This window comes from Tiliqua scincoides, chromosome 1, assembly GCF_035046505.1.
Source record: "Tiliqua scincoides isolate rTilSci1 chromosome 1, rTilSci1.hap2, whole genome shotgun sequence".
Lineage (NCBI taxonomy): Eukaryota > Metazoa > Chordata > Lepidosauria > Squamata > Scincidae > Tiliqua > Tiliqua scincoides.
Window position 1 is genome coordinate 166965508 of NC_089821.1, and position 144179 is coordinate 167109686.

A 144179-nucleotide genomic window follows, 5' to 3' on the forward strand; every position below is an offset into this window, starting at 1 on the left:
CCCGCCCTCCCGTCAGCTTGGCTGCCTGCCTGCCCAACTGCCCTCCCTCCCTCCTCCCTCGCTCACTAGGGCAGCATGTGCTGCTGCCTGCACACCCTCCCGCCTCCTCAGCTGCCTGCACACCCGCCGTCCCTCCCTTGCACGGGATCTCTCCTGCGCGCTCCCATTTCCCCGTCTTCCCCCTCTGGCTCCACGAGCATCCTGCCCATGGACCAGGCAGGGAAAGACAGTCTGGCCCACCCACAGGGCCTTTTATAGTGGGAAGTAACAGGAGACCTGCAAGTCTCACATTACCTTCCCACTGTAAAAGGCCCTGCGCACCCACTGGGTTTGACTTTCCTTTGCTGCCACTGAGCTCAGCAACAGCAAGGGAAAGCCAGACGCTGAGCTCGTGTGTCGGGCCAGCACAGCCTTGGGTGAGGGCAAAGTGCCCGTTGGAGATGGGGGGACCCCCTGGGGGCCAGGTGGGTACCCCCAGCAGGCCGCAAGTGGCCTGTGGGCTGGGGTTTGAACAGCCTTGTTCTAGATATTGACACAAGGGAGACAGCAGAGGGGGCAAGGGGGACTGAGCTGAGGCATATGTCAGCAGGGGAAGCTTATACGACAGCAGGGAATGGTGACTAAGAGCCCAGTCCTATCCAATTTTCTAGTGTCGGTGCAGCCGTGCCAATGGGGCATGCGCTGCATCCTGTGGTGGGAGGCAGTCAAAGAAGTCTCAAGATAAGGGAATGTTTGTTCCCTTACCCCAGGGCTGCATTGCAGCTGCACCGATGCTGGAAAGTTGGATAGGATTGGGCCCTAAGGCACTGTGCCTTAGTCACAGATTGTATTGGAGGCATTCTGGGTGGCAGCACGGGAAAAGCACAGGCAGCCCAGGGGGAGGTGGAATGCAGAGAAAGCAAAGACTAAATGGGAGGCCAATTAAAGGTGCATGGCATGAATGAAAATGAGAACTGAGTGTGTGAAGCTACTTAGCCCTGCCACTCCTTCCAGCTTTGTTTTGTTTAAATGCTGCTGAACGCGCATTCTGGTAGCAGAACTGGAGCAGAATAGGAGCGCACAGACATATTCCTCAAAGGAATATGGTTTTTTGTTTTGTTTTTTTAAAACAAGCTGATGCATTGTTGCTTTCTCAGACCAAGGCACTGTCAGTTAATCAGGACAGAGAATGCGCCAAATATCTATTCAGAGAAGCCCTATTCTGACACTGTGTTCTTAGCAGAAAGCCGACAAATGAGGAGCAGATGGGAGTGTGCTGCCTAGCCACACACCATGCTCTGCTGCACTCTTTGGCTACGATTCCAACACTGAAAAGGTATTATATCTAAAAGCTGCTTTGCAGCAGGGGTGTTACGTGTGTGTTAAAAAAAAGGGGGGGGGAAGCACTTACAGTTACATTCTGTGTGCCAACATGAAGGGCCATAAGCCAACAAGCCCATTTGGATGTTCACGAAGCAGTAAGTGTATGCAACTGACCTTTTCTCCTTATGTTTCGGAGCCTCCCCCAGCATACCTTACCAAAAGCTGCTTTTGAAGAATTTTGTGTGGGCAACTGTGAGAGTGAGAAAAAAAATAAAATAAAAGGAAAGCGACTTGCATAAGAATCTGACCCACACACTGCTTCGTAAGCTATGACCTTACGCAGATTTACTCAAGAAATCTCATTAGTGTAAAACCCATCATTTGCACAGTTTCTCAGTCTATATGATCAAGTGAATTTTAAGATTATGCTTCATAGTAGATTTTTTTTTTCTTTTAGAATGCCAAGACAATCATAGTATTCCTTTTCCTCTGGGTGTCAGGATTTCAGAGGTGATGTTACCAAAAAGGGCTGTTATGTTTTAAGGGGAATTATTACAGTACCCTCCTTGGAAACTGCAAGATCGCAGGCTAGATAACAAGAGAGCGTAATGCAAAGAAATTCCTTTTTAGCTTGAAAAGAGACTGGGAGAAAGATAACTTTCAATAGGATTATATTTTTATTGCAAAAACACACAGGTATACATAATGCACATGGAAAAATGGTAAGTATATATCTACTTGAATCCTAGTACTTGGATCCAGTGTACCTAACTTTCATGGTGGTTGCCTGTGGAATGCATTTGGTGCATCCGAGGAAATCAGAAAAGGATAGGTTGTAGGGAAGGCTTTTAGGGGTCCTTGATCTGCCAACCCAGTTGCTGACTAAAGATGGGGAGAGAAGGGAGAAAAAAAGGGGGGGGAAGAAGGGAAAAGGTTCCAGATGCAGATATAGTTACCTGTCCTGAAAAGCAGTTGGGTGGAGAGTCCTATGGAGGACCCTCTGCCTTGGAAGGGCAGCCAGAGAGAGAGCACATGGCAGGAGCCCTCTCTCTTAAAAGGGTTTTTGCTGACCTAGATGCTGACTTGAATGACCCAGATGTGGCCTAGAGCTGTCCTGGGTGTGCATGCTCACTACACACAGTGGGACACGTGGAGCATGCAAGAAAAACAGGATGATCAGGTATTAGCCATGACTGGCCTCCTGGGGAGGGAGTAGCTTGCATGATGTCTATTATCAGCAGAATTCAGTGGGTCTAATGGCTGGCTTCCCTGGCTAGGGAAACTTACACAATACGCAGTGATTGATTTACAATAAGAGATACTTAAGCAGTGATGAGTTAAGACAATAGGCGATACTTAAACAATGATTTAAAATCTAGACTTCGGAGGTGCATGCCAACTTGTTTTGCATACACAGTGATTGGATCAGGAGACACCTTTGCATATATCTCTTAAAACAATACAATGCTTTAGACTTTGTTGCTAGAGTCTTTGTTGCTGTGTGCATGGAGAGGTAGAGGTTGTGTAAACTTGTGACTTTTACCAGGGTTTTGGAAATTGGGCTTGTTTGCTTGGCCTATAGGATATTTTAGTCCATAATAACATAACCAGATATAAAAATCACAAAAGGAAAAAGGGGATTTTCACGTAACAGTGATCACCTAATTTCAGAGGTGATGCTGCTTGGCTGTTAACTTCCATCGGGCACATGGAGTTGAGTCTCGAAAACAAAGTCCCTCTAAAACAATGTTCTACAAGATTTTATATAGCTATAGCTATAGATATGAATGTCGGAATTCCTGCAGTCAGTCTCCTGACAAAAATTATACTGCTGAAAAGGGTTATTGGTTGCGATTTTAAGGAAATTCATCATAATGACACTCTTAACTTTTAATTATCTATATCAGCAATAATGAGAGAGGGGTGTGTGCTGACTGCTTTTGCTGCTTATTTTCATAAAGAAGCTGATATTGACTTTGTCTGATTTTTGCAGTGTTCTGAAGAATATTTTGTGTGCTTTATTTTTGGGCTCTCGTCCAGTCTGCTTGTAGCAACCTTGTAGCATAGGGGCTGGGGGAGAGCTGACCGGAGGCAGGAAGGGGCTTGTTTCTGGGTGGGAGAGGGTGGAACAGGGTGAAAAAGGCCCAGGAACATGTGGGATCATTGGGGGAGGCCTCCGCTGTATCCTATCCTCTCTCCTGGGCCTGGCAACCTTACACGGAGCTTCTTCGATTTGTTCCAGCAGATCGGAGTAGCCCCGTTGTGCAGTCTGGGGCTTAGTACAGGGTAAGGGGGGGAAAATAGTCCTTTACCCTGAGGAAACCTCCAGCTTGCTCCTAAGCTGCACTGTATACAGCAGAGGCCATGTGGTCCCAATGCACCCGAGCAGCTTAGGATTGGACTGTAAGAAGTAAAAGTTAGGTTAATTATCTTGTTTTTCACTTAGTGAGGAAAAACTGGGTTAGGTTAACCCTGGTATTTTAGAAACTGATGAGCATTGTTAAAACAAAGGCACAAAATAGTTGCTATTTAAGAAAATGTTTTTACATGTTTTTAAAGAACTGTCAAGCTCTTGAGGGTCTTTTTCCTGTGCCCCCCAGATATCTAGAGATGCAATATGAAATCCCAGCTGAGACACCAGGAGACCTATCAATGAGGATTTAACACAGAAAAGGGAAATTATGTATTCATTCATTCATTCATTCATTCATTCATTCATTCATTCATTCCTTTTGTTATGTAACTACATTGTAAACTACCTAGCATTGACAAGCAGTATATTTTCTTATTAATAATATGAATAATAACATTTAATATGGAATCACCAAGATTTCCTTTCAGTTTTCTACACCTTTGTTTCTATTTGTTCCTCTAAAACAATGTTTCATTTCACTGTTAGGACAGCGTGCAATTATTCTTGGTCATGTTAGAGCTTGGGGTAAAATCCAGCACTCGGCCCTCCGTAACAACAGTCCTCTGTGATGTTCACAATTATTATTATTATTGATATTGAAAATGATCAGAGATTATTAGTTAATGTGATGTGTTAGACCTGGGGTGTCAAACATAAGGTCTGTGGGCTGGATACGGCCCACATAACCTCTTTATCCAGCCCCCATGATAATTGGGCTCTCTCAGCACCACCAGCCGCTACTCTCAGCTGCTGAGCTGTGAAGTGACACATTGGCAGAAATGACACTGCTGAAAGGGGAGTGCTGGGAGACCTCAATTATTATGAGGGCCACCCTTTCAGAAGTACCTCTTCTGCTGAAGTGTGACTGACAAAAGGGTGGGCTCTCCTAGGACTGATTCTTCTGAGATGCTGAGAGGGAAAGGACGTCTCAGAAGACTGGTAACAGTACAGGGGAAGAAGCAGACCAAGAGGTGTGAGAAAGGAAGAACGGAGTAGCTGCCAAGGCACTAGGAAAGCTCAATTGTGACATGGGCTTCCCTTTTAGCATTGCAGCTTTTCCCAAGGCATCACTTTGCAACGCACACCTCAGCCACAGAGCTGTGAAGTGACACCTCAGCAGAAGTATCACTGCTGAAAGAGCAGCCCATGTGATAATTGTGCTCTCCAATACCTTGAAAATATGATGGAAAATGTGCATTTTTTATCTTCTGTCATCTGCAGCTAATGAGCTCCTAAGCGAAGAAAAAGTGCTTATTTCTGGTCATCACCTACCTAATATTGTCACTTCATGATTAATGACATCACTGGCAGCCCTGAGCAGGTGCCATGAATGCTGTTCAGCCTACTGTATGAAACAAGTTTGACACCCTTGGGTTACACCTTACGTCCGCTGTTGGCTGCAGTGATGGAGCTGTTTTGTGCGGAGAATTTCTAACATCTGAGCCAGCCTCTCGTGGTGACTGTCTTAAATTTGAAAGGCATGTGAAAATGTCCTTGGAAAGAACCTTGGAGATCATCCACTGTTGATTAGACTGTCATCACTTGGCCTGGGAGATCAATAGAAACAAACAAAAGATAGCTTGCTTTAAGGACCCCAAAGGAGAATGCAAGCTTGCCAAAACTGAGCTATTACTTCATTGGCAAGTAAAGAAACACACAACAAACCTGTGCTAGGTTAACTGAAGAATTTAGTCCATATTCTGCCTCCCTAACCAATCATAAAAAATGTGTTGGGTACAGAAAGAGCATATCTGAAAAGAATATGTAGCAGTTTTCTCACTGGTTGATAGAGGTGTTCTTAACATTTTTGTTTTCTCACAGATTTCATTTTTTCAGAGGAGGAAGAGTGCAGAAACTGGCGCTTTGTGTTTTTATTCCAAGGGCGCATTTTTATAAATTACAATCATTTTAAAAGTGTACTACGTGGGTGATATAGGTAGTATAGTGTCAGCAAATGCAGCCACAGTCATTACCCATGCATCTCCCATAGTCCAGCCCATTATTTAATTTTTTTCCTGCAGATTTCCCAGGTTTTTTTTTTCATATTTCAGATTGGTGTTGTTTTTTTTTACACAAAAATGAAAAGTGCAGAAAGTGATTTTATGTATTTTTATTTTGTTATCACTGAAAAATCACACCTCTACTGATTGATAATTGTTTAATGAGATGCTCCGGTGCAAGTCAGGACTGCGCCCTTAGACTTTCAGTGGCCACCCCACCATCTCAACAATTTCAAGTTCTTTCCTATTCCCATCATTTAAGATCAGGCAGCCCAGTTCTAACCCCTGCAGCACTGCTGGGTGCAGCAGCACCAGAAGGACTAGCACTGCATCCAGCGGCCCCACGAAGGCTGGTGGAGGTCTCCTCGGGGAAAGGGTGCATTTTTCCCCTTCCCCTGAGTAAGGGTTCAGGTCCTGCAATGGGCTTCCTCGAGCCTGTGCCAGCTATTTTGTCGGTGCAGACTGAAAAAGTTCTGTGTCAGGCCTTTCAGCCAGAGTGCAGAAACTGGCCTATCCAGACACAGAGGATAGAATCTGGTGGAGGAGGCCTCTGCCGGCCCCACAGCCTTTCTCGGCTGGTTCCACTTCCACCCTGGAATGCTTCCCTCTGCCCAAAAGGCGACCCGGCAGCCTTACTTACCTACGGTGGCCGTGCAACATCTTCCTCCCAGTGCTGGGCTCAGTACTGACTCACACTGGCCTGATGCCAGCACTCATTCCAAGGGTTCCATAAATGTGCCAGTGGTACTAGCCCATAGGACTGGGCTGTTAGTCATTCCCTATTAGCAGTGGTTAGGACATAAGGGTCACTGACAGTGCTTCCTAGACTGTATGAGTCCATGTTTCCAGTAAATTGGTTTTACTGAAGCTTTCACTGGTTTCTATAATTGCTTTCTGATAAGAACTCAAAGGACTTTTGATCAATCTGTTTCGAATAATAGCAATGGTAGGCCATGCACCCAGCCCATGTAGATCAGTGTCCTGGGCTCAGCAGAAACTTGTTTCAGAGACCTTTTCAAGAAAAAACTGTTCTCAAAAGCTCTCAGCAGGTAGCTACGATAGAATCTGTTCACCAGTCTTGCGACTTTCAGAACTATAGTAATTAAACAGTTGGTAGGCATGGCCGCCTTTTGAGGTTTTTTTCAGGGGTTGTTTTAGGGCTTATTTTAGAATTTTTGAACAGACCACGTAAACGTTTTATCTTTCTCTAAATGAACTTGCAAAGTATTCATATCCATCAGGCTCATAAGGGAGGGCTAAACATTTACAAATATGTGAGGGTTTTAATTTTCAGCATTTTAGATTCATTAGCATCTTTTCTTCTTTTTATTGAGAGAATATTTTCACATCAATTATCATTTAGGAACTATACTGACAAACTCTGAAGCACCTGGGGTCCTGCTGCTGACTCACTGCTTGTGATAAGCCAGTTTTATCAATCAGTAGCATATGCAGGTTTCAACTTTGGTCACATTATCTCAAACAGTTCGTTTCTGAGCACTTGCAGTATTGTGCCAAATGTTGTGCTTGGTGGCACATGTACATGGATGGTTCACTGTGAACTTCAAGCCACCAACTGCGAGATTCTCAGGCAGGTGTTTTGAGATTTTGTCTACGCATGAAGCAGAATGAGGTGGAAGAGTTGGAGGTGATAGAATGGACCACATCAGTGCAGATTGTGAATGAGAGATCAAGCTCTGAGCATTTGCGTGTTCTTCCAAAATGAACCCCTTCGAGCCAGGAGGGAGGGGACTAGGATAAATTATTGTCCCTGCTGTGCTAGTTATTTACAGTACGAGTATGTTTATATGATCTATGCCTAGACCAGCCCTGAGGCTGCCAAAGCCCTCAGTTAAGCTATCTTGTAGCCTTCTTGTCATATCAACTTATCAATGTTCATTTCACTTATTTGTTGCTAGCCTTTAAACACTGTTGAATGTGGAAGTGTTTTGTTTTTTCATCGAGACGCCAACATGTTGCATGATTTTTCCAGATGAGCATGAAAAGTTTGTGGAACATTATATTTCCTTCCATAATTTTTATGTGTATCTTACAATTTCATCATCATGATGCCTAATGATTTGTTGTACCTCCCTGAATAGGGACACATGACTCCTTGGCATGAGCTGACAAGATAAACTGTCTCTGCTAAGGAATAAGATTACTGCTTTTCAAATTATCTTTCTAATCCTTTGTCATTACTGAATATTTTCAGTCTTTCCCTGCCTATTCATTCAGTGCCCAGTTCATATATGGAAAAATCTCCATGCAGAGCTGTCTGATGGACACAGTCATCTGGGGGAAGTAGCGGTTGAGCCAACAGGGCCACCAGGCTTCCTGTTGGTGGTTAGCATGAGTGCTGAAAATGAAAAAAAAAAAAAACTTCACCACAGCTGCCCAAATTGTCCCTAGGAAGCTACATGGTTCCATCAACTTATAAGTTAATTCTTCTATGTGACTGTGACAACTCCATGTGAGATATTTTAGCACAAGAGAACTGGACCTGTATCTGATGCTACAATGAAAATGGTGTTCAAAAATCTATTAAATTTTCATTAGCTGCAATCCTATATCCACATTACCTGGGAGTAAGTTCCATTAAACTCAATTGGGCTTATTTCTGAGTAGATATGCATAGGATTGCACTATATGTATCCTTTATTAATCTCAATAGGCTTAACATGCTAGTTTGTGGCCCTTTTGTGCTCATATGAAACTAGCACATTAGGGAGCAAGTTCTAACCCAGACGTTTTCCTGACATTCTGATTTTGAATATGCAGGAAGCCCCTTTTTATAGGAGGAACCATTTGCATATGAGTATCCCTGTCTAAAACCTGAGGAGGTACAGGCCAGCATTATGAAAAATATGATCAGCAATCTTATGCCTAACAGAGAGAGAGAGAGAGAGAGAGAGAGAGAGAGAGAGAGAGAGAGAGAGCGCAACACTAGACACTATTTTTGTGCTGTGATTAGATTTTCTTGGGTGATTTTAATGTGCAAATACTTTCAGTGAAAAGGGAGAGTCCCAATCTGAATACTGAGGAATACTGTCCTGATGTGTTGTCTGTACCTATCTCAAACTCATTTGAATTATCCATGTAAATGACTGGGTTGTGTTGTTATTGTTTACATTTTATGTTCTGTTTTACTCACTAATGTATTTCTTTCAATCAGATGCACATTGTGGAATATTTCTGTTACACAGAGTTGGTGCTGTTGTTGTGGTAATTGGGTTCTTCAAGTACGGCAGCTGAAATTCTCCTTGATATATGTGGAGAGTAGTAAAGTAGTTCTGTATTTTGTCACAATTCATCTGTGCTTTTTTTTTTTTTTGGCATGGTGAAATTAATGAATCAAACAGCACAAATTAATAAGGTTAAACAGCACATCAATAAGGTTGCAGGTGTTTATTCTAAGATTCCATTAAACGCGTGCAGAAGAGAAAAATTATTGTGAGTTGCACAATGCAAGCTTCTCCAGCTCTGTGTTTGGATAGAGCAGTCCAAATTGATGTATCCAAAGGAGTTGATTTCAGCAGCCCAATCCTAACCTGCACTGGAACAGACAGGCCACAGTATCTGTATCCAGAGCAATTTAGCAGAAGGCTGGAATAAACGGATATTTTTTCTCTTACCCCATATTGAGCCCCAACCACCCCGTGGGGCATAGAGTGGGGCTCTATGCCCCTATGGGGCTATTTGGTGTGCACTGTTGCCGCTGATCCCACCCCCTCTGGGATCCGATCCGCATCCCGTTCCATCCTCATGCCAATAAATGCCCCCCACCTCTGTTTCATCCTCCCGCTGCCCGCTCCTACCCCCTGCTCCAGCTGTCACAAAGTTACTCCATCCATGCTGCGTAGGGGCTGGATCCAGCCTTCACAAACCGGCGCAGGCCTCTGCACCAGCCCAGCAGTCTCTCCAGTTAGCGCAAACATGCCTTACAGCACATTTGTGCCACTTGGGAGCCAGTGCAGGAGGCCTGCACGAGCTCAGCTGGCACTTTGGATTGCACTCTTAGCCTTTCACATTAGGACTGTATGTTTTGCAGGTTCTGTAGCTTTCACCCCTGCAGGTTCATGAGAGGAGAATCTCTTCCTTGCAGAATTCTCTTCTTAACAGTATAGCTGCAAGAAGCTCCACTGTGAAAGTTTGAGTGTCTCTAATGTACTCAAATCTTCTTTCAAAAGCATTAAACAAATGTATCCCAAGAAAGCATGACATACTCTTTCTTGAACCAGAAGTATGTTTGATAGTGAAATATAGGAAAGTAGAATATTTATCTCACTCATTCAAATAACTTCAGACTTGCAGGGGATAGTTAAGTGCACAAATAACAAATTATTTGCTCTAATAATTAGCCAGAGTCAAATGCATTGTTGCCACTGAAACCAATTTTCCAGTTTTCATTTAACACTTCATAAATGTGGAAAGTCCGTAGCCTTGCTTTTCTACTGTTCTTTGCAGTGTTAAAATTATGTAGGTTGATGAAATGTTTACAGTTAGCATGTTGAAAATGCAAGTCACTGTCCAAAGTCCTAAGCATTAAGTATTATTATTACTTTCACAGATTTTGTTGTATTCTATGGAATCCAATTTTTCATGTAAAAATGGAGTTTGGGGGCGTCCTCTTTGAAAAGGTAACATTTCTTCTGAAGTTAAATGTACCATAGCCTAAAGTGCAGTTTCCTTTGCAGACAATTGTCTTTAACTTCACAAGTAGTGGACAGCATCTTGCATTCTTCCATGCTCAGAGCTCCTGCAGCGTATGGTTCAGATTCACAAACATTCATATGAGATGCCTTGCTGAGTTTGTTGACTGTTTGGTATGCAAAGAGTCTTTATCAGTGATTCCCAAACTCCTACAAGGGAGTTGGGAACCACCTAAGTAGGTGCAGAGGGGACTAAGGCAGTGATGTGATCCCCAGAATTGTACTGCTGCCAGAAACAGAAGGGGTTTATTCTTATCTTTTATGAGCTGAGCCGGCATCTGGGGGCATCCCATAGATGCCTCTGCAGGGCCCCCCAAGTCTCAGGAAATGTTAAAACAGCTATCAGAACCCACTTCCAGTTTTCGATCATGAACTCAGAAATGGGTTCTGACATCTTTTTTTTACACTTTCTATGGCTTGGGGAGCCCTGCGGAGGTGTCTGTGGGGCTTCTGGCGCACCCCCTCCCTGAATGCCAGCGTTGTTCATAGAAGGTAAGAAGAAATCCCTTCTTCCGGCAGTAGTGCAATTCCAGGGATCACACTTCTGCCTTTCCCGCACCCCGCCACTTAAAGCAGCATAGGCCATTGCTCCCCAAGCTGGTGGGTCACAACCCACTAATTTGAGAAGCACTGGTCTATATGCATAAATTGTGGAAAAGATTGGGAATGTTTTGTGAAAATTCTGAGTCTAGCAAGACCAGCAAAAATGCTCATTTGAATCCCACTTTGTTTCAGTTGAGCATCAATATCTGAATATCCTTCTACCTTAAACATAACTGACCTGTCTGCCTGGCTGCTTTCCACACCACTCTTATAATGTATGCAGTAGAATGACCACATGGGAAAGGAATGCAATTTGGTTATTCTGCACATTAAAGCCACTGACTCCAGGAAAAGGACAAAGGAAGGATGGTGTAGGGAGTAATTATGTCATAAACCTCTCCCAGATGGCTTCCTCACTGCATGTGTTACCAGAGAGGAGAGGGAAGAAGCCACAGCACAGGTGAGATGAGAGCCAGCAGCAAGTATGTTATCTTCTCAAACTTCTTGACTTCCACTTAAATGTGGGGAAGCTGTAAGCCCAATCCTATCCAACATTCCAGCACTGATGCAGCCGTGCAAAGGGGGTGAGCATTGCATCCTATTGTGGAGCGGCAGCCATGGAGGCCTCTTCAAGGTAAGGGAAAGTTCTCCCCTTAGGGCAGTATTGCGGCTGCATCAGCATTGGAAAGTTGGATAGGATTGGGCCCTATAATTTTTAGGATTATTTTGAGATTGAAGACAACCAATTCAAAATTACTTCTAAAGTATTTCTAGGCAGTTATATATGTAAGTTGTATAATCCGGGATGGTACTTGCTTTGTTTAATGTACTAGCTTCATAAATAAAAGGTATACCGCATTAATAAAATGTTTAATGAAATTTACATTTGTAATAATGTGAGAATAATAAATACTGGGTGCTGTAGGCTTATACCATAGTCTTTCGAGACTGAAGGTTGCCAACCAATAATTTACATCTGCAGGACTTTGCATCAGTGTTCATAATTCCTTTGCCACCCACAGAGGAAGATAGTTTTGCCAAGTTAAACCCAAATATACGTACTTTTATATGAAACAAAGGGCAAGACCTAGATTATGCTTCATTTCTAGGGGTAAACTACCCAAAGAGTCCAATCCTAATTTAATTTCTGCACAGCAATGCAGCAGCATAAGCAAGGGCTACACTGCATCCTGTGGAGGAATTTTGGCTGCTTAAGGCCTCCTCGGAGTAAGGGAACATTTGTGGGGAACATTTGTTCCCTTACTCCTGGATAAGCCCCAGCAGCTACAATATTATGAGTAACATGTAGAAGAAGAAGAAACACACACACCTTCTGTTCATCCCCCCAAAATGGGAGCCATTCCTTTGCTTCTCCAAATGATATATTTTGCCAGTCAACTTGGTGAGAGATGGAAGAGCCTGAGGTTCCAGTCAAGTGGGCTGAACACAAGGAAAGAGACTGCAAGCTTGGGCCTCTTACGCCAGCAAGGCCACTGTCTGCCATATCCGTGCCAGGCACAGAGATCCTTCATCATAAGGAGAGAGGGGCAGTCTCTGCTAACAGTGTAGAACCTGGTCCACCAAAACTACAGGCATGATCCAGATTGCTTGCATGCCGTCTGGTGCAGAGTGCCAGGGATGGAAGGAAAAGGCCAATAATAAAAAGAAATGGCCAGGCAGAGTGGCAGGCATCAGCCTCATCAACCCCTTTTCTTTTGGGCTTTCTGTCTTCCACTGAGGTGGGCACTGTGCCTTCCCATTCTATGCAGAGAAGAGAAAACTGGGCTATGCCTCCAATTTTTAAGATTCACAAAATATTAAACAGATATTAGCAGCACAATCCTACCTAACTCCCCACACAGTGATGCAGGAGTGCCAACATGGTGTCTGCTGAATCCTGCAGGGGAGTTTTGGCCTCAGGAATATTTGTTCCCTTCCCCCAGGGAAAGCCCCTGTCAGCCCAGTGGGTCAACGTGGGCTTTAACTAATGATATTGCTGGCACAAGTCTGCATTGGCTAATGAAGGCTAATTAGGCTCAGGAAAGGAGTTAGAATTCAAGGGGGGGGGAACGGCTGCTTATGAACCCGCCCCTTAACAGACCCGATCTGACCTCATGCCCACCCCCTGCCTGATTCTACCCCTTCTGCACCTCCATTCTGGCCACTGTGTGGCCTTACTGAGACAGTGGAAATCCTTGGTCTGTCACTGCACAGACCCAGTTACTCACTGCTTCTGGTGGGTAGCTGGGCCACACTGTCCAATGTGGCATTTGCAGCACTTGGAAAGCCCGAACTGCTTCCAGAACTGATACAGTGTATCAGCCAGTTAGGACTGAGTGGTAAGTCCCATATTTCAAACTGATGTTCGTGACATTTGTGTGAACATTTAAATACATATTTTAGTCTGATGAAATTTCCTGAAGTAGTTCTGGTTTCTGGCTTGCTTATTCCTGGGAATCACCAGAAAACATGTCCATCTTTAATTTGCACAATGATCTTTACTACATAAAAATAAAGACAATTTTTTTTTTATTTGTCCAGATACTGCACACCTTTTAGAGCAGTGGTTCCCAACCTGGGGTATGTATATCCCCAAGGGTAATTGCCAGAACTTTTAGGGGTACTTGAAAAAAAATTGAATAATAGTGGAAAAAGGCACGCCTGTATTAAAATACCTTGTGGAACTAGCAAAGCAGGAAGGAAGGCGGCTAGCTGGCTGCAAAAGCCCCAGCAACTGCTAGTTTCTGGTCATCATCAATTTGTTCATTATCATATAAGGTCTCCAGCCACGCATGTAGGGTGAGGACAACTTGCCAGGTTCCCCCCTCATGTGATGTGCTGTGCAGTCATTGGTGGTTGGGGGGCATGCCACTCAGACATCATTCAAAGCCAGTGTGGGGTCTTCCCTGGGCCTCTTTGCTCCTCTACAGCAACAGAACCCACCTGCCCACCCTGCAAGTACAATCATAAGTTTAGCCGGTTACCTTGGGGCCAGGTAGGAATTTGTTTGCTTTTCCCCTGTTTGGTTGTGGGGAGAAGGTTTTTTTTTGCCTACCCCTGACTGTCCACTTGGGTTATCTGAGTATTTTAGCCAGGTTGGCTGTGTCTAGCAGGGTAGTGCAGGACAGGGAGGAGAAATAGGGAGTCGGTGTCTACCCTTAGGTAAGCAACAGGCCAGATTAAGGCCTGTGCTGGTCCCCCAAGGCTATCTGGATCAGGGCTGGCCTGGCTTGACCCCAGAATGGAACTGGAATGCCCACCTTCGTGGTTACCCAGCTCAGGGTGAGCAGAACAATTCAGCTGCCTTGACCCCATTTCCAGGGGCTGGTGAGGAAGCACCTGAGGGAGCCTTTTGGCAAGGTCAGGTTCTGAGCCAGGATGGCTCACCCAAGAGAGGGCTCAGACAGGCAACTGTCTCCTCCTAGTTAGATGGCCACACGGAAGGGGGTGGAGTATAGTCAGAACCTGTCACGCGCTGCATTATACTAATCGCAGCTCAGCTTTGAAATAAGTCAATATTTCAATAAATTTCAATAAATCATGGCCCTGCTTTTAACCAAGTCTTTTGTGTCACAAGTGTTTATGGAGGGATACCTGGGCAAATGGATTAGTGATTGAAAATATAGAAATCTGAAATAATATTGTAATATTAACCACAAACATTTTGCTAATATGAAGGGTGGGTGTCATTGACTTGAATGTGTACTGCATTTTCAGGGGTGACTATCAAGGTCATCTCTGTTTCAGAATCAAACTGACTATAGTGGTGACATTCTCTGAGTTCTGATTAGCTGTTGCTAATTAGGTGATTAATCTGATTAGGTGGAAGTTGCTGATGTTCTTTCTTTGGGTTAGGGGCTTAAGATGGTCTCTTATTCAGGGGTTCATGGCTTTATTCAGGGGTTCATATATGGGTTTATATGGCTTAAAAAGGATTAAACAAATTCACAGAGGATGAGTAAGAATTAACCATGATAGCTAAATAAAATGCCAAAATTCAGAAGCAACTTAGCATTGAATACCAGATGAACAGACAAATCCATAGGAGGGTTACTCACTTCATATCCTGCTTGTGAGCTTCCCCAAAGCATCTTTCTGGCCTTTGTAGCAAACAGAATGCTGATGGACCATTGGTCTTATCCAGCAGGGTTCCAGCTCACCCTGGGCAGGAGCCAGACATTTCTGCAGAACTGTCTGCAGATTGATTTGGGCAATATTCTTCCATCAGGGAGAATTCTACCTGCTAGAGCAGGGGTGCCCAAACCCCGGCCCTGGGGCCACTTGTGGCCCTCGAGGACTCCCAATGCAGCCCTCAGGGACACCCCAGTCTCCAATGAGCCTCTGGTCCTCCGGAGACTTGCTAGAGCCTGCACTGGCCCAAAGCAACTGTTTGACCTCTTGTGAGAGCTGTGGGTTGAGGGCTCCCTCCACTGCTTACTGTTTCACATCTGTGATGTAGTAGCAGCAGCAAAGGAAAGGCCAGCCTTGCTTTGTGCAAGGCCTTTTATAGGCCTTGAGCTATTGCAAAACCTTCATTCATTCATATAAGTCCATCTTTAATATATTCATTTATGTAAACTTATGTAAATTTATTCAAATTTTAAATGTAAATTTATTCTTTTTTTCCCCGGCCCCCGACACAGTGTCAGAGAGCTGATGTGGCCCTCCTGCCAAAAACTTTGTCCACCCCTGTGCTAGAGGGATATATCTCTATACCAGTGGTTTGCAAGTCCTACTTGGACGTCGGGAACATGCTAAGTTGTTGCAGGGGCAGGGCGGGAGTGGGGGAGTGGCCCTGATAGTGCCACAGCAGTCATGGCGCCATGGGGACCCAGGGACATCCGCACATACCTGGGGACATCCTGCAGCCTCCTGGCGGGTCCTGGAGACTTGCAATCACCACCACAACCCCCTGCACTGCTGCATTGAGCTCTGTTCAGCTTTCAGAGCTTTCTTCCGATTTGCAATAGCACAAACTGGAAGCTCCAATAACGAAGCTCATTTCAGCAGCGTGGTGGGTCGCAGAGGAAGCTGCAAGTCTCCAGGACACTCCAGGAGGCTGCAGGATGTCCCCAGGTATGTGGAGATGTCCCCCCCCCCTTAAGGGGGAATGGCCCAGTTTTAGCTCCCAATAATGGGTCGCAACCCACACTTCAGGAACCGCTGCTCTATACAGTTTTTGCTTTGTTGCTTCATTTCGTGCACTGGTTCGTTTTGTTGGTTCATTTCAACAATTTACTTCATTTTATGCCCGACTTGGTTTTGTTGCTTCATTTCAATTTTGTTTCATTTCTTAATTGTTTGCATTGATTTCAGTGGGCAAAATTCAATACTTTTTTAAATGTGAAAGGTTTAATGTAACTTTTGAATTGAGCTTCAGGGTTAGATGAAAGGTATAATGAAAGATACTTCACATTAGGGGATAACCCTTGTGAAATGTCATCCAAATAGGGTAGCACTGTTTTTATTTTGGGGGCAACTGAAATTTAATAATTTTAAAATAGTTTATGCTGCTCCAGTTGCCTGTTTTTGTTACCATCTTGCATGAAACTCACAGATAACATACTTGTGCCCCTAGCTAGTGTCCATGCTTAATTTCAAGAAAGTAGGTACAGAGGTTGAGGCTTCATAGAAGTTTGATGCTATAGTTAATTTGTTACCTGCCCAATTTATACCAGAATCACAGGAAATGCAGTGCTGACCATAGGAAAGTTCCTTGCAAAAAAGACAGATGCAGGAGTTTCCAAGGAAATGTTATACTTTTGTGAATTGCAGTGTAAGTGCTGAGTCAAAGGAAAATGAAAACAGGCCCGGATAGAGAGAATGGTCTGGGGTGGGGTGGTTGGCTTAAACTAAAAATTGGGCAAATGGGTCTGGGTCCTTGCAACAAACTGAAAAAGAATGTAAATGATTCACACCTACCCAAAAAAAGGGGGGGATGATTTTTATAGGGAGGAATGTTATAATTTAGGACCAATGGAATAGGAAGGAATAGAAGCACACCAAAAGCTCCTGGAAAAGTTCACTCCAACAGGACAGTGAGCCCACGTGTTTTCACATTTTCACAGTTCCCTCCCAAGAATTGCACTGATTGGAAGAAAAGAAAGCACCAGTTAGCAGCTTCCATTCAGCTGCTCTGTGCCTCCCTGAGAGCTCACAGTTGTCAATCACATCATTCCTTGAGTGACTTTCCTTTCCTTGGAACCAGCCTCCAAGTATGGAAAAGGCTCCAAGCAGTGAAAAGCAGACAAAGAAACAAAGAGGGACAAAACTCAAAGACAGCATTCAGCCCTCCAAAGCTGCTTCAAGATGGCTCTGCTTTGTCTTGAAGTCCGTCAGAGGAACCTTGCTTCATTTATGGCACTCTCCAACATGGTTCGATTTGTATTGAAGTGTCATTCCATCCAAATAAAATGAACATCCCTATTGGTTTGTTTGCTGGACAATTAACTGTCCCATATTGTCCAGAGAGGGGGAAAACCATCATATCGAAACTGTTACTCAATGTGACTTCCAGTTTTGTCCAAGTAAAGCAGGCCGTAACAGTGGACATGCAGAGTGATGGTAATAATGTAACATTTGTCCCTATTAAATAATTGAGTAGATACTGCAGAGAAGCCTTATCTTCTCAATGGGTAGACAGTTAGATGTGATTGGCCTTTTAAACATTTTTTCCCATTTGGGGTTTTCATCCAAGGTCAGTCAGGTTTTCACTGCTACTTATTCACAGGTCACAGAGACCTTCTTTTACTCAGAAGCACAAGATCCATTTCAGAAATATTTATAGATATTTAAATTATAGATATTTTTCCTGACTTGGAATGCATTGTTGCAGTGTAGTAAATTTAAAAGGTACAACAAAAATAAGGTTGCCAACTCTTGACTGAAGCTGTTCCTGGCATTTTTCCCCCACAACATTACACAAAGTCATTAAGCCAAGGTGGTCATATTGAAAATGTGAGGATTGCTTCAGTAAATCATAGGCCAATCCTGGAAGGTTGACAGCCCTAAACAGAAATTTAAACATTCTTATTTCCCCATCATATTTTCTACCAGCTGCACCAAAAAGGCGTGCACTGCATCCAGTGGTGGTGGGAGGGATGGAAGGGCAAGTGGCAGGTAAGCCTATGGGTGTCCTCAGACCCGTATGTCCAAGGAGAAGAAAGTAGCAGAGAGTTTCAAAATGGAAGGGATAGAATCCGGCATGTGCTATTGTTGCCAGATCCACCCCCCCTTTCCCTCAGTTCTTCCCCCTCCCCAACTGAGCTACTTGCCCAGGCTTCATACTCCCTCCCCACAGCCTGCCCCCACTGCTGTGTCCAGCAGTCACAGTGGGCTCTGTAAGTGAAGCTGCAGTGGTTAAGTTTGGGCTGTTTATTTGTGTGCTTATTGAGCTACTTCTGAAACATTGCTTTGGTGTGTATCTTTGTTGGTTAAAATATCTTTGAAATGGAATAATTATATCTTCTCCGCAACTACATTCTCATAGGTGTTTCAGCATTATTGTGTGGAGAAACTTGCAAATAATTTTAGCAACTTCATTAGAAACTTGCATGTTCTGAATTAATACAAAGTACAGTTGAAACAAACCAGCGTCACAAATTGATACACAAAAGTTACTAGCCTGCCTGTACCCATCCAACCAACCCAATCCACTTTTCTAGCACCGGTGCAGCCGCAAGACAGCCCCCAAAGTAAGGGAACAAATGTTCCCATATCTTAAGGAGACCTCTGTGACTGCTGCCCCACCACAAGATGCAGTGCATGTCCCACTGGCACAGCAGCATCGGCACTGGAAAATTGGATAGGATTGGGCCCTTAGTTAGTTCTTGTATTGCCTGTTGGATCCTAATTACAAAATTTTGAATAAAATACAGTCTAGCTGCTCTGCCCTTTATGAAATATGGGAAGGAGAACAATTTTTTCTGTCCCTTTGTGCACCCTGCCTCCTGCACAGTGCTTTTTATCAGGGCCTCTGCTATCTTTTGTACACCTTTGTGCTCATTAGAAAAAGATGCTTTTGTGCACATTAGAAAAAAGGCACCCCTTCCTCCCCTCCTGAAGTGATGTTACACCAGCATTTCTCTTCCTTTTGATGTGAATGACATCCCCTTGGATGTGGTGCCCTTGTGCGGTGCGTAGCTTCACAACATGGCAACCCTGCTTTTCATTCTTACTTGTATCAAATATTACTGATTTTAAAAGAACATTCAGCACAGTTCAATCTAGATGTTAGAAATCTTACCAACTGGTGGAATAAAGCTCCACTTGAAGACCCAGCCCCCATATCTCATGATGGTTTCAGACTGTAATTTTTTTTTTTAATAAAATGGGCTAACTGGCATCACTCCTGTTGGCAGCCAACTCCATGCTAAGATACTTGTGGGACTTCACCTTGTGAAAGTGTCCAGTTATGTTCTAAGCATTTCAATTGCTACCAGAATCCTAGAATTTTGAAGCTTCCCATTTTCTGCTATTGCCCAGGAGCAGATGCCATCCATTAGATCAAATTTGCTGTGTTCCATCAGATGATATTTCTCTGAAGTTACATATTATGATAAGAGTATTCTCTAGTGTCAATTTTTCCTGAAATCGACTATTTATGTGTATTGTTAATTTGTAATAACTCCCAAAAACTATGTTTTCTAAAGCAAATATGTCAAAAGACTGTGAATGAGTCAACTTGAAGTATAATTACTGAAATCTATGGATCCTCCTGCAAAGGATTGCTCTCTCAGCTCAGATGTTCGTTTCCTTTTCAGAAGTTTAATAAACTGAAATTTGAGGACTCTGAATACCTAAATCAAACTGAAGTGTTCCCTGCTTTCTCTGATTTGTTTGCAAAATTTCACAGCTGCAAGATCTTGTATAACAGTGAGCAAAAAAATTCATCAGACTGTGAACACAATGGTGCTTTCTGTAGAAAACACTTTTTATTTATTAGAAACCTTTTTTTTTGTTTATTAGGCATAACTTTACCCTGAAAGTCCTGAAGAAAAATTATTAAGTTTAGCAGAATCTGCAGCTTCTGTAGTGTGCGCGTGTGTTAGCTAATGAGACGGCAAAGTAATAAAAGCTTCCTCAGTATCGCACCTGAACTATTTTGTACCATTAAGCCCAGAAAGGGTGATCATCACAGGTAGAAGCAGGACATGTACACCACAATGACAGGCCCACTGCATCCTGGACAACTGTGTCCCAATGAAATGCATCTCAGTATTGCACTTTGCATCCATTCTTTTTGCATCCTGGATATTTGTGTCCCTATATATATATATATATATATATATATATATATATATATATATATATATATATATATATATATATATATATATTTGTATTAGGGTGCAGATATATATATATATATATATATATATATATATATATATATATATATATATATATATATATATATATTTGTATTAGGGTGCAGTCCTAACTGCACCCTGGGCCAGTGCAAGTCCCTTGTACTGGCCTGGGAGGGTTGCAAACATGCCATAAAGCATGTTTGCGCCTCCATGGAAGTAAGCTGTGCCAGCGCACAGAGGTGCAGTGGCCTGCAGAGGCCAAATCCAGCCTCCAGGGCAGCAGGAGAAGATCAGTCTGTGCCGGCCAAGCTTGTGGGCAGGGAGCTGGAGGCGGGGCCAGGATCCAGCAGTTATGCCAGATCCTAACACCTGGCTGGTCCATTCTGCTCAGATCTGTGCCACCTCGTTAGGGTGGCACAGATCCGAGTAGACCCATTGGGGCCGCTGCGACTTTCTCTGGGGTAAGAGGAAAAGTTTCCTCTTGCCTCGGGACAAGTCTCAGCCAGCCCCAAACTTGCACTGGATACAGTGCCAGGCCCACTGGCCTACCTGTTCCAGCACAAGTTAGAATTGCGCTGTCTGATGTACCTTTTTATTTTTAAATGCAGAGTTGGGGCTAGGGCTATGATAAGAGACTTAGAATCTATAACTTGGGGTTTGTTTTCCAGTTACAGAGTGATGCAAATGACTGGGACACCAAAAGAAACGCAGATGCAAATGTTTCAGGGACACCACTGACCAGGATACATTTGACCAGGACACAGTTGTCCAGGATGCAAATACCCTAGTAACATACACTACCATTTAGGTATAATTGGTGAAAGCCATGACTTTGCAGTGCAGTGCAGTGCAAAGATAGCAATAGGTTTGTGTACTGGTCCTGAATCCAAAATCATTTTTAAGAACTTTTTTTCTGGGAGCTTTACCAAAAAAGAATCAAAATCACAACATGCTGTAAATGGCTGATTAGTCTTTTCTTCTTCAAGTTTTTTAACACCTCCTAACACAAATAAGCTTAATCTGTTTAAGCAACCCAGCCAACCCAGCTGGCACAACCGAGCCAAAGTCAAACACTTTGGATTGATTTCACTGAGAAAGATTTCAGCATATAGGAATGGGACCTATAAAATTAAACTCATGATTACACAAGTAGGCCAACTCAAGCGCAAGACTTGAGGGTTCTGAGTTTATGGAGAAGTCTGAAGTAGCAAATTGCTTCTCCTAATAGAGGGAAAATATTACTAGGATACTTGACACTGGATTCCAAGCATAGCATGGTTAGAGAATGGAGCAGTAATTCCATGGGGAATGTGCTTCCTGGAAGTTTAGTACTGTGCAAAACAGTATTATGGGATACCTGTTAATCTAATAGACAGGAAATGGGTGGTGATTGTCCCCGAAATCACTACTCCCACTGGGCAGAATAGCTGCCAATTACACCAGGACAAAGAGTGTGGCAATGAATTGGCAGTAAAGGAAGCTGCATTATCAGAAGTATATTAATATTAGTATGCTGAATATTAAACAGATGAACATTTGGATAACCCCACTGATCGAAATGATTTGTTCCGTTCAGAATGTTTGCAAACCTGCACTTATGCTAGAAAAAAATATCTTTTTTATTATTTATGCTTTCTTTTAAATATAACTATTGCTGTATTTGCTCTAACTGACTGATACGTCTCTTTGTGTTCTGTCAACAGACCAGCCGTACTCATGGTCTCCTACTCAGAAGTTCAATGAGGAATCCTACTCTCCTGTTTCAAGGAACATGAAAGGATTATCTGGCAGTCGCAATCAACCACAGCTATGTTCTGCTCATACTTGTGGTTTAGCATCCCCTGAAGATTGTGAACATCCCCTCGATCATATTCACCATGGCCAGGAGTCAAGGCAACCGTATCTTCTCAGCCCAACGGAGAGCTGCCCGATGGACCACCATCGCTGCTCACCGCGCAGCTCTATACATTCAGAATGCATGATGATGCCCATGGTTATGGGTGATCATATGTCCAGTAGCACTTTTCCCAGAATGCACTACACCTCACATTACGATACTAGGGACGATTGTACCATGTCTCACACCAACACTAAGATCAACCGCATCCCTGCAAACCTGCTGGATCAGTTTGAGAAACAACTTCCTCTTCACAGGGATGGCTTTCACACTTTACAGTACCAGAGGACCTCAACAGCAGCTGAACAGCGCAGTGAAAGCCCAGGGAGAATACGTCACCTTGTTCATTCAGTTCAGAAACTGTTCACAAAATCTCATTCTTTGGAAGGATCTTCTAAGAGCAATGTAAATGGGACAAAGGGAGATGGCCGAGGGGATGACCATCATCACGGACATCATTCCAAACATAGCAAAAGAAGTAAAAGTAAAGAACGGAAACCCGAGAGTACTAAACATAAAACTGGAATGAGCAGCTGGTGGAGCTCTGATGATAACTTGGACAGTGATAGCACTTACCGAACACCTAGTGTGGTCAACCGGCATCATGTGGACCATATCTCTCACTGTTACCCTGAATCTCTTCAGGGACACTTTGGAGATCTTTCACTAAAGACTTCAAAAAGCAACAATGATGTGAAATGTTCTGCTTGTGAAGGACTTGCGATGACCCCTGATGGCAAATACATGAAACGGAGTTCTTGGTCTACGCTTACAGTAAGCCAGGCTAAAGAAGCTTATCGCAAGTCATCCCTTAACCTCGATAAGCCTCTAGTTCATCAGGAAATCAAACCTTCCCTGAGGCCATGCCATTACCTTCAGGTAAGAGTTGTTATTGATTGAAAAGGAGCACACTATTTTATAATTTGTTGGAGGGTTTTCTATGTGCTTATTTTATTTAAGTTCTGCAAATTTCATCTGCCTTTGGAAATAACACACAAGATAGAAAAATAGAAAATCATTCTTATTAATGAATTACTGAAACATAATAGATGTTTAGCAATGCCAAAAAGCAAAGTGTAATCAAGTCGGTCATGTAAATTAGGGTATAACGGATCACCATTTAAACACAACGATGTGAAATCAGCACCTCACAGTTTAAATAGTTCCATAGAAAGATGAATTTCCTATTTTTTTCAGTTTAATTCCTGGAGTCTTCAGTTGCATTTTGTTTTTGGGGTCACCTACAACCTGCCATCCAGGTCTATTGTACACTAGCTATAGAGTCCTATAGCTCCTAATCCTGACCTTTGGTTACCTGCTAACCAAATGGGAGCTTATACTTTTGGAGTGATCTAATTGGTTCCATTGGCTTTCCTGAATGAAGCTGGGCTGTCCTTTACATTTTTCTTTCTCTCTTTAAATTATGAATATTACCTATCTGCATTCATATTTCTGTGCTATTCAAGTGAAACTTCCTTAGTCACCATCCTACTTTATTAGGCAGGATTTTTGTGGTTGTGCTTTGGTCACACTCAAAATATTTTTTTTTAACTTTGTTAAGATAATTTAGCCAAAGGAGTCCTCTGTGAGACTGGAAAATCCAAAAACTTGCCCTTTAAATCTGCAATTCTACTTGAGCAATTTCTACTCTTGCATCAGCTCTTATTGTTAAATAAGCAGAAAGAGCTCCATTGTCTAGATGGCATAGCAACTAAACAAAATCAACACTTCGTAAAAACTAACACTGTCCTGCAAAATCTGGGCTTGGTCTCATGAGCTTATGAAATCTGGGCTGTACGACATGATTGAATGTCCTGCACACATAAACCTTTATCTAAATTCAGTGGTCTGGTACCCAACACCACTGGTACCCAGGGTGAACTGCTACTACCACTCCACCAGCAGTTCAAAGCAATAGGTAGACCTGGCTTTGACCACATCAAAAAAATTGAAGCCTCAGGTAGACCAGACCTCTGCCTTGAGATTAACTATAGAGAAGGCCAGGTCTGCCTAGCATTTGAAGGGACAGGCATGCTGGTATCCCCTTACAGCGTGGACCTTGGGCAAACCCCCCCCTCCACCTTTGGTATGCTACATTATAGACTGCACTACAAGTGCACATATATAACCTCAGCACAAGGCAGCAACCCTACATTTACCGACTTGAAAGTTAGCCCAGTCAGTGGAATGTACTTATGAATAAACATTCTAAGAATTGAAGCATTTGTTGCTTTGAGAGTAATGAAATGGGGCTTAGTTGTGTGACTTATTAGCAGGCTCACGTGACTGCTTTGAAGATCAAGGAAGTGATGACAGAGTGATCCTTAAATGTTTCATCCAAATTTTGATTCTCTAAGCTTAGATTCACTCTCTTTGAAATTAGTTCCTCAAAGGAATATGTTCAAATATTATTACCGGTCTGATTTTTTCCTGTAGAGCAAACAACAGATTGGAAGGCAGCATTTAGATAGGGAAATTGTGCAGGTGAAAGGGTTCACTGCCCCTCCATTGACACTTCACTGACCTTCAAACAACTTCACAGTACTGTTAATTTAAAAAGGAATAGGTAAGAGATCTTGCACATGGTTGTCCTGCATCATACCTAGTTGACCCCGCCAATCCCAGCCTAGACAGTCCCATTTACAATTTCACCTGTGAACAGTACAGGCAGAGTAAGAGGGAGGATAAATGAAGTCGTTTGAAACTACAGCAATCCAGGTATGCTTGTTGTCATGTTACCGTACTTGTTGCTTTATCACTCCAAAACTTGCTTAACTGGGTGCCCAATCCTATTCAACTTTCCAGTGCAGAGGAAGCTGCAGTGTAGCCCTGAGGTAAGGGAACGAACAGTCCCTTGCCTTGAAGAGGCTTCACTCACTGCTCCCCCAATTCTGGAGGGCAGTGGCCTTCTAACATAAAGGTTTGAGGAGAAAAAGCAGGAAAAATGTAGATTTAGGGTGCAATCCTGAGGAGGACTTGGGCCGGTGCAAGTCCCTTGTGCCAGCCCAGGAAGGTCACAAACATGCTGTAAAGCACGTTTGCACCTCCTCAGGAGTCAGCCGCGCTGGTACACAGATGTGCGCCAGCACACAGAGGCTGAATCCAGCCACCGTGGTGGCTTGTGTGGCGAGCCTTGTGTCAACCCGGGGTGAATGGGGAGGAGGGGGGAGGGAGGTGTTCCTGGGCAGGGGGAGGGCGGGCGGTGGGTGGCCTTGGGGCTGGGTGGGTGGGAGTGGGAGGCGGGACTGGGATCTGGCAGTTATGCCGGATCCCAACCCCCGTTCCCAGGGAGTTCGAAGCTGCTTCAAGCTGCTCCGCTCTCCTCGAACTTGTGCTACCTCAGGAAATGGCACAAGTCCAAGGAGACCCATAGGGGCAAGGGCGCCTTACTCAGAGATAAGGGGAAAACTTTTCCCTTGCCTCTGGCTGAATGCTTTGGGCCCCTATCCCACGCTGGATACAGCACAAGCCTCTTGGCTTGCCTGTTCCAGCACAGGGTAAGATTGCGCCCTTAGACTGCAAACCCATTACACTGCCCTGTGAGTAAGTCCCATTAAACTTAGTAGGGCTTTCTTCTGTGTAGGCATTAATAGGATCAAACTGTTAGGGAAAACAGTGTTTAAAGATGAGGAAAAGAGAGGAAGGAGATCTGGTAATGGCTGGTCATGCTAATCTCATTGTGCTGCTGTGTCTCTTCCTGCATGTTTTCTTCTTTGATTAAAAAAAAATGTGATATGAAATATATCATCAAATATATATTTTATGTACGTATCAATTTATTTAGGGATTAATTTTTCATTTTCACTTTCAGACCCTAAAGGGCCCCCTAATACGTATTAATTTACTGTGGTAAAAGAGACAAGATAATAGCTTTCATAGCAGTGCAAAATGGCTAGCTTGGATGAAGGCCCTCTGGGAGCATGAAATGTTCAAGTTTTGCAAACAAATTATTATGAAGAGAACAGAAATAAGCGCCTTAGCTGGCAGATAATATGGGAAAAGTGGGGAAATGAAAATATAGTTTGTCACTTAAAAAAAACAAAACCTATGAACTCTCTGGAGAAAGTAAAACACCCTTCAAAACAGGTACAAAGAGAAAAAATGTAGTAAAACATGCCTCCCATTACTATTACCATAATATCTGGGAAATACCATGGTTCTGAACACAGCTTTCAGTGTTCTGTTTAAGGGCCAAATCCTATCCAACTTTCCAGCACTGGTGCAGCCATGACATTGGAGCATGCACTGCATCCTGTTGTTGGAAAGCAATCCCAGAGGCCTCCTCCAGGTAAGGGAATATTTGTTCCATTTCCTTGGGGCTGCATTGTGGCTGCACCAACACTGGAAACTAGGATAGGATTGGGCCCTAAATTTTTATGACTGTACTTGGAATGGTACAAAAATAAAGGTAAGCACAAGCATACCACAGTGAATGACTCAGCCTGAAGAATAAATACATCTGCTAATAAAGGACCCTGTTTTCTTAAAGCCCCCAGAACTTCTTGGTCTCTTCTCACATAGATGCTTTTTGCATCCAAATAACCACATTCAGAGCAAATTTCCTAAAATGAAAAAAGACAGTGAATTTGTGCATTTGCTGTGTAAGACTGCTACAAATAATAACATTCAGTATTTGTGAAATGCTTTCCCTGAAGTGTTCAGAGAGCTCACTTATCCGTACAACAACCCAGAAAGGCAGGTCAGTATTATTAGATCTCTATCACAGAGGGGAGTCTCAGTGATAGTGGTTTTGATGAACTCGTCTCATGACTAGTTCTATTCTTTCTCATTATGCAGAAATGCCCCAGTTTGGAATACATGCCTATTTGGTATGAAGGGTGCCTGCATGTTGTTGTTGAATAGAAGCTTTTTATTTGTAGAATTCAAGGGCAAGCAGGACAAAGAATCAGGTCCATGTTTGCAAGTGTTCTGAGGTGAGGGTTGCACCCATTCTCATGCCAGCCGTGACTTCTGTCACTTCTGTCTCAGATTCCAAACTCTGGACTGCATGATTCCTTTTAATCAAAGGAACCTGCAGACTCAAGAATTTTACCTCCAGTAGTGGAAGAAGCCTTTTTAGAAAGTGTAGATCTAAGCACCCGTTGCTATATGCAAGTAGGTAATTAGGGTAATTATTCCCAATTAGCAGACGCAAGCCCTACAGATGGGATTTTCAAGCACCAATAACTATTTTCGCAAGCCATAAACCCACTCAGATGTTTTCCAGCACACATATACAGATTTTTGCTAGTGTTCTGAATGAATAAAAGAGATAGAAATGCTCCCTTATTATTCATAAAAAATACTGAGATATTTATTTTCAAGAAAATAATTCACAAAGAAGTTTGCAGAGTAAAATTTTAAAATGTAACCTAGTCACCCTTTGTGATACATTAGGTAAGAGAGAATTGACAAATCAAGCTCAATGTTTAAGTAACATATCTCTCACTCTCCCCCCCCCCACACCCACAAACTGAGCTGAACCCTCTCAGTTCAGACAACATAAATATGATCAGGTTTGATACAGATTGAAACACCCAACTATGCTTTAAGGGAAGAAATGTATACACAATCACTGGAAGAACTTTTTCTGAGGCCGCTGTAGCACCCCTTCTCCATTGCTCTTCCACTTCCAACTTCAGTCAGACATTGAAGGAAAACTTTGACCCAACAGTACTGTACTTCAAAACCATAAGAATTATGTCAGAAGGCCCATCTATTACTTTCATAAGGCAGGTTCACTTGGAGCTGATCTCTGAAAGAGATTTTTCTTCTTCTTCATAGTATCTGGTCAGACTCTGGCAGAAAATATATTTTTCCATCTCTTCTTTTGCCTTCTAAATCTAGAATTGGGATAAAATGATGACATGTTCCATAAGCAGTCTCCTTTTTTTGTTATTGCTTTCCCCCACGCTGCAGATTTTTCCACCTTTCTCGAGTATCTATTTTTACAGCATTCTATATGCATCTTTAGGTGGCTTGTTCTCTTATCTTAGTGCACAATCTTGATCCATTAAAATCAATGCAAGGCTTAACATTGAGTTCAGTGAGATGTAGGTTGTATCCAAAATCTTTATTTTATCGAGCAGTTTTTACCACACACTGTATTTCTTTTGTGAGCCTGGATTTCTTCTGTTCTTTCTTCTTCTTCACAAGCCCCTACTCTCAACGTATGTCAGTCTAGTACGTCCACCCAATTATGTCATTCAAATCTTGCTTGTACTCTGTAACTCCGTACATTTTGTGTAGGATGTTTGGTCAAATATTTCCTGAAAATAAATTTTGAAATAATTCCAAAATCTTATCTCATCCATCTTGTCATTTTTATTCTATTCTTTCACTGTCCTTCTCTATGGTAATGTGTTTCTTTCCCGTGGATGTCTCTAGTGAGAGAAACATGGGGGAGTTCAGATGTGTGTGTGGAGTGGGAGAAAATAGAGTTATCTTACAGAAGAAGGAAGTTTTAGAACAAGCCAGCTGGGGTGAAGTGGCTTGTACAAATGCCCCTTTTTCAAAGGCTGAAATCCTAACCACACTTTCCTGAGAGTAAGCCCCACTGAACAAAATAGGACTTCCTTCTGAGTAGACCTGGTTAGGATTGTGCCCAAAGTCATTTGTGATTTAGAGAGGAATATTTGAGGTTCAGGTAAGATGCATTGGAATAGCTAAGTGGCTCTTTCTAGTATGAATCATGCTTGCTATTCTACTGTCTACCATCCAGTTCGACCATTTAAGCAAAGTCTGGAATGCAGGCTCCTTGCTGTGCTGGTAAAGACACTTTCAGTTCTATACAGTTCTGGGTATTTTCTAGTTTTTAAGAGCTGTGAGACAACATAGACACAGTGGCCCTGTTTAGATGACTTGTAATGAAGTACACTCAAGTAGGATCTTGATTCCTGTCCTTTCCCATCATTATTTGTGCACAGATCCTATCCACCCATGCATTCATAGAATCTTTCGGCCCAGACACCCTGCAAAATACAGGGTTCCTAACACTGTATATGTAATTTACATGCATACAGCTTGCATATTCATAACTCTGTGCAAAAGATATGATCAATGACTGGAGGAGTGGGGGGGGCAGGGCCTGCTGTTGTGATCTCTCTCCCACCTCCATTCGTTGGGTGAACTTTGTTACAAATTGTCTGAACAGGGATTGAAAAGTCCCTTTAAAATTAAGCTGTGAGTATGTGGCTGTGAATGGGTGGACTAGAAGGACAAGTATAGAACCAACTACATACCCACATATCTTGTTAATGACTCTGAAGAATAACTGGGGTTGGAATTGTTTAGAAACCTATGTTGTGGACCAAAAAAACAAAGTGGGAAGCAACCTGGAAGTCGGTGGGGGGAACTACCAGAAAATGGGAAGAGAGCAGTGTTAGAGCATAACAGAAAGGGCTGTGATAAAACAGCAAGATACAAGATAAAGTTAATAAAATGTCCTTTTTGGCATGCAGTAATTATGCACTAAAACAATAGTTTTGGAGGATGAATGTCATGGCTGTAACATCACATCTTAAGCAATCTTAAGCAATATCCCCTCTGTGCTATCGTCTCTGTTCTTTCTTGTCATTTGACAAGTTTTTAATCTTGATCCATAAAATAGAGATTGTGCCCATTTAGTACTGCAACTGATTTTGTAATTTTTTTGACTGTGATATATGTATTTAGCTGTTAATTTTACATGTTTTTCATGAGAATAGTGAAAACAGGAGAGGTTAGAGGCTTAAAGCCATGCACTCGATTAAGAGCTTCCCATGATTAGCAGCTGGGTCCTTAACCTTTAAGATGAATAAGCCACATGTAAAGCATCAGCAAGGTGCAAGTAGAAGGTGTGCTAAGAGTATTTCCAATCTCATCTTGATCTCAATTCATCTTGAATTATGTGACAGTTCTGCAAGTTTAATATGATACCCTTGTAATTAGACAGCCATAACTCCTGGAGAGCTAAGGAAGCAAATCATCAAACTCATTTTCACTAAGGTGCTAAGTGGAAAACTGAGCTGACATCCTCTGATTCCAAAGATAATTAAAGGGGATTAACTATGATTCTTCTAACCATGCAGGTATTTCAGAAATGGCTTGTACTATCTATGTAGATTCCTATCACAAGCTGACTACTTTCTGCCGCAACATTCTTCACTAGGAATAATTAACACCACCACCCCTATTAATAAAATAGGGGTCTTACATGCAGACATGCTGGGCAAGAGGGTTTCTGCATTCCAGGGAGATCACCAAAGTATTCAGGAAGGCATTTGAATGCGCATCTCATTGTAAGTAGTGCTGTGTTTCCAAGGTATATGGCATCTACATTTAGATGCGAATCTGATTTATTTCATGGCTCCCAAGCTATGGGCCCGCTACATTTCCAGAACTGGCATTCTGGGGGCATAGCATGGTTAATGGCTGTCGTTAATGGTGACATGCCACTCCACGCAACTGGGCTACTGCCACAAGTGGCCTCCAAAGAAGCTCCAGCACTGATAAATTGGTACATGGGATGGGAGTAAGTGGAACTGGGTGGGAAGGGAGAGGAACAGGACAGAAACTAGAGTGGGTAGGGGAGTTTGTTGAAGCTGAAAAGAGGTTGGTATTGGTGGTGACAGTTCTGTTGATATCCTATTCGCCTTCCTGGCCTTGACTCACCTTCCTGGGTCGGACATGGAGCAAGCCTCAGGTCCAAGTAGACCCATCAGAGCTATGGTGGTTTACCCCTAGGCAAAGGCACAAATGTTTCCTTATCCAGAAGAGACTTCCAGGAAACCACCATCCCCACTGGATGCAGCATATGCTCTGGTGGCACAGCTGAACTGGCAAGGGGAGTTAGGCAGGACTGGGCTGCTGGTTCAATTACCCAGCCTTCTGTTTCTGTCAATTTCAATACATATATCTAAATGCAGGTCTCCTGGGACCTCAGTTTGGTTTCTCTGAAAGGCTGACATGGCTTGAATAAGAATGACAACATACCACAGTGATCATACAGCCATGTTGCAGAGTCCCTCATGTGTCACAATAGCCATCTATGTAAAGGGGAGAATATTCCCACATCTGCATCGGAGACATCTGAGGAAGAAGGGAATAGTAAATTATCTTTACTACAGCTGTCCATTGGTTGTATGCCACCATGGCATGTTACCACTTATTAAATGATCATCTGGGTTTACCCTGTCAAATACAATAGAAAACAAATGTCTTTGTAGTTTATGAATCAGACTGAACTCTATTTTTATGTATTGATGAATGGTTATTCATAATGAGTGTTTGTTCTTCAAGGAGCCTCTTTATTCTGTTTTTGTTCTTGTTGGAATATATTGTACCAGGTGCCACAAGATGAATGGGGAGGGTATCCTGCTGGTGGTAAAGATGAAGAGATTCCCTGCAGAAGAATGAGAAGCGGAAGTTATATTAAAGCCATGGGAGATGACGAGAGCGGAGATTCTGACACTAGCCCCAAAACATCACCAAAGGTAGCCGTCCGACCGGAGTCATTGTTAAAATCTATTGGACAAAGAGCTCTTGGAGATCACCAAAAGTAAGCCCTAAAAAGTTTCTCCTATATTTAATTAGTATGAGTCTTGCTGACTCACAGTACATTTTTTTCCTAGCATTTCATTATGTTTTACCAAAACTGATCCTATTCTGAAGAAAAAGTTAAGCTGGACATATCCTTATTTACTAAATTTAGGTGGATGCTACTATTGTAAGCAGAAAGGCATGTTTTCTTATAATAATGAACCTCTAAAAGTTTCCCTTAGAAATATCATGAACTATCAATACCTGAGTTCAAAATATCTACATATTAGTGAATGTGTCCTGAGAAGGTTTTTAAATTAAGGAATGAAGAATGCACTTTTCATGTTTCAAAAGGAAAGTCAGGCATTCAACCTCCATTTGGGAGGCACACTGGACAGAACCTGCTCAATCAAAGCCTCCAAATGATGGAACTCTCTGCCCCTTGAGGCCCATCTAGGCTCCTCCTAGAGGAGATTGTGTTTTCTGGTTGTTTTCTGGTTGTTTTCAGCACTTGGTCGAAACATTTTTGTTTCACCCAGCGGTTGAACCAGTATGATTTTTCTCCAAGCTGAATTTTAACTTCTTTTCCCAGTTTTTGTTTTATTGTTGTTTACTGTGATTTTTAATGGTCAAATCCTTTAATTTTAAAATTTTGTATTTATTGTATTCTGTGGTTTTTGTTCCTTTAGTGAACCATTCTGGGGATGCTTTGGGGGGTAAAAATAAGTGGGAAAGCACTATGAAGTGAAATTTACTGTAGAAGGATTGTACTATTTACCATGAGGGGGAGCAATAGAGAGCTTTCATTCATTCATTCATTCATGTTTAGATACTGCCTTTCTCATAGACTCAAGGCAGTGTGCACACGCAATCTGAACATAAACCCCATTTTCCAGAGGGAGAGAAGCAGCTTGTGAGGGCACCTTGAGTAGAAAAATGGCCTAAGGATTATTTTATGTAGTCTTTCCCTCCACCAATGTTCTACTCAAGATTTCAGCCTTCCACTGCTATTTTTTTTTGTTATCTGATAACATTAGGGGGGAGTTAGATGGGTTACATGCAGTAAAGTCTTAGATTAGCCCATGACTGAGGAGGATATTGGGCCAATTCAGACAATATCTCTGTTGGCCGTCCCAAACCGTGGGGGTGGAGTGTGTCTGTGTGTCCCCCCCACTGCTGGCGCCCAATTCCATGTGTTTCTTGATCGCCCCTTAATATATGGGTTAAATTTTACTTTTAAATTAATATTGAATTTGCTTGTTGAAGGATGTTCAGACAAACTGCCCCCTGTACAATTGTGCCACACCAGAAAGGTAGAAAGATGTACACCCACACCCCTCCCACGTGCATTTGAGAAAGCCAGTGAATATACCATCCAGACTAGCCCATGGTTAACCATAGTTATGGTAAGTACCTGGAATAAATTGCTTCTAGATTTTAAGAACTGCCTCAGTTCTCCTGGCTTCTAAAGCAACAGCATATAGGAATTCAGAACATAGTCCCACTATGCAGAACGAATATGGTAAAAGCTTTGAAACGGAAATATTTAATAAAGTAACAAATGTAATTGCTTTAGTGATCCCCTGTTGAAATGTTGAAATTATTGTTGAAATTATATATGAAGAACAGTATAAACCATGTTGATAGCTTAATGTGTCATTCCATGCAGAGAAACACCTAGTGCTTATCTACCTTAATTTTCAGAATTATCAACCCTACTTTTTCTCCCAGTATAATAATTTTCAAGTAGTTGCTCCTATAAAGATAGCATTCGGAACCGAAGGAGGCAGAATTTTTTGAAGGAAAACCATGTCAACAAAAAAGTCCTACTGTGGTTTAGTGATTAGTTGAAGGTTCACAGAAGCAAACTCCCCTCTTTTTCTGATGCATTTTAATTTTAATGTTAATTGCCCATCACCCAGAAAACAGTTTGTTAGACACAAGGGAAACATAAGGCTGTCTTCTTAGTCATAACATACAGCCCAATCTGATTCAAGGCCTGTGCTGGAGAAACATGTGTTCCACCTGTGCAGGTGGCCACAAAATTGCTGTAAAGCGCTTTGCCGCAGTGCAGAGAGCTAGCACGCTGGCAGAAAGGCCAGAGTCTTGCCGTGCACAATGGCGGAGTGACAGGACACATTCAGTGGTGGGGCTGTCGTTGCACTGGTGTACATGGAGATACACTGGTCTATCTTGAGCAGTGGGTCCCAAACTGTGTGCTGTTGTGCCTTAGGACACCACTCAGAGGAAAGCCATGGGATACTGGCCCCTCCTACTGGCTCTCCCAGATGCCACCATCTTGCACTGTGTGAGATTTCATGCGATCCTAGATGGTGGCACCTGACTGAGCCAGGAAGAATAGGCTGTTGGGGCGCAATGACCCCAGTAAGTTTGGGAATCACTGATATTGAGAATAGGATTGCACCATGCTGCAGTATAGCCATTTATAATAATGGAACTGTGTTGTAAAAGAAAGATGAAAAGAGAAAGAAATCCTTATAAGGGTTTGTGAAACTGTGTTTATTTATTTATATAGGTATTTATATACTGCCTTTCTTTGGTCGTCAGATTTCTCCTCAGACTTTAATCCAAGGCGGTTTACATAGGCAGGCTGTTCTAAACCCCCGTAGGGATTTTTGCAATTGAAAGTCTTCCATAGAACTCCTCTTTCCAGCTGGATTCCTTCCTGTCTTCCCCAGAAGATTTTCCTGTCTTCCCCAGCTCTCCTCCTTTTCCTCCTCCCTTCCCACCCGAAAAACCCATGGTTCTTCAGCCCCAGTTCTCTTTGGGTAATCCTCTTGATTTCTTTGTGTCCTTTCCCCCTCCTTGCTCGCTCCATCACATGTTGCTATTCCCTTTTAAGCATTTTTTCCCTCTTTTTGTCTTTCTTTTACCTAGGGACCTCTTTTTGGAAGGTCTAGTGTATGAATGGCTAAGTTACATTCCCTGCGGTTGTATTCCCTAAATTCCCTGCAATTGTATTATTATCTCCACAATAAAGTTCTTGTTGTTTCGCCTTCACCCTCACCTTCCTCTTCCCAGTAGCATAGCTACATGGTGTGGCATGGCAAGTACTGCAGGTGCCGCAGTGTTGCATATAAGCGGCTGACATCAGAGCCATTTTCAGCAGTGAAATGGAACACACAGGAGATGCTGTTTGGTTCTATGTCTCCTGTGCATTGCATTTCACTGCCTGGAATGGCTCTGATGGTGACCAAGTGAGAGGGGCTACTTACACAGCGCTTTGCAGCACCTACAGTACTTACCACGCCACCCCTAGCTATGCTACTGGTTCTTCCTTATATGCTGGAACACTGAGCTGTGCCATTGGCCATTGCACTCTGTCCCTGCATGCCATAGGTTTCCCCCATGTGCATATGTTACTCAAGTATGAGAAAGCACTCTAGGAAGCATGCTAGCTGCCTTTTCTCTCCTCTACGTCCCATGACCGTTGGTGTTTTTGTGGCCACTGTGGGGGTGTGTGTCTATTTATTTCCTGGTAAACCTTATTCATGCATTTCTTTACTGTGGAAAAAGTTTGTTTTGTCTGAATGGGGAAGGATTACGTATAATATTAAAGTTTAGTAAGAAATGGTTTGCTCCGTTTTAAACTAGAAGTAAATCGCTTCCCACATACTGTTAAGCAAGAAATAATGAAGTTTTGTTAATTAAACCCAGTGGCTACATTTCCACTGATGACAAGTTAAAACTGAACTTTTAAAGTTCAGCTAATATCTATTTCATTTAATATGTGAGTACAGTTTAAATTGGCTTGCGGTGAACTGTCCTTTGGGGTTCAACGAGGATCAGCCCTGGGTCTGATGCTGTTTAACATCTTCATTAATGACTTGGAAGAAGAAATGGGAAGCAGGCATCTCTAGAGAAGCATTGCAAATGATTTAGATGATAGACTACTGATTCAAAAACTAATCTCAGTAGAAGAGACCTCCGGAAAACAACATGTTCAACAAGTTTAGTTATAAAGTATTATACAGGGGGGGGGGGGACCCAAATACCAATGCATAAAATGGTTGAAAATAGCCAGCGAAGTAGAATTGCTGAGAAGAACATTTTGTTTATTCCTTACATTTCCATCCTGCCTGTTAAGCTATATCTTGCCAAGGCAGCTACCAGCATTCAAAAGCACAGTGTTGTTAATGTCACAGGTATGGCAAAGTGAACAAGAAAAGGAGAGGGCGATAAGCTTCAAAAAGATACAGAAAATGAATCATCTCAATTTAAGAGGATCCACATTGTCGGAAGCAATTTTCTTTGTGCCCCGGAAGAAGGCATTTGCCAAAATGCTATAGAGACATTTCAATAATTTTTGTTCAGCCCTTTCTTGGAGTTTGCCAACTCTTTCCTGCTAGGTTGGGTGCAGTCCTCTTTTTTTTTTCTGGCAAGTGAGCTGGAGTCACTGATGTCATTCCATGACATGAATGCGGTTGTAGAATACTTTATCAGTATCATGGCACTACTACTGTTGAATTTATGGGCAGCCAAATCCTAACAGAAGTCCTGTTCTGTGATGCAGCAGCTCCAGTGCAGCCTCTGCTGCATCAAGTGCAGGAATTATGGCTGCTGCCTGGACGTTTCCGCAGGGTTAAGGAACATTTACCCCTTACGTGGGTAAAGCTTCGGCAGCCACAAATCTGAGCCACCCTGTCTTGGGCTTCTAAACATGGGAAGGGGGTAGGATATGGTGGTAGCCATGCCCTCCATTCCCACCTTCCTCCTGGACCTGATTTCCCCTTGTTCTGCCTTCCCCTGCTGGCCACAGGAGTGCCTACCTCTTCCAGTGGGTATAAACCGCTGACCGGTGGTGGTGGGCCAGCGCTGGCCTTGCCAATGGCATGATGATCCTCCGCACTGCTGCATCATGTCTTACTGATTAGGACTGAGTTATTAGAGTCAATTGAATGCTGCACAATGTACAGAGTGCAAAAGTGGCATGGTTCGTAGCCTTGCTGAATGCAAAATTATTGGGTAAGACTTGAGAAGCATTCAAAAATTGCCTTTAGTGCCTCTTCTAATAGGATATTTAAAAGTTTGAGAGGACTCTTGTTGCTTCAGATGTTTAATCCTAGTCATGGTAACGGCTTAGATTCAAGTGCTTTTGTCGGTCCAGATAAACTTACATAGTATTCTCTGCCAACTTTGTATTACATTAGTAGGTATACACGTTGGGTTAGTTTGAAATGAACAGGCAGGGCATGTGCATTAGTTTTTGTAACAAATGAGGTCCATTCATTTCAGGTTCATTTCTCCCAAACAGAATGCCACAGGGAATGAATGAAACAAAATGTGCATGAATGGAGGGTCCATTCTGGAGCCTTCATTCACAGTAGGGATGATTGAAAACATTTCTGTTTTCTTCCTCAAAATATTCACATGCCTTGAAAAGAGCCCTTCCTCTCTGTCAATACATGATTGATATGGCAGTTGAAATAAAAATCATCCAAGTTTGCTGGGTCACTGAAGAGAATACTGACAGTAGCCTAATCCTGAGCTTCCTGGCGCCTGCTGGAGCAGCAGCACCAAAGTGGCTTTCACTGTATTCAGTGGGTGCTGGGAAGCCACCAAGAGTCTTTTCAGGGGAAGGGGACTTTTGTCCCTTTCCCCTGGGGAAAGCCCCATACCCTAATGGAGCTTCTCAAGTCTGTGCTGGCTATCTTTCCGGTGCAGACTTGAGAGACTCCATATCAGCTCGGAATTTCCACCAGTCCCACCATCCTCCAGGCCCAGTTCCTCACCCCACAGCCTCCTCGCCCCATTCCACCCATTCCCTGCCTCCCCCACTCCAAACTATTTAGTGCTGGCCAGCACTGTTGGAGCACCAGCTGGCCTCCATGCAGCTCTGAAGCTCACCGCTGACTAGAGCTGGCCCAGTGCCAGCAGTCCCTCCTCTCCGGGTGCTGCAGAGGTGCTTTACAGCATGTTTGTGACATCCAGTGCCGACACTGAGGAGCTTTAGGATTGGGCCCTAAATGAGCAATTGAGCTTAGCTGGTATAGCATCTAAGCATCTGAGGGTTGTGTTTTAGCAAGATTCAAAATTTCTGTGGTTTGAATCTCTCACCTCTCCTGTCTCTTGCCCCTCCATCCCCAGTCTTTTTAGCTACCCATACACATCATGGAAAATAAATTCATTGTGCATCCTGTGTGATTTGTTCTTTTTTAACTTTGATGTGTTCCCCAAAGGTGCATAAAATTATTGTTAGTTAGTATTAGTCGGTTATAGTGGTTTTTAGTTCCAATTAGAATATCAATGATGTATTGCCAGAAAGGGATTTTCAAGGCATGTGATTAATAGTAGTTATTAATGTGCTGTTTTTAGCAATGCGCAGTGGCATAGCTACAGGGTGCAGGGGATAGCAGTTGCACCGGGCATCAAACTTTAGGGGGGTAACAAGCTGAGCTTGACACTAGTGACCAAAATTGTGAAAATCTTGGTATGTATGAATAATACCATCATGTTATATATCATTGGAAAGGTAATTTAATGTAGAATGCAGTGAAACAAACTGCACGGGAATATCTGTTTTCGATCAAACGTTATGGCCAATTAACCAGAAAAGGGAAACACAACTGCCTTGTGGAACAAAAAGTGGATTTGCTTAACTCCAAATCAACCTCTGAGACTGATTGTTTTGAGTGCCAATGAGATATTATTTTAATACAGCATGGAACCAATAACCTTTTATTTATTTACGTAATTAAATTTGATTTTGTCATTCGGGGGGGACTACAAAATCTTTGACTGCAGGTAGCAGATATATGCCTTAGCTATGCCACTGACTGGGGGGAAGCAGCAGAGGAAGTGGGTTGTGAGCTGCTGGGTGGAGGAGGTGGGTTCCTCCCAATTTTCACTTTTTAAAAAACCCGGGCATGATGTCACTTCCGGTTGTGACATCACTTTCGGGGCAACATTTTGAACTTGGCACCGGGCTACGTTATCATTAGCTACGCCACTGGCAGTGTGTATCTTGTGTTTTATTTTATAGACCTTATGTGCTTTAACTTTGTTATTAGCCACCTTAAACATCCCATTTTATGGGAGGAAATGTGGGATTTAAATATGTTAAACAAACTAAATAGAAAAATCAGAAGATGAACATGTACAGACATAGACACAGAGAGAGAGAGAGAGAGAGAGAGAGAGAGAGAGAGAAGCTTGATGGGGGGCAGGGCAACCCTTTCCAGCACTGTTATGATGACACTGTATTATATATGATTATGGTGTGGCGGGCAGTAAATTCAAGCATGAGACTGAAAGTGACAATGAAATGCCTTTGATGAAGCTCTTTCACCATCGTTTTGAAGGTGTTGGGGGAGGGAAAGAATTAGGGTTAGAGAACAGCAAAAGCAAGTGTTGTCAACGACAGACTCTTCTAACTTTCTGTCCCTGTTATCACATCAAATTACTTCAAAATTCCTCTCACTCAAAAAATTCATTTCACACCCATTCATTTTCAGTGGTTTTTTTTTTTTTTTTAAATAGTACTGGCTAATTATTTCCTCACGCTTCCCTGGGATGAAGGTGTATTTTGGGCATGTAGACAAAAATTAAAAACCACCAGGAGGTAGCTATGTAACTGTGTTCCTTCCATAATCAATGCAGGGGGTAGCGGCAAAATAATTTAAAGGTAAGGTTTTGTTTTTTTTAACTGAGAGCCAGAAATGAATGGAATTTTTAAAAAATGAATTTAAAGCTTATGAATGGATACCAAAATGAATAGAAATGAGAAATGAGTTCTGCAAACAAATAGGACTCCAAAAAATGTAGGGAAAAAATTGGTATACAGGTATGACCTTGGTATTTGTGGATCCAGCATCCACAGATTTAACTCACTACAGATGCCTGCATACTGGGGTCATCATTTAAATACCTTTAAAATGATAAAAGCTTGCCAAAATTGCATTTCGTACCTTCATGCAGGTAAACTGTGACATTTCCAAGCCTCTTGGGGCTAAAAATAACTCTTAAAGACACATTTGCGGGTCATGTGGAGGTTTCTTGCTCCTTCCAGTGTCGCCCCAGAAAGCACCCCATTGGCACAGCTGCATTGGTGCTGGAAAGTTGGATAGGATTGGGCCCACAACTGCCGAGCAAATAAGACAGAGGGAACTCTTCTTACTAAGTTTTGTATTTTTGTTAAAATTGTATGCTGCTACATCCAATATGCCACTGCTGAGATAACAATCAGTAGCCGCTAATATACTGTCTTATTCATAACTCCCTAATTATCCTAGTCATAGTTTTGCATATCATGTTTCCCTCTATCTTTTCTTGTTAGTCAGAGCTACCTGCAAGCTGCAAGTGATGTGACTGGTGGTCACAACCTGGATCTGTCGGCAAACTACAATTCTCCCAAGTTCCGATCAAGGAATCAGAGCTATATGAGGGCAGTCAGCACACTCAGTCAGGCCAGCTGCATCAGCCAGGTTGGAAATTTTGCTTTCTTTGGTTCCCAGTTTTTCAAAGTAATCCCGGCGTTTATCACATATCTCAGACCAGTGGTTTACAATGTAACAGTTTTTATTCCTTAATTAACAACAGAGAATTGAGCATTTAAACTGTTTGAAGTTGAATGAATTGAGTATTGAGTGCTTAAGCTGTTGGAGGTGTTCTAAAGAAAAATATTGACTTGAGAGTGAAGATAGAGAATCATTTGCCCAAGTACGAGGTTTCTTAATCACTTTGGCAAGGGAATCCAGGAGGATCTGGCCTGTTTTACACACTAGAATTTTTAAGGTTTACTGTTTATATGTACCCACAAAAATATAATATATGACAGGGGCAAACATGTGGATTATTGACCTGGGAGCTCAACTGGCCACAGCTCCATGAAACACATGGTAGAAAACACAGGTTGTAAACTGACCCATAGGGTCAGGGCTTCATGAATTCAGTATCTGTGTTGCTGTAAGAACGTAACCCGTAAGGTGTGACTGCCATTGAGAATAGTTAGCTTACAAACATGTTACATCTCTTCCCATCTTCTGAAGGGGCAGTGAAGGAGGAGTAGGCTTTAAAATTAACAGTGCATGTGGCTCTTTTTCTATACACACTTACTAGGGGGTATGTCACATGGAACTCAGTGGGACTTTCTTCTGCCTAGGATTGCACTGTTAAAAAAATTAACAGAATTTATGTATATTGGATGAGAAACCTTTGGAGTAACAAACTCCTGAGAATCAGAATAGACTTATCATTTTATTTACAGTCCAGTGTGCATGAGTAAAGTTGTAGGCCTGATTATTGGCTGCCAGATTGGTTGTCTGAGATCAAGATGTGGGGAGCAAGAGGGTCTATATATTTTTGTTCTCCAACCAGTGTGACAATGCAGCAGACACTGCATCAGCGATGCTGCACTGTTTGGGCCCGCAGAGGATAGAATTGTGTTAATCTCTTTCACTCAGTGAGCTTTAACAAGATTTTCATTCTGTTCTAGTTTCACAGATTGTCTCACAGACAATCTGATGGGCCCACTAATAGTATCCCACTATCATGTCACAGATTCACAGTAGGAAAAGGCTAAGACCAAACAATGAAATTTGCTAGCCATCTCCACCCCAGTGACCAATAAAACATAAATAAGAAGCGAGAGAAGAAAAATCTGGTAGAACCTTTCACTGGCCCTGTTCTATGCTTTCCTATACAGTAAGATAGCAGTTCTCAAACTGTGGGTCCAGGACCCACCAGTAGGTTGTGACCCAATTTTTGGTAGTTTGCAAAACTAACAGGGCAGAGTACGCTATGTGCATCAAGGGTTAAACAAGCTGCTATGGGGGGGAGCACAGCTGCCCACACCCCTTTATAAATGAGGCAGCAGCCTCTCGGGCCTCTAAAACGTTTGGGAACCACTGCAGTAAGGGATGCAGTGCAGAATGGACATGTTTGATACGTGGATGTCTCTTGCTGTTTGTTGGGAATTGAGGGGTGTGGTTTTGTTTGTTAATTTGTTTTTGCAGTTGTTTAGTATTTTTTAAAATATTTTAATTGTTTATATTGCCAGCCACCCTGAATTTAAGGACAAGGGCTGATATAAAATAAGCTCCAGTTATACTTAAAGATGTGTTTGTGCAATAGGCTTCCTGCCTCCCTGAGTTTCTCTCTGGCTGCAGCTATATGATACTTGAGCTGTACAGATGCTGCCCAAAACAGCAACCCTGTGATTCCGCCACTTCCTTCTCCAGGTAACATATAGGAAAATGAAACGCATAATATGTCACTATCACACTCCAAATTTCCCCACCCTGTTTTTAGAAGGGTTGTATCTGATGCTGCAAGCTGCAACCAATAGAGTGGACGGGACAAGGGGTCCCCGAGTCCAATGACTTCATGTCATATATTTTGTATTACTAAATACTACCAAGTAGAAAGAAGAAGGTGATGCAGTGCTGCTGTTTTTGGTGGCAGCCACAGGTTTCCACTAGTGTCTGCCCTGATCAGAGAGTTGTCTGCAGGGGAATGCCCTGTGTCGGCTCATATTGCTAGAAATGGGTACACAGAGCCTTGACTCTCTAAGAACAGGAATTATGTGGGACAGGAGAAAGCTATGTCCACCTGGCTCCTGGCTCCTCCCACACTTAGTTTAGAAGAACAGAGGACAATGCAGGCCAAGAGCAAGTGCAGGGTTAAAAGATGCACATCAGGATTGAGTCCCCAAACCACCAAATGCATATGCACCCTTCATTTATGTTGAATGACTACAGAATGGATTCTATATACCATTTTTACTTTTTTTTCCTCCTGTTTCACTCTTTTACTCCCTGCCAGTAAATAAGATTTAGAAGTAGCAAATAAAATCTTCATCGTACTTATAATGATATAACATAATATAATGATCCCATCTTTCTTTTCCTAATATTGTTAGCATAAGGCTCTTCAGAGTAAGAACATTTGTCTTTCCAGAATACATTAGTTCATTTAATTTAATTACAAATGAAATAATAATTACAAGCGCCAGAAATTATTATTTTCAGAATAATCTAATTATGGAAATATATTTATGGAAACCAACACTATAACCCTTTCAATATGGTCAGAGATTCTCCTCTGAATTTTTCATTAATTTGATTAAAACTATGTGACCTGTCTGCTAGGTTCCCCTCCCCCACCATATTGATCTAGAACAAATTCTGTAGGAATTTGGAACACCTTTGTGTTTCATTAAACCTTTCAGGGTGCAATCCTAACCCCTTAAGTCAGTGCTTTCCAGCACTGGCATAAGGGCAATGCAGCTCTGAGGTAAGGGAACAAACATTCCCTCACTTTGAGGAGGCCTCAGTGAGTGCCCCCCAACTGCAGGATGCAGCACATGTCCCACTGGTACCGCTATGCCAGTTATGAGCATATGCCAGCGGTCTAATTGGTACCGCTATGAGTTATGTAATGGTTCTGCCTAGTGTTTGGATTTAGTTCTCTGGATTGATTGTAGTGCTGCTGCTTGTTTAGATGTTTGATTTTCTTATGGATTTGAATATTTTAATTGTTTTTGTTGTGTTGCTTTTTTTGTTGTTAGTCATTGTAAACTCCCTGGGGCTTCTCGAATGAGAAGGGAAGGTTGGATATACATTTTCAAATAAATGAATATTCATTGCGCATGCACACACACACACAGTATATGCAAGCTGTTGTGGCCATTTTGTTGCCCTCAATGATGTGAATGAATGTGATGTCTGTGAACTGGGTGATCACAAATATAATATATAGTCCCCATGATTGCAGCAGTTGCTGGGGAAAGCAATATCATAATTGTGAGAATTGCTCTGAACTCAATTTGTAACCATCCTGTTCTCACACCTGATTCATCCACATCAGCAAGTGCCTGGAGGCCGTTGGGGCGGCCTGCATATACACAAGAACTGTTCCCCCTCCCCCCCCCCCCGTTGGTAGGTTATGAAGAATATAGAGCTGTGAACCCTGATCTGATGGGGCAACTGTGTTTTAATTAGTTGGATGGCAAGAAGGAATTCCTTTGCTGCAGGTTCTCCCAGCATCTTGCCACAGTGACTAGATAACCTGAGCCTGGTGAACTTCCATCTGCTCTTAAAGTAGTGCTGGAGCAAATTTTTCCCCGTCAGCACTTTCAGTGAAGTGCTCCATGCCGGAGGCCTTTTGCTGGAAAAATGTAGGTACTTTCAAGGGAACACAAAAGTATTAGAAATGCTTAGAGGAGTTGGAGAATGGCTACCTGGTGGCAGTGGAGCAGTGGTGCTTTCAGTGCATTCCAAGAAAATGGCAGGTGGCAGCCACTGTGGCAACTGGTAGAGATTGCACTGTTTTTCTCTGTGTGTGTGTGTGTGTTTAGTGAGAACTGACTTCCTGCCACATTATTAATAAGTTCAGCCTAGTCTTGATTGGTAACTCAAAATACACACAAAACTAAAATGCCCAATCAATTGAACAAGATTGTTCATTGAAAACCTTTGCTATGTGAAAGTATCTCATTCCTTGTGTTATATGTGAACAAAGAGTAATTTTTAAAAATAAGATAAGATGAATGGATCTCGTCTAGGCTGTTTAAAAAAAAAATCAACAAACCTGTTTAAATACTTTGTACTGTGCCCAGTGGAGCAAATCAATATATTGATCACGCTTGCGGTATGCATACGTGAAGGACAGTTTGTTTGCATAGACCTGAATTTGATTGTTAATTTATTCTGAGAAATGTATATCAGACAATGTTCTGACGGTAGATTATGGCTGCCAGTTCTTAAACCAAAGACATGAAATTTGACGCAGCTCTTGTATTCTATGAATCAAAAATTCCCTGATGAACCCATTATCGTCAGCATGCTTTTGTTTAACTTCTGTTTGCTTGCTTATGTTTGTGCGCTACATCAAGGCCTGTCATGGTTGCTTACAGGCATCCATAAAGTACAGCAGCAAAGGAGCAACTCTCAAACATGAATAAACAAAGTCCAACATAGTACAGTATATGGGGAACCCCGACATGTTTTCAAAGGCAGAGCCATTTCTTCTAGTCTGGGGCTACAACACCTAATTTCTTTCTTCTTGCAGCCCCCTCTTTTCACCTCACATCTAGTGGTGTGACACTTTCCTGCTCTTCTGGTAATACAGTGCAACACACAAGCAGAATTCTCAAGGGTGAGCAATTTTGAATACATAGGGTAGAATATCAACAACAGCATGGCTGCCTCTGACTTTGGTCATAGAGGGCAGTTGCCTGTTTTTGAATCCAGTCCACGCCCTTCTGGTCCTGTGTCAACTTCTGAGGCTTTTGAATTAGCAGCTCTTGTTGGTCATACTTTAACCACCCCAAACAAAAGGCTACTGGAGTGGATGTTGACCAAATTGTTTTCCAAAAGCTGCTTATTCTTTTAATTTAGTAGAATTTGAATCTGTATTTTTAGGCAGATCCCTATATGTGCTTATAAGTGCTTTTCAAAATTTATCTGCATTATACATATTTGCAATATTTGGAAGGGGGATGGAGACAGAAATAGGTCAGAAGTAGCCTTAACTGTGCAATTATTCTAATGCATAAGTTTTGCAAATGACTGCTTATGGGGCTCTGTATCTCTTCTTATTTTTTCTTATTCTATTGAGTAGAGTAAACCAAAAATCATTATCCAAAATCTAAAGTCAAGCCAAAACCAGAACTAACTGGGAAGGTCTACTTAGCATGCGATTAATGGCAAAGCAAATGTGCACAGTTAAATTATGTTGATGCATTTTGCTATATGTTAACAGTATGGAGAGAGGTTGGTGGCTATTATTTTAATGACCACGTGGTGCTTCTTTTTGAGGTGCTGAAGCCAAATCCATTTCAGATAAAGCAAGCCAACGAAAAACCAAATGCAATGTTGTTGTTTATCTAGATGAGTGAAGCAGAGGTCAATGGGCAATTTGAATCTGTTTGTGAATCAGTGTTTAGTGAAGTTGAAGCTCAGGCAATGGATGCCCTCGACTTGCCAGGATGTTTCCGAACCAGAAGCCACAGTTACTTACGTGCCATACAGGCAGGTTACTCTCAAGATGATGAATGTATCCCTGCAATGGCATCTTCCAATATCACCTCAACCATCAGGTCAACAACAGGTAAGAGATCTACACTGTTCCTTTGCAATGAGCAGCTTGACAGGTGAAAAGGTGCAAACCTAAAATCTGGTGCATGAAGTGAAAGTGACATAGACCTGTACAGAAAAGCACTATATTAAATAGCATATATTTATTTTTGATTCCAGTATTAATTTTTTCCAAATTGTTACAATACAGTCCTATGTATGTCTACTCAGAAGTAAGTTCCATTGAGTTCAGTGGGGCTTACTCCCATGAAAATGTGTGTAAGATTGCAGCCTTAGTATGTTTGGACCCTTAGCTACTTTTTCACTCGAAGTTAATTTCCCGCAGTAAAATAGGTGCATGTTGTAGTAAGCCTCACTTATTATTGCCTGCCTCCTGATTCTGCATGAATTGATTAGAAGCAAATGAGCAGTTTCAGCAAAGCTAAGCATACATAAGTTTGACATTGTACACCCTTTAGCCCTAGGATTTTAACAGCCCAGTTACCTGAAGTAGACATCTGAATGAACTCAATTTCTGTATAGTCCCCCTGAATTCCTCAAATTGCTTAGAGCTGGGGTGTCAAACTCATTTCATACAGAGGGCTGAAGTTAGCATTCATGGTGCCTGCTGAGGGCCGGAAGTGACATCACTAAGCAGACGATGGCCAGAAATACACTTTGTTCTGACACAGAAACTCATTAGCTGTAAAGAACAGAAGAGAAAATGTGCAAATCTTGTTCATATTTTCAAGATATGAGAGAGCCCAATTATCATGCTGGAGAACCCAGTTATAACGGGGGGTGGAACGGATAAATTGTCTCCTGGGGCCACATTCAACCTGCGGGCCTTATATTTGACACCCTTATTTGACATATTAAAGCAAGTAGGGGAGAAGGACCAAGAGAAAAGCCAAAATTTAAACGCATTGCTTATTCTAAGCAGCAACATTAAACACTGATGGCAGATGCATCATTTCTCCATATTCATTATAAATCAATAACTATCATTATTATTCAGTTTATTGAAGGCCTGTAAATATGCCTATGACTCCTTTCTTCCCTTAAAAACTGCTAATACAATTGTTGTCATTATTTTTAAAAACACCATACTTAGATGGGAAAGTGGCTTTTCCATGTACAACAGGGAATTAATAAATGTTATTTTGAGCTATTATAGTTGAGAACCTTTCAACCTATTTGTGTTTCCATATACATGTCCTTTGTTTTCTTATTGCTATTAGGAGAGGTGCAGACTTTTAGTGATGTTGAAAAGTCACTGCACCATCATCCAAGAGCTCATAGATGCAGATCTCCCTAAATGCCATGTGTTCAGAAGAGGGCCTTGGTCCCATGTGCTTCCATCCTCCACAACCACGTACAGAAGTGAATGCACAAAGTACAATATGCTGTGGCTATTTGAACACAGATTCTTCCCTCACTCTCCAGCTCAGGGATGGGTGAACTCTGACCCAGGGGCTGGAGCGCATTGTTCCTGAGTGCCATGTGACTACCAGTCCCAAGATTAGGATAATGCAATGCTCTGGACCGTCATGTCTATGGTGCAGTGCCCCAGTAGGCATTGTGACCAGATTTCCTCAAAGATGTGACTGGCCAGAGCATTGCATTGTCCTGATCTCAGAACTTGCGGTCATGTAGCACTCTGGAATGCAAAGTGCCGGCCATGCCAGGAAACACAGTGGTCAGCACTTTGCACACAACTGCTCTAGCTGTTGAAACAGAAATAGTGAAGGAACATGGTTAGGGAAAATCCCACATTCAAAGTACTTGGAATTTCTTGGTTCAGGCATTCATTACCAGGACCAGCATCTGGTTGTACTGGGCCACTTCACCCATCAACCCAGGGTTTCCCCTGCAACCTCCGGAGTGAGGTGGAAGCATACAATCAGAGGTCTGCTCCCAATCTTGCCTGAAAAGATTAGACTAAACTAAATTAAACAGGGAAAAAAAACAACTAAACTTCATCTTGTTTTCTTTATGCAGAGATTTGGGGGGAGAAAAAGAAGGGGCATTCTATCATGCTCAGAGTGGGGTGTGCGGAAAGAATCCCCACTGAATAACTCAAAGTCAAAGATTGTTTATTGTATTAGCTAATAGCCATCACAATAAGATAAAACATGTAAATCCAAAAATACATCAAGATACAAACAATGATAAAATGATAAAATTAGGTCAAAATCAAGCACAAAAGGCACCTACACCCATCATATTAAGGAATCTCCTTTACAATCTACCGCTATTTCCCCCAGGTAGTTGGCACGAATAGTTCTGACAGCTTTAGCAAACAACGCCACACTATAGGTGACCGATGGGTCACAATCCGAAAGTAACCAATACAATTTCATAAGTGTGTTCTCCCCTTGAAGAGTAGCCAAAATAGGCTCCAAAAATCTTACCCTAGGATTTTGATACACTGAATAACTCGCAGCATCCCTATCCAAGGAAAAAGGCATCCCCTCTGCAAATCCACACACACACACACATGTACAGCTTTCTTCCCTTTGGGCATCCCATCTGTGTTAACCCAACCTATATATGTGAAGGATCAACTTTGCAAAAACATATGGATGCAGGTTTACCACATTGGCTGCCATTCATGAGAACTAGGTCTTTGACCTAAACATAAAACAAGTGTATTAAATGCTAAGAAGCATTATGCAGAAGGTCATTGTCCTCTATTGGATTCCTGAGATACTTCTAGGGTCCAACAGTGTTTAAGCACTCCAGTACCCAGAAGAGGGACTGTTTTACTGGTTACTGTGACCTCAGATATACAGGTGAGGGACTGAATCACCCATGTTTTTCTCCTCCTATGGACTTCCTGAGTCAAAGCAGCTTTTCTCCTTTTATTCCATTTATACTAGAAAACAGCATCACACTTTAAAAGGTTAATTTCGTGTATAAATTACAGTATAAAAGAGTCACAATATGTAATGCACTCCAGTGTTTGATTAGGCTATAGGGCAGAAGAAGCACTGAAAATTGTCTAGGGCACCAACCAGTCAAAGCTGAGCACATTTCAATTCCATTTATTTCTCTGTCTGAATGATTTTATGCGTTATAAAAAATGATTTGCCTTGATTAGGAGTCTTCTGGTTAAATGAAGTGATTTTGACTGTTGCAAATGTCTTGCTCTCTCATTATACACATGAAGGAAAACATTCTCCTCTCCTGAACTGATCAGGTAATTTCTTGCTCTAACATTTTATCTCTCTAACTTGTAAAGCTGAGTGTAATAACTCAGGGGAAAGAAGGGAGACCATCATTCCAAACACCACCAAATTTAGAAGGCTGAAAATCGGGATTTTCTGCAGGCACCGTAACTTGTAACCACTGAAATTTTCCATTCGGTTGCACAAATCAGTCCTTGGCTTCTGTGAGTTTGCTAGAAGAAGTAAAAAATTCAAAAGGAAAAAAAAAACATATCAGATCTGCAAACGGGTTTAACAGCTGAATAATGCAGTGTTAAAGTGAAACTTTCCATTTCCAAAGCAAGTTATTAGCCTCTAAATGATGGAGTAACTATTTAATATTTCTGCATTTCAAATGCAGCAGGCGGCAGTGTTCATTTCACATTTTCATACTTCAGATGACCATTTGCTTATTAATTTAAAGCAACCCAAGTTAAATATAGTGCAGCATGTTAAGATATAATTTGATACATATAGACTCTTTTATGTAAAAGGCAGAAAGGTCAGGCTTTAATTTTAGAAGTGATTCAAAATGGACTGCTTTGAATATTTAGGAAGTTAAAGTAAAATGTTAGATTAATTAATTTTTGCTAACATGGCAAACCATACAAGTGGCTTCTTGGAAAAGCAGAATTGTTTCTTGATAAAATTAGATAACCCTTACTGGTGCTAAGGTTGTAACCCATTATATTTAATTAATTCTTATTTTAATTTACTTCCTAATAGCAAACTTGCTAGGTTTCATTAAGGCACTTATGAGCCTTAGGGCACAATCCTAACCCACTTTTCAGCACCGACATAAGGGCAATGCAGCTCCTAGACAAGGAAACAAACATTCCCTTGTTTTGAGAAGGCCTCTGTGAGTGCCCCCCAACTGCAGGATGCAGCACACGTCCTGTTGACACAGCTATGCCAGTACAAGAAAATGGGTACAATGAAATGAAAATTTTGCCCTTACAGGATCACACAGACCAGTTCAAGTAAAATATATGGACATATCTAGTCACATTTGCATATACAGAAAACAGGATGGAGAAGCAGTGTAGATGCAAACAAATCTGATCTACATCTTCTGCCAGCACTCTCATTCTGCTTCATGGTCTGTGCTATGTGTTGCAACATCAGAGGCTGGTCATGCCAGGCTGTTTGTCATGGGCAGTGCTATCCTAACTTGCGCTGGCACAGCCAGTTGCATGGTCTGTGCTGTATCTAGTGCAGGTTAGGAGGAGGCTGGAGGTCTACTCAGGGTAAGGGAATATTTATCCCCTTATGCCAAATAAAGACTGCCATGTGAGGCTTCTTGGATTTAAGCCAACTATTTAGTTGGTTCAAATCTGGGAAACCTTGTGTAATGCTGCAAGGCTCAGGAGGTTGGTTACAATACAGCAGAAGCCCACTCTACCATTCCTGCCCTCTTCCTGGGCCTGTCCCATGCTCCCCCATCCAAAAAATCTCCTTCTTGCTTCCAGAATCCCCCCCCCCGGACAATTTCTCCCAACCCCTGCACTGCTCAGTGGCATACTTACCTATGCCAGTGGCTGGGCCTCTGGATAAAGCGAGGGGGCAACACAGGCCTCTCTGGTGTCACTGCCTACTCGTGTGGTGTCACGGACTTGCCTTTTGGCACATTTATGACACCTTTCACTGGCACAGTAGCCACTGCGCCAGCTAATTGTCTTCTTAGGATTGTGCTGTCAGGTTCACAGGGTAACAAAAAAGAGCCAGATAGCAAGATTGGTTACATAAGAAGAGCCCCACTGGATCAGGCCAAAGACCCATCTAGTCTGAATAAAATTTAAAAGAAGTAAAAGCAAGTATATATGTAATGTAAGGTGCATTAGGTGAACAGTGTTCTTTCAGCTTGCTGGGGATTCTGGACATTAATGAATATAATCCAGTAGGGCACACCTGTAGAAAGAGATTACCATTCTTTGAGGCACCTATCACCTTACCTCACTTTTTCCTCTGCAGAAGTTCCTTAAACAAAGCAGAAAAATGTAGAACACTTTGGGAGCAAATGGGGCATTTTCTGCCTTGTTTAAAGAGCCCATATGGAGAAAGAAGTGAAGCTGCACAGGTTTTGTGGGGACAGAGTGAATGACAGGGTAGAGAGCCTCGAGCAGGCCAACAACTTCAGCCAATCCTGACACCTCCCCTTGTGATCTTGTTCAATGGACTCACAGCTCAATCCTCTGTAGTGCGCAGGCCAGTGCAGCGTCTGTGTTCAGGGAGTTTCGTATTTGGGAGAGCATTCAAACAAGCAATCCTTCCACCTGCAGTCTAAAGTGGTACCATCGAGGCAGGACCGTGCCATATTATACTTCCGAATGTATGCTTCACTTCTCGGGTTTTGTTTTTTTTTAAATACGTCTCAAGAAATAGAAGAGAATACAAAGTATTAAGAAATGTAAGTTTTGTGGCCCATAATCTGTATTTTACCTTTTAAAAAAATCCCATGCCTCATCAGAATGAATACAGTCTTTAACTCAGAGGCATAAAGATCCTTTTCCTCATTGGCATTATTTATAGTTGAGAAAGTTTGCTATCTCAGAAATTCATGTGGTCAAATGAAGCAATAATGTACAAAGTCCTTCAAAGTCAGTGTGAAAACTGTTGTGTTTCTAATGGAAAGTCCTGATGCTTCAACTTCCCATTGTACTCGCTTTATTTAACGTGGAAATATTTGATATGGGTGCTCAACTCAGAAAACTTTTAGATTTTCTCCACTTTCTCATACCAAACTCATGTACTTTAAGTCCGTTCTGTTAACCCATTCATAATTCCAAGTAAACCATCTTCAGATCGCAGCTACTATAAAAAAAAATGCACAGACCAGCTCAAAGTGAAAACAGTATGCGAAAGAGGAATCTGAAGTTCACTCCTTGGTACTAAAGGAAATAAATGAGCCTTGTAGTGCATCTTGAAAATGGTCAAAGAGGTCCTGGCAGACCATCAACAGGAATGAGTCTCAAAGGAGACGTTCAAAATGAAAAAGCTCAGCTTCTGGCCTCTTAAATTTTGATCCTGGGAACTGATAACTAGAGCTCTGCAGTTGCTTTCAGATACACTGGCAGAATGCAACTTGAAGGGCTGTCTTTAAAACAAACATCCTTGGCCATTCTGACTGGAGTGAAAGTTTATTGCGAATGAGTGGGAACTTTTGCTCTTGAGGTTGATAAAGTGAACAGCGGCAAGACAGTAGACTGGAAGCTGTATTAAAGTCATGCCCTGTGGAATTATGCAAATCAGGTTCAATCAGTCATCTTGCTGACCTCTTAATGCCAGCTGTTAGGAGGTCAATACTTTGGGGGAGTTATATTCATCCATCTGCAGGCAAATAGTAGGGAACAATTAAAAAAAAATTCAAAAGCAGCCTTGGTTAGTGGATACTTTTAGTTAGCAGTGACTTCTATGCATGTAATTATATATTTGCCTATAATTCTAAATGCGATTGATTCAAGCGTGATCACACAGCAGGGGAAAATTTTGATGCTGCTAGAATCACAAAGTCCTTAAATATTTCCTTCAAGGTTACTTGAGATGCACAGTGGGGAGTTTCATAGTCATCAATACTTACTCATTCTAATTATGCCTAAGGTTTACTCCTATGGAGGGCAGGATTAATGATTAGTTTGCTGTGGTGTAGGTGGTCAACTAAGCTGTGAGGCATGATGTATGAGTTTTTTGGAGAGTGTGCTGACCATTCAGTATGGTCACTCTAAATTACAATGAAATGCTACCCAAAGGTACCACATTGCTAGGTATTGTCAACTGTTACACATGCAGAATGTGGCATTTACACTGACCTTACAATTCACCTTAGTGCACTGGTTTTCAAACTGAGCTGTGACTCCCGGGGGCCGGGGAACACAGAACCCAGCCAGGGGAGCCACGGAATCCTCATGAAAAACTCACCAGCCTAGCCATTGTATAGGATTGTAAGCCTAATAGGAAGCTGTGGTCAATGGCCCAGTAGGTCAAGGGAGCCGCCAGTCAAAATGTTTGGGAACCAGTGCCTTAGTATGCCATGTGGTCTGGCTGGGAATCAGTGTATGAAGATGGTCAGTTTCCAAAAGGCTTGTGGAGGGCTGCCAACTGGATTTGGGATTTCTCAAACAAAGTTCCTCCTGAACTGTGATGGGAGAGAAGTCAGCCCACTGCTACAATTTGCCTAGTTGGCTGCCCTACGCATACACAGAGCCACCCTTTCAGCTCCCTCTTTCTTTCAGAAAAGGCTGTCTTTACTTCTTGAAACTTTGACCTCAGAAACTTAACATTTGAATGCTATTGACTTGATGGCAATTCTTCATTATTTTGGAAGGCTTCAAAATGAACTCTCAAGAGCTGGCAGCTGTCAAATACTGCTACAATTTCATATTATTTTTAAAACGCTGGCAGACGATATATACCATTATATGCCAACTATCAAATATTGTTAAACATTAAATACAGCTGTCTGCCCACCACCAAATACTGTTGAAGGGTTGGGGGTCCAATCCGACCCAGCTTTCTAGCACTGATGCAGCTGTGCCAACGGAATACACATTGCAGTCTGCAGTGGGGGGGGGGAGGCAGACACAGAGGGCTGCATTGCAACTGTATTGATGGTGGAAAGTTAATTAGGAATGGGCCCTTCAACTGTCTTCTGAGCAATCCTAGATTGTTTTTCTGAAACTTGTCAGGGGTTTCTTATCAGTAAGTACGCGCATTTCTCCACGGGGCACCTTGCCAAGTACTACTGATTTCATTTTGCCATGTCCTGCCTCAGGAAGTTGGGGTGTGCTTTGTTCCTAATGTGTGGCAGTGATGCCCAACAGTGTGCTGCATGGATTAAGCATGAATCTTGAGCATGAGCCAAAAGTCTTTGCAGGACACAGTATTCATGGGGAGCACACAGAAATTCTTGGTAGACAAACAGATGTATAAATCGTTAAGGTTTAAAATTTCTGTGATATTTCATTAGGTATCAACGAGAAGTACTGTCAGAGAATCACCATTGGATGCTGCCTGTCACGTAATGTTAGGCGTCAACAGTTGAGCATCAAATATTGAAACAAATCTCCTTGAGAGCTGAATACAGCAAACTAGTATTCGATCAACATTCAGGGTATCTATCTGGACATGATTCAACATAGAATCTGGCAAAGAAGAATTTGGAGAATTCGTTTAAAATATTTGTGCCCTTTCTAATAGAAAGGGCTTCAAAGTGGCTAAAAACATCATAAATGAATACTGTACCATAAAATAAACACAAGTATAATAAGAAAACAACCAGCAATTAACAGTAGCAACAACATCAACAACCAAGCCATCAAAAACAAGACCCATACCAAAATACTATAAATTAACACAAAGATCGCAGAGCGGTAAACTAGAGCAGGGGTGTCCAAACTTTTTGGCAGGATGGCCACATCATCTCTCTGACACTGTGTCGAGGGCCGGGGAAAAAAAGAATTAATTTACATTTCAAATTTGAATAAATTTACATAAATGAATATATTAGAGATGGAACTTATATGAATGAATGAAAGTCTTGCAATAGCTCAAGGCCTATAAAAGGCCTTGCACAAAGCAAGGCCAGCCTTTCCTTTGCTGCTGCAGCTGCATCACAGACATGAAACAACAAGCAGTGGAGGAGCCCTCATCCCACAACTCACGCAAGAGATCAAACAGTTGGCTGTCACTCTGAGAGCACCTGCATCAGGCCAGCGTGGGCTCCAGCAAGTCTCCGGAGGGCCAAAGGCTCATTGAAGACTAGAGGCTCCCTGAGGACCGGATTGGGAGTCGTCAAGGGCCACAAGTGGCCCTAGGGCCGGGGTTTGGGCACCCCTGAACTGGAGTGATAACCCCAAAACTTAAGCTCAAAAAGCTAATTGAAACAAATATGTCTTTAGCTATCAGTGGAGTATTGGCAATGATGAGGCCAGTCTCCTATCCTGCAGCTGGGCTCCCACATTTGTGGGAACAAATTTGTTTCAGCTCTCAGTCTTCTACAAAATACAGTATGTATTAAATTCTCAAACATTCTCTCCCTCTCTCCCTACCACACAGACACACACACAGCAGTAATGTGGTGGTTGCACATTATGGCAATCGCTATCTGTGCATTTAAACATATACAAAAAACTAATAAAATGAGTATATACAAGGCTCTCCACTCCTACGATTCACACTGCAAAAGCTTAATTAGTACTGCCAGAGCTTCTAGGAATTATCTGACACTTCATCCGCTGCAGAAAGTATAAGGAGCGTACGTGGCACAATGTTCCCAGATTCTGAAATTGTGCCTGCATCAGTGCAAAGAACAGTAAACTCTATTTCCTATCAGAAGGAAAGAGGGATTGTCTAGAGAGAGAGAAAAACAATGAAGCTGCTGTCAATACTTTGTCTTCAGGATGCTAAACTGCTTGTTACACTATAATTTATTGCTAATTAACAGATCTAAAATAGAACCTTTTGTATGCAGTCCATCGGCTTGTCCTTGATTTTGGTGTTGCCCATGTCTCTTTCAGCTGTAATGAAAGTATTCAAGGGGATGACCTTGGAGTCTTGTGTGATCTACAGCTTCTGTAAAGTAACATTAACTGCACTGTATAAAGAAATCTTCACCTTTACATATCATCACTTGCCTTTTGTCTCAGGTTTCGCTAATGTGGAGGCTGGTTGGTTAGTTTCCAATTATATCTGTGCCACTTCTACCCCCAAAAGGGTCCTCAAAGCAGTTTACGATTAAAACTATCTAGAATCACTAGAACTAAAAAGGTGGAACAGAATGAAAGCCCCCACCTTATTAGCTCAGAATAAAGATTGCCTTCCCAGTCCCTTTAAAGACTTTAAAAAAGATGTGCTGACCAACCTCCGAAATATAAAGTGAGAATCAGCATGATCATTGTTTGCACTGAGTGTTTCCTCAAGAGGAGGCCACTATCTTCCTATGCCCTCCAGTTCCTGCCTTGAAATTCCTTTAATACTGCTCCTTTGTTTACAATGTAGAGATTTCTTGCCTTAGATTTATTTTAGTTCCCTACTGAATCTAGGGTGTCTTCATATCTACTTTGCTGTAGCTGTACATCTGTAAAAAAAAAAAAAATTAAGCATGCCTTAATTTGAGAAGAAAAAAAAAATTAGCACACATTCCACCTGTGCTTTATGTGGTACATCAGGCCGATATATATAAGTACGAAACAAACTGGAGTACACACACTGCTTGATATCTTTGTATCACCCTTTTAATATGGATAAGAATGCCACAATAACCTTCCAAGTTCAATTTCTGATACAAAGAGCGTTGTTCCAGTATTTCAGAGTAGAGTATATTGGACCTTCTTTTTATTGTGTTCTATCTGTCTTTTGTTTCCATTGGAGAAAATGTCATCACTGAATGTGTGTGCAAACACTTGCTTATGCTACTTAGGGAAAAACAAATAGATGTGGTTGCAGGCTCAGCAGGTTACATGAGCTCAGAGAGTTGAGTACAAGAGCTGTAAAGAACAGCAGTGAAACTGACAAGCTTTCCACCCACCTCTGCATCAAATCTAGATACATCTCTCCACTGTAGAGGTGGAACTGATCATTGGGCAAACAAGAGGGGAAAGAAAAAATAGCTTTTTAGAGGGTGGGAAACACACACGTGCAACAGTTTTTTGAAGTTCAGTGGAAATCCAAGGTGCTGACAGAAATTTTTGTGGGTATCTGACACCATAGAATGGAACCATGGAGAACTCTGTGGAGATCAAGCAACAACTTCTGCTGATTTCTAATGGACCATCTGCTCCATGGCTTTTTCAACGTGTGAGCAAGAGAGAGAGAGAATGAGCGAGAGAGACAAAAGCAGATCTTCCCTCCTAAACCCACTTCATTCCAGTTTCAATATCATCCTTGCCTGACTCACAAGACAGAATGTCCCCCCCAACCTACCTTTTCCAGACTGCAATGCAAGAAATAGTTTCTTGCTGGCCTCACCCAAATGCACCCCTAATAGCTTTAGCTTTGATTAATGACTCCTACCTAGATTTCTTGGAATTTTGTTTTCTTCAGATATGTCCTCAGGCACTGCTTCCTGTCTCACTTTCAAAAATTGCCTCCATTTCTGAATGGATTGCCTCAGCTCCTGTTTTTGAGCGTTTGCAGGAGAAGAATAAGGAATTTTCCCTCTATAGAAATCAATCAAAATCACTGTTGAAGATGTACCACAGACATTTGCCTATAAGTCGATCCCACAGCTAAGTCGAGGGCAGGTTTTGAGTCAACAATCATGGAATTTTCTGTGACCCTTGGATAAGTTGGGGGTTAAACTTAGGGGGGTGTCTGACTATAGTTTTGTCTGATTTTACTCGAGGCCAAATCCTGAAAAATAACCCACCACTAATTGTTACCTAAGAACTGTAGTCTCTGATTTATTAAAAACATACTAAAAGATCATAAGATACATTTTTATTCTTTTTAAATTCTGGTATTCAACACCTTTTTGTAAACACTATCAGAGTAAGTACACTGTAAACAACATACCAGTAAAACAGTGGTTCCCAACCTGGTATTCATGTACTCCCAGGGACACTCAACAGGACCTTTAGGGGTACTTGAATGGAATAATGGCAAAAAAAAAGGCAGGTTGTGCTCCAGAATGCCTTGCAAGGACCAGCAAGGCAGGAAGGGAGGTAGCTAGTTGGCTGTGAAAGCCCCAACAAAAGCTAATTTTTGGTCATCAATTCATGTATGAACCAGTGATTGAAAACCAGCACAGTCAAAAAGCTGAAACATAATTTGGAACGTGATCAACCACCCAGAATGCCTCAGCACACTTCTGGCGCAAAACAGTGCAAAGGCAGAGTCTTCTGTTCTTCAAACAGATAAAAAGAGAAAACACTGTGATAAATATATGAAGTCTGAGCTTTCATATAGAGGAGATGAGAGCTTGTATTATTGATTACAAGCATTTTGCTAATATGAAGGATACAATTTATGGAAATGGGCTGCCAAGGGATATGCAAGTGAAAAAGGTTGGGAACCACTGCAGGATAACCAGGAATCAAATCCACCTTTAAGGTGTCTGGTGTGTTAAGCCAGAAGCTCTACATACAACATACAACCATAACACATAACCAAGAGTGTGCAATTCAATTCACTGCAGAGAGATGGAACTGCATATATTTGTAACCCTTTTTGCTCAGAAATAGACCCACTGCTTTCCATGGGTGTTATTCTTAAGTAATGGTGCACTGAATTGTAGCCTGGGAAGGAGGGTCCCATCCTGGTGTTTCATAAACAGACCTGCTTTGCAAGCATTTCCAAAGCAGAAGCAAGCTGCAGCAGAAGGAAGGAGAATAAAAGGTTAACAAATTGCTTCTAAGGGGCTGTGCCTGCCTGCTGCTTGAGAAACTTGGCGCCTGTCTGCCCTTGAGAAAGGAAACTTTTCAGAGTTGAAAGGCTTTGCCCTCTGATTGACTCGGAGATCAGGCGAAGTGATAATTGGTGCTTGACTACTTGGCAAAAATTTCACATACTATAGGCGAGTATCTACGGTACTTTATGAAAAATTATTGTTTTGTATGTAACCTTATTCCTTGCCAAAGAGATGCATCATTGTCACTAGTAATGGGTGACTCCTCTGTGGCTCACATTGTATCACCTGGAAAAATAAACTGGGTGACTATATGACAGGCAGGCAGGCAGACAGACAGACAGACAGACAGACAGACAGGCAGGAAGGAAGGAAGGAAGGAAGGAAGGAAGGAAGGAAGACTCTGATTTTTTCTGAGTCAATACAGTTGCAATGACAGTGCCCTTGGGAAAGAGACATTTTTCAAAGAGCTCCAAGGTGGCAGAAGAGCCTGAGAAGGAGAGATTATATATATTTCTCCTTTCCTCTAACCAAGGTTGGAACACTGTTGCTGCAGCCCCAGGTGGGCAAGTATCGTTTACAAGGAAGGGTAGAGGTATAATGGCGACTGAGAAGATAAACTGGACATTCTTATCTGGCGGGCAGCCCAATCCTGAGCTTCCAGATGCGCGGGGCTGCAGTGGCCCCAAAAATGGCTGCCACCACATCCTGTGCACTCTGGGCAGCCGCTGGCAGGTCCTTGGGAGAAGGGGACTTTCATCCCCTTTCCCTGGGTAAAGCAAGTAGCCCCACAATGGAGCTAATCGATTCACCGCCAACCAAAAGGTTGGTGGTGAATCAAGAACCTCTGCGTCGGGCAGTGAGCCTGACAAGGAGGCTCGGGATCCAGTGGAGCACTGCCTCCCTCCCTTCCTGCTCCCTCTCCCGGAATGCCTCCTCCCCGGATCACCTCCTCCCCGCCCTGTCTCTTCCCTCAACCCCCCTCCCCCCTCCCTGGAGCACCTCCTCCCCGCCTCCCCCCATGCCCCCACTTACCTCTCTGCTGCTCAGCGTTCCTTGCAGTTGTGCCAGATCCCAAACCCCATTCCCAGGGAGTTTGGAGTGGCTTTAAGCCGCTCTGCTCTCCTTGAACTTGCGCCACCTCAGGAGGTGGCGCTAGTCCAAGGAGACTAATGGGGCCAGGGTGCCTTACCTGGAGGTAAGGGGAAAAGTTTCCCCTTACCTCTGGCTGAGCCACTTTGGGCCCCTATCCCATGCTAGATACAGCAGAAGCCTCTTGGCTTGCCTGTTCCAGCGCAGGATAGGATTGCGCCTTAATTATCTCACAGCACCTGAACCTGCAGAGTGACTCCAACAAAGATTCTCTAGCTGAACTACAAATGGAATAAAAGATCAATTGAGTAATTTACATTCATTTATCCATGTAGCCTCATGTGTTTCTAGAAAAATTCTTGCCAGTTAGCAGTTGATAATACAGATGTCCAAAATATCCAGGGGTGAGGGAGCCCACCCTGGGTAGGGGAAGTTTGGTCATCTGTATAGATATTATGGGTTCTTTCAGTTTGCAATAAATATCTACATGTTTCAAATTACACACCATAGTGTTGAAAATGATTGCTGAATGCAGCAATAAGATTAAAATGTATGTGAATGGTTTGAGACCTACCTCCAAAGATCAAAAATAATCAACCCCAGAATCATGAAAATCTGTATGGAGGAGAGTGAAAGGCACTGGATTATGATTACTTGTTTATTCAATTTAATAATCTTAACCTCAAGGGAAATTTACTGGTTGATGATGCAGAATTGTTAAATCGTATTCAGTAGACCTCCACACTGGGAAACTCAAAGATTAAAATGAAAATAAATTACGGAAAATGACAGTACAAGCCTATGCATGTCCATTCAGAAGCAAGTTCAACTGAGTTCATCAGGACTTACTCCCATGTAAGTGTGTATAGGATTGCAGTTTTAAATACATCTATCTATACATTCTCTGGTTAATATCTGGTCAGCCAGGATAGAAGGCAGTCTTCCTATCTGCCACTCTTCTAGCAATGGCTAACGACTGTTTTTTACCTACCACCTTTGGGGCCAAATTTTTGTCATGGTTGAGCTGCTTTGCTGTTTTGGGGGCAGCACAATCCCAATGGGCTGCTCCGCTGGTGGACCATGCATGTTCTTCCAGCAACTAAGGCATACTCCAGCAGCGCACTGCTGGAGCACTTGGAGAAAGGCCAGAGCCTTCCCCGCACATACCGGTGAATTGTTGGAGACCCACCAGAGCAGGTAAGCCCACACAGATGGTAGAAAAGGGAGGGAGAAGGGAAGGGTGGTCAGAATGGAGAGAGGATAGGTGGAACAGGCGAACAGGGCAGGCAGATCAGGCCTGGGAGGCTGCTGGGATTGGCAGCCAAAACTCCCCTGCGGGGATGTGGCAGAAGCCACACTAGCACCACTGCAGTGCCACATGGTGAGTTAGATAGGATTGGGCCATTCGTCATGCTTGGTGATGCTTATCATTGGTTTTTTGAGTTGGACTTGATTGTTATACTGTTTTTAACATTTTGTAAACCTGCTGGAGTTGCTTGGAGGGGAAAGACAATTTATAAATAGTTTAATAATATTTTATTTTTACTTTTATAGTTTTATAATATATATAAAAATGAAAGTCCTGACTGACTCATCAATGTCCAGCCCAAATCCCTGGACCTAGAAACATAAAATTCAGAGAATATCTTCCTGCCATGCTATAAGGAGCCACTAAGAAGGGATTTTTAGAAATTCAACCCTTAAGGAGCTGAAAAGGAATAAAATGTATTTTCACAGATTCCTCAATATCTCTTGGGCCCAATAAGATATCAACTAGGTTTTTGCTCATGAAGGTTACCCATACAAATGCTTAAAAACGTAATTCAGGATTTTGCCCTAATCAACCCCTAAAAAGGGCAAATCTAAATTTGGGGGTGAATTGTAGAACCTTTCCTATTACTTAGGCCTGGCTTGCTTTTCCCCCATTCCTGAGAGAGGCCTGTGACTTACATGGCAATTGAGGCCAGGCCGGCCCTTTTAACTTAACCCTTTTAAACAGTATGGCAAGGGGTAGAAACAGTAAAATAACAGAAAAATAACAATTTAGTGTTTACTCTGAACAGTTAAATGACGTGTTTTTCTGGCTCAATGTGAGGTTCTGCTACCCCAAGATTTTGACAAGCCTTTCCCCTGAGAACTTGTGCTATCGCCAGCCCTTGCTCTGCTTATCCCTGTGTTCCAGTGAGAGGAGAGTTGGGGGGGGACACTGGCTCGAGAGTTGTGTGCGTCACCTTAGTTGTTGCATCCTCTGGTATCGCTGCTATGCTGTTGGAGAAAGGCAAGATGGCCCATGCTGCCTTCAAGCTGCCCCTCAAACTCATCCATGTAGAAACACCCTTCTGCAGCATATCAAAACAAAGCAACTGACCCAAGTGCTGCAGCTCATTGTTTGGGATGAGAGCACCATGGCACACAAGGGGAGTTTTGAGGCATAACCCTCAAAGACATCAGGCATTGATGGAATGATGGGGGGGGGGGTCACCGTGCCAAGGGGAGATGATGAGGTGAAGGCATGTGTCAAGGCATTGTATCTATGGCCCCTCATCTGGAAACTCTCAGAAGAACATGAGGCCAGTCAGTCAAAGTTTAATTGTGGTAACCATAGGTCATTAAGAACATGAGGGTCCACTTGAGATGCAATGTCTCTACTGGGCAATACTCTAAACTTCTGCTCAAAATAATGGACAGAGAGTATACTGAGGGAAAAGTTACCATCCCTGCAGGCCTCAGCTCAGCAGTTGACAACCCTAGCAGACCTCACAACCAGAATATACCCTCATATCACCAATTTCAAAGAGAAGTCCCTGTAGTGACTGTGCGACCATGCCATTCTGATCCCCTAGAATGACAAGGCTGCTGTCATTAATGGCACTCTACTCTTCAAACTCTTGTTTGAAGGGCAGAAATGGAGTACAGATCTGTGAACTCTGTGGTGCAAACTGATGACATGGTCCACTATCCCATGGAATTCCTCCACACCCAAATCCAAAATGGATTTAAAGTAGTTAAATACCATAGCAAAGCATGGGTATCAAGCTAGTTCTGGTATAAATTACATTGCAATCTACGATAAATAGAACATAAGAAGACAAGTTAGACAAGCTGTAGAGAAAGCCTGAGTTAATTTCTTTTTTTAGTAAATATGGGAATCTAGTAAAAGCCTGATCTCTACCCATTCCCTATTCATCTAGTGATCTCACTTCTATTTTGCCTTTGTCATCTGTCACTGAATAGTCTCCCAAACGATCACTTTAACTCACTTACCAATCTGTAATGTTGTATTTATTATTTTTCAAATAATGTGTGATTTGTTGGCAGGGAATGGCATTATAAAGATTTGAAGAAAAGGAATCACAGGAATGTTTTGCTAACAAAATTGCAAACAATTTTGCAATCAAAATGTGCCTCAGCTTTTTAGTCATTAAATCAGTGGTTCACAAACTCCTCAGAACTCCTTGGCAGTTTGAGAACTGGGGTCAGTTATTGCAGGTGAGGGGTAATGGCAGCAACACAATCATGCCGCTGCCAGGGCTGATGGGGGGGGTAACTTACCCATTGCCACATTGGCTTCCAAGGGTGTGGGGTGCCCCACTGCAGGTGTGGACCTACCATTAGGTTCAATGGGACAAATGCCCCAGGGGTGAGCATCTAGGACCCCATGGAAGCCTCTCTGAGGCTCCTGACTGGGTCGGAAACTGTGGCTTTTGATTTTCTGGAAGCACAGTTTATAGCGTCAGGGAACCTCAGAGAGGCTTCTCCGACATGGGCTAAGGTTGCGTAAGGCTCCATGAGCGTCACGTGAGTAGAGGGAGCAGATTTTCATAAGGGGGTGGTGGTGACACCCTGCGGGTGCCTCCATTGTGGACCTTTGCCCCAGGTGTGAAGCTGGGGAGGTTCACCGCTGCCTCGCGGAGCCCTCCATAAGGTGCCCCAAGTCTTTCTATGAGTAAAAGAAAGTGATCGGAAACCACTTTTGGTTTTCGACTGCGAAACTGGAAATGGTTTCTGATCACTTTTTTTTACTCATGCAGAGGCTTGGGGCGTCCTACAGAGGGCTCTGTGGGGCTCCCCGCATCCCCTTGAGGTTGGCACAGCATTGGTAAGTTAAAAAAAAACCTGAATCAGTCCAGACAGCAGCACATCCTGGGGATTATGTCATTGCCTTTCCCTTTCCCTTAAGGGGCTAGAGGCAGGGCTTTTCAGACTGGAGCATCGTGATGTCCCAGTTTGAGAATCTCAGCATTAAATTATTAACTACCTTATAGCCCACATTAAAAAGCAGTAATGTTCTGCTTTGCATTCAAGATAGAGGTACACTTGATGATGGATGAATTCCTCTCTCCTCAATTTAGACAAGTTACCTTTTTGAAATTTTGTTTCTGCACTCAGTTCCAAATGTTAGACTCCATTGCACTTCTGATTACATCACTGGGAATGAAATCGCTTCCTAATGTCTTCCTCCAACTCCCCAATCTATCCTGGAGCTCCTGAATGTAGCCCAAAACCCCCTTCCCTACTTCCAAAATTTATCTAGTGACATCAGTAGGGAAACTTCTGTCCTTCCATCTGTCCCTGACATCTTGAACATTTTCAGTGGACATGTCCAGGTACTAGGGCAGTGCAAGTTTTCCAGGTCACATGAATCATTAATATTTCCCCTTTATTATAAAAAAAAAAATTCACATTTTTATACTTTCCTTCTTCCAAGGAGCTCAGGGTGATTCCTGAGCTTCCTTTCGTTCCTTCCATTCTTTTGTCCTCACAACAACACTGTAAGATAGGTTTTAGGTTGAGAGATAGTGATTGGCCCAAAGCCATCCAGGAAACTTCATGGCTGAGCAGGGGTTGAACTTGACTCTTCCAGGTTTATGTCCAACTCCTGAACCACTATGACATCACATGGACATCACATGAACTGGAAAGTACATGTTCCAAGATTCCTTGCACCTGGGAAGCCCCAAAAAGAGGCTTCAAGTGAGATCTCAGTCTTAATTGTATTTGTCCCCTTGCTCTCAGGGTAAGCCCTAGCAGCTGCAATAGGTTAGCTTGGACCTGCACTAGCGATATTGCTGGTGCAGGTCCGAGTTAACCCATGCAGGTGAATCGGGTCTAGGAGGGGGGACAGGATACAGTGTGTGTGTGTGTGTGTGTGTGTGTGTGTGTGTGTGTGTGTGTGTGTGTGTGTGTGCCGCAACACAAATCCTGCCCCCTCCTGGGCTCAATTCGCCCACCCCCTCTCCCGTCATCACACTCCCACACCCATTTCCATCCCTCCGTGCCCTTTATGGGGCTTTTGCAACAGTGCACACCAATGAAACACGTGTTCTGCCAGCATAACTAGTGAATAGGATTGGGCCATTAATAGTCTTCCCATCCTTTATTGTGTGCTTTTCATGTGTCCTTTTCATAAAAGTCAGGTTGTGAAAGAAGATAGCTACTATGCTCCATAAATTTAAAAATATCTCAGTTTAGTATGAAAGCATTATCCCTGAAATGAGATGGGATGTTTCAGAAGATTCTTGAAAGGGGCCATTAATTAATTAAAAAATGATATATTTACAGCTAAAACTGTCAGAACTCAAAAAAGGATTTGCTTTGTAAAGTACAGCCATAAATCAGAGCAGAAAGTGTTCTATGTTCTTATTGAACATGAAACATTTTTAAGTAAGTTACAAAAATCCTTTGTACCTCAAATATTTGATTCCCCCACCCCATTTATCAAAATGTATACATTGGGCTGAATACCAACTAACATTTTTTTGTGAGTAGAGCAGCTTGGGGAAGAGGGATGGCAGAATTTCTGCCAACTCCCTTTCCTGCCACAGAATTCCTCAAGGGCTCCTGACTGTCAGGATTGATTGAGGGGTGGGCCCTGAGGGTTGCAGGACAGATGAAGGAGTGAGAAATTTTCATTCTTTGGATCCTTATGAACTCATCAGATCATGCTACCAATTATTTAGGCCAGATATTTGCATGCGTATATATTGTTAATTTCGGTTTTTTGTACATGTGCACACATACATAACTATATTGCATCTTTGACCTCAATGAAGCCACATTGGGTTCCATATACCTCTGATTAACTTCTCCCTGGGCTTCACCCCACATTGTATTCACACTTGTCAATAAGCTTTAAGTGGGCAACAAGCTTTAATGTTTTTTTTGGGGGGGGGGGCATTTGGTGGGCCGCTGTGAGATACAGGAAGCTGGACTAGATAGGCCCATGGCCTGATCCAGTGGGGTTGTTCTTATGTTCTTAAGTGAAATATCAGTTGGAACTTACAACACAATCCTAACTGGGCTGCCTGCACTGTGGTACAACAGCACCAAAGCAGCCACCACTGTATCCTGCACAAACAAAGAGACAGCTGGATGTCTCCTTTGAGGTAAGGGAACAAATGTTCCCTTACACCATGTTGAGCCTCAGCAGCCTCTGTGGGCTTAGTCTGCTACTAAATCACTGGCCCAGAACTAAGTAGACCCAAATAGGGCTTTCAAGCCAGGGACAGGATTTAGGATGCAGTGGAAGTCTAGTCCATGTCCCCACCCCCCTCTGGGGCCTGAACCACCTTCCTCCTTGCCCTCCCCTGCCCTGAAACACACCATCCCAACCCCCTTTCCACCCTCCACTGTCCTCCCCACCATCCAGTGTAGAACTTACCCAGGTCACAGGTGCCACTCCAACACCAGAGGCACTGGCTTTTGTGTGGTTGAAATGTGCATGGCACATTTGCAGCAGCACACGTGCCCAGCCTGCCAGCTTAAGAATGGGCTGCCCATCTTGGGTAGGAGGAGGATTCTCTCTGGCTGGAACTCAAATTCTCTTGATAGTCTTATAAAGAATGCTTGCCATATATTGTCCCCGCTGCAAGGCTAACATTTGAAGGAAAGTCACAGTTAAGCCTTTGATGAATGAGGTTTGTTACACCAACAATGCAATATGCTGCCATGCTTTTTCAGCAGTAGGTTGTAACTGAAATCCAAATGGAATTTTATCTCTGTCAGCCGTGGTGTTTTCTACGTAGGTTAGTGTTTATATTGATCCATGGGAAAAAGGCGATTACTGCTTTTAACTGAGAATGCATTTGTGAAGGAAATAGTTAACTGCATGTCTTTGATTCACCAAAGTGACCTCCACTTGACTAAAGCCTCATATCAAATCATAGAGCTTTTGCTTCTTAGCCATGGATGCATTTTTGATGCATTCAGAATGATAAATCAAAATAGAGCTACATTATAATTCCCAGTTTAAAGCACAATGCACAGAGTAATCTAGATGATTCTGAGTCAGTTCAGCCAAACATGAAATGAGCACAAGGGATACTTTTCTGCTGTATGTTATACAAGTACAAGAGTGACCTTGTAAGTCCCATCACACCCTCACAACAATCTTTCACCTCCAATTTACATGACATGATGTGCAAGATCTGCAAGGTCTATTGTGACTGAAACAAGCAAAGACAATCAGACAAATTGCAGTTCTCCAAAATATCTTTTACAGTCAAGAGAATTATCACATAAAAAATAGATCTGTGAGCAGTAAATTGATAGATGCTACTTAGTTTTGCTACCAATTAGGGCTAATCCTCACTAGAAATGTTAAAAAGAGGGCAGTGTAGAAAAATTTAAGCTAACACTCATGTAAGGCAGGGGTCTCCAAACTTTTCAGTATGAAGGCACATACAATTTTTTGTGGACCAAAAAAATCAGTTTTATGAGTGAATGAATGAAATTTAAATTAATGAATAAGTTTTACTTGGATCTTTTTTTATAATCAACATGATATAATTCACAGCAAAAGAGAAATGTGACAATTACAAGGAAATAATGCCATACTTAAACTGAGAAATGATATATAAGGAGTAAGAACATCAAGCATTAGCAAATGCCCCGCCCTCCCAAAAACTGCTGCAGGCCAGATAAAATCTAGTGGTAGGTTGGATGTGGCCCCTGGGCAGTAATTTGAAGACCCCTGAAAGGGGTTCTGAGTTGTATTATTGTTGTTTTGCTAGATTCCAGTGTTCCTTTCATGGAATTCGTAAGTAATCAAATGAAAATAATTTTTTTCTCCAAAATATTGCTTCCCCCAATTTTAGTTTTAAAGACTTGTGGATCAACACAAGTGCACACCACACAGGCTCAGCATCAAATTCTGGGGGGTTTTCAGTCAAAGCCCTCTCCTGGATCCCCATGGTGCTCTGGTATGCACACACATACATGCGGCTACACAGACATGCCCAACTGTTTGGCCACTCCAAGAGCCACACAAACTACCCACAACCACAATCTAATTGTACTTCCTCAGATGTTGTACTTACGTGGTTTATTTACCCACCCAATAGACTGCAAATTTGGTACCTGCTGTGATCCATAGTTGCTTTCGATTTTGAAGTTTTGAGAATGTTGTTCTGCACTTCCTACTGTGAATGTATATCTTACATGAGTTCTGTGTGTACTGAAGTTAAGGTGTTTTAAGCTATTTTAAAATCCTAGCTGTTGATATGATTTATGGATAAGACAAATTTGAACTAAACTGAACATGCAGATGGGTTTTGCTGTATTAATAATAGTAATAATAATAAGCATACATAGTTTATTACCACTTCATAGAACCACTTCAAACTATGACATTTTTCTCCTTGGGGCATTAGGGGAGTATATATCCTTGCATATCATCAAGTGTGAAAATGTTAAGAATACCACATGTTTGGAAATCATTGTACACTTAGAGGCAAAAATTATCACTAAGTCTACTGAGCTAAAACAGGATGCTGCATTTTGCAGAGATGTTTGCCAGATACAAAAGCTTTCCATTCCCGTTTTGCCACAGTTTTTGGAGGGGGGGCCCTCAAGTGGGTGGACATATTTGTAGCAACATACTCCAATCCTTCAGAATGACTCCTGGCCACCGTGTAAAGATGTACATCACAGTATCATCATTTATCAAAGCATGGCAGGTGGCTCTTCTGGTGGCTTCAGCAGTGGCACAAGTGATGATGGCAACAGCAGCTCTACAGGATGCATCCTAAGGTGGGTTGGGATGGGGGTCTGGGAGGGCAGGGATCTGGTATGACCAGCTACAGAGGGTGCAGTAGGTTGGATCCTCTTTGAGTTTAGTGAAGGGTGATTTAGGAAGGTCCCTTTGTGAATTAGGAAGGGCTGATAGATGGGATTTCATCTATCAGCCCTTCATTCAGCCCTAACAGCAGTCATTCCCAAATCAAATTAGGATGACAGCACAAGTGGAGGAGGACCAGGCACCTCCACAAAGCCAATTTCAATCTGTGAGGATACTCCAGTGAGGATTCAACCTACCCATTTCTTAGCCAGTGTAGTGAAGTTTCTGCCTGCCTCAGGATCCTGTTCCTCTCCATACCCTCTTCCAGGAGTTCTGTTGCTCCCAAGAGGGACCTGCCCCATTGCTTGAGAGCTACGGGGTTAAGGGGCAAATGAATTGACATGGAATCTGCTTGGTGAGGTCAGTTTCATTCTTTAGGGGCCCGCTCCTATCCAGCTTTCCAGCGCTGACGCAGCCATACCAACAGGATAGGTGGTGCATCTTGCAAGGTGGGGGCATCACAGAGGCCTCCTCATAGTAAGGGAATTTCTTTCCTTATCTCAGGGCTGCATTGCAGCTGCATCAGTGCTAGAAAGTGGGATAGGATTGGGCCCCAAAGTTCCTTAACTTCTCTCTTAGGAGACCAAGTCAAAGATGCTGCATATATTCCTCCTCCCACACACACACACACAATAAACATGTTGTGAAGATTGAAAGGAAGAAGGATAAGAATCTGGCTCTCACCTTTGTAGCCATCAGCCAGTAAGTACATACTACTTGTAGGCTCCCAACAGTTTTGCATCTCAGTCAGTCCAAATCAGTCACTTTGGATGTTTGCAGAACTGGACCAGAAGGGACACAAAATGAAGCACAGTAGTTCAGGTGGAAGCTGCTAATGCATTTAAGCCACTCTCCTCTGAAAGAAGAGCTTCCAGGGAGCAGTGCCAGATATGGGAGGTGGATGACAGGCAGCCGGAGGTAGGGAAAGAGGAAGCATTCCTTCCCTGAAACATGGCCTGAGGCAGGCAGTGTCAGCAGCTGCAGCAGCAGTGTGACCCTAGGATTCCCCAAAGCATTCCCAAAAGTGAGGAAGAAGACTTGGTCACCAAATTGCAGCCCAAACCACAGCTTATTCTGAGGATATCTCCCCTTCCCAGATGTTATAGACCAAAGTTGTTTGTTAGTCCTAGAACCGAGTTCCAATACCCAGTTGCAACTTCTAGGCCATTAAGGAATCAGCAGAGTTGTGCATACCAAATTCCATCTCGGACATTTGCCTGTCTGACAAATTCCAGAACTATCTGACATATTTCAAATTATGTAGCATTCATTTCAGCCATGCTTTCCCTATTTCAGTCATCTGTCCAGTGGTGCGAGAGGATTCCCTCTAGAAGTTGGGCATCATCCGCATCAATGTGAATATGTTTAACTTTCACCTGTGCAACCATAATTTCATTGATTGCATGACCAGTATGGTGAACGCAACAGGTCTTTGAACAGATTTGACTTCATTAAATCTCATTAATGGAACTGTGAACATCACACATCAACTAAGTGCGAGAAACACTTTGCTGAACATTACTATTCTGAGAAGTGTGCCTCCACTGAACATTTAGTGCAGCGTTTCCCAAACTGTGGGTTGCGACCCCATGTGCACTGGGCCCAACACAATGCTCCTGGTAGCGCAGCTATGCCTTATTGCAGAAGTTCTCAAACTGGGGCGTTGTGATGCCCCAGCCAGAGAAGCTCCGTCTGTGCTCCTTTAAGGGGCAGGGAGGGGGAATGCAGCGATGTGATCAGGATGATTGCACTGCTGCCAGGGCTTCAGGGGCAGTTTTACACTTACCTGAGCTCACGCCGGCCTTTGGAGGGTGCAAGGAGCCCTGCAGACATCCCTGCAGGGCTCCCCAAGCCTTGTAAAATCTAAAAATAAAGATTATGACCCCCTTCCGGTTGCAATTGCAAACTGAAAGTGGGTCGCGATCTTTATTTTTAGATTTTACAAGGCTTGGGGAGCCCTGCAGGGGTGTCTGCAAGGCTCCTTGCACCCTCCAGAGGCCAGTGTGAGCTCAGGTAAGTGTAAAACTGCATTGCATTGCTGCATTTCCCCCCCCCTCCCCTGCAAAGACTTACAGCAGCTCCCGAACTCCCCGAGAGTTTAGGAACCACTGCCTTATTGGAAGCCCCCAGAGGCCTCATCCAGGTTGTGCTGGGCCCGTGACTCACTCTCTTGGCCTCTGCGAGCCACAGAATGGCCCACAGAAGCAACTGGAAGTGACTTCTGGTTTGCGGGCAAACTTCTGGTTTGATCACTGGTTTAGTGCATTTTTAAGCTAACTTTTAGTAGTTTAACTTTGAGCAACTTTAAGTCATCCCTGCCCAAATCTGTCTAACAAGATTATTGCACACATATAGGTAAGCAACTGTGCCTGTCATTTTTCAAACAGAACTTTCACAGAGCTGGCAAGAAAGATATGAAGCTCATGAAGGCAGCAGAGAAGACTCTGGCATTGGTCCTGTGAAGGGGAGACAAGGGAGACACTGTGAGGAACACATTCAGAATGAAATAATATTCTTTTTAAAGCATTGTGCAGTGTTCTGCCTTTAAAAAAAATCTTTTAAACTTTCTATACATTTTGTAATATTTTTGTAATGCCACTATGTTTACTGATTTTCTTGTTAGGGACTATGATTTCTTTTATCAATATATAATTTATACATAGATCATAGGTACTTGTGTAAAGTTACGATATAATAAAACAATTTATTAGTTATTGTGTGTTATTATTGGTGTAGTTCTTTATAATTTTTAAAAAATGATTTGATAGTAATTATTAACAAAACAAAGCATTTAGGTAACTGAGCATTAATTGTTTTAATGATGCTACTATTTTTAAATTTATTTTTAAAAATAAATCTATTATCAGAATGTATAAATAATATTTTATTGCTATTTTAAAATAAAGACATTATTGTATAGTTAATACATTGCCTGTTTCTTGCCTACAGATCATTCTAGTTTCTGAATCTGGTTTTTCCTTCTGCTTCTGGGTCTCTTTTCTGTCTCTCTGTATAATTGTCTCTGAACTCTCTGAGTCTGAACTCTCTGTAGTCTGAATTCAAGACTACAAGCACTAACAGCATAATCCTAAAGTTCACTTCAGCTGACGTAGGCCCCCCCCCCAGCTCCTGAGTGTTGCAAACATGTCGTGAAGCATGTTTGCGCCACCTAAGGAGCAGACCGTGCCAGCACAATGCCTGCTGGCTCTGGCTCCAATTCCCATGCAGGCCAGCACAGGTGCATATAGCACTGGGCAGCGAAGGGGTGGGAGGGGCTAGCAGAAGAACATTCTGGAGGTAGGGAGAGGACGTTTCTGGGTTGCAGAGGGCAGAAAAGGGGGTGAATTGGGCTCAGAGGGGGTGGGATTGTCAGTGGCAATGCACGCTCTATCCTAACCCCCACTTCCAGACCTTGGTACCCTACATGGGCTGTGCTGATTTGCACCAGCCAAATAGCAGCACAGATCTGAATAACCCCATAGGGCAGGCTAGGATGTTACACTGGGTTAGTGAAAAATATCCCCTTTCACCAAGGTGACCTCCAGCAGCCTCCAACGCTGTGTTGGAGTACATGCGGTACATGGTGTATGCAGGTACATCCACTTGCTCACAAATGATGAATGTGCAATAGGGACATACAATGACCTCTTGTGCTGGTGAGGTATATGATGTCACAGTGCCCCGTGACCCAAGTGATGTCACTTTTGGGTCACCTTCAAACGTGACCTCTCCATTGCATCTGGAGATATTCCAAGGACCTAAGAGGCCGTGCATGTCCTCTTCAGCCCTCAGAAGGCCCTCTAATGTCTCAGAAGGCTTTAGAAAGTTACTTCCGGTTTTTCTGAAAAGCCAGAAGTACCTTTCTAAGGCCTTGTGGAGGTCTCAGAAGGCCTTCAAACAGCCAGAGAGGCTGCACGCAGCCTCTCTAGCCCTTAGAAGACCTTCCGTGTGCCAGAGGCACCACACATGGAGGGGGTGCGGTTAGGAGGCAGATTCTCATCTGCCTCCAATGACCACACATCTCTAATGTGCAGCCACTGAAGGATCCTACTCTCCCTTTCCTGTGCTCACTCAACATGGGAAGAAGTTCATAAGAACATAAGACTTCAAGATACTTGAAGAGGAGATATATGAGACAACAAAATTTTTGATCTTTCAGACCATTTGCAGCCATCCTACGGCAGGTTCTATGAATGGTGTAGCACAGGGGTGTCAAACATGTTCCATTCATGGCGCCTGCTGAGGGCCGGAAGTGATATCATTAAGTAGGAAGTGATGTCATTAATCAGATGATGGACTGAAACAAGCACTTGGTTTTCATATATGAACTCAGTAGAAAATGACAGAAAATATGGAAACCTTGTTCATATTTTCAAGATATGGAAAAGCCCAATTGTCATGTTGGGAGAACCCAATTAGCATGCAGGCACTCAGGTGCTCTGCAAAGTGACACCTTGGCAGATGCAGTGGTGCTGAAAGGGTGCCCTGCATGATAAGTGGTCTCTCCCAGGACTTTGGCAGCATCTCCTTCTGTCACCCATCTTGGTCTGCCCCTTACCCCATAGTGTTCCTTGCCTTCTGAGGATTCTTTATGTCTCTCTCTCCCAAGGCCTCAGTGGAAGAAGTGCTGCTGAAAGGGGTGCTGTGGGAGAGCCCAATTATCATGCAGGCTGGATAAAGAGCATCCTTGGGGCATATTTGGCCCATAGTCCTTATTTTTAACAGCCCAAGTTTAACTTGTGATCTACTTATAATTCAATATTTGCCATATAAATCTTAAAAACAAGTACACACAATTTACCTTAGCTGGTGTTAGGATTATGAGCTGAAGCATTCGTCAGATGAAAATGTAAGTAGATGATTTCTGTTGGATTTTAACTAGTACAAGAGTGAATTCAAATAACCACTTATACAAATGTTAAGTCTCTGTGATATGCGACCACTTGATAAGTCAGTTACCTGCAATTACCTGGCAGAGTGGTGAGACCATCCACTTGGGAAGGATCCTGTTGTCCAGCCTGGAGAGCCTTCCCTTCTTGCCTCAGATAGGCTTCAAGAGGGGAGGGGGTTACACAGCACCCATTTCTTCTTCCCCTCCCCCACAGGACAGTCTCCTCGGGTTGCTCTCTCCTCCAGCAGCTGCGGAGATATAGCCTTGCATTCTGCTGCTACTGTCTCATCACTGGCACTAACTGAACCCTTTACACTGGCCTGCTTTATGGGCACATGCGGCCCTTTTTCAGCCCATACCCCACCTACATAGCAGCCTGCCTTGGAGAGGCATACATAATCTCAGGACCCAGCTGCAGCCCACCTACTGGCTGCAGTGCTCACTGTGGAGACTGTGAGTGGTTTGGTAACAGTATACTACCCAATAATCTTGGTTACTCTGACATGGGGCTGAATGGCTGTATGTGGGGGGTTGGCAGACCCTCCCAGTGGGATAGGTAGGTGCAAGGACAAGGGCAGCAATTCTGCTCCTGGACAGTTATAGATGATCTGTCATCTGAAGCCTTCTTCAGACTTTAGAAAGGCTGTGGGCAAACAACACGGGTGTCATAAATTGTGTCATGACAATTTATGACACCCTGCCCCATGCACTTCATGGTCACATTTGCAGCCACCCCCACATTCAGTGTTTTGTCTTTTGGTGGCAACTCTAGAGATCCTTCTAATGGTTTCAAACCCTGGCTGTCTGCCTATAGGCAAGTGTTGAATGCTGGGCCTAATGGAAGCCATGGCCAATGAGCGCATTAGCATAAGGACATCAGTTGCCAGTGTGCACCTGTTTACTGTCCCATGCCTTGCTAACATTTGAAGTGGACTTCAGTGATGACAGCACACACAGTTAGCACTTAATAATCATCATCCATGTTCCTCCAGCCTTTAAAAATATGTCATTGCAATAGGCCAGTGGAGAATATTTTATGCTGTGAACATCTATACTCCATTTGCAACATTCTTAATCCGAGTCAGCAATTCCAAAATGGCATAAGTCATGCATAACTTTGGTCTGTTTGCTTCTAGTCTTCCAGGTTTGTTCTGGAAGAATTCCTGTGTGGGTGGGTGAGGTATGGCTCTTTGCCTGTCATACAGCTGTGCAATGGACACAAAAACCCTGCAAAGGGGGGCAGGAGGCAGGCAGGAGATTAGCAACTGCTGTTCCATATTGTTTGTTTGTGATCATTTTTCCCCCAAATCTATTTTGTATTAATAACAATAGATAGTTTCTGGAATTGTTGCTAGGCAAATTTGCTCTTTGGGGCACACTTCATATTACACTCCAATTGTGTGTAACAAAGACCCATTGACCTCTTTTCCTGTGAAAACACTTGTGAGAGGAGACAACTGAAAGAAGTTAAGAGCAGAGGGAAAAGGCATGCTGACTCTTGCCCTGCAATCCCTTTCTTCTCTCAACTTTTACCTCACAAACATGAGCCTGGAAGCCTGCAAAGGAAACCACAGTTTGGAGAGGGGGCTTTCAAGGGGAAACGGGTTGACAAGTGAAGGTTAAACACAACCTTATCTTCTCCTTCTTTACCTAAAAATATCTCTGCAGTTGCTTTGCCTCTGAGAAGAAGCTTTTGGGGTTTTGTCAGACATGATTGTGGTGCAAAAGATTACACAGGCCAACACACATTTTGCTTCCTTAAATGTTACACCATATCCTGGGTATATTTGGAGTGCTGATTCCTAAAATGGTATCCGTTTTGCCCTATCTAGTTTTGGAGATATAGTATAGCCTCTTTAGTGAATGGTTCAAGCAGCTTCCTCATGAGGAATCCTACACCATGGCTTCCTCATGAGGAAGCTGCTTGAACCATTCACTAATGAGGCTATACTATATCTCCAAAACTAGAAGTGATAGGGCAAAACAGATGCCATTTTTTTTGAATTGGCACCCCAAATTCATATCAAACCACCATAAAGTTTGGGAAAAACTTTTCTGACCCTCAGTTTTGTAGGCCTGTGTTATTTGCCCCCTTAGCCAACTGTTCTCACAGTCTTCCCTAACCACCTCCCTCTAGGTCTTAAACAACTAAAATAGGGACATTCTAGGAAGGAATAAAGCCATACTCTTCCTTGTTAAGAGAGGAACCATCTGCCAGTGCAGCTCTGCTCTAGAAAAAGCAGCTTTGTGTAGCTAGCATATTCCTTCTTTGACCATTTTTCCCTCCAGTGCCAGCTTTTGATACTTTGCTGCCTGAAGGAGATCACTACAATGTCTTCCTTCCTGTCCCCTTCTCTGTTTCTGTCTAATAAAACCTCACCTCCTATTTCCTTACTTCTTTCAAATCTCTGTCCCATTTCTTTCTGTTCTGTTGAGAAGAGCAGAGGAAAAGCAGTGTGGTGCCATTTCATCTTCATTCTTCTTGAATCCAGTCATGGGGGGGGGCATGCTGGGGGGGCTGCCATGCTGCCTCTGGGAACTGGTCCACAATCTGCTGCTGATGCAGCCTGCTTCACTGTGCTTCATGGTAGGGTTTGCTGGCCCAGCTTCCTTCCCGTGTCACAACCATGCTTTTTATTAAGTGTGCTTTCTGTCCTCCTTTACCTTAGTAATACCTGTAACCTAACATGAGTTCTCTTCTGATGTGCTTGAGGCATAGGGAAGCCAGGTTCATTACAGTTTTGTTGCAACCTTTCCTTAATCCGTTCAGTCATGGTAGATTCCACACTAGTTTTTAATGGAAAGGAAGAAAGTCATACTTCTGTTAGAGAGCTAGGCCATCTATGATGCAATCGAGCCCATTTGCATTGAATGGCAGATTGAGGGCCAAACGGATGGGCAGCAAACAGACACCAGCCACCTCCTGCCCACCACCATGGACAGAGCTGCCCCCCCCCTCTCTGTGGCTCTTTAATCAAAGCAGGCAATCCTGGGTACCCTCTCAGGGAGTCCACAGAGTACAGCAATCTGGCTCCCTCATTTTCCTCCATCAGGGCGTTAAAATAGTCCACTGGGAGAAGATGCATGTTCACCCTTTCCTCCCTGTGGGCTCTTTCAACAAAGGGGGAGATGTAGCATGCTCTGGGAGCCATCCTGGCATGCTTCACATTTCCTGCTTTGATTCACGAATCCACATGGAGAAAGGGAGCCAGGTAAGGGGGAGCAGTGGAGTGATGTGCTGCCTCAGGCATCCCAGTAGCTTCAGTTCTGTTCTTTTGCTATTTGGAGCACAAATGAGCAAACATCTGTGTACAAACCCAGATTTCTGACTCTCTCCATGCATAAACTTATTTATGGCAATTTTCTGCTTTTTTATCTTCGATGTGGCTGAAGGGTCTCATTTGACCAGAAGAAGCAGTCACAGTCATTGTTTCCTGTATGTATTGAAATGAAACTGTTGTTTTTGCTACCCATTCACCACACAAGGGAGATTTATGCCGATTGTAAGGTTCGCAGATGAGCACGTATCGTAACTACCTCCAGTTCTGAAGTAGCATAATCCATCGTTGAGTGTTTTTGTCCTTCCCACTATTTGCAACCAGCTTTGACTTAATCATGTTTTCTCTTTTCTTTCTTTTCACAATTTCTTCCGTAGCCGTAACTTACACAAGTTACAAAAAAACACCACCGCCTGTTCCCCCTCGCACCACCTCTAAGCCACTAATCTCAGTAACAGCACAGAGCAGCACAGAATCCACCCAGGATGCCTATCATGATAGCCGGACTCAGAGGATTTCCCCGTGGCCTCAAGACAGTCGAGGAATGTACAACTCTACCGAGAGCTTGGATAGTAACAAGGCCATGAACCTTGCCATGGAAACCGCAGCTGCACAGCGCCACGTGTCTGAGAGTCACAGCGCCTCAGTGCGAACCAGCGACAAGGCCATCCTAGTGACCAAAGCTGAGGAGTTTCTTAAGAGTCGGCGTTCCTCTATAGGGATTCAGGTAGCTTGTCATTAACACCTGTTCTGGGATGAGTCGCTTGCCTCAGCTCCATAAATAGCACCAAATGAGTCATTCGGCTTCAGTGGCTTCTAATAACCTGACAAACAATCCCTGGCTGCTTAGCATTAATTGTAATTCACATCATGGCAATGTGGCCAGGCAGAAAAAGAGTTCAGCCAATGTGCAGTGCCTGGAAATAAAATGAATGAATCTGTCTTTAGGCAGGCTACCTGTCGTCAATGCTTGATATGAAAATTATACTGCTCAGCCACAGGTGAACAGCATGTTCATCTCTTTTTCAATCCCTCAGAGGCCTTTACTTAGAATGCTGCCAGCAATGAAATTATTGTCCACAGTCAGTGGTTTTGTGTTTTTTTTTTGACCTTGAAGGGAAAGGCCTTCTCTGTTTGTCCTTTTGTGTTTCGCCACCAAGGAAGAACACTGCCATTTTCTGCACTGTTTTGGAAGCAGAAACCACCAAGTGCTTCCTTCATGGTGGTGCTCAACTTTGTAAACAAGGTGGGCTGATGTTCTAGGACAGTGGTTCTCACATTTTTAGCTCTGGGACCCACTTTTTAGAATGAGAATCTGTTAGGACCCACCAGAAGTGATGTCATGACCAGAAGTGACATCATCAAGCAGGAAAATTTTTAACTATCCTAGGCTGCAATCCTACCCATACTTCCCCAGGGATAAGTTCCATTGACTACCATTGTTAAAAGCATATACAGAGTAGTCTGTTAAAAGTACAGATCTGTAACGTTTCCCCAATGAAGTCACATGCCATGGTAGCTTCAAGTCTAATATATTAAAAATAAAATATTGAAATGAATGGGAATCCACCTGAAATTGGCTCGCGATCCACCTAGTGGGTCCCAACCCACAATTTGAGAAACACTGTTCTAGGATGTCGATTGCCATTGTGTCATCATTTATGCTGCCAAAGCCATGGAGGAAAAAGAGTAGCCTTTATGACTTTTTTCCCCTTCAGTTGTTGGCTGTGCAATGTGAGGGAAGGGAAAACTGAGTTCCTTGTGGATGAGGTCTTTAGCACCTGATGTTTCCAATGGAAAGGCATTTTTTAAAAGCCATTCTCATAACTGACCTGCATAGCTTTGTTGTGATAACTTGTTGGTATGTGAGCAGTTTCACTTAGGGTCGCAAGTGCATACTTTCCCTTCTTGCATCTTGAACCAATGTAGTTTCCATGTTAGAACAGTACCTCCTCATTATGTGTGTATGGATCCACTCTTCAAGTAACACCTGACATAAAGTAGTAAGGTTTCTTCTACTGATGATATGCCAGTGGGGAGGGGACTACCGTAAACTTACTTCCTCACAGGAGATTACCAAAAGTTGTATCATGCCTGTAGTAATTGGTTGCTTATGTTGTATTCTTCCTTTTCTACTTGGTAATAAGCAAGTGTCAGGGCCCAGCATGGTCTGAGGAAACTGGAGTGGGAAAACAAGCTGGTGATCAGGTTCCAGAGCAGATATATGGTGTTTTGAAGGACTAGAGGCAGATGGTGCGGCTTAAAATAAGCTGAGATCAGGTTCAGACATGGGTAAACAGAGATTCAAAGGCAAATGGCAGGGTCAGTGGCTGAGGAAACTCACCAAATACTACCCCCTTCTTACATGGCAGCTCAACCCATACCACACTCCTCCCCCTCCTCCTTCTCTCTGGTTTCACAAAGGAAGAAGAGAATAGAATGAAAGAGGAAGTGTGGAGGATAGAAGAGTGATGAACTAGAATGGATGCTCCAGCCCAACTCTCCTCTCTACTTGTGGTCTGTTCCCCTCTGCCTTTTGAAATCAGGGTCAGAATAGCTATAAATTCATGCTAGTAACTATTGCCATGTTGTGAGAATGGATGATGGCCAGATCCCAAAGGATCTTCTCAATGGAGAACTCGTGCAAGGAAAGCGCCCTACAGGTAGACCACAGCTGTGATACAAGGACATCTGCAAGAGAGATCTGAAGGCCTTAGGAGTGGACCTCAACAGGTGGGAAACATTGGCCTCTGAGCGGCCCGCTGGGAGGCAGGCTGTGCAGCATGGCCTTTCCCAGTTTGAAGAGACACTTGGCCAACAGTCTGAGGCAAAGAGGCAAAGAAGGAAGGCCCATTGCCAGGGACACAGACCAGGGACAGACTGCACTTGCTCCCGGTGTGGAAGGGATTGTCACTCCCGAATCGGCCTTTTCAGCCACACTAGACACTGTTCCAGAACCACCATTCAGAGCGCGATACCATAGTCTTTCGAGTCTGAAGGTTGCCAACACAACAGGTTGTCCTTGTGTACCTTTCTGTTAGGTGTGGACAACATTGCTGTTACAGCACCAGAATAATGAGGTGTACAGGTGACTGAAAATGCTAATCTACAATGCAGAGTTCGAAGTAGACTCTCAAGTGGTTCTCTCTTACCAGGCCAATGGTCACTGAAAGATTCTAGAAAACGATTTACAATTAATGGAAAGTAGTGTCAGTGATCCATATAAAAGTCAAGGTCTTCTGAAGCAGGAGGAGTAGGTAATCCCTGATACTGCAGAGATGGATCCCCTGAAAATCTGATTAATGCCATTCAGTTTTTCTGCTTATTTGTTACAAAGACACTCCTAGAGGGAGTTCCCAATGGTGGAAGCGCAAGTTGAGATGCTCTCTTTCAAGTGTATAGATTTGGGCTTACAGACATATTTTCAATTCATGACTCAGCAATGAGCTCAGAATGGGGGGGGGGAGGCAGATATGGGAGCTAACATCTGGGGAGGTATTTGCCCCCCTCACCCTTTGTTTCTTCCTGCAGCTTAAAGTGATACACTTTAGAAAGGCTATATCTGTCTTGCTCTTAACTGTTTTGGTTTGCGGACTTCCAAAATCCTTTAATACATTTGTTCAGCAATTTACACAGACACCGTTGAATCTCTATAGCAACAAGGCATCTGATGTTCAGTCCCTACTGCTTGCTTTCAAGTATCACAAATGACAAACATTATTTGTCAAAGGTATGGGCTCTAAAAAAGGATGCACTGTATATTTTTGGTAGGACAAAGACTTCCTGCAGCCATCCCTTTGGCAGATCCCACTGAGAATAAATATGTGACTCACAAGACTGGAAGGACAAAATCAAGACAAAATCAAATTATTTTTCCAGGATTTTCTATAGTCAACTTAATTTTATGGTCACACCATTTATAAACGAAAAAATATTTTACCATACTTCTTTGCCACAGTTGCAATGAATAAAAGTAGTCTTTTTTACAGCCCAGGAACTACAATATGCACTTCAAAAACCTGGAAGGGTGATTATGCTACTGAAGCCTGCATTTAAAATCCCTGAGATATAATGCTTTTATTTACATATTTATTTGCTTAACTGCACCCCCAACTTACTTATTAGATGACTGTGCAGTGATACCAGAACGCACCTGGGAGTGTTTCCAGTCTGGGCAGAATTGTTAATTACTCGAAGTTTAACATTATGCTCCAATTTAACACAGTTTGCAAACGAACAGTAGCAGCTGAACGCAAGACAGGGAGCTGCTGTGACTCTTTTCACTCTTCATTTAAACCTCTTTGGCTCTGCAGGTGGAAATCGGCTACCAGCTCCAGTAGGCGCTCGCTCCACACAGAGCCATTGCAGAATCCAGATTTTTGGAGGAATAGGCAATCAGGCATACAGTACTCAGGGCAGTGGGAGTCATGTCGTCATCTCTATTCCACAATATAATCTCAGAGTTAAGTAGGGAAAAGTAGACATTGAAGGTTATCTCTGTTTTAGATTCCTATGGAATACATGGAATGCTACAAAGAAGCATGTCATTCTCTTTCCTCCCCTTGTTTTTCTTGTTGCTCTGTCATCATCATGGGGGCCAAACTAGCCTGCCATTAAACATGCCATCATCTCCAGTGTGTGCATGTTTCCATTTAGAGTAGCTGATGTGGGGGAGGGGCTTGGTCTGGATAGTGACCTTGTTGCAAACAGAGAGGACCTTTAACCCTTTGCCTATACGTTGGTTTTTTACTGAAAATTACTGCAGTAGGATTGGGCTGGTTGGCATCTGGTGGGCCACTGTGATTTATAGGAAGCTGGACTCGATGGCCCGTTGACCTGATCCAGCAGGGCTCTTCATATGTTCTTATGTGTAGCATTTTGAAAACCCTAAATGTTGTGTAAATGATGATCATCATCATGTTGGGGAATTTGTCCATGTGAAGTGTACATTGGCGTCTATTTTCCATTTCTTAAAGGTACTTGATCACATGGGTAAAACTAAAACCTCCCATTTTGTTTTCTTTTCATGGAGTTTTTTCCCCCTCTTCATTGCCCAAATTTATTTTTGTACACTTGGCACTAAAATATTTACCTTGCCAAACTGCATAGAAAATCCTCATTTGGCATTGGTTTCAGCTTCTAGGCATGGCAAGCAAATGAAAGGTATTAAAAAGTGGAAGCAGTCATTGGGGTATTTAGTCAGTGTCAGCATTGGCAAGCTGCGCAGAATGATAACTTGGAACAGTATAAGTCCCTCACATTGGTTTTCTGGCATCAAGAATTTCATGATATTCAGAACTTTTAAAATGTAAATTAAAACTTCAGTTTTGATCAGGCACTAAAAGACTAGGCATAAGAGCAGTGATTATGTTTGGTGCAAGTCATGCCTGCTGTCTCTGCTTCTGATTTCCAAACATTCATAGCTCTTTGTCCACAGGCAGGTAAGGTGCATGTAGGTTCTCTCCAAGCAGTTGGAAATGTTGCTTTTTGTGGGGGTCTGACTGCATGGACACAATTATGTGTGTGCAAGCTGCACATGTGTGAACTCCATGCTCAGACAGATTTGAGTATGTGGCAGATAAGAGCAGGCACAAGTGGTACACATGCTCAGCCTACACTTTCCAAATACAGGTGAACCAAAAGTAGGTGGACAGTAGGTGGAATAGGGTTAGGGTTATACTATAACGATGGTGTTCATTATAACTATGGCGTTTGTGTTATATTTAATTGTATTAGTAAATATAACTGTATATGTAATCTCAAAATAAATTTTATAATTTACTGTCCACCTACTTTTGGTTCACCCTGTGTATGAAAAGGGCTGCAAAGTAGAACACAAGCAATTACTCTCCATGTTATAAAATAAAATGTCGCCATCTTTGTACCAGACCCTGAATGATTTAGTTCCTGTGCTGTGATTCCAAGAACATCTCATGCCCCCAGAATCAGTGGGACTGACTTGTTATCAATGAGGAAATATTCTGTTCATGTCAATTAAGAAAGTAGAAACAATCACAAATGTTCACTTCTGCAGATTTATGTTTTGTGTTGACCAGGTGGAAACAGCAACCGATTCAGATACTGAGAGCAGGGGCCTACGGGAATATCACTCAGTTGGAGTGCAAGTGGAAGATGATAAAAGGTATGTCAAGCAAAGGCGCAAAAAGTGTGTGCATGTGTGTTCTTGTGTTTGTAAGAAAGAGAGAGAGATGTGATATGAGAAGATATGCATGTGTACAGAGTTATATATGCATGTGTACATTTACTGCAAACATTTGGCCAACAACTATGAGTGTAAGGGTCGGTCCAAGAACTTTTTGCTGCCCAAGATGAAGGACAAATCCCAGTGGGATTTACAGTGTTTAGGACTGGACAGTAGATTGTGCTGAAATTCTCCCTTTTATTCCAACTAAGACTGCAACCCTAAACACAATTGCAAGGGAGCAAGTCCCAGAGAAGACAGTTACCTGTGAGTACAGATGCATGAGATTCAGTTGAAAGTCTTGTTATAGAGCAGCCAAATTCATGGAAAAGCAGAGTATCAGGAAGAAAAGTTCAGGCCTGCTTGCCTCCTGCAAGACTGCATTTCTGTGAACAGGAGCAAGTGATGGCAGCAGTGAAACCTGCTCACAGTAATTAGGATTGATTGTATTGTTGAAAGTGCAAAACCTTGGACCTATGGCTGAGCGCAGAACTACATTAGGCTCCTTGGATATCAGACGACGACTGTAACTGCTGATAACACAATTATCACAACTCATTTACCTACATTAGAAGAAATGGGGAGTACTTTTATGTGCATAAACCTAAGCATGTTTACTGGGAAGTAAATCCCATTAAATGTAGTGGAGCTTATTTCCCACTAACTGTGTGCTAGATGGAGAGGTTCAGAAAAAAATGCCACAAAACAAGAAGTTAGATGGGGAGGGAAGAACCAGTGTGGAAAGGAAGAAAAGGGAGAATCTCTGCAACCCTAAGCAATTTGCTCCAGCTTATTCTTTCAGAACTGCGTTGCAGTGGCTGGGATGGGAGGAGATAAAATGCAACAAAACGGCAAGCTTGCCATTCTAGCATATTTTATCTCACCATATACACTTCCTGCAGTATTCCTGCTCCTACCCCAACTACCCCTGCTTCTTCTTCTTTGGACCAGCCTCCAAGCCAGCAGAAGATTTCAGGGATTTTAGCACTTGGCTGCAAATGCTTAGGCATTGCAGCCCGGACCAAAGGAGCACCTCTCTTTGCCAGCTTCCTCACAGGCAGGCATCAACCCTGAAGCCAAACAGTATGCCTGTATTTAGCTACTTAATTGCTGGCTCTGGGCAAAGCCCAAGCTCAGACTGGGAGCAAAATGAAAAGCTGCACCACCCATATTCACATTAGGAAATGTGTTCTCAGGAGAGGAGGGAGGCAATGGCAGGCTGCCCAGTTCCTCTGGCTCAGACTACTTATTGGAGTGCTCAGGCCAAGGTAAAAGCTGACTCGCTAGCTTTTGGGGGTGGAAAGCCCCATGAGACAGCATGGAATGGCTATTGTTTGGGGTGAGAGAAAGGGGAATGAGTCACTGATGGAGCAGATAACAGCAGGCACAGCACTTGGTTGCATTGAGCCACTGGCTGGTATGGTTCTAGCCAGCTACAGCAGGCACAGCTTACTTTGGAGGAGTGGCATGTGAGAGAGACCTAGTGGTACACCCAAGGCAGGAGGATGCTTTCTGGGTGAAAAGTCAAACATGTTGGACTAGCCTGTGTGGAGAATGATGGGAACACGGGGAGGCTTTGGGGTGTGTCCCCAGGGAGAAGAAGGGATACAGGGAATGGCTAAGTACAGCAAGTCAAGCTTGCACAGTGGAGATAGCAACGCACCACCTGTCAGCGGTAAGGCAGCAAACAGCTGCTCTCCCAGGCCACCTCCGCTCAGCTAGCATGTCATGCATGTGCAGAGTGGCCAGCGCAGCATTCTTCCGCAGGCAGGCTCTGGGACAGTGGGCTCAGGGCAGCACAGCAGAATTACAGAAAACTACCATATTGGTCAGCTGCAAATTGTGTGTGGGATGAGTGATGGCAAGGGACAGTGGTACCACAAGACAGTGGATTTTGCTGCCCCAATGGCAGTGCCATCAAAGCAAATGCTTCCAGTTTCCTCAGCATAAGTCCAGTCCTGAGTATAAGCAACGCCCCTTCCTATTGTAGATCTGAAGGTATATAACTCATTTAGGCTGCAATTCTATACACACATACCTGGGAGTAAGTTCCTTTAACCTCAGTAGGACTTACTTCAGAGTAGACGTGAATAGGATTGTGGTGGTGTTTGCCTTTATTTGGTACAATGATAGTGTGAGTCCCTGCAGGTTTTTCAAAGTACTTTTTTCTAGTTTGCTTGCAAATTATATGCTATGTTTTTTTTTTTAACTCTGCAAACAAATCAATACTCATTTCCAAACATGGTTTGAATGTTTTTCATTCATATCTTTGTTCTGATCACTATCCTTTAGAGACTGTACTTCATCTTCTTCACTCAAATAACCACAGTCAGTTCTTGATTAAAGTTGCTAAAAAGCAGTGCGTTTGCAAAATCCTGAATGGCCGCCATGTTGGGATGATGTATGATTATTTTCAGAAACAAATGTTTTTGCTAATATATTAATTTGTGCATTGCTGGATTATTGCTGTCATTTTTTTTATTCCTCTCCAGACATGGACGGTTTAAGCGCTCAAATAGTGTGACTGCGGCTGTTCAGGCTGACCTAGAACTTGAAGGCTTCCCAGGACATATAACAATGGAGGATAAAGGACTTCAATTTGGTGGCTCTTTCCAGCGGCATTCAGAGCCTAGCACCCCTACTCAATATGGTGCAGTAAGAACTGTACGGACACAGGGGTTGTTTAGTTACAGAGAAGATTATAGGACCCAAGCAGACACCTCCAATCTCCCGCCACCTGAACCTTGGTTAGAACCAGCCATTGAGACAGTTGAAACAGGACGGATGTCTCCATGTCGACGGGATGGGTCCTGGTTCATGAAGTTGCTACATACTGAGACTAAGAGGATGGAAGGCTGGTGCAAAGAGATGGAGAGAGAAGCAGAAGAAAATGATCTTTCCGAGGAAAGTAAGAGTATACCTGTGTAATACCTTTTTGTTTTCCTTTAGAATATTTGATACTGCTTCATTTGTTTTAATGCTAAGTTACTATGATTGCGTAATAACAACACCAATTAAGGCCCAACCTACTTCTTAAATCACAGACATATAACTTCAGTGTGAAGTTGGGTTACCTAATGGAGCAGTGGTTCTTAAACTTCCCGGGAGATTTACTCCTGGGGTAAGTCTTTGTGGTGGTGGGGGAGGGGCAGCAAAGCGATCCCCAGGATCACGCCCCTGTGGGGGAAGGGGGGCTATTTCTAAATTAACCATATGTGTTCTCAGGGTCCAGGAGGTTAGGGGAGCCCCGCAGAGCACTTGCAGGCTCCCCGCAGCGTCTAAATAGTGAAAGCTACAAGCGTGACAAAACCAGAAATTCCACTTCCGGTTCAATTGCTCTTGCAACTTTCACTATTTAGAAACCGCAGGGAGCCTGCAAGTGCTCTGCGGGGCTCCCCCAACCCCCTGGACCCTGAGAACAGGTATGGTTAGTTTAAAAATAACCTCCCCTTTTCCCCCGCAAGGGTGTGATCCTGGGGATTGCTTCTCTGCTTTCCCCCTACCCCCGCCCCTTAAAGGGAACAGGGCATCATCACACAAGCTGGTGGGTTGCGACCCATCAGTTTGAGAACCACTGTAACAGAGGAATAGTTTGAAGGGTATACTTAGCTTTTACTGATCAGCACTATATATGGTGCATCTCCTGGGTATTGCTTTTATTTGCTGTTACTTATCAGCTATCATGAAGAGCTATCTTCTGAAGGCCCTGTTTGTGGAAGGAGAGTTTTGTGCACGCATAGATGGCTTGCATGAATGAAAGCTGCCCCTGCATAACTGCAACTTACCTTCCATTTACAGAAGAAGCTTCCAATGATGGAGTTGCACCCCTCACAAAGTTAGGATACAACCAGTTATGTCTGAAATATATAACATATTCAAAATTTTCAGTGAAATAGTTAATCATTACAACAAAAAATCTCTCTCTCTCTCTCTCTCTCTCTCTCTTTCTCTCTCTCTCTCTCTCTCTCTAGCAGGCGTAACCACTTGCTTCACCCTGTGGCACACTTTCTGCACCGTGCAAATTTTAACCCATCTCCCTGTCCCTTAGCGTCTCTCCCACTCCCCAACTCATCCATTTTACCCAGCTGAGGGATTAAAGCACAGCGAAACTGACTTTTTGTTAAGCACTTCACTAGGGCAAAGAAAGAACTGCAGCCATTGTTACACATAGGCAGCAAAATAATCAGATGGGGGGAAAATCAGCTAAAAAGAACTCCAGCCCAAGTAGGAGAAAGCAACCCACAAGCCTTTAAATGAGGGACTAGCTCCCTCTACTGGTAGAGACCAACATGTACACAATTCTGATCATATATGCACTGAGTGGCTCAGCTCACCTGCTGTTGCCTCCAACAATTCACACCTCTTCACCCCTTTGCATTTCTCCCCCACCCCTCCCTCTGCATCTCTCCTACTCGCCATCTTCCCCACATCTCTCACCTCTCCACATTTCCATCCTTATGCCTCATCCACATCCCCCCTCCCTTATCAGCCCTGCTGCCCCCCTCACATCAAGTTTACTTGTCCTGTTCCTCCTTGTTTCTGCTTTTGCACTTCAAAATTCAAAGAGGAATTGGGGAGAAGATAAGACTACACAGCTAATACTATTCCTCTCCCATTTCCTCTTTCCCTTCCCCACCTTCTCTGCCTTTTTTAAAGGAAAGAAGCCAGGAAAGGGGGGGGAAGCAGTGACAGCTGCAGTGACTGTTGGAATTGATGGCTATCCTGGCCAAAGCACCACACTTGGGTACCACTGGATCCATTTTAGAAGACCAGTCTTGCCCTCTAGTCCAGGGGTCTCCAAACCTTTTGGCCAGAGGGCTGCATCAAATATCTGGCACGGTGTTGAGGGCCAGAAAAAAAATTTTAAATATAAAATTTATTTAAATAAATTAGAGATGGAACTTAGATGAGTGAATAAATGAATGAATGGGCTCATACATTCAACCTCTCTGGCCCTTGAATACCCTCCATATGCAACCAGAGCATAGTTCCAGTCATGTTTGGCCAAGTGGGCCAGAGGCTTTTAGGGGACAAGAGGCTGGCCGTGGCCCGGCTAGAGGCTTACCGCGGGCCGCATCTGGCCCCCGGGCCGGGGTTTGGAGACCCCTGCTCTAGTCAATAGTATGATGCAGTCAGTGCTTATAAACCTTGAATAGGGTCTTCAAGATATTGAAGACAGTGGAATTTCTCCCCTCACAGAATTACAAGGAGAAGAGCGGCTTTCCCTGCTGAATCTCATTGTTTTATATCTAGGTCCCTAGCAAGAGGGGACTCTTATTCAAATAAAGTTAATTCACATGTGCTACACCAAATACAAAATACAATTACCAACTGTTTTTAAGGAAAGAAATTGAATATTTTCCATGAGGTCTCAGAATCTTGAAAAATCAAACTTCCTTTCTCATTTTTTTTTTTCAAGCAGGAAGATTGATATGCCATAACAAAGAGCATGGGAAAATGAATCGCAAATTCATAGTTCAAATTCCATTATTTCTCAAACCAGATTTCAAAATTTGTTGACTTCTCACTCAAATTTTTCACTTTGAATGGTGCTGAATGAAAATATTGGCATCAAGCTTGAGCCTCATTATGTCCATTAAAACATGAAACAAATTATACACAAATTGAAGACATGCTTGCCTCATGGTTTATTTCTGTTACCTGAACAAGTCACCTCTTCCTACCATAATAGGAAGTGGAAGAACTGCTGATTTACAGACTGGCATTTCCTCAGTATGTATTCCAGGGTTCAACAAACTTATTCCACCTTATTTACATCCATTACCATCTTTTGTCATTTTTTTATCTGTCTTTTTTTTTTTTTTTTTTTTTTGAGAACAGGGCCTAAAGGAAATGGTCACCAATGGCAACCAGAAATGTAATTCTGACAACCAGCAACGAAATGCAATCTGCCACAGAAGTAACACATTTTTAAAAATCCATTATCAACAAAAGTAGATAGACAGTGCCTCTCAGAATGATGCCAGGCTACATTTTATTCTGGGATACAACATCATCATTGTGGGCTGGGGGTGTGGGGTGGGAGTTGCTATAAACATAGGCATCATTTTGTGCTTCTTCCTGTGAAACCTCACGTACATTTGAGGATTTTTTTTCAAGATAAACGGCATATTTTCTCTCTTCCACCACAGTGAGGGTGCCCTCTTGTGTGTGTGTGTGTGTGTGTGTGTGTGTGTGTGTGTGTGTGTGTGTGTGTGTTACAGAGACCTAGGATTATTGTTTTTTTTTCCTTCCAGCGAAATACTGCTCCTGTATAATAATTGAAACATGTTTTAAAATCAATCTTTTATATAATTAAATTTAAAATTAGAACTGTTATTAGGTTATGCATATAATATCGCGAAATTCTCTTTTCTGCTGGAAAACAAATGGACAGACTGTCTCCAACAGTGATTGGCAGCCAGAAGCAGATGTTTCACAGGTCTGGGGGATGGCACATGTTTGTATCAGGACTGGGATGCCAGCTTTGCTTTTCTGCCTGAAAACGTACAGGCTACGGCATATTTTGTAGAGTACACTGTAGTTTAATCATTCATTTTTCTAATTCAATCAAATGCGAGGCCTGCCTGCAATGAAAACCTTAACCAAAACATATTACTAGGATAGCCATCAGTAACAGACAAAAAAAGTCATTCACTTGCATAGGTGTGATGAGAATCTCTGATTTCCCTTTATTTTTTGTCTGTTTTTTAATCTGGTTTGGATCTGTCTAGCACCCCAGAAGCTTCTTAGCATTCTGAAAAAGCTGCCAAGACATCCAGATGCAGTAGCCATTATTCCTTGTTGATTTTTACTGCTTGCTTCTTCTTCTGCAACTGACTGGGAAACAAAAGGCCTAGCTCTGAGTCCCTTAATTAGACTGAAATTCAGGTCGCAATCCTAATCCCTTTCCAGCACTGGCATAGCGGTGCCAATGGGACATGTGCTGCATCCTGCAGTTGGGTGTCACTCGCAGAGGCCTCCTCAAAGTGAGGGAATGTTTGTTCCCTTCCCTCAGAACTGCATTGCCCTTACGTCAGTGCTGGAAAGCACTGACATAAGGGGTTAGGATTGCACCCTCATCCAATTTCTAAGAGCAGGAAATTCAGGAACCCAGATGAATCCTGCACCCATAAGCAGATAATGGCAGGATTACATATGCCACAGCCATATAAAGTAGGGTCTCACTCACATGCATCGTTGTGCATTTGGCCAGGTCTGATACTGGAAGCACCTGGTGCTTCTTAGACTTGCTCATCTTGCTGCATGCATGGGTGCAAGGACCATGCCCTGGAATAGAATGACTAAATAGAGTAGTAGGAAAAGAAACTAGTTAGTCATCTACAGTAGTGCTTCCCAAACTCCTACAAGGGAGTAAGGAACACTGTAAGTTGTTCCGGGGGGACAGGGAAGGCAGCAACGCGATCCCCAGGATCGAGCTGCTGATGTGGACAAGAGGGGGGGTTTTCAACTTACCTGCAGCCAGCACTGCGGTCCTGGGGGGTCTGGGGAGCCCTCCTCAAAACTCTGTAAGTCTAAAAAAAATATTTAAAAATGGGCACTTGTGGTTTTTGTGATGTAACAGGAAGTGCCCTTTTTTCTTTTTTTTAAACTTTAGCAGGCATGGAGAACCCTGCAAAATTCCCCAGACCTCCCAGTACTGCAGCACTGCCTGCAGGTACGTTGAAAACACCCCTCCCGTCCCTGGCAGCAGCGCAGTCCTGGGGATCATGTTGTGCCTTCCCCTTTCTCTGCCCTTAAAGTGGCAGAGATAGGTGCTTCCCTGGCTGGTGAGTTGCGACCCACCAGTTTGGGAACCTGATCTACAGTTGTTTTTTTTTTATTCACTGCATGTCTTTTAACATCCTTGCCATCTGTGATGCCCAGAGGGACAGGGAAGAAGTGACCCCCCCACGGATCCCGGCTACCTTGGAACTGTTGTGGGGACGGCTGGGGATGACCAAGTGACATCCCCCATAATGCAGGGGGGTTGCATTATTAGTAGGGCCATTGGGGATGTGATCCCCCTGCCAGTAGTGTAGTGTGCCATATCAGTTGTCAAAAAACTAATGGTGTACCCTGAAAATTTTAACATCTTTTCAGTGTGCTGTGAGATGAAAAAGGCTGAAAATTGTTGCTTTAATGCATTATCTTTAAAATTCATATTATCTATCAGGGAGTCATTCAAATTTAAAGTCAAATGTTTTCAAAAGGTACTTTTTGAGAAAGGGATACTTGGTGGAAAATCTAATACAATATATAGCAAAATTCCCGCGTTCTGCTTCATAGCAGAGAAAAAGTGAAAACCTCTGTATCTCATTCTACTTTATGGTGCAACCTTTGTGCTAGCAGATGTCATGTGAGATTAATTCTAGGAGGCATTTGTCATCCAGATAATGTCTCAATTGTTGAACCGACAAGGGGTCAGCCAAATGCAGATTTTAAACAGGCCCTGCAAGATTTAAATATGGAATTACATCCATTCCTTTCCTTCCCTCTCCTCCATCTCAGTTTTTCCAATTTTTGAAATCTAAAGAAGAACATCAAAGTCATAAACTGCAATGTTAATTTAAATCATTTAAAATCCAGCATTCTTAATATGGATCCAGGCATTCTGCTTATACCAAATGCAACAAGAACCACAGTCCATTTATAGTTAACTGTGGTGACTAGAAACCAGTCCCATCCTGTTGAAATCACTTATTATGATCACAATGGTAGTTCAAAATGCAGAGATGGGAGCTGCATTTGGCACACTGCTTCTGACACCAGAAGGTCTCAGACTGACCTGTACTGGGAATAGACCTGGAGAACATATCTCAACCATTTGAAAATAGCCTCATAGGCTTTCTATTTCTTTCTGGAACAATTCAAAGTATGAGTTTTAACCTTCAAAAGCCCTACACAACTTGGGACCTGGGTATCTTAATGACTGCCTCCTGTTACATAAACCTTCCTTTTGGTTAAGGCTGTAATTAGATGTCCCTCTCCAATTGCTCCTGCTATTGGGGTTTAAGTAGCTGGCAGCTGGGGAAAAGGCTTCTTCATGGTCCTGGCGTCATGACTCTTTCCTCAGGCCTGCTCACTTGGCCTCTGATAAGTTTCAGGCACCAGGCCAAGGTCTTATTATTACCCCAGGAGAAAAATTAATAGCTACTGTTTATGGTTACTGTATTCACTCCTATTCTGCTTGATTTTGATGTGAGCCTGATAGCTTAATAATTCTTAATAATAATTGTTTTGTTGATATTTTCAACCAAGAAGGCACCATAGGAGGGCACAATGCAGGGCTTTTCCCTGGGGCCCCAATACTGCAATAAATCAATATCAAATTTGGTATGAATGCAGTGAGTGTTTGTTTATTGAGATATTTGACAGCTTCTGGTAACTACTGTTGCTAGTAACTAACCAGTAACTGTTTGCAATAGGTTACACATGCTTTCCTGCTTTTATCATCCACCTTATTAACCGTCATTGTACTAGCTCATATTTCCAGCCTGACTCCAAAAGCATGAGAATTGCCAAGAACCTCAAAAGCCACTATACATGGTTGTGTAGCCTGTGTTCAGCTCAGTTGGACACAAGTTGTGTAGGACAGTTGTGTACGGTAACCCTAGGCAAATTCAGATTGGCATAATCCTGTTTGCTGTATGTGTGTGAGACAGTCTCTAATTATGCGAGTGACAATGTGTTAATATCAAGCTTAGTCTTGGACTGAGCAACTATGTGGGATCAAGACCAAGGCAAGTCTTGTCAAGAGCAAGGCTCTTCCTCGACAGAGGTGCATGCTGCAAGTGACAAGTGTCAATGCCATTCTCTCCTTTTTCATTTTAATTTGATTCTGAACTGTGAGGAAAATCAATGTTATAGATTGTGATGTTGCAATCCTTTTAAATCAGGCATACTTTATATGGCTCAGTGCCCTCTATTTGTACTGTAAATGTTACCCGAATTCACAAACTAATAATAGCTTAGTGCACTAATTGAAGCCTAGTCCCACCTCATGGAAGTCAATGACAATCTCATCATTAGCACAGTGTCAACAATGTTCTTCACGTGAAGACAGAAGAAAAGAAAATCCCAGGCAATCCTTTCCAAAAGAAGAGCAACACTGGGATTCAAAGCAAGTTTTAACATTATGATTTGTTGAGGCTGGAGCTTAACAGCAAGAACTAATATTTTTGTTCCAGCCAGCCTTGTTTGACAACTGAGCTATTATCTGAGTGCAAGGGAACAGTGTGGCCAATGCCTTCTCACTACCTTGTCTAGTGATCGACCTGTGCCTATGCAGCTGCTGACTGCGAGGTCGATATATAGAATGTATAGCTATGCCAGGCTGGCCCTTCTTCCCTGAGGCAGTGTCTTAGATCCTGAAGTATCTCAGTGTGGCAGGATATGATGAACCAAGTCAGATTTTAAGCATGGTGTGAATCCCTGACAGGAGGTATGCAGCATATCCCCCCCCCCCAAAAAAAAATTGTCCTCCAATTTTATCATGCAGTTTTATTAAGCAAAAGGATAAATGCCTCTCTCTATTGACTGCAGTGATTAGTCTGACTTCCTACAACCTTAAGCACACTCTTGCCAGACCTGTGTCTGGAATGCTTGTTTAAAGTGCTGATCTCTCTCTAGGCTTTGGGAATGTGGTGGCTTAAAAATCCAAATACAGTAAGTAATGTTTGCGCATAAAAAAGCAAAATTCAGGCTCTAGTAATGTTTCCTTACTTACTTGGGGGTCTTTATTTAGCTATGCAACTTGGAAGTGCTATTATTATTTTTAATAGAATTGTGTGCTATTTCCATTTGCCAGCAATTGCAGCACTCCCCTCATTCCTCTTCAGCTAATTTCCCCCATTCTGTTCATTAGACTCTGTCAAGTGCTGCTAACGCATTTCAACTGACAATAGTTTTGTTTTGTTTGAAAAAAAAACCATTTGTCTTTGACAACACTCCTAAACTTTTTCACTTCCCAGCAAGTGTGATTGGGCAATACCACACATGAAATAGCCCTTCCTTGTGTTGACATCAAGAAGCAGAATAGCTAGTGAACCCTACGTTCAGAAAGAGTTATGGCCATTTTGAAAAGAAGAAGAAAACACTCATCTGCTGTGTAGCAGAAGTCTGTGGTCTGCCATTTCCACAAGCAAATACACATACTTAACAAGCACAGTCAAGCAAACATTAGTCTGACAAATTCCATAGACAACAACATAATAGAACTTAGGGCTCAATCCTAACCGGCACTTATGCCAACATAGGAGCCCTGGGAGGGTTGCAAACGTGCGTAAAGCACGTTTGCGCCTCCATGGGAGGAAGTTGCATCAGCGCATCTAGATGCGCTGACGCACGGAAGCCAGCAGAAGCGTCCGCGGCGGCTTCCTCACCGCCGCTTGTGCCACCGCACCCGTGCCGATACAAGCGGCGAAGGTAGGCATGGGGGGCGTGGAGGAGGCGGGAAGGAGGTGTTTCTGGGCGGGGGAGGACAGGCTATGGGTGGCCCCAGGGGTGGGCACACGGGTATGCAGGATCCCAACCCCCGTCCCCAGGAAGAACGGAGCAGCTTCAAGCATCAACTGGCACTGGCCCAGCACCAGTGGCCCCTCCTCTCTGGATGCCGCAGATGTGCCTTAAGGCACATTTGTGACACCCAGCACTGGTGTTGGAGTTCAGTGCCAGCGCTGGAGCTCAGTGGCAGTAGGGCTGCATAGGATTGGGCCCTAAGCCTCTTCTACAGCATTCCCCTTTTATTATTTTTGTTTTCAAATGTACCATAGGATCTCAAAAGCTGATCTGATCTCTGAGTTTCCATTCTCCTTGAAAACAGTTTCACAATGTAATGTTTACAAAACTAAATGAATAGTTATCAAAATACTGGAATAATAGGATTTTCGGTTATGCTCCAGCTTAGCATTTCTGTTACAGAAGTTGATTCATGTGTTGTTTTTGCTTCATACCCAGACTGACAGTAATTGCCCTGCCTGTTCAGTTCTAGGTAAAATCCGGAGTGCCGTAGGAAGTGCCCAGCTTCTTATGTCTCAGAAATTCCAGCAGTTCTATTGGCTATGTCAACAGAATCTGGTAAGTAAGCACTCTTAAACTCCGCTTTGTAGATGCTCCTATGCATGTTTACTCAGAAGAAAGAGCCAATATGTTCAACAGGGCCCAAGTAAATTCCATAGATTTGCAGCCTTAAACTGCTTATAATTCTATCCTGCTTGGAAAGGGGCTAGGGGTAAAAGCCCTGCAAGGAATCCCAACGTCATGCTTCTCCTTACTTTGGAAAGCACATGTCATGGAGTCTGTGACCTGGCAGTAAATAGGTTCAAGTCTTCATTCATGCTTCCATGAGGTTCCTAGTTAGCTTTCCTGGCTCACTTACCAGGAAAATGGTAAGCTAAAAAGTTAGCTTACCAGGCAATGGCCAAGTGGCAACATGAGGGAGGACTTGCATTTGCTTCTACCCCCAGCTCCTCTCTGTCTCCTCATAAAATGCACAGTTTGACCCTGGCTAGCATGGTGGAAGCAGTAGCAGCTGGCAAACAACCCCATGGGCCCTGGCAGTGGTAGGGAGCAGCAGAAGCAGTAGGTCTTTGCTCTTCAGGAATTGGTCAGGCATAGTTCCCAGAAACATGCTCCACCAGGCCCCACCCATGAAGCCACTCTTGGTTACATCTAAAAAATTATCTCATATTGCTCACCCATGTGACAATTGGAACTACATATATACTGTAACTAAGGGCCCAATCCTAACGAAAGCTTCCTCCGCTGATACAGCTATGCCAACAGAGTTCATGCTGTTCAGCAAGCAGGGGGGGGCACTCCGGAGGTCTCCTCAAGGTAAGGGGAAACCTCCACTATCCCAATGAGTCTCCTCAGATCTGCACCAGCTATTTTGCTGACACAGAACCAAACAGTGTAAGGGAGAGTGAAGGGGGGAGGAGGGAACTCGGAATGCCAGTTCATGTGAGATGGGTATTTGGGATATGGTGGACACTGGTGCCGCCATGATCCTCTCCCACCTTACCCCTGGTGATCCTGGCCTTCTTGCCCCAGTGATCCTGGCCTCTGTCCCAGCAGATCACTGGGCGCTGATCTGCACCCCACTGCTGGCAGTACATGGCTTTCTGGCCCTTGCACCAGCAGCAGCACTGAGTAGAACAGTGGAGGGCCTGCCATGATGGTGGGTCATGTGGTACAGCGGCATACCATGAGGAGAGAATTGGTCTACAAAGCTGAAAACCAAAACACAGTTACAAGGAAGCAAGCCCATGAAACAAAATGAGACTTCCTTCTAAGTAAACATGCATAGGATTGCACTGTAAGTTAGCCCTTTGAGGGAAGTATTTGTGGGCACAATCATAACCGCTTTCCAGCAGTGACATAAGGGCAATGCAGCTCTGAGGAAAGGGAACAAACATTCCCTTACTTTGAGGAGGCCTCCGTGAGTGCCACCCAACTGCAGGATGCAGCACACGCCCCATTGGCCCAGCTATGCCAGTGCTGAAAAGTTGGTTAGAATTTGGGCCTGTTATACCAGTAACATCATTTTCTGTTATATTTACTTTTCCTGTTAGAAGCAGAGAACTGAATACATTTTTGAGTTGATGTTAAGAGGATGTGACCTATAAATCTGTCTTATTTAAATGCAAGCATTCTGTAATATTTACAGCTCAACCTTTACCAACCTGACAAGGCATTCACTCTGTGGGTGCCAATCTGAGTATCCAATAAGGTTAAAACAACCAGCGTTTTAACAAAAAAAGAAAATCTTTGAAATGCAGCAAAGCATGTTTAGTGCTGCATCTGCTCAGTCATTTGTATTAATTACAGTGATGGAGTTAATGTCTGAGGCAGTTTCATTAGTCTTTCTTTTTGTTTTTCCAAGTCGCACACTGAAGAGGGTTTGGTGTCTTGATTGTGCTAGTTGATCTTATCAGATTCCTACGGGTCACCAGGCGGGGCAGATCCAAGGGGGGACCATGGATACGTGGCCCCCTCCACCAAACTGTCATGCCAGTGGGGAAGGGTGTCCTCCAGGATAGGGAGCGAAGTCGGGTGCCAGGGGAACACAACTGGGCAGTGTGTCAGTGGCGAGATCATGCCCGACCAGGAACCCAGGTCTACCCGCCTGGAAGAGGTGGCTCCAGAGGGCAGTTGGAATGGGAGCCCAAGTTTACCCATCAGGTAGATCCAGGCTCCAAGTTCAGGAGGGAGCCCAGGTCTACCCGGCTAGCAAACCTTGGCCATGGAGGCCAAAGTTCAACTGGGAGCCCAGGTTTCCCTGCCTGGTTGATGTGGACACTGGAGTTAAGGTAATGCTCAAGCCCCCCCCCCTCCCAAACATAAATATTTGATCTGCACCATCACCAACAGAGTGATAGAAACAGTGGTGATTCAGTCCATATGGTGGAAAAATGCACCACATCTTGTACATTATCTTTTTTATTTTTTTTGAATGTGTGAACTGCAAGTTGCATTATGTCCTAAGGCACAGGCAGGCGGTGTGGAAACCACATATGTAAACAGTAGAGCAGGGGTCTCCAAACCCCGGCCCAGGAGCCAGATGCGGCCCACGGCAAGCCTCTATCTGGCCTGCAGCCAGCCTCTTGTCCCCTGAAAGCCCCTGGCCCACTTTGCCGAACATGACCGGAACTGTGCTCTGGTTGCACCTGGAGGATGTTCTAAGGGCCAGAGAGGTTGAATGAATGAGCCCATTCATTCATTTACTCACACATCTAAATTCTATCTCTAATTTTATATAAATTTTATATTTAAATTTTTTTTTCCGGCCCTCAAAACTGTGCCAGCCATTTGATGTGGCCCTCTGACCAAAAGGTTTGGAGACCCTTGCAGTAGAGTATAATTACTTCTTCAGCTGGAGAAAGAATTTCTCATTTTTAACTTTGTCTTTGCACTCAACACCTTGAGTTGCCCCTTTAATGCTTTCAGAAAAGTTGCTGCTTTTGATAGCTACCTGCTGAATGATTACCGTAATGTTCTCTGTTACACATTTTCCCATTTACGTGTTGTTCACTTTAAGTGCTTAATGATGCTGGCAGCATTTAAAGCACATCCTGATGCTTAATTGGTGAGATTTGTAAAACCGTGTTAGATGGCATATTCATGACCGCTGCCAGATCACTCAGGAGACTGATTCCCGAGTCCCATCTACACATTCCATTCTCAGGAGATTAGATCAATCTTTTAAAGTTCCATCATTCCAGATCTGTTCATCTGGTTTTTTTTTATTGTGAGCCCTTCAAGGAGTATGGCCTCATCTGCTTCATCCACAACTTTTCTTAGCTGCCATAAACCCCTAGATTAGATCAAACATGAATATAAGGCTGAAATCCTTTACCCGGAAGTCTGTTGAACTCACAGCTCAAACCTACCTAACTCCCCATGCAGCAACACTAAGAACATAAGAACATAAGAACAGCCCCACTGGATCAGGCCATAGGCCCATCTAGTCCAGCTTCCTGTATCTCACAGCGGCCCACCAAATGCCCCAGGGAGCACACCAGATAACAAGAGACCTCATCCTGGTGCTCTCCCCTACATCTGGCATTCTGACTTAACCCATTCCTAAAATCAGGAGGTTGCGCATACACATCATGGCTTGTACCCCATAATGGATTTTTCCTCCAGAAACTCATCCAATCCCCTTTTAAAGGCGTCTAGGCTAGACGCCAGCACCACATCCTGTGGCAAAGAGTTCCACAGACTGACCACGCGCTGAGTAAAGAAATATTTTCTTTTGTCTGTCCTAACCCGCCCAACACTCAATTTTAGTGGATGTCCCCTGGTTCTGGTATTATGTGAGAGTGTAAAGAGCATCTCCCTATCCACTCTGTCCATCCCCTGCATAATTTTGTATGTCTCAATCATGTCCCCCCTCAAGCGTCTCTTTTCTAGGCTGAAGAGGCCCAAACGCCGTAGCCTTTCCTCATAAGGAAGGTGCCCCAGCCCCGTAATCAGCTTAGTTGCTCTCTTTTGCACCTTTTCCATTTCCACTATGTCTTTTTTGAGATGCGGCGACCAGAACTGGACACAATACTCCAGGTGTGGCCTTACCATCGATTTGTACAACGGCATTATAATATTAGCCGTTTTGTTCTCAATACCCTTCCTAATGATCCCAAGCATAGAATTGGCCTTCTTCACTGCCGCCGCACATTGGGTCGACACTTTCATCGACCTGTCCACCACCACCCCAAGATCTCTCTCCTGATCTGTCACAGACAGCTCAGAACCCATCAGCCTATATCTAAAGTTTGGATTTTTTGCCCCAATGTGCATGACTTTACACTTACTGACATTGAAGCGCATCTGCCATTTTGCTGCCCATTCTGCCAGTCTGGAGAGATCCTTCTGGAGCTCCTCACAATCACTTCTGGTCTTTACCACTCGGAAAAGTTTGGTGTCGTCTGCAAACTTAGCCACTTCACTGCTCAACCCTGTCTCCAGGTCATTTATGAAGAGGTTGAAAAGCACCGGTCCCAGCACACCGCTTTTCACCTCTCTCCATTGTGAAAATTGCCCATTGACACCCACTCTCTGCTTCCTGGCCTCCAACCAGTTCTCAATCCACGAGAGGACCTGTCCTCTAATTCCCTGACTGTGGAGTTTTTTCAGTAGCCTTTGGTGAGGGACCGTGTCAAACGCCTTCTGAAAGTCCAGATATATAATGTCCACGGGTTCTCCCGCATCCACATGCCTGTTGACCTTTTCAAAGAATTCTATAAGGTTCGTGAGGCAAGACTTACCCTTACAGAAGCCATGCTGACTCTCCCTCAGCAAGGCCTGTTCGTCTATGTGTTTTGAGATCCTATCTTTGATGAGGCATTCCACCATCTTACCCGGTATGGATGTTAGGCTGACCGGCCTATAGTTTCCCGGGTCCCCCCTCTTTCCCTTTTTAAAAATAGGCGTGACATTTGCTATCCTCCAATCTTCTGGTACCGTGGCTGTTTTGAGGGACAAGTTGCATACCTTAGTCAAGAGATCTGCAACTTCATTCTTCAATTCCTTAATAACCCTTGGGTGTATGCCATCAGGGCCCGGTGACTTATTGATCTTTAATTTATCAATGAGGTCTGAAACATCTTCTCTTTTAACCTCTATCTGACTTAACTCCTCGGTCAGGAGGGGCCGTTCGGGCAGCGGTATCTGCCCGAGGTCTTCTGCCGTGAAGACAGATGCAAAGAACTCATTTAATTTCTCTGCCATCTCTAAGTCTCCTTTTATCTCCCCTTTCCCTCCCTCACCATCCAGAGGGCCAACCGCTTCTCTGGTGGGTTTCCTGCTTCTAACATATTTGAAGAAGCTTTTATTATTCCCCTTAATGTTGCTGGCCATGCGTTCCTCATAGTCTCGCTTGGCCTCCCCTATCACCTTCTTACATTTCTAATTACAATTACTAATGTTGAGTCTGCTGTATTCTGGGGGGGGGGGGGTGGGCCTCCTTGGGGGAAAGGAACATTTGTTCCCAGATAAACCCCTACCAGCCCAGTGGGCAACTCATACCTGTGCCAGTGATATCACTGCATAAGTTCATACGAACCTGTGAAGGCAAATTGGGCCTGAGAAAAGGGTTAAGATTTGGCAGATGGCACCACTGCCAAACCTAACCCTTCTCGGGCCCAAATCACCTTCTCCCTGCCCCTGTAGCCTCCCCTTTTGGGGGGAAAAAGGAGGCTTTCCTGATCCTTCAGGTTTGCCTCTCCTATATGCTTGGAAGCCAGTTGAATTGGGAAAAGTCAGAAACACCCTATGCATTTCTCTGCACATACAGTAATATCTAATGTAACAGGGCTAAACTTCAAAAAAAATGAACAACACCAAGGTATTGTTAAGGCAACCTGATCCAATCACCTTTGCCATTAACAGAATATAGAGGTCCACAGCGTGAGATCATCTCCAAGCATCCCTACCTGCTACCTTACACATGACCTATGGTTTTGAAGAACAAGTCACCAAACCTGATCATAAGTAGCAGGTGGGATGTTCCCCTTACTCTTCCCAGAACAGGAATGAATGGCAAGAAATCCCCAGGTTTTCCTGGTAGAGAAAGAGGTGCATTCCTGATCAGGATATAACCAAGCAGTACTTAATTCAGGTAAGTCTTGAACTGCAGCATGAGAATGCTACCTTCAGGACCCTCTGCAGATCTTACCTCGCAAAGGCTATGTTTACTAAGGATAATGCAACTAACCTGTAATGCCTGGTTAAAGTATGACACAAGGACCAGATTGCTGCCTGACATATTCTTCCAAAGAAGGATGTCTCCCAAAAAACTGCAGAAGTCGCTATCACTGTCCGAGAATAATCTGCAACCGCTGAAGGGGGAGACTTAGATGCCATTTCAACACAACAGCTCCACCATGGAAACAGAGTGCTACCACAACCCCCTAGAATGACATGAACAAAGCTCTAATTTCCTAGCCTCCACCACTCAAAGAAAAAATGCTAGGTGCTTTGCGCACCCAGCATGTGCCAACTTTTTTCTTGTGGATGCACTGGATTAGGGCAAAAATACAGAAGGAACAAAGCTCCTGGGACCTATGGAACAAGGAATTGACTTTGGACATGAATGCTGGGTCCATCTTCAGTCTTACATCGTACATATGGGACACTCATAGCTCTGTGTCAGAAGAAAGGCCCTCTAGTTCCAAAACCTGTCTGGTGGAAGTAATGGCCAATAAGCAAAGCATCTTGAAGGTCAGCTCATGCGCGACACCTCAGCCATGGGATACAATGGAGGGGGAGGTCCCATGAATGCTCTGAGCACCCAGTTAAAATTCTAGGTGGAGAAAATGTATACTGATGGTAGATGTTCAGAAGCACTTTAATTGCACATGGGAAGAAAGTGTGCTCCTCTGCTTTCGCCCCAGGATGCTACTGGGTGCTGCTATCTACCTTCTCAGAGTACCAGTGTTAAAGCAGTTGTCCAAATTAGCTTGTAAAAAGTCCAGAATGAACCAGGATATGAGACAGGTCTAGTAACATCCCTTGATCTGTGCACAACTGCAGAAATGCTTTCCACATGAAAACATACACCTTTTCCGTGGATTGATGCCTCAAGGTTAACAGTATGACCAATGTTTTGTCAGAGTATCCAAAGTGTTTTAACAGATTTTTATCAGCCTCACATTGTTAGACAGAATAGGTGTACTTGCAAATGGAGAATCAGACCCTGTGACAACAGATCCTTCTATGCTAGTAAGGCCAATGGCTTTTCCATCATCTAAGTGCTGATGGAGCTCTACTAGGAGCTCTTGAAACTTGGACATTCGTAGCCACCTTGAAGCTAAGAGGATATTGTCTGCCACTGGCCCTGGATCTTCCTCAACATCTGGAGAATCAATGCTGTAGACAGGAAAGTGCACTATAGCCCTTGAGCCAAGCTTCCTCATGTGTGTGGGTCTCATCTGTGCTTGCACAAACATGCCATGCCATGAACCTTAGGACGTGATGGTTTGCTCTATCACTGGGATTGCAAGAAAAGGAGGAAACAATTCAGCTAGGTGGCCCTGCCTCCAAGTACATGGGAAAGGCAATTCTGAAGGATCAGGAATGCCCCTCTTCCTCTGCCACAGAGCCAGACAGCCCACTCCTATTGGGTTGCCCCACTGGCAGAACTAGTGATTTGTCAGTGTTGGCTGCCATAAGGCAGCCATAAAGCATGGTCCAGCAGCGCACACTGCTGGAGTACCGGTGGGAAAGCCAGAGCCTTCCTGTGTGTGTCATTGCTACGCTGACCATCCACTGGAGCAGGTAAGCCTGTGCTGGAGGCAAGAGGGGTGGGAGGAAGGTGGAATGGGGTGGGGAGGGAGGAGGAACGGGGTGGAGAGGCTGCAGGAGGGGATGGATGCAGTGATTCTTCTTATCCACAGCCTCTATGCTTCCTTTCTCTCAGACGTGCACCAGCGAAATTGCTGGCACAGGTCCAAGGAGACCCATTGAGAGGCAGGCTGTTTACAGAGGAGAAAGGGGATTTAAAGCCCATTTTCCTTCCAAAACCTCCTGCCCCGCCTCACCTCACCCACCACCATATACAACATAATTCTGCACAAGCGGGGGGGGGGAGCGGTAGAGGATAGGATTGGACCATAAATTTTCTTCATGCACATACCTCCCAAAAGTGAATGTGTTGGCCTTATGAATTTTGATGAGATTACAGCTTAACACAGTTTGGTTATGCACTAATACAAACATAATCCATGTCCCTTTTTGGTATGTTCCCTCTGGATGCTATCCATTTATTTTATAACTATTTTTCTGAATTAAAAAAAAAGTTTCTGAGTAAGATTAAATTTAAGGATGTTTCAAGATGAATCATCTCTATCACAATGCTTTTTGGGACAATGTTGTGAGTCTGGAACACTGCAAGTTGTTGATAGATAAGATAAAATAAACACATGCACACTTTTTGGAAGCAGGAAGCAGCCCTCTTGTGGCTTGGAGAATGTAAAGCAAGCTTATTTACCAGCAGAGCAATACTGGGAATGATGTAGTGCACCTTCTGATCGGAGTGCCAAACAAAGACATGTAATCACCTTAAATCAGGGTAGAGTGAAAAGCCACAATGGGCTACCTGTAATAGCTGCTACTATATAGATTTTTTTCTGAAGCATAAATTTGGACAAATTGTAGGATGTCTGACGAACGCTGAAATACAGCTACAGATACGTACTTTATTAAATGCTACTGATTGCTGTGGGATTTGTTCCACATGTGGCCAAACTTCCATGAAATGCTGCTCAGCTTTTCCATTGCAGTTAATAGAATGGTATTCATTTCTCTCAGCTGGAGATTGGGTACATAATTTGCTCTTTGACGCAGCTTGTACTGGGATAATTTTAATCTGCTGATTGAAATGAATGTACCTTGTAGCATTGCCCATTCAAAAATATCCACCAAGGGTTTCTTAAATGAGAAATATCCTCCTTCATCAAGGGTTTCCCATAGCATTGCCCATTCAGAAATATTCTCCTTCACCAAGGGTTTCTTAAATGAGAAGGGGAAAAAAACAACAATCCTTGGTTTTGCTAAAACATATTTGACTTCTGGTTTGTTGTTAGGTAGTTATTCCAAAAAAGTGAATTAAGATTCAGATGTGGATCACAGATCTTTTAAGGCAGGGGTCTCCAAACCCCAGCCCGGGGGCCAGATGAGGTCCGCAGCAAGCCTCTTGTCCCCTGAAAGCCTCTGGCCCACTTGGCCAAACATGACTGGAACTATGCTCTGGTTGCGTCTGGAAGGTGTTCTAAGGGCAAGAGAGGTTGAATGAATGAGCCTATTGATTCATTTATTCATTCATCTAAGTTCTATCTCTAATTTATTTATTTAAATTTTATATTTAAATTGTTTTTCTAGCCCTCCACATCATGCCAGATATTTGATGCGGCCCTCTGGCCAAAAAGTTTGGAGACCCCTGTTTTAAGGGGAAGGAGGAGAAGTGTCCAGAAGCAACAAGGATCTATGGAATTTCCCTCTAGTCTCAGAGCCTTTAGACAGCAGTTTACTCTTTACCACTTATTTCTGTCACTGCTCTAATGATATTTTTTGTTGAAATTAAATCCCAGTCACTTAAATTGGGTAGATGCTGTGTATAACAGTTTGTCATTTCAGTCTTGGTCACATCCTGGTGCAACTAAGAGGTCTATTCAACCAAGCTGCAAGGATCTTGGGGAAAAAACTGTCATCGTGGTGCTATGCAGGAAGCACTGTTTTCAGTCAACTGTTCTGCATTATACCAAATCTGTTTTATATTCCGGCTCTCACATGAGTCTCTTTGTTGTACATATGTCAGGATCCCAGTGCAATGCCGCGGCCAACTTCGCAGGATTTAGCAGGATTCTGGGACTTGTTACAGCTTTCAATTGAAGATGTCAGTATGAAGTTTGATGAACTGCACCAGCTGAAACTGAATGAATGGAAAATAATAGAGTCACCTGAAAGGAAGGTAAGCCGAATGTGGGTAGAACAATTCACCAGTTTGCATTATATGTCCAGCCTTCTTGTGTTATAGCTCATCCATTTTTCAAATCTGAAATTATTTAACAGTTGTCCAGTTATTGGACAACATGCTTCAGAAATAAGGAGTTCCAGCTGTAAAATGTAATGTATACTAGGAGTCAGTAGTGCTTGCCCTGCCCAGTTTCTATCAAGTGGCAATTCAAAGGTTGATCATAATTGATTAAAACCTAAAGCTGCTTTGAGTCTGTGATTCAGTAAAACAAATGCTGAGAATAGAAGTAGGAGGAAGGCAGTGATTCAAAGCATGCATGCCCCCTGTAGTCCACATTGTGTTGGTTTTCATCTTGCCCTGATCTCCGACTCATTTGGGCTATTCTTGGGACAATATGGGGACCCATCCATTTGTTATCTGGAACAATGGCCAGAATGCAAGATGCAGTGCATGGGTTCTCTTGCTTCATCGAAGCTATTAAAGAAGTGCATTCTGGTTGCCCAGTGTAAACCTCCTCTAATTAAGTCCACAATCCTAACCAATTTTCCAGCACTGACGTAAGGGCAATGCAACTCCAAGGTAAGGGAATAAACATTGCCCACCTTGAGGAGGCCTCCATGACTGCCCACCAACTGTATGATGCAGTACATGCCCCACTGGCACAGCTATGCCAGCACTGGAAAGTTGGTTAGGATTGCGCCCTAAGTGACTGGAGTGGGCAGTGTAGACTTCATTTTTGCAGGGCTATATATTCAAATAGTCACTTTCCTGTGCTTTACCTAACATGTCATTCTTTAATGTACTTTGAAAATAAGTGAAAATAGCTCCCAAAGACGAATGACTCCCTTGTTTTATTGGTGTATGCACCATGCTGTATGCTATGCGCAGCACTCTCCAAAGTGAAGACCGCATGCAGGGATGGGAAAATCCAGCATGACTTGACTCAAGTTGAGTCTAGAGTCACCTCCCCACTGCAACTCAAGTCAAGTCCCCCCCTTTAAAAAGCCCACTACAGAAAAAATGGGAGTGCTGCCGGGTTCTGTATGTGTGTCAGAGTTTTCTTTGAACATTCCCCTGATGTCAGGAGCGATGAGAGGGAGTGCGAGAGAGCCAAGACAGAAGTGGCAAGAGGGAGGAGGGTCACGTGCAACTGGGAGCCTTACCAGAACAACCCAATCCTTTGCAGCCGTACTCAGAAGTAGTCCCACTGTAGCTGATCATTCAATGAGGGTTCCCCATCAGCCATGGTGAAAAGCGTGATCACTATGAACTGCCTTTCTTGCCTCTCTTCCCTTCCCAGCCAATTGTAAGGCAAGAACCCCCTTTGGCTTTTCCTCCTTCCATCCATCAGCCAATGAAAATTTGAGAATGCCCATTCTTTGTCCAATGATCATCCATTCCTTCTTTCCAATTAGAGATGGGAAAAGACAGCCCAGTCCTGCTTCTTCCCTCTTGCTCACGTTAACCCTTTCTTGCCTCCTGGCTGGAACTTCCCTGCTGCTTGCCCATCAGAATGCTGGCCCCATGAGGTTTTTCATGTGGCAAAAACAATAAGCAAGTACCCCTAGACACAGGCAAACTTGAATCAGCACACGTGGGGATGAGTACCAAGTCAGGGGGTCCTGACTTGAGTCTTTTTCAGAGTCTTCCACACACGCAGCTCATGAGTCCCTGAGTGACCCCAAATCACACATTTTTGCAACTCAAGTTCAAGTCACTGACTTGAGTTCCCAACCCTTCCGCTGTGCATCAGGAAAGGCTTCCCCTGCATTAATGGCACTTACCGTTCTACCAGGGAGCCTTGTGGTCACAGCACTGCTCTTCCCCAAACTGAGCCCTGGCTAGCCACTTCCAGGGTCTGTCGCCCAGCAGCCACTGCACCCAGATTTCCAGGCAGTTGCAGCAAGCTGGGACACAGTTCAGGGGACAGCAGCACTGCAACCATGAAGCTCGAACCATGAACCATGAACCATGAAGAATGGTAGGCACAGTTCATGCAGGGGAGGGTTTACACAGGGCACTGGCCCTCAGGTCGGAGTTGAACAGCCCTGCTGTACAGGCACAACTGACAGTACCTATGTAACTAGAGGAGGGCTTCAACTGAAATGCATCCTTTTTCAACTTAGTTCTGAGGAGTTCATTTGATACAGATTTCCACAATTTACCAGTGAGGTCACATGAAATTTGAGCCAACTGCATAAGAAAACTCAAACCTTCTAATGGCTCCTGGCAAAAGGAAGGAGCATGCCAGATCGCTAAAATTTTGTTGCATGCTGTGGTCTGTTATCCCTTTGGGTAGTTTATCAACTTGGTGAAAGCCCTTGAGAGCTTTCATCATCTGCTGGTTGACCATCTAATAGCATGATGATGTGTTATTGTCAAAGGGAGCTTAAACAGAGATTGAACAGAATGGAAATTGAGGCCTAGTCTGTGCACAACAGACCTATCTAACCTCCCTGTCTAAACCTCCCTGCTGATGTAGCTGCAGCACAGAAGCAGAGGGGGGAATAATCCTGGAGGTCTCTTCCAGGTAAGGGAACATTTGTTCCTTTGCCTGGGAATTAAATTCTGCTGCCCTGATGAGTCTATTTGGACCTGCACCAATAATTTTTTGTAGGTCTGAGTGGACCCAGGAAGAAGGATAGAATATCAGTAGAGCTGCTGCTTCTGATAGCACCCCCTTTTTGGCCTTGACACTCACACCCTCCCTGCCCTGGTCTCCTCCCCATTCCCTCCCCTTATCTTCCCATTCTTCCCAACCGAATGCACTGCCCAACCCCTGCACGGATTTACTGGCATCAGGGCTTCTCTGGAGGTCACTGGTGGTCACCTGGCTGCACAGAATGATGGGTTGAGTTTTGCAACCACTATAAAGCATGCTGCAGTGCCAGAACATGAGTCCCAGCATTGTAGCTCGCCCATAGGACTGAACCATAGGATGGTAGAGGTGCCAGAATGGATTTTACCATTTCAGACCTCAGGAGAGGAGTGCACTTCCTTTTTTCTGCTTCTGTGCAGAAACTCTCTGTAAGTTGGGTTCTGGATTGAAGATTGAGATGTGGGCTTCACTATTTGCCACAAGTTTATTTGGAAACACAATTGTAAATAACGTATTCAACATTAGATGTAACACTTCCCCACTACGCTGTAGTTTCTCTCCTAGGCATAGCTAATAGGCTCATGATATGCCAAGATGTACCTGTGCATAATTAAGGACAGGACTGGATTGCCTAATTGGTGGCGTGAGTGAGGAATATAGTGATGTGCAGGCAGCTGCTCTCCCATATTAATTGGAGACCTCCAAGTGTCATTGCCTTGGTCTAATTAATGCCTTGGGTGATTTTTGTTTTCACCATTGTTTCTTCACTGAGAGTGAGAAATTCAGTACTGAGGGAAAATTTGGGTGCCATATGGTGAAGAGCAGGCACTTGAAAGATCTATTGATTTCAACTGGATTGTTAGGAATGTGCTTAAGAGCCCGATCCTGTGGCCCGTGGTGCAGCTCCGCACCGCGGACCACAGTCGCAAACGTGCTATAAGGCACGTTTGCGGGGCTTACCACTGGGCTCCCGCCGGAGCTAGCTCAGAGCCAGCCGGCGCTGGGCTGACACATGGCGGGTGCACAGGTTCTGCAGCTTGGTGGTCTCCCAGACGGCCGGGCTGCGGAACGGGAGGGGGGAGGCGTGGCTGGGGGCATGGGGGGCATGTCGGATCCAAGGCACTTGGGCAGGACTGCTCGCCCTACACAAGCACCTTTACTTTAATGGCGACCAAAAGGTCACTGCTAAAGTGAGTAGTGGGCTGCTCATTGCGGGGCTCATTGCGGGGCTGCTTCCCTTATTCGGGGGAAGGGGATGAACATCCCCTTCTCTCAAGGAGCCTCCCGCGGTAGCGCGGGAGGCACAGGATCCAGTGGAAGCCCGCCATGGAGCCGCCAGACCTGGGTGCCGCGGGCAGCTCAGGATTGAGCTGTAACTCTCTAGTATTGAAATCAATGAAATTTTAAAATGTTTATCTTTGGACCATGCCCTATTTCCAATCAACAAGGAACACAAATACGGATTGGCTTTCCCTGCTGCAAGGCAGTTCAAGTGAGTTTTCTGTGTTCATAAACGATCTTTGAGAATTTCCACAGACACTAATAATTGATGCAATCTCTGCTTGTGAACACATTAGGAGGGCAGAGAACAGAACATTTTTTTCCCAGCTAATATTCCCACACCATATAGAGAAGAATTTCATGGCCAATTTTGTTCTTAGAATATCAATAATTTATTAAGTTCTTCCACTCACTATAACAACAGCAATAAATAGCAATAGGAATAAAGGAGAAAAAATATAACTAAAATTAGAAGAAAAACTTAATGTTGTGAAAAACAGATGTATTGGGTTGCAACCTAACAGCATCTTCCACAATTCTGTTCACACAAGAGGGGAATGTTTAGTTAACGTTGCTTTCCTTTGCCATGCTACGCGTACATGCCATGCTACTCCAGAGGGTCTCCCAACCCTCAGAAGCACATTTTCAGGACGTTGAAAAAGCAGAGAAACCCAGCAAAAACCACCCCTTTCTTACAGAAATGGAAGTGCCTTCAGTTTGCAGACTAGTGCAAAATACAACTGATTGTCTCATTGGGTTGTATATAATCTTTGGGAAGAAAAGAGGCTTCTGATTTAAGTTGAATATTATTATAGTCTTGGGTTGGGGTATAGTGGAGCTTTGGGACTTCTCCTACAAGAGGTGCAGGAATGACATCAGCAGAAGCATTCAAGTGTTGCCTTGGAAACTTTTTCAAAAGTCCTTAACCCATTTTTGCCCAGCCTACAGGTGTACACATTTGATCCCTCTTGTGTCTATAGAACATTGGGCAGAAATGATTTCACTGAAAAGAAGCATCAGGTCCAGAAAGAGAAAAAATGAGAAATTTGTCTAGGGACACATGCTGAAGCCTAGAGTGACACTTTCCCAAAGGCTACCAGAGAAGTTGCATATAGCTTGTGTTACATTTACAGCCCAGGCCTATTCTTTCCCCTCCCCCACTGGTGCACCCAAATGGGTATGTTGTATCCAGGGTGATCAGATCCAATAGATAGAGGATAGAGTGCCTATACTTTTATCTATTGCACAGAAGAGGGAATTTTGGCAGGTGCAGCTTTTTAAACCCTTCCATGTTGAGCTACAGCTGCCCAAATTCCCTCTTCTGTACAATGGTTAAAGATATAGGCACTCTGTCCTCCATTGTATCTGGTCACTCTGGTTGTATCCAGCAGGGGTGGGTAGGTGGGGAGTGGGAAGCTTTGCAGGTGAAAGGGGATTAAAATTTCCTTATACCCCTGTAAGATTCCGGCTCCACAGTGGGTCTCCTCAGACCTGCACTAGTGATTTGACTAGTGCAAGTCTGAAGAGAGAAAAAGGACCAGGAGGCTGCAGAAAAGAGGGATAGGATCTGGTGCGCCCTGTCTCTGCCAGATCCACTCATTCCCGCAGCCTCCCTGCCTCATTCCTCCCTCCCCTCACCCTTCTACTTGCCCCACCACCTTACCATTGTTAGCAGGATCCACTGGAGTGCATGGGAAATCTCCAACCTTCCCAAAGATGCTCCAGCAGCATGCTACTTGGCAGTTTCGTCAGTCATAGTAGGGCTTACTTTTGATAAACATTAATAGGATAGCATTCTGTCTTTTATATTTATTTGGGATATCTTTTAAATCCCTTTTTTCAAATTGGATACATTTGTTTTAAAACTATTGCAGCCCACTCCAAGAGTTTGGGATGAAACGAGCTAGGTTTTTTTAAAATGAACTGCAATAAACTTCCAGATAAAAAGAAGAGGCAGGAGAAGGAAGCTCCCTCATGAAGAAATTTAAATGTGATGTTTGGTTTTTGGTAGTATTTGTGGAGCATGGCTTTGCGGGTGTGGCTGTGGTCTGTGGAATTTCATGAGGTGCTCCTGTACTTTCAGATTTAGCACTTGACCACTAATCTTAGCCTTTGGTGCCAGGGCATTTAGACATTAGTGTTAAGTCCAGGTATACATATTTCAGCTGCCACAGACCTGCAAATCTCCCCTGATGAGGGGTAGCTGTAATCAAGGGTTTACATTAGTGAAACATTAGTTTCACTATTCAGCTCCAGTTCCTGTGATGCTCCACACTGAGCAACTGGCAAATGTCTCAACTGATCACTAAGAATTTCTTCCTTTCTTTTTAACTCCAGGAAGAAAGAAAAGTTCCTCCTCCTGTACCAAAGAAGCCCCCAAAAGGAAAATTCCCAATAACACGAGAAAAGTCTCTGGACCTGCCCGACAGACAGCGTCAAGAAGCCCGAAGACGGCTAATGGCTGCTAAGCGAGCAGCTTCATTTCGGCAGAATTCAGCCACAGAACGTGCAGACAGCATTGAGATCTATATCCCAGAGGCCCAAACACGGCTTTAAAGACCAGAATGCTGCATAGTTTCTTCTTGTTTTTCTTCTTCTTTTTTTAAGAAACAGAACAACAGGATTGTACAGTTTGTCTCCTCCCTGCTCATTTTGGTCACCCTCCCTCCCCCCCACTGAATGGCCCTCAGTGTTGTGTCCTTTGTGCCACATGCACAGTGGAATGCTTTTGATTTCCTCAGAATTTGCTGAGCCCATTGCAAGACTGACTCTTGCTTTCTTTTTTTGTATTTACGATCAGATTACTAAACAATCAGCTCCAGCAGATAGGGCTTGTTGAGACCTGACTTATCCAATATGTTCTCAGAGGACAACAAGAAACACCTCTTGAGATGGAACCCAGCTTACCTTTTTGTTATTTATATTTTTATAAATGATGTGATAACTAGGGATAAGAATAACAAACTTTCAAATGGGTGCATCTCACCATTCACCAGAGGCATTAGCTAATCCAAGTAGAAGGTGCTACAAATGTAAAGTGCAAGGAAGAAAGGACCCATTTCCCCTAAGCCTTCTGTCTCTCTCACTCTGACTCCAGTCCCCTTACCTTGTACCTGGCTAAAGATTTCTGCCCATGTGTTCTGCCATTCTGCTCACCTTTGTTACTGCAACATAATACTAAGCCTACCATCTCATGTTGAGTTGAGTTTTTGGAGATGAACAAGGATATCCAGCCATTAAACTCCAAAGTTCATCAGGAACAAAGAATTGTGGAACCCTGATCATATTGGAAAAGTCCAGCACAGAGAGAGAAATGCCTGCTGTTAGCAAGCGTCCAGACGTCCAAAAGGACTTGAATGAAAGGGAAACAGGAAGCCTTAAGAGTTTCGATCTTCTGTAGCAAGATGTGAAAAAGTTCTATTTGCTCCTTTGGAACATTCATTACATTTTAAAAAGTTCTTTTCTGTTGTAGTTATTTCGTTTACAAACATGAAATATTTTTTTTTAATTTCAAAAGCTATGCTACACGTAATATTTGAAAGTCTCAAAAAGCTATATCAATTGAGTTTCCAGGGTATCCTTTAGAACAAAAAAACACAAAAACAAAAAAACAAAAATATGCCTTTGCTTGTCTAAAATGCCAGTTGTGATGTTGTAACCAGTTTAAGAAATATGAATGTGAGTGGTAAGTATATCTAAGTTTAAATGGTAATCTTAAGGTAAAAAGGTGAACTGTGGTTTACATTTGTAATTTTTTTTTTCAGAAATTGTTTTTTTTTTCCTATGCAGTATTAGCTAAAGGGGGGCGAAAGTATCTTGATAGTTTCAAGAGGAATCTGACATCTAGCTATGAAATGTCAGGAGAGTGGAGCATGTTTCCAAATCTTTGATTGACACCAAGGAAAAGAGAAATATGATATACTTGGGATTGAAATAAACTCTAATGGCATTACTCTTCTGTACTCTCCCAAAGGTTATGATTCTAGCATATCCCAGAGAGAATGAAATCAGGTTCTAAATAATACAAAAAAATCAAAACTGTACAACATCCATGAGACAAATTTCTGTTACTAGGGTTTGTTTTTTTTAAAGAAGTATTCAGCCATAGGCAGAACAGTTCCTTAAATTATACTACAGCACTTTCGTTCTTCACCTTGATGAGCACTTTAAAGATGTACTTTGCCAGCCCTTCAGCCTGTCACAGGACTGAAAAGGCTCAAAGTTCTAAGAGGTTAAGCAGACCAGACATTGGGTTTTCTCTCTTTTGGTTTTCTTCTCTTTTCCTCAAATGTATTTTGTTAAGCATGCATTCTGTTTTAGGGCAAAGCTGATATAAGCATGTTTTGTGTCAAGATATGACTCTTCAAAAAGTTGAATGTTTGGGAAAGGAGGGGAACCCTGTAAATTGAGCCTGATATCTTATTACAATATGTAGATTTTACCAAATAGCCTTAAACTGCATTTGGAAGCAAAAAACCAAGAGGAATGTACATTATATAAAATGCAAAAAATTAAACAAAAATAACCCCACCCCACAATAATCCTAAACTATTCTTCGGCAATGATTAGGATGTTCCCTTCTCCAGAGTGCTCAAAGAATTTCTATACACAGAAAGAGCAGATTCCTGCATAGTGTCACAATGTTAATGCTGCTTATTGTTCTGTTTGAAATGCATGCTTACTTGCAGGTGTAGGCATCTTTAAGGACGAGAATTTGTTTCGAGTGGAGCTGCTACTTAGAAGGAACTGTGAGAACATCAAGGAACAGAGTATATGTCTTGTAGATGTGGCAGATTTGAAAGAGATCTTCCTCTCCTTCTCATCCCACTCCCACTCCTCTTATGGCAGCTGATGTGTGGGGAGCTTTTTTTAAATCTTATTTTCTTCACTAAATAAGGCCAAACCACATGTGCTTTCTTCATTTCAGCAGTCCTGTGTAGATCAGGGAGACACAATAATAAGGTAATCTGCATTCGACTGCTTCATGATACACTACACAGAAAGGCAAAGTGTTTTAAAGAGTCCGCGCCTTGTCAGTCTGAACATAAACCCCATTCATCTCAGCATTCTTGTTGCTGTCACATTGCTCCATGGAGTGCACCATAAGGGTCCTCCTGCATAGGCACATAACACTCCAACACCACAAGCCACACAAAGTAGAGAACGAAGGCTCTGATTTATGTTGCAATGCAAGTTCATATCCTTTTTCATGCTACACTGTCACTTCCCTTAAAGGGAAGCTATCTTCCAGCAAAGGCACCTTTGTTTTGAAACAGTCCATGGTGATTTTTATTTTACTCAATTTTTAAAAACTATATTATACTCTTATTAATAAAGGAAGGCATGAAGCATGAAGGGAAATGGGCCAGTGGAAGCAAGCTGAACACTAATTGCATGTTGCTCATGCAGTGACGTACATCCTCCTGTTTGTCCCACTTCTGTTCCAAAGAAAAATATTGAAAATGTAAACCGAATGCCTTCTGCTAATTCTGATAGAATGTTACCTGTTCACAAGTCAAGTTTTTAAGTGCAATATATTCCATTCTGCTTGTACAGGAAAGATTAAATCAGTAATGGCAGATAATAAGTCATGCTTCTCATGCATTGTATATTGAATTTGTTGGGGGGGGGGGAGGAATATAGTCCTCATCTTGCCAACCAGGCAGCCCTCGTCCTAGGCTTAGACCTAGGCAGCCCTAGAATAAATGGTAGAGAGAATATAGACTGTATGACTTCATATGCTTCAAATACCGTTATTGAAAGTCATTTATATGATAAAGATACGAAATATAATTGTTACAGTATTGAAGATCTACCATTTTCAATGAAACTTTGCATTGAAAGACGGGAAGCAGTTACTACTTTGGGAATTCAAGTCCACAAAACAACAAACTACATTAGACAGACTGAATAATTGCCATATCATTGTCTGTAAAACCATAGGTGCAATAAACAAAATTCTTAAGACTATTGCATTTGAGTCAGGCAGCAATCCTAAGTGCATTTCTCAAGGAGTAAGTCCTACTGAACTGACTTGCTTGTAAATGAACAGGCCTGGACTAGTGTGGCAATTCTATGCACTCATAGAATTCTATGTACACATAAGTGTGAATGAACTGTGTTGTAAACTATAGGACTTACTTCTGAGGAAGTTGCATGGAACAAAAATTCTCTGGGTAAAGGTAGAAAGAATTTTAGACTAGCTTTCTAATGTTCTGGGTTCTGTTTGAAGTAATTTGTAATCCTTTGTAGGTCAGCTACACATTATCATACATTTCATGGTTTGTTATCTGATTGGTCAGAATAGCCTGTCTTGTGTATATGTCACAAGGATGAAAAATGTCATTGAGTTTATAACCAGAAACAGCATTTTAATTTCATTTTAGTTTGTCAAAAGCATTCTGAATGTTTATCATGTATTGAAATCAAGGCTACCTGAGAATCAACTAACTCAGGGGTCTCCAAACCCTGGCCCAGGGGCCAGATGCGGCCCGCAGCAAACCTCTTTCTGGCCTGCGGCCAACCTCTTGTTCCCGGAAAGCCTCTGGCCCACTCAACTGAACATGATCGGAGCTGGGTTCTGATTGTGTCTGGAGGGTGCTCTGAGGGTCAGAGAAGTTGAATGAATGAGCCCATTCATTCATTTATTCACTCATCTAAGTTCCATCTCTAATTTATTTATTTAAATTTTATATTTAAATTCTTTTTCCAGCCCTCCACACCACACCAGATATTTGATGCGGCCCTCCGGCCAAAAAGTTTGGAGACCCCTGAACTAAATCACAGTGGAAAGTTGTGGGTTTCATGCTGAAGATTCATGGGAAGCATTCCAACTAGTAGATATTGTTGTTTTGATATGTTTGAAACGGCTGTATTGGTAGGTAGGTTCCTTAAGGTGCCCTATGGTGCAATCCAGATGCCTGTGCATGCATTCTGGAATTTCCCTGATCTAGAAGCAAAAATCATTTTTTGTCAGTAGGAGAAAAAAATATCCCTAGGCCAGACTGGTCAGTATGTGGGCTCTGCTCCCCAAATCAACTGCATAAGAAAGAGTGAGAGTGCACCTTCTCTCAGAACCATGCCCCAGCCTGCCCCTCTGGTACGCAGGGAAAGAATATTGGAATGCTACATATGCACATATAATCCAGCACAGGTATATTGTACAGTAGATTAACAGCCCAATCCTGGCCCCCACCACATTGTAGCATACAGCTGTGCCAAGGAGGCATGTACTGTATGCTATGATGGGAGGGTAATCAGGAGACCTGAGAACATAAGGAAATTCTCTTCTTTGAAGGCCTCCTGATGGCTTGTGGATCTCTCTGACCTGTGTTAGCCTATACAGTTGGTTTAAGTTTGAGGAAAGAAAAGATGAGGGACCAGGTGGAGGAGGGATATCTGCCCCATCATCCTCCCTCCCTGTCTTGAAACTCCTCCTGCCCATGAGACCCCCACCATCAACTTACTGCAAGCAGTGGAGCCTGCCATCCACAGCAGTGTGGCAGACTTTGCAGTAGTAGCTCAGACTGGCCCAGGCAGTGGTGGCACGACCCTTGCACTTTCGCTGGGTCTTTTATGACAGCTGAACACTGATTCTGCTGTCACCAAAGGTCCACAGGATTAGTTCATAATTCAGTAATGTAATCAAGCATGTGATTTAAACCTATAGTTGTAGATAGCATTCCAGACGTCAATCCCTTTGTGTACATGAAGGAATAGTGGGCAAGGGGACAAGCACTGACTCCTTCATGCCATGAGATGGATCAGGAGGGACATATCTTCTAATCTAGTATCATACATTCATGCACTTCCCTTAACATAAGTTAAAGGGAATGCTCAGTATACACAGGTCTTCAGCTCATGCAATCACTGTTCTTGCCAAGTTATTCTCAGTTGCCAGAATTGGAAGGGGGAGCTTGTCTTTCTCAAAGGCTGGGCACTCAAGTTGAATGACTGACAGGTTAAATGTCATCATAGCCCATGTTTGCTGAAGTTTCTTGGGATTTTGTCCTCCCTTCTTTCCTAGAAGCTCTTCAGTTTTTCCCCTCCCTCTCCAGTATAACAACAAAGAAATGCATGAAGTTCTTAAGCTTAGCTGCACTGTAAATTGTACTGTATTAAAAATTAAATTTTTAGTAGTCGGTACAATCTGTTACAACAGGGCTTTTCAAACTGGGGCGTCACGACGACCCAGCCTGCGGGCCTTGGCCCCTGCCCCCTTAAGGGCGGGGGCAGCCTGAAGGCAGGGAGGAGGCAATGGCGCGATCCCCAGGATCGCGCTGCTCAGGTGGACTGCAGGGGCTTGGGTACATGTACCCAAGCCCCTGCAGCCTTCCAGGGGTGCGGGGAGCCCAGCACAACCTGCAGCAGGGCTCCCCGCAGCAGTGAAAGTAGATGCGGAGCGGGTGTACCCAAGCCCCTGCAGCCCCCCCTGCAGTGTACGTGTACGCAAGCTCCTGCAGCCCCCCCGAGTGGTGCGATCCTGGGGATCATGCCACTGCCTTCCCCCACCCCTGCTGCCTCCCCCCTCCCGCCCACACAAGAACTTAGTGGCTCTCTCCCAGAGAGATTGAGAACCACTGTGTTACAGGTAAAAAATTAAAAAAGAGAAAGGCAAGTTGGAAGCTTTTATCTCTTGTTAGCCTTCACAGTTTTCTTTACATGAGGTTCAGTAGAGCTGCTGATAAAATTACTCATAGTGGTGGAACGTATTCCTCTACCACATGTGCACAATCCAGGAGGCCCATTGCTCACTTCCAATGCTGTAAGGATCTTAGGAGTACAGATGGGAGAGACCTTCTGCTGCGATCCACTGTCAGTCCGAGTAGCTCATAGTGGGCTACATAGACTAAGCCAGTTTCAGGCAGCTTCTTGCATTCAGAGAAATTTAGCTGTATCCAAATCCCACTGCAAACTCAAGCACCTTAATTCCATTGTTTTCAGTGGGATTTTGACAGGATGATTTCACTGGATTGAGTTCAAAGTGCCTGTGCCTTCTTGAAGGCTTTTGCATTTTTCTCCTTTTTCTCCTTACTCACTCTGATCCAGCAAGAGTCTCTGTACGTCTATGGAAGTAGGCTTCTGCATATGGAATCCAAGTACAAATGGGGCAATGCACACAACACAGATGCTGTGCATGCAACTCCTGGGGCTGAAAATTCCTGTCCAGCAATTCCAATTGGCTGCAGAACTGATTACTAGTTGTGTAGGGGGAGCAGAAGGTTGGAATCATTGTCCTCCATACTTTCTCCCCCCCCCCCCAACATATGATAGACACAATTGACAACAACTTACAGCTGCAGCTGTTGGATGAGTCTTTTCAGCCACAGAAAATGGAGCTCCCATATCTGTGTGTGGTTCCTCTTGCTGCTTGAGATATACTGGATAGGGGAACGGTAATGGCTAAGTTCAGATGTCACACTAAACCAGGATTAAACTGTGACTTATTGTAACTCTTAGAAGCCTTGACCTTGAGCACCCAACTCCCTTGTGCACAAGGGGAGGAAATTGGCAGCTTCCAGAGTGGTCCAAAGCAAACCAAGATTTGTCACTGTGTCTGAGCCCAGCAAATTTCAATGCATTCTACCTGCTTTGATATTCTGATTTGTTCTGTAACTGTGCTTAGGACAAACTGGGATTTGTTCAACTTGGATACAATGACAAATTTGGATTTGTTTTAAACCAAGAATGCAACCTGCTGATTTCCTCCTGTTGGGCACAAGGAGGAGCAATTGAGGCTAAGGCTCATAATTGCAATACTAAACCATGGTTTAATCCTGGTTTAGTGTGACACCTGAATCCAGCCATCATGTGGTTTTTTCTTTCTTTTCATCCTTTTCTTTCTTTTTCCTTCTTTCTGTTTTTATTGTCACCTTTTTCTATTGTTTGTGCCATTTCATTTTTTTTCCTCACTTCCCCCTTTGCTTTAGAATCCACATTTCTCTGTGGAGCATCACCAGGAATCTGCTGCTTAGGGTTCAGTGAGGCCTAAGTGACAGAGGGCTCTCTAGCGGTGAATCAGGAATCAGCAAGGAAGTTTGCTTCCAGAGAGGGCTTTCCCTTTTTGGATTCCAGAAGCAGACTCAGCAAAGCACTTACAAACCACTTGGAAGTTTCTCAAGTTGCTACCTCTGAGGTGAGGTAGAGAAGCAACTCTTTCTAGAAAATGTAATGTAAAAGGAAAAAATAATGCTGATGATCACAAAGGGTAAATGTGCCCATTGAGAACTGATGAATGAGAATCAAGGCAGGTTTTTCTATTATCAGAGGATGAAAGGATGGGTGTATTGTCATTGTCCCTATTGTCTATTGTCCCTTTCCACTCCTAACTGCTCCAACTAGCAAATCATTTAGTGGGGGTGTGAGACACATTCTTGACATGGAGTTTTCCTTTTAAATGGCAGCTATTCAAGATGCCTGATGGCCACTGCTACTGGCATCAACAAATATTCAGCCTTAATTCTAATCCCCCGTTATCCCAGTGTAAATCCTAGGAGGGGTCAAGAACTTATAGGGTATTAGACTGGGTGTTAGACAACAAACAAAAGCTAGTCAAGGATGCAAGAGCACATTACCTGTAGGGGGCATCCTCTCCTTCCAAATAGACTGTAGTCAACATGGCACGCCCTCACTCAGAAGATCTGTCAAATCACAGTTTGGAGGGTTAGGAATGAACAGTGGTGAGACTTGGAGTCACATGCTTCATCCTCTCCTTTCCTCCGCAAGGAAGAAGGGCAAGAGGTCAGGCGTGGATCCAGGGCACTCTGAGTTTTTTCCTCTATTCAGAGTGGCCAGATACAATGGAGGACAGAGTGCCTATACCTTTAACCATTCTACAGAAGAGGGAATTTTGGTAGGTGCAGCTCAACCTGGAAGGTTTGAAAAGCTGCACCTGCCAAAATTCCCTCCATTGTATCTGGTTGCCTTGTCTCTATTGTCTGAACACAGCCAGTGTTTTGCAAAGAAGATTCAGATCTGTAAACATAGCTCTTTTCAAACATGAGCACTATTTTATTTCCAATTGTGAAATTGGATAATACCTTGTGCCAAACTCCCATAATGTACCCTGCGTCTGTGTGGATGACATGTTTTGCCAATCCTTTCTAGTGTTTTGCCGGTACTCTGTTCCTGTCCACTCTCGCTTGGTTCATAAGGACATAATGAGTCTGTAGTCATACCTGTGCATTGATTTCTCTCTGAAGTTTTCTATTTGTCTCCATTTCACTTTTAAAGGGCTCAACGCGTATGCATTATTCCCTCTACTTCTCGCATTGATTTTATTTTGTTTTAATTTTAAAAAGTCCCTTTAAAATAGTGCAACTAATACTGCTCTAGAAAAACTCTTTCCTGTAAAAACAAAAAGCCACTATAACTGTACAGTTCTTCTGTACAGAAATAAACTCATAGGTTCTCATAGTATGTTACGTGCCAAAATATTCAAGTGTGGCCTAAGGACTAAATTAAATGCCTCCTATAGAATTTCAAGGAATGTTAGAAACAGGAAACTAGCTCTTTAGTTTATTGTTAAGGAATTATATATATAAATATATATAAAAATATATATATACATAAGAAATCATATCAACAATGAGGATGAACTGAGTGCCAAATATTTGCCATCTGTATAAATCTACACTTCACTAGAGTTAAAAACTATTTTATGTAATTCTCTTTCTCATGCTTTTATGGTTCTTTTGATAAGTTCTGTTTAGTAGCATGCAGGATACCTAAATTGAATGTACAGTATAATGTTTCATTGCTACAATAATTTCTTGCTTCTCAGTAATATCTTATTTACCAAAAAAAATGTTGTTTGTTTGGAACATCTTTGCCAGTTGTTTTATTGTTGAGTTCCTCTTTTTCATGATCCTATATTTGCCTTCAGCTAATTGTAAGGAACAAAAAAAAAGTGTGCTTCACTATTCCTTCCCCACCTACCCACCCAGCCACCCATGGCTCTTTTATGAAGCTGCCTCTTTCAATTGGTTCCTGTATTGTTTATGATCATCTTCTGTAAATAATTCTGCAATTAAATTTTTTGAGAAAAGTGGCATCACTGTTTATTACTACAACCCTGATGTGCTGAAAATATAACCAGAAATTGGGAATGAAAGCTTGGAATGTATATAACTCCTGATCTAGACCAGTGTTTCCCAAACTGTGGGTTGGGACCCAATAGTGAGTCATGAGCCAATTTTGGGTGGCTCACAAAAAGTTTTTGAAACATTAAAGAAAAAACTTTGCACACCCCCTTGCCCAGTTTGCAGAAGAAAATTGTAAGCTGGACTAACCTGTGGTAAGTGATAATCTTCATAGCCTCAAATTGAAATGTCACATTTTTCAATTTTTTTTAGTAAGTGGGTTATAATAGATCAGTTTCAGCCTTTTGTTCTCAGTTGTCAGTCCCTAACTGCATATCTTGCTCTCCAGTTCAGCCATCTGGGCACCCTGGAATAACTGCAAAAGTTTGGGGAAACAGTCCTTGAACTCCATTTCTAGGGAGAGAGTAGTGCACATATATGTAAGTTCTCTAGCAGCCTCAGGAGCAGAGGACCCCTACTATCATTATTTAAAAATATATTGTTTCTTTCTAGATATCTCTTTTTTAAAACTGAGTGTGTCACAACTGATCAGTGATTTTCAGCCTTTTTTGTCTCATGGCACAGGAGCTTACATCCTCCAACGACTCTACTAATAAATGACCCTCCCCCAAATTCCCACAGCACACCAGTGTGCCACAGCATAGTGGTTGAAAATGGCTGCAATAGACTGTCATTTTAAAAGTGGGTCCTGGTGTTTAAAGGTTTGGGAAGCACTGATCTAGGCTATACATGCAGACTGCCTGGAGGATACATGTTGTGTCTAAGTGGGAACAGCAGGCCAGAAAGGTACTGGGGTCTAAGATGGTAAGGGAGCAGCACTGCAGCCAGGAAGAAAGAGGGTCTGTCTCATTAGCGTCAGGGCCAGCGAAGGGTCTGCATTTGGAGTGAAGATAGATGCATCCTGCTTTCTCTGCCATTGAAACGTATGAGAGTGACCCTCGATTCCAAAGCCCCGTACTTCACCTTAGCAACTGGTTTTTAAGAGAGTTGAAAATTGCTAGAGTGTAGTCTTGCATCCCATGGTGCAAACATGCACACACTTTTTCCGTCACCTGAGGCAAAGAGGCAAAGAAGGAAGGCCCATAGCCAGGGAGACAGACCAGGGACAGACTGTACTTGCTCCCGGTGTGGAAGGGATTGTCACTCCCGAATTGGCCTTTTCAGCCACACTAGACGTTGTGCCAGAACCACCTTTCAGAGCACGATACCATAGTCTTTCGAGACTGAAGGTTGCCAATACAATACAATGGTCAAACCAGCTTTGCATTTTTTTTTTGAACTATGGTATAAAAACCTATACACCAGAGACAAAAGTTGGATGGATATACATATGATGAACCACTAGCCCTCTTTCACAATCCCTTTGACCCATTGAAAATACCTACATCTCTCTCCTGCCTTCCATCTTATCTTATTACAGCACTAAAGAGCATTGACTTGGGGACATCTGTTGTGCAACTGAAAATACCTGGCAAATCCTGCTTAATGAGGATGATTGTGGATTGTGTTCATCAGTGGCGTAGCTAGCAGGGGGTGGGGGCAGTCCACCCCAGGTACCACCCTAGGGGGTGACACCACAAATTACCCAACATCGCTAACATAGCGGAGGTTCAGAGTAATCCCATCATGCCATATACCGTGGGATGTGGAATCTCCAACGGAATGCAAAGAAAAAACCTGGATTGAAATATCTCCTTTCCATCAAAAGTTATGGCCAAAAAACCGGAGAACAAAAATGCATGGAGCCCTATGGAAAGTGAAACCAAGTGATATAATGTGTTTACTCATGAGTAGGCAGACTTGCCTTAGTCCTTCAGAAAGGGCAGGCTGAGAGGAATCCAATGACACCATAATGGTTCCTGTCCAATGAAAGCAGCCCCCCCAAAACACCCAAGAAGAAAGTCCCTCCCTCCAAGCGGAGGAATTTATTGAGCCCTATGAAAAGCGAAAGGAAGCCACATGGTCGTGTTTACTCGTGAGTAGGAAAACGTGCCTTGGTTTCTGGTCAAGTTGGGCACAGGAGAGTGCAAGGCTAGCTGCATGGTCCTGATCTGATGAAAGTGGAACTCAACAAATGCTCCAGAAGGCAGCTTCCCCCCCCCCCCCAAAATAAAACAGGCTTCAGCTGTAAGGTGAATTTTTACTTGTTTTTAGACTTGCAAAGCTGGGTGAGTCATGACAGTGATATGCTTACTCTCCCCCCCCTCCAAGCCTAGATCCCCCCCAATCTCCCTGGATCCCCCCACATTCTCCCTTTCTCCCCCCTCCAAGCCTGGCTCCCCTCACAATCTCCCTTTCTCCCCCCTCCAAGCCTGGATCCCCCCACAATCTTCCTAGTGACCAAAATTCTGGAAATTGTGGCTTTTAGGAATAATACAATCATGTTATATACCATTTGATGCAGAATTTCATCCATTGCTTGTGGGGAAATATTCACTGCATTTATTTTCTGGCCATTATTGTTATTAATTTCATGTCATGACTATTACTCTCTCAATCTCACCTACCTCACAGGGTTGTTGGGTAGGGAAAAAATAAGGGAAGAAACCATGTACACCACCCTGAACTGCTTAGAGGAGGGTGGTATAAATATGTGAATTAATTAATAATAAATAAATAAATAAATAAATAAATAAATAAATAAATAATCAATTGCATCATATGGGGTGACAAAATTTTATGAGCCCCGGATGTCAAATGACCTAGCTATGCCTCTGGTGTTCATAGCAAAAGAATGTATCAAATAACAACTAGGAAAACCAATTCAATTCTTTTGAAAGATATACCATTTTATTAGCATCATTAAAGGAATATAAAATCCTATCTGCACTGTGCCTCACTGGGTAGAAAGTAATCTATTTAAAGCAAAGGGATGCCATACAATGTGTAATTAGTTGTTAAACTATAAACAAATTAACATTTTATTGGTTGCTCATGGTAAGTATCCTTGTTCTTTTGGAAATATTCTATCTAGTGCATGCTTCAGTGATTAAAAAAAATTAAGTTATTGTTCATTTCAGCATTTGGAACATTCTGTTAAGTCTCCTAAATTTGGGGGTGGGAATGGGTTTGTGGAATGGTCTTTCCTGGGTGAAGAAACCTGGGGTTACAGCACTTCTTGGTTTTAAGCACATCATAGCAGAAATGAGTGCAAATGATAAAGTTGAAATGTCTAAGTTCCACTGTACAAGACAGACAGTACAAGGTTAGGGCAAGTTGGAGGTAAGCTGGCAACTCCAGCATATTCCTGCCAGTCAACAGATTATGGCAGCCAATTTTTTTCTTTAAAGTAGGGCTGGGCTGAAAGTTCTCCTAGGTAAACTTTTGGGTGAATTTGGGGGGCTTCCAAGGGCAAAAAGGCTGGGAGAGGCAGGTCAACTCTTATTGTGCCACTTTTTGTGGATCATTTGCTATCTTTTTTCCCATCCTTCCTTTTTCTCTTCAGAATGATGCAGCCTCATTTCATAGTAGTTTGAAGGGAATTACAGATCAAAATATTGCACCTGCCATTGGCAGTCTCCTTTTTTACCCGCAGTTTCCTCCCCACCCCAGAACAGCACTACAAGATATTTTGTCAGTGGCACTGTAGGAGGCAGAAAAATTGACAGTGAGCAGCCAACTATCACATGGAGAGCTACCACTGTCACAGTAAAGCCCCCTATTTTGCCACTCCACCCCAAATTCCCAAAAGGTCCCCCATTTTGCCACCTACACATGGATCAGTGAGATGTAGGGGGGATTTTCAGCTCAGAACTATTTTAACATATCTGCCCCAAGCACATGTAAACAGGGAGAGGTGGACTCTGTGATTTAAATGGCACAAGAGTTGTGTAGACAAGGACTACCTCAGCCTTGCAATGGACTCACTCTGCCTACAATTGCCCCTCTCTCCATCAGTACTCAGTTCCAGGTTTTGGAACAAATAACTAGAGTTTGTTTTTTTTTTCCTAATGGAAAAGTAACAATTATTGTTAATAGCTAAATTGCAGCATTTAACTACCAACAAAAACACTTTTGACCCAAATCCTAACCAACTTTCCTGCACTGACATAGCTATGCCAATGAGGCAGGTGCTGCGTCCTGCAGAAGGGTGGCAGTCACAGAGGTCTTCTCAAGGTAAGGGAATGTTTGTTCCCTTACCACAGAGCTGCAGTGCCCTTACCTCAGTGCTGGAAAGTTGGTTAGGATTGCACCCTTAATGACTTAACCTGAACTACCTTTCATAAATTTGAAAAATTACGTGAAAAGTAGTTAACGCAGGTAGTTTAATTTCTGCCCATAACTGAAAGCAGAGTTCCCAAACTAGACTATTCAGTTATTTCCATCCACCATTACTCTGAGGAAATATTTTGTCAGTATTCTGGATGATGCCATTTTGTTTTTACATTTGGCAGTGCTAGAGGAATATTTAGGGCCCGGTCCTATCCAACTCTCCAGGGCCGAGCAACTGCAATGCCACCCTGAGGTAAAGGAACAAATGTTCCCCTTCCTTGAGGAGGCCTCCATGATCCCCCCCCACCTCAGGATACAGCACACATGCCTCATTGGCATGGCTGCATAAGTGCTGGAAAGTTGGATAGGATTGGGCCCTCTGCTACCTAGGGAAATCAGGGGAGTGTGTTGCATGGTATGTAGCATATAGGAACAAAACCTGGCAGTGAATATGAGCCAAGCATTCTGGTTCAATGGAAATCTCCTTAGCCCTTTTCAAAGACAACTTCAGCAGCCCAAAAGGGAAGAGAAACCACTTAGCTTTTCACAGTGCAAATTGTTTGGTAAAAACATATGACAGCTGCTATCACATGATAGCAGAGTCATCGCTGATTGCAAAACATAAGAGACACACTCAGCTTTATCAGAAGGAAGAGGAGGCATTGAAAAATGTCCCAGTCCATCAAAATTACTTCTTAGGGTACTTTTGCTTATAAGTGGAAAATTTTGAGCAAATAACAATGCCTGAAACAAACAAACAAAAAGATAGTTCTGCTCTACACAAAGGAGGAAGTGCCTGCTGTAGAACTCCAGTGTGTTTGTATTTCCCCACTCGTGGAGGAACAAAGAGAGGAAAATATTTTGTGTGTACGTAAATTAGTCCTATGAAATGCATGGGTGTTTCCTTACAGGGAAAGGTAGTCCATGCTAGTTGGAGCACTTGCTTTCATGCAGCTGTGCCCTCTCAAGCAGCAAGTTCAACACAAGTACTTCAGTTGCTGCGGGTACCTGTGGCCAGCAGAGGGCGCCCCTGAAACACTATCAATTAAATCTTCCTAGTGTTTTCCTGTCCCTGGTGAAGTAGCATCTCCAAAGTAAACCTCAGACTAGTCACAATTTGTCATAAAGTGCACACTAAGCTTTTTCTACATGAAAATTGCCTGTTTCTATAAAATACCTTACAATATTGACCAGGAATGCCACAAAAATGCATCATCCAAATTGTAGTGGGGAAAAGAAAGCTCTGAACATCACCTGAGTAATGCTATTTAAAATGCTAATCTTATTTACTCTTTCTGCAATACAGCACATGTTCATGTGCATGCATTACATGCACAAGAGTCTCACTACAGCTGGGTGAGAAGCCAGATAACAGGCTGGACCTCAAGGAAATTGGAATTTGTATGTATCTGTGATTCTCCATTTGGGAGGGGTGAGTGCCCAACAATAGCCTCAGGTGATCATTCTCCAGAAGCTTCAGCAGACTTGAACCTCTGGTTGGCTAAGAGCTTGTTTAAGGTTAGCCAAGGTTTAGGCTAACAAGGTTAGTTTAAGGTTAACAAGAGCTTAAACCTTGTTTAAGGTTATTTTAAAAAAAACTGTTGTTGAAAGGGTATAAGCTGCCTGTGCCATTTCATCATGGATGGTCGTTTGTGTCAGCCTTGGTATGACAGGTAGACGAACTATCCTTCGCTTATGCTCAGAAGTTGGCATGCTCCAGGTGAATACTAGGATTAAGCAAGCTTAGCTTTGTCATTTTAGCAGTATATGTATTATGTCAAATACCTAAATGACTTCAAGTAATATGTAACCTTAATTTTGTTTAAGTAAACCACTCCATTATTACAGGCTTGTGTCTGTATGAGTGCAAAGGAACTGGGATTCATCTAAGTCTGGCCTGGGCTGCTCAGCCTGCTATTGGAACAAGCCAGAGTCCTGAGGCTTGAGTCCCTCAAAGTTTGCAAAGAGTGGGAAGTTGGCCTATAGGACTTTAGCTTCCCCTTGGCTTGAGGACTGGCTGTTTAGGTGGTGATAGTTACCAGAGGGCAGGCAGCCCTGAGGACTTGTACACCCACATGTTGGAGGTGTTTGGATCTTGACAGATGAATGTATGCAAGCACTTGACATTTGGCATACTTGCCTGGGAATTGTACCCTGTGTTCTTAAGGAATGTTAAGATCTTTGAGATTGTTGTGTCTACAAGAACTGGACTGGGGACATGCTCTGAACTGACTTGCTGGAAGTGTTAAGCCCACGGGCCAGGAGTGTGCAAGATTGGTCAGAAAGACTCAGGATTGGGACAAGAACTGTCCCCACAAAGGCTTGGCAAAGTTGACACAGAGCTTAAAAGAAGCAGGAAGCGAAATAAAAACCTTGAAAGCAAGTTGCTGTATATTTTTGTATCTTTTGAACTCATTGTTCAAAGAAGAGAAAGGAAGTCAAATTTCTGCTGTCCAACTGTGGGTGGCATAATTGGCATCCTTCAGTCTCAGAAGACTATGGTATCGCACTCTGAATGGTGGTTCTGGAACAGAAAGTCCTCTCCAGAGCGCGAAGCCTGGGTAAAGTAGATATGGAGGACAGACTGTTTCCCATGCAGCAAATCCCCCCTCTCCATGTCGCTGGAATGGTCCAATGGAAAGGCAGAAGCCAATACGGTTGGTTCCAGCGGCGTCGCAGGAGTTGCCAGAACGTGACTGTGTTCAGCCATGAACTGCCTCAGGGACTCCAGCTTCGGATTTTGCCTTGAGGTTGTCTCCTGAAGCCTTTTCCATAACTGGATGTAGCCACAAGGCAGTGGAGGTTTGGGATCAGAGTTTTCTTTCTCTCAGATGAGCTGCCTTCCCAGGCTATCGAGTCCCATCTACCAGGTGGTTGTTTAGTCACCTCTTACGACAAGTACAGCCAAACCGAGGGCCTATTCTTATCCCCCTAGCCCCCAGAGGTGACATTTGGGATGTCAAGACTTGCACGTGAAAAATGCCCTAGATTTGATGATGTCATTGTGTCACCCAATTGGATGACTTAGAACTTGGTCAGAACTGAGATTGTAGCTGGCTGCTTTCTAGGTCAGCCTTGGTGTACACAGTGAGCTGTCTTTTAGGGAAAAGGAGTTCTTTTTTCCTCAGGAGAGGGGTGCTTGCTCATGACAATGAGAAAGATAACAAGTCAGGTTCCTTCATATGTGTCATAATTTCCTGAAATATTAATGAAAAACAATCCTCAGCTGTGGAGGCTTCTGGGAGAGTTGATAAGCAGGTTATGCACAAGAGTTTATGGAGTGGCTCAGATCCTGCAACACTAATGAAGAAGGAAACCATCCCTGAAGCAAGCCTATCGTATAGCAGAGCCGGTTTGTAAACATGTTCGTCAAGTTCTTGCCCTGAACATCTTAAGATGCTGGCTTGCACTCTGACACCCGGAAGCATGACTGCATTGCACAGCTGCTACACATCACATGGGAGTATCCTTTAATCACTGACAGGCATTTGCCAAGTGCTCAGGGTTGCCACAATCACTTCTCCGTATGTTGCAAGTAAGCAACTGCCCTTATCTATTTGCAACTGGATTAAGCATTTAATTTCCTCTGAGATAAATATGACAGTAGAAAGCAAAAGATGTGTGGAATGGAAGTCAAATTATCCAAGTTGGCACAATTTTATTCCTTACCCCTGCTCTTTATTCAGACAGGACTGCAGTTCTAAATGACCTCTTCTCTGATGCAGGCAATGCCCCTGAAGGCACCCTTCTCCTGAGTCAGATCAAACGCCTCCAGATCCCTGCCTTATAACCAGAGGTTCAGATTCTAGCAGCAGATATACCTGTCCCACAGAAAGTGCTGCCCACAACTTCCTGAAGAGGAGGGGATGGATTCTTCAGGTACCTCCCTGGCAAACTTGGAGAAAGAGGAGAATAAACTGGCAGAGGAAGAGCAAGATTCCACCCCTCCTCACACTTTTTCAAGCTTTTCAATATTCTACCTTAAAAACACACACACACACACACAGAGAGAGAGAGAGAGAGAGAGAGAGAGAGAGAGAGCGCTCCACAGTTGGATAAGCAGCCCCAGAGGCTCATCTGGCATACAAGAAGTATTTCCAGGGCCAACTGGCATCACAGACTGGCCCTGCCCGATATATGCAACTAAGAACAAACATTACTCCTGCCACATGAAAGCTGCTGGTCATGCACCTACACAGCAGTGCTTTCATACAGGGACTGTGTAACATTTCCAAGTTGCTCGCTGCATGGGCTGTCCCAATTGTGGAAAGCTTCCCCCCATCAGAACCAGCCACAGCACCACCAGGAATGGCTTGATAAACACATTGATATGACACCTGCTTGCCTCAGTTGTGTTTCCTCAGCAGTGCTTCGCTTACTGCCTAGGGGTCAGACTGGCCATTGCCCGTTTTAAGATTACAGTGGTTATAGACTGTACTGCTTAGTAGCTGACACAGTGAAGAAAAACAAAAATTAGAGGGGACATTGGCTGTGGTTGCTCTACTTTAAATCATGTCTTTCCAGATTCAGGCCAGCAACATACAATAGTCCTCTGATGCAAAATGAGTCAGGTCAATACAGTCAAGGGAGAGTTGACAAGCAGAAGTCATATGATGATGCAGTGCTTCACATGACTCGGGTGTAGGTGCCTTATGTTCACCAGTCAACATCTGGAATATGCTTAGAGAGGGATATAACACAATAGCAGAATGAGACCTCTTTTTTTAGGATGGATTGATGTTCAGTTGTTGAACACAAGAAATTAGGCAGCTCCACCACACATTGCTGCTACTCTGGGAAACACTAGAGCAGCTATTTTCAACCAGTGTGCCATGGCACATTAGTGTGCCTTGAATTGTCCGCAGGACTTTGGGGGAGGGTCATTTCTGAATAGGCCCATTGGGAGATGTGAGCCCCCCCCACCAGCGGTGCAGTATGCCTTGTCAATTGCCAAAAAACTGATAATGTGCCTTGACAGTTTAGCGCCTTGTTAGTGTGCCATGAAATGAAAAAGGTTGAAAACCGCTGCACTGGTTACCCTGGTGCATTTGCTCTTACAAGACTATTTATTTAATTAAAATTTGTATACTTCTCTGATCAGCCCCAACCCCACACTGGTAAGGATGTGATGATGCCATGAACTTTGCTCCCTTCCCTCATGCCCAGCCACTGCTACTTAACCATGGGGGGGGGGGGGTCATCCTACCTGCTCCTCAACATGAAATTCAGATGTACCCCCCCATTCAATTAAGTAGCAGCACCCAGACACAAGGGGTGGGAGCAGGATATGTGCACTCATGTTGCATTCATGTACTTATTGCTTGGGGTTGGTTTATGCTTGCGCGATTCAACATTTTCCCTTCTTCGTATCACCTTGGTAGATTTTCCCACATTTCTCGGAACCTCAGATTATGCGCCTTTTATCATCTCGAACTGGACACACTTGGGCATATTCTGATCTATTGCCCAGCGCACTGTACACTCCAAAAGCTGTATTTGGAGCCCTTTTTAGGTCATTCTGCCGGTCCATTTATTGATCCCCTTTTTGTTCTGCTTAGCAAGTAAATATTACTATAGCAGTTGCTAGTTTTTTTATCCCAAATTATTAAAAATTTTTCCCCCTTCCTAAAAATTGTCTTTTACTTTTTCTTTTTCCTCCTTTATTTTTGGATTATTTCCCTCCTCCTCCTCCCTGCCTCGTTATGTTTACCCTTTTAGTAATTGTAATAATTTTTGTGTTGTTTTACTTTGTTTATTTGTTATATGCCAATAAAGGTTGTGATGGTGATGGTGGTGGCTTGGGGTTGGTGGCAAAAGTGTTGTTCAAACTGGTCCATTGTTTGTCCCTTGTCTTTTCAGTTATTTTTTTCAATTTCAGTTGGAAATGTTTAAGAAAATTTCCAAAACTAACAGTTCTAAAAATTGCTGCGGTGCTTTTCACCAGAGTTATATTGGGTAGGTTTGGAGGATTACAGTTTGGAGGATTGGGGATGTTCCATTGGCATGTACATGGTTTGACACCATAGTTTGGCATCACTAAGGGTACATGTTATTGTCTAGGCTCCTTGCCTCTAAAATTTACCATTACAGCACTGATTACTCATGAACTATGTCAATATGTGACACAGCCATTAATGGGGTTGAAAAGTCTTATTTTCCCATCTTATATCCAGGTCATATGTCTTATTTCTGAATAATAATACATAATAATAATAATACAGGTATTTATATACTGCCTTTCTTGGTCTTTATTCAAGACTTTATTCAAGGCGGTTTACATAGGCAGGCTTATTTAAACCCCCGTAGGGATTTTTACAATTGAAAGAAGGTTCTATCTTTCAGGAGCCACAACAATTCAGATGTTTTGTTCTGATCTGGCCTCCATCCTCCCCTGCTCAGAGCAGATGGAATAGCTGGGCTTCAGCTTGTCAGCTGCTTCAAGGTCGCACGGTGCCGGTGGCCTCGAACTGGCGACCTTGTGGATGTTATCTTCAGGCAAATGGAGGCTCTACCCTCTAGACCAGACCTCCTGCCCTCCTGAAGAATAAGAATTAGCATACAGTTAATTAAGCACCTCACTTTTGTGGAGAAAAGAGTTACTCTTGTGAAATATCACCACCATTGCCCCATCAGAGGAAATACTTGCTTTGAAAGTTTGAAATTGAATGACAACTGTGAAGAGTAGGTGGTTGCATAAGACGAATTCATTTCACCCCTAGGGTTTTCACAGGAGAAATTCCCACTGGATTGTGCCTTATAGAACTCCTCCGTGCTTGAAGACAAACTGTGATGTAGCAAGATGTGAGTCTGAGGTTGTTGCATCACAGCAGGTTGAGAAAGTCATTCTAGAACTTTAACTTAAAGATAAGACTTTCTGGGTAAGAAGCCCTTTTTAAGTGGGTGCTCTTCTTTTATTTAGCGGGGGGAGGGTAACTGGCTCTCCTCAACCAGCACTGTCTTCTCTAGTGGCTGCCTGCTGGTGTTCTTTTGCATCTTTTTAGATTGTGAGCCCTTTTGGGACAGGCAGCCATTAGTTTGTTTGATTTTCTCAGTAAACCACTTTGTGAACTTTCCTTTGAAAAACGGTCTATAAAATACTGTTAATAATAAGAGCAGGTGGATGCTGTGTAGCTCCTCAACAGATATGACAGAGACAATGTGAGTAATCATATCTCAACAAATGAATAATCCTGGGCACTATCATAATCAGAATTTAAGACATTCAGAATTTTTCAGTAAGCCATAATTGTGATGTAAAGCTAGTCACAATACAAGTCTCACCTATTTTAAATTTTAAAACATTTTGAACATAGCAGGTTAATAATGACATTTAGAAATAGAGGCATTGATTTAACACAACAGTAGTCAATTTTTGAGATAGTCTGAATGCTACAGAACACTCATGATAATGGCAAAAGAAGACAAAACTGATGCTCAGTGTTGGCAGAACTATTTGTCCATCCTTTCAGTGCATTGCAAACATGCTGTGAAGTGCTATTCATGTTTTAAGAGATTCAGCTCTCTTATCAGTTTTTCCACTTTCTCATAACTCCTCCTGAGATGCCCATTGCCTTTTCTACATGGGTGGTGGCTATTAGTGGTTGACGTATAGAGCATGCCCAGCCCAATATAATGTGGATGACTTTGCATTAGCAGCATGTGCATTTTGAAACCACTAATTTGGTTTATGAGTAAAAGCTTGGTAATTTATAGACACACCCTAACTCTTTCACAAATGAGCAGAGTTGTTGTCTTCTCAATGTATTATTAGTATTAGACAGCATCCCTGCTGAAGTCCTAAAGTGCTACAAAGAGATCATCGTCACTGAGCTGCATGAAATCCTCTGTCTTGGCTGGAGAGAAGGTGGAGTACCTCAAGACATGAGGGATGCAAACATCATCATGCTGTACAAGAACAAAGGCGACAGGGGTGACTGCAATAATTACTGTGGCATCTCTCTCCTTAGCATTGTAGGAAAGTTGTTTGCCCGAGTTGCACTAAAGAGGCTCCAGGTACTTGCAGAGAGCGTTTATCCAGAATCACAGTGTGGATTCCGAGCCAACAGGTCCACCACTGATATGGTATTCTCCCTTAGACAACTGCAGGAGAAATGCAGGGAACAGCGACAGTCACTCTTTATAGCCTTCATAGATCTCACGAAGGCCTTCGACCTGGTCAGCAGGGATGGCCTCTTCAAGATTCTCCCCAAGATTGGATGTCCACCCAGGCTCCTCAGCATCATCCAATCCTTCCACAAGGACATGAAGAGCACTGTTGTCTTCGATGGCTCCACATCAGACCCCTTTGACATCCGAAGCGGCGTGAAGCAGGCCTGTGTTCTTGCACCAACCTTGTTTGGGATTTTCTTCGCTGTCCTGCTGAAGCATGCCTTTGGAACCGCAACAGAAGGCATCTATCTCCGGACCAGATCAGACGGAAAGCTCTTCAACCTCTCTAGACTGAGAGCAAAGTCCAAAGTCCAGCTGAAATGTCTGCGTGACTTCCTCTTTGCCGACGATGCAGCTGTCACTACCCACTCTGCCAAAGATCTCCAGCAGCTCATGGATCATTTTAGCAAGGCCTGCCAAGATTTTGGACTGACGATCAGTCTGAAGAAAACACAGGTCATGGTTCAGGATGTGGACTCACCTCCCTGCATTACAATCTCTGCGCATGAACTGGAGGTTGTCCATGACTTTGTGTACCTTGGCTCAACGATCTCTGACACTCTTTCTCTCGATACCGAACTAAACAAATGCATCGGTAAAGCAGCTACCACGTTTTCCAGACTCACAAAGAGAGTCTGGTCCAACAAGAAGCTGACGGAACATACCAAGATCCAGGTCTACAGAGCTTGCGTCCTGAGTACACTTCTGTGTGGTGTTTTTAAGTGCTTAAGCAGAAGCACACAGAAAGCCTTGGTGCGATGGCAATTGCGGGCAAACCCTCCCTTGTTGGCAAACCGACAGGGATGCTAGTTCCCAGGCTGAAGTGTGACAAAAGCTGATACAGCACTCTGTGAAGAAGCACCCATTGTTCTCACCCCGTATGAGATTCTAATGTGGCTTTATCTGAGAACTGAATGTAGCAATGTTGCAAGTACAATAAAAACGCAGGAGGAGGCTAGTAGAATCAGCTTCTCTCTCTCTCTGCACTCTCAACCCTCAATATGTCTGCTGTCTCTTGATTTTCTGTCTAACCATTCATTGCTTCTGCTCTCGCACCTATATCCAGCAACCTGACCCCTGGGCTTTGGTTGCTCCCCCAAGGGTCACTGCAACACTTCTGTACTGCAGCGAGTCATGGACTCTTCGCTCACAACAGGAGAGGAAACTGAATGCTTTCCACGTGCGCTGCCTCCGACGCATTCTCAGCATCACCTGGCAGGACAAAGTTCCTAACAACACAGTCCTGGAACGTGCTGGAATCCCTAGCATGTATGCACTGCTGAAACAGAGACGCCTGTGTTGGCTCGGTCATGTCGTGAGAATGGATGATGGCCGGATCCCAAAGGATCTCCTCTATGGAGAACTCGTGCAAGAAAAGCGCCCTACAGGTAGACCACAGCTGCAATACAAGGACATCTGAAGGCCTTAGGAGTGGACATCAACAGGTGGGAAACCCTGGCCTCTGAGCGGCCCGCTTGGAGGCAGGCTGTGCAGCATGGCCTTTCCCAGTTTGAAGAGACACTTGGCCAACAGTCTGAGGCTAAGAGGCAAAGAAGGAAGGCCCATAGCCAGGGAGACAGACCAGGGACAGACTGCACTTGCTCCAGTTGTGGAAGGGATTGTCACTCCCGAATTGGCCTTTTCAGCCACACTAGACGCTGTTCCAAAACCACCTTTCAGAGCGCGATACCATAGTCTCTCGAGACTGAAGGTTGCCAACAACAATTAGTATTAGTCTGGAATTACAACATTTTCTGTTGAGGTTATCAGATTTAGCCTTTCTGAAGAAAAGTCTGTAACTGACTGCAGCATCTGATCTTCAATATTTTGTAACTTTGTTCACAGTACTGCCCACATATATGTCATTATGCTGGGATAACTGGGCTATCCTTTGGAATGTGCAAATGGAGTTTCTGAGAATCATAAGGATTGCACAATTGTTGCACTTCCACAATACTGGGACAGTGTATTATGACAAATTTCAATTGCTCAGTTCATTTCAACTACCCAATTGGGACACATCCAAGCAAAATGGGGAGGGAGGGAGGGAGAGAGAGAGAACAAGTCATGTGAAAAAGAACCTCATTGGTGCATGTCAATCACTTTTTGAACTAGGGAACTTGATAAGGCACAATAGTATGACTGCCATAATCCCTGACCTTCCTCACAGGGTTGTACCTCACATAGAGAAATAATGAACATAAAAGCATATCACAAAAGCATATCATAAAAGAAATATTTAATTTCTACTTTGATATATATATTTTTTCCCTAACTGAATGCATCTCTGTGCACATTCTCGTAATATGGATTAGTCTGGAATAAAATAGCAAATACTTTCTCCTGTAAATCCCAGGGCCAGTCTTTTGGAAAAGCATTATAGTATGCAAATAAGTACAGAATCTGTTCTTCGTTGTGTTGTGAATTCAGCTATGATTGCACTATAGGTTGCCCAACTTATAGCTTAATCATGGTCTTGGTATTTCCAGTAGGTTAATGCATTTGACGTAAACAGGAAGGAGACCAGAACGGAAGGAAGAGATGGGGAAAAAGAAAATAATAACCTACACTGCATTTCCATGAATACCTGCACCACTTGAGTTCCATGAAATGTACAGCCAGGTTAATAAATATAGGATTGCAGCTCTAATCTTCTACCTATTTTTTTTAATTAAAGAAGGAATGCAAAGGACATGTAGAAAGGAATAGTATTGTCTCTTCACAAGTCCTTTGTAAATGAAGGTAACAAGGAAAAGAGACAACCAGCTGGTAGAAGTTGCAACAGAACAAGGGAGCACAAGGACTAGTAGGGCTTTGAGCAAGGCTCAGCAGTTGAACTTGTTCATCAGGATGGTGGAACAACATTGATCCCTGGGGGAAGGCCTACAGGAGCCGAGGGGCATCCGGTTCGGGACTCCTCATCCCTATGGGACGAGGATGGGGAGGTTAGAGAACAACAAGACAAAGGCAGAGTAGGAGAAGACATTGGGAAAGGTAGCGTGATGGGATGTGATAGACAGTTTAGCACAGTGAGAGGATGCGGGGACAAAGGAGTGAATAAGCAGCCCATCCTGGGGCATTCCATGTACAAAGGCTTTTATGCAAATGCCCGAAGTCTCCGAGCAAAGATGGGAGAACTGGATTGTCTGGTGACAAGGGAAAACATTGACATAGTGGGCATAACGGAAACCTGGTGGAATGCGGAGAATCAGTGGGATACTGCGATCCTGGGCTATAAACTCTATAGGAGGGACAGGCAGGGGCGTGTTGGAGGTGGGGTGGCCATTTATGTTAAGGAAGGGATAGAATCCAGCAAAGTAGAGACTGAAGGTGGGTCCGACTCCACCGTAGAATCTCTGTGGATTAAATTACCAGGCCTGTGGAGCGATGTAATACTGGGGGCGTACTATCATCCTCCAGACCAGAAATCGGAAGGGGACCTTGAAATGAGGAAACAGATCAGGGAGGTGACAAGGAGGGACAGGGTTGTAATCATGGGGGACTTCAATTATCCTCATATAGACTGGGTCAATTTGTGATCTGGTCACGAAAAGGAGACTGGATTCCTTGACATGCTAAATGGCTGTGCCTTAGAGCAACTAGTCATGGAGCCCACCAGAGGATAGGTGACTCTGGATTTAATATTGGGCGGTACACAGGACCTGGTTAGAGATGTCAATGTTACGGAGCCATTGGGGAACAGTGATCATGCTGCAATCCGTTTCAACATGTACGTCGGGGGAAGAATACCGGGCAAATCTCTCACAAAAACCATTGACTTCCGACGGGCAGACTGCCCTCAAATGAGGCTGGTTAGAAGGAGGTTGAAAGGGAAGGTAAAAAGAGTCCAATCTCTCCAGAGTGCATGGAGGCTGCTTAAAACAACAGTAATAGAGGCCCAGCAAAGGTGTATACCACAAAGAAAGAAGGGTTCCACTAAATCCAGGACGGTGCCCACATGGCTAACGAGCCAAGTTAGAGAGGCCGTAAAGGGCAAGGAAGCTTCCTTCCATAAATGGAAGTCTTGCCCTAATGAGGAGAATAAAAAGGAACATAAACTATGGCAAAAGAAATGTAAGAAGGTGATATGGGAGGCCAAGCGAGACTATGAGGAACGCATGGCCAGCAACATTCAGGGGAATAATAAAAGCTTCTTCAAATACGTTAGAAGCAGGAAACCCGCCACAGAAGCGGATGGTGAAGGAGGGAAAGGGGAGATAAAAGGAGACTTGGAGATGGCAGAGAAATTGAATGAATTCTTTGCATCTGTCTTCATGGCAAAAGACCTCAGGCAGATACCGCTGCCCGAACGGCCCCTCCTGACCAAGGAATTAAGTCAGATAGAGGTTAAAAGAGAAGATGTTTCAGACCTCATTGATAAATTAAAGATCAATAAGTCACCGGGCCCTGATGGCATACACCCAAGAGGTATTAAGGAATTGAAGAATGAAGTTGCTGATCTCTTGACTAAAATATGCAACTTGTCCCTCAAAACGGCCACGGTGCCAGAAGACTGGAGGATAGCAAATGTCACACCGATCTTTAAAAAGGGAAAGAGGGGGGACCTGGTTAACTATAGGCCGGTCAGCCTAACATCTATACTGGGTAAGACGGTGGAATGCCTCATGAAAGATAGGATCTCAAAACACATAGACAAACAGGCCTTGCTGAGGGCGAATCAGCATGGCTTCTGTAAGGGTAAGTCTTGCCTCACAAACCTTATAGAATTCTTTGAAAAGGTCAACAGGCATGTGGATGCGGGAGAACCCGTGGACATTATATATCTGGACTTTCAGAAGGCGTTTGACACGGTCCCTCACCAAAGACTACTGAAAAAACTCCACAGTCAGGGAATTAGAGGACAGGTCCTCTCGTGGATTGAGAACTGGTTGGAGGCCAGGAAGCAGAGAGTGGGTGTCAATGGGCAATTTTCACAATGGAGAGAGGTGAAAAGCGGTGTGCCCCAAGGATCTGTCCTGGGACCGGTGCTTTTCAACCTCTTCATAAATGACCTGGAGACAGGGTTGAGCAGTGAAGTGGCTAAGTTTGCAGACGACACCAAACTTTTCCGAGTGGTGAAGACCAGAAGTGATTGTGAGGAGCTCCAGAAGGATCTCTCCAGACTGGCAGAATGGGCAGCAAAATGGCAGATGCGCTTCAATGTCAGTAAGTGTCATAACCTCATTGTCACATCATTTGGATGGTCCCTTCTGTTGTCAGTGTAGTGTTGTTAATACAAGGCTGACATGTCTTTGCGTGTGTGTTCTAATTTTATGTTTTTGCTTTTTAACCCCAGCCCCCCCCTTTTATTAAACTAACAAGGTGGCTCCTGAAGTCAGCCTTCATAAAACCGATAGAAACAAAAACAATTTCAATCGTGAAAGGTTCTTTTATGGGAGGGTGTGAAACGTAAGGCCCAGGGGCTGACTGTTGCCTGTGGAAGCTCTTTATCCAGCCCTTGGGCTCTCCCAGCACCACCATTAGCTGCTGAGCTGTGCTGATGTGTCACTGCTGAAAAGGCAGCCCACATGATTGTTGGGCTCCCCCATATCTTGAAAACATGATCAAGATTTGCATATTTTCTCTTCTGTCATTTGCAGCTAATGAATCCTATGTGACAAAAGAAAAGTACTTATTTCTGGTCATGACCTGCTTAATGACATTGCTTCCTGACTAATGACATCACTTTGAGCCCTCAGCAGGCACGATGACTGCTATTTGGCCTGCTATATGAAATGAGTGACACCCCAGTTTTATGGTCTGTGAGGGGAGAAGGGGCAGGACCCCAAGCTCAAGAAGGAAAGGCATTTGGAGGTGGTGGTGATGGCAGTTTGCCTGATTGGAGGCTTCTTCATCCTCACACAATATTTGTTACCTTTCCTCTCCCCATTGTAAGGTTCCCAAGGCTGCTTATGATATCAATTTATTTTTCCACATATGAGGAGAAGCCCTCTTCGCCAGGGGCTCACGATCTTTCCCCTGCCTTTTCTGTTTACTGTCTGCTCTTCAAGAGACAACTGGAGGTGGCAGTAGGTTGTACAGTCTCAGGGCGACCAGATACAATGGAGGACAGAGGACCTCTACCTTCAACCATTGTATAGAAGAGGACAGTTTGGCAGGTGAAGCTTTTTAAACCCTTGCAGGTTGAACTGCACCTGCCAAAATTCCCTTTTCTATACAAATAAAGGTATACAGTTAAGGGATAGTTACCTTCAACTTCTATACAGTTAAAGGTTTCAGCACCCTGTCCTCTATGGTATTTGCTCACCCTGTGTGGCCTGACCCTCAGTGCACAGAAAGGCTGGGTCATTTCAAAACAAAGCAGGATGTTTCTAGCAGCTGATTCTGGATGAGAGCAGACAGAGGCGCAGGAAGCACCCAGATCACCAGCTCTGACCTCTACTCTGGCGTTTTTGAAAAACACTTTCCTTTTCAGCCACTCCAGCCAGGATAATCTCATGTGTGGTGCAAACGAACTGAGCAAGGTCTTCTGGATCTGTGTCCCGCATTTGCTAGGTTTCGTTCTGTTCTTTAGGGCTGCGATCCTGCCCACACTTTCATGGGAGCAAGTCCCGTTGGATACAACAGGACTTTCTTCTGAGTAGGCATGCAGAGGATTGTGCCCTCTAGTTGGCAACCTTCAGTCTCGAAAGACTATGGTATCGCGCTCTGAAAGGTGGTTCTGGAACAGCGTCTAGTGTGGCTGAAAAGGCCGAATCGGGAGTGACAATCCCTTCCACACTGGGAGCAAGTGCAGTCTGTCCCTGGTCTGTGTCCCTGGCTATGGGCCTTCCTTCTTTGCCTCTTAGCCTCAGACTGTTGGCCAAGTGTCTCTTCAAACTGGGAAAGGCCATGCTGCACAGCCTGCCTCCAAGCGGGCCACTCAGAGGCCAGGGTTTCCCACCTGTTGAGGTCCACTCCTAAGGCCTTCAGATCCCTCTTGCAGATGTCCTTGTATCGCAGCTGTGGTCTACCTGTAGGGCGCTTTCCTTGCACAAGTTTTCCATAGAGGAGATCCTTTGGGATCCGGCCATCATCCATTCTCACGACATGACCGAGCCAATGCAGGCGTCTCTGTTTCAGTAGTGCATACATGCTAGGGATTCCAGCACGTTCCAGGACTGCGTTGTTTGTGACCTCACTTCTTAGCAAAAACAGTGCTTTTTGGAGGGGGGGGGGAATCCCGGATCTGATCTGCTTGTCTCCCTTCTCCACACTGCCTGCTGCGTGCGCTTCCCACAGGGGGGCAGAGGGGTTGGGTGATGAGTGCGGGGGCCCCACTCCCCACTGGTGCATGCCCCCCACTGCTCAGCCTGCTCAACCAAACCCTTGCAGCAGCAGCAGCCAGCTTCCAATCCTGGCATATCTGCCAATGCTTTCGGGGGGGGGGCACCCTCCACCCCAGAGCAGCAACAGGAGTGGCAGCGCTGCTTGGATAGTTTTGCAACCGACCAGTCCTGTGACTCCCTTTGGGTGCGCACTGTCGCTCCCTGCAACTCGCCTAGGTGCGTGCGTCCCTCCCCCCCGGCCCCGGAGAGTGAAATGGTTTGCTCCAGCATCGTCAGCAGGGCCAGACCAGGGAGGCAGGAGAAGGCCAGTCCGTGTCCTGCGCGCGCGCGCGTGCGCCTCTGCTTGGTGCGTTCTGCTGCTGGGCATTGCGCCCTGAGCTCTCTCGGGGGCCGGCGTGGGGGAAGCCTGCAACTGCTGCGGCCTTCGCCTCTGCTGATTCGTGGCCTGCTCCTGAGGAGCACATGACGGGAAGAGTCCAAGAGGAGCTGGGGAGGAGGCGAGCCAGGCCTCTGATGCTGCAGCAGCGCAGGCGGTGAGCACCGTGGGCAAGTCTTCGCAAACCCTGCAGGGAGTGGGGAGGATCCAGCAGTGCTACTTCGGCAAACTCCTCCGGCTGGTCGGAGGAGAGGAAAAGGCAAGTGGCTCTGATGATGGGGGGCACGCACCTGGTGCTCAGATGCATTTGGAAAGATCAAGAAACGGTGCCCCAGAATTGCCATCTCTCTGTACCTAAAGTAAACCCCACTGAGATGTTCTGAGCTCTGGAGGGCAACTCAAGAGGAGGGTGAAAGGCGATCATGATGGCTTAAATGGCAGATAAGGTCGAGTTGCTTGACTGTTGTTGTGGGAGTCAGTCCCGGGGTGAAATGTATTAACCCCCCTGGATGTTGTTTCTGTAAAGAGGCATCAGTGTGAAAAGAGGTGCTGTTCAGAGTTTAAAACCCATTTCTGCCCAGTGTACACTTTTGATCCTTGTTGTGTATATGCAACGTTGGGCAGAAGTGGCTTTTAAGAGGTCACTGCCCCAAGAAACTTCCTAAAATTCAACAGGAGGGCCAACCAAGGAAGGAGAAGTGAGCGCAGGCTGGCGATCGTCAAGGAAGGCTTATTTCATTGTGTGGGGATTGACAGGAGCTGAGTGTTTTCGCCTGTTCAGGATTGGCCAACCTCAAGAGATCATTTTGGCTAACATCCCAACACAAATAATGGGGGTGCTTGAACGCTCCTCATTAGAAGAGACTTAGGGCCTAGTCCTATTCAACTTTCCAGTGTTGATGCAACTCCAAGATAAAGGAACAAACATTCATTTATTTGAGGAAGCCTCTGTGACTGCCGCCCCCCACCCACCCACCCACCCACCCACTGCAGGATGCAGGGCGCAGGGCGTGCCCTGTTGGCACAGCTGTATCAGCTATGGAAAGCTGGATAGGATTGGGCCGTGACAGAACAATTTACACATCAGTTTGAGAACAATGTTGCCTGTTAAATTCCCATCATTAAGGTCAGTTGCTGTATAAGGGTTCTTTGTCTTTCTGCTAGCTGGAAGCCAGTTGGCCCACCTGTATAGCTTGGGAAGGCTGTGTGCTCGCAGGGGAGGGTGTAGGATTTGTAAGAAAGCTGGCAGAATCATTTCTTATATTTTTGTTAAACAAATAACTTCTGTCTCTTACTTACACGCACGCATACACACACATATGGAGTTTTGTACAGAGAACACAAAGTAGTGGAGCTCTGTTCATGTTCATAATTGTAGCTCTTTCTGTTCATTCAGTAACTACATCCGTACCGCGAGCCTTAGTAATGACTATCTTTTGCTAGTCTTTGAAATATATAGGGCAAAAAGTTGTTAACCAAAATGGAGAACAACAGGAGCTCAGAACATCTTCATAAGATTAAGAGGTTAGTGTTTGAAAGTGTTGTGTTTGTATAACTTAGTAACAAAGAACTGAAGCAAAGAGAGGAAGTTCTGCATTTTAGACTATCCTGGTTTAAGACCACAATCTGAATAGTTCAGATTCGGATGAATGCAATTGCTGTGAGTTTGAGGCGTGCATCTAGAACTCAGCACATGCTTAGGGCGGTGTCGCACACTGACAGAAGAAAGTCCAGTGTCTCACAGTGACAGAGGAAAGGTAAGTGTCCCTTACCAAAATCTGGATTCATAGATCCAGTCCATATTGGAACAGTGTGGAAGAATCCAGGAAGAAGTTCCTTCTGTGCTTCTAGTAATAATCAATTGTTTTTATGTCCTGTTAGAGCTACAAGGTGAATGATCTCTTGTATTAAAGCACAGTCTTCCATAAATCTTCTCCTGCAGATGGCAATGTGTATCTGGCCCCTGCTGCATATAAGGGCAGAAGATCCTTAAGCAGATCCGTGGGTGAGACTTCCCTGAAAGAACTCTTTGTGCTTTGTGACATAAACTGAAGAAATGAATCTACACAACGATGGGGCAGCATCTGGATCCATTTTTGCCTGGGATTATGTTTTGTGGGAAGTTCGGTTGAAACTCGTGGCAGCAGGCTTTTTCATCTACTTGGGAGTATTTCTTCTCTCACATTACCTGTCTTCATGGATGAGCATCTCTTACCGCTTGTTGCCAGCGAAGGAGAAAGTCTTTTGGAATCTGGCTGCGACGCGAGGTGTTTTTGGTGTCCAGAGTTGTGTTGCTGGCTTGTGGGCCTTGCTTCTGGATCCCGTTTTTCAGGCTGACAAGGTGTATTCCCAGCCGGACTGGAGCTGGTTCAACTGCCTAATAGCTTCTGGGTTCTTCCTGCTGGAAAATGTAGCTCTTCATGTATCTAATCTTGTTTTCAAGACATTTGACTTGTTCCTAGTTTTTCACCATGCCTTTGCCTTTGGTGGTTTTTTTGGTCTAGTAACCAACATAAAATCTGGACATTACATACCTTTGATGGGAATGCTGCTTGAGATGAGTACACCTTTTACCTGCATATCATGGATGCTTTTGAAGGTGAGACATTGGCATGCAAAGGAGAGGTAATCTTTGTGATCAGTCATTTGATTTAACCATTATTATAATGTACCACGTGGCTTAACCACAAAATCTGATAGCAGTTAGGAGGGAGGAAGTGTGTCTATTTTTGGTGAAGCAGAGTACCCTCCAGAAGATAGCCAAGCAAGTAGAACAAGTGTTAGCATAGGCAATCCTGTGGTGGTGGTCTTCCATTCAATTCTGCCTATGGTATGCTGCAAATTCATGGATGGCTAGTGAGGTCAACTTGTCCAGTCATCCCTTGGCACATTGATGCTTTTTTGTAAGAAAAGATTGTCTCTACTGTAGGGAAGCTAAGAAAAAACCACACCCTAACTGGGACTTTGGTTTCACTCTAAAACCATGTTCATATGAGTATTCATATGAAAATGAAAACTGACTTATGTTGTTTCAGGGATCATGTGATACAACTAGAGCTGAGCAAAGTATCTTTAATTTGTTTTAGATATAATATATTCCTTTAAACTATATTTCAAATATGAATTAAGTTTGTTGTGGAACAAACATTTAGAATTTGGATACATTTTGGTTTTGGGAAATATTTTTCCTATTTCCAAAATGTTAAATATGCTCATTCAAGAGTGTCTGCCACTGATAAGGAGACAACTTTTATACATGAAATTTTAAATTGTTCTTGGTTTTATTTGTGGTTTTATAAGGCCATAACGCTAAAAG

General features: G+C 43.5%; 2 protein-coding genes across 2 annotated transcripts in view; both read left to right on the forward strand.

Moving 5' to 3' along the window:
- The first annotated feature begins 22037 nt into the window (after window positions 1-22037).
- On the forward strand, window positions 22038-111272 carry DLGAP2 (DLG associated protein 2). The gene is made up of 10 exons (XM_066640411.1): window positions 22038-23057; window positions 31505-31716; window positions 39994-40141; window positions 45548-45767; window positions 77039-77388; window positions 82718-82803; window positions 85356-85771; window positions 94850-94941; window positions 104678-104830; window positions 111054-111272. The coding sequence occupies exons 1-10, from the start codon at window positions 22053-22055 to the stop codon at window positions 111270-111272; spliced, it is 2901 nt and encodes a 966-aa protein (XP_066496508.1). The 5' UTR covers window positions 22038-22052.
- Window positions 111273-140830: 29558 nt separating this feature from the next.
- The window catches only part of LOC136663615 (protein CLN8-like), an 8698-nt gene continuing 5349 nt past the window's right edge, over window positions 140831-144179 (forward strand). Inside the window, exons 1-2 of the mRNA XM_066640435.1 lie at window positions 140831-141122; window positions 142806-143462. Coding sequence (XP_066496532.1) covers window positions 142920-143462 — 543 coding nt within the window. The 5' untranslated portion in view covers window positions 140831-141122; window positions 142806-142919. The remainder of the gene's footprint in view (window positions 141123-142805; window positions 143463-144179) is intronic.

What these genes read in the sequence shown, in the direction of transcription:
- DLGAP2 (XM_066640411.1), top strand. Translation starts at nt 22,053, where the DNA reads ATGAAAGGATTATCTGGCAGTCGCAATCAACCACAGCTATGTTCTGCT. An exon ending in GTTCCTCTATAGGGATTCAG is followed by an intron (nt 77,389 to 82,717) that starts GTAGCTTGTCAT and finishes TGTGTTGACCAG; the next exon opens with GTGGAAACAGCAACCGATTC. An exon ending in CAAGTGGAAGATGATAAAAG is followed by an intron (nt 82,804 to 85,355) that starts GTATGTCAAGCA and finishes ATTCCTCTCCAG; the next exon opens with ACATGGACGGTTTAAGCGCT.